The 108,443-nt window shown below is 44.1% G+C and overlaps 2 protein-coding genes across 2 annotated transcripts; one reads left to right on the top strand and one right to left on the bottom strand.

Moving 5' to 3' along the window:
- Nucleotides 1-20,867: 20,867 nt before the first annotated feature.
- Nucleotides 20,868-72,045, top strand: LOC121399247 (receptor-type tyrosine-protein phosphatase F-like). The gene is made up of 23 exons (XM_041579294.1): nucleotides 20,868-21,123; nucleotides 24,105-24,215; nucleotides 24,505-24,640; nucleotides 36,441-36,696; nucleotides 38,662-38,701; nucleotides 45,713-45,824; nucleotides 47,644-47,711; nucleotides 50,069-50,208; nucleotides 50,910-50,997; nucleotides 51,107-51,177; nucleotides 59,430-59,466; nucleotides 59,834-59,931; nucleotides 60,557-60,673; nucleotides 62,920-63,074; nucleotides 63,310-63,445; nucleotides 63,714-63,863; nucleotides 65,534-65,627; nucleotides 66,977-67,056; nucleotides 68,230-68,364; nucleotides 68,785-68,910; nucleotides 70,259-70,407; nucleotides 70,674-70,809; nucleotides 71,680-72,045. The coding sequence occupies exons 1-20, from the start codon at nucleotides 21,072-21,074 to the stop codon at nucleotides 68,800-68,802; spliced, it is 2,094 nt and encodes a 697-aa protein (XP_041435228.1). The 5' UTR covers nucleotides 20,868-21,071; the 3' UTR covers nucleotides 68,803-68,910; nucleotides 70,259-70,407; nucleotides 70,674-70,809; nucleotides 71,680-72,045.
- Nucleotides 72,046-75,842: 3,797 nt separating this feature from the next.
- LOC121399248 lies at nucleotides 75,843-82,171 on the bottom strand. The gene is made up of 5 exons (XM_041579295.1): nucleotides 82,012-82,171; nucleotides 81,391-81,582; nucleotides 80,687-80,890; nucleotides 76,281-76,330; nucleotides 75,843-75,917 (listed from the first exon to the last, which is right to left on the bottom strand). The coding sequence occupies exons 1-5, from the start codon at nucleotides 82,169-82,171 to the stop codon at nucleotides 75,843-75,845; spliced, it is 681 nt and encodes a 226-aa protein (XP_041435229.1).
- Nucleotides 82,172-108,443: the final 26,272 nt, after the last annotated feature.

Consider the following 108,443-nt stretch of genomic DNA (forward strand, 5'->3'; position numbering starts at 1 on the left):
GTGGGAGCAGCCAGTGCCAGGGGCGGAGCCATACAGGCATGTACCTCCTTAGGGGCGGAGGCTATTCAAAGAATTAAAAGAAGAAGGAAGCGGAGCCATGCAGGCATTTACCTCCTTAGGGGCGGAGGCCATTCAAAGAATAAAAAGAAGAAGGAGGCGGGGCCATACAGGCATTTACCTCCTGAGGGGCAGGGAGTGATTTGAAGAAGAACAGGTGGGAGCAGCCAGTGCCAGGGGTGGAGCCATACAGGCATGTACCTTCTTAGGGGCGGAGGCTATTCAAAGAATTAAAAGAAGAAGGAGGAGGAGCCATACAGGCATTTACCTCCTTAGGGGCGGAGGCCATTCAAAGAATAAAAAGAAGAAGGAGGTGGGGCCATACAGGCATTTACCTCCTGAGGGGTGGAGGCTATTCCAAGAATAAAAGGAAGAAGGAGTCGGAGCCATACAGGCATTTACCTCCTGAGGGGCAGGGAGTGATTTGAAGAAGAACAGGTGGGAGCAGCCAGTGCCAGGGGCGGAGCCATACAGGCATGTACCTCCTTAGGGGCGGAGGCTATTCAAAGAATTAAAAGAAGGAGGAGGCAGAGCCATACAGGCATTTACCTCCTTAGGGGCGGAGGCTATTTAAAGAAGAAAAAGAAGAAGGAGGTGGAGCCATACAGGTATTTACTTCCTTAGGGGCGGAGGCTATTTAAAGAAGAAAAAGAAGAAGGAGGCGGAGCCATACAGGCATTTACCTCCTGAGGGGCAGGGAGTGATTTGAAGAAGAACAGGTGGGAGCAGCCAGTGCCAGGGGCGGAGCCATACAGGCATGTACCTCCTTAGGGGCGGAGGCTATTCAAAGAATTAAAAGAAGAAGGAAGTGGAGCCATACAGGCATTTACCTCCTTAGGGGTGGAGGCCATTCAAAGAATAAAAAGAAGAAGGAGGCGGGGCCATACAGGCATTTACCTCCTGAGGGGTGGAGGCTATTCCAAGAATAAAAGGAAGAAGGAGTCGGAGCCATACAGGCATTTACCTCCTGAGGGGCAGGGAGTGATTTGAAGAAGAACAGGTGGGAGCAGCCAGTGCCAGGGGTGGAGCCATACAGGCATGTACCTCCTTAGGGGCGGAGGCTATTCAAAGAATTAAAAGAAGGAGGAGGCAGAGCCATACAGGCATTTACCTCCTTAGGGGCGGAGGCTATTTAAAGAAGAAAAAGAAGAAGGAGGTGGAGCCATACAGGCATTTACCTCCTTAGGGGCGGAGGCTATTTAAAGAAGAAAAAGAAGAAGGAGGCGGAGCCATACAGGCATTTACCTCCTGAGGGGCAGGGAGTGATTTGAAGAAGAACAGGTGGGAGCAGCCAGTGCAGGGCAGGAGGGGCATTAGAAGTCAGTGCTATTTGGGGCACAGGGGCAATTTCAAGAAAGAGATAGAGGAAGAGGTGGAGCCATACAGGCATGTACCTACTGAGGGGTGGGGCTATTCAAAGAATAAAAGGAAGAGGGAGGCTGAGCCATACAGACATTTACCTCCTTGGGGGCGGGGCTATTCAAAGAATGGAAATGAAGGTGGAGCCAAACAGGCATTTACCTCCTTAGGGGTAGGGAAATTCAAAGAATTAAAAGAAGAAGGAGGCGGAGCCATACAGGCATTTACCTCCTTAGGGGTGGAGGCTATTTAAAGAATTAAAAGAAGAAGGAGGCGGAGCCATACTGGCATTTACCTCCGTAGGGGCAGGGAGTGATTTGAAGAAGAACAGGTGGGAGCAGCCAGTGCCAGGGGTGGAGCCATACAGGCATGTACCTTCTTAGGGGCGGAGGCTATTCAAAGAATTAAAAGAAGAAGGAGGAGGAGCCATACAGGCATTTACCTCCTTAGGGGCGGAGGCCATTCAAAGAATAAAAAGAAGAAGGAGGTGGGGCCATACAGGCATTTACCTCCTGAGGGGTGGAGGCTATTCCAAGAATAAAAGGAAGAAGGAGTCGGAGCCATACAGGCATTTACCTCCTGAGGGGCAGGGAGTGATTTGAAGAAGAACAGGTGGGAGCAGCCAGTGCCAGGGGCGGAGCCATACAGGCATGTACCTCCTTAGGGGCGGAGGCTATTCAAAGAATTAAAAGAAGGAGGAGGCAGAGCCATACAGGCATTTACCTCCTTAGGGGCGGAGGCTATTTAAAGAAGAAAAAGAAGAAGGAGGTGGAGCCATACAGGTATTTACTTCCTTAGGGGCGGAGGCTATTTAAAGAAGAAAAAGAAGAAGGAGGCGGAGCCATACAGGCATTTACCTCCTGAGGGGCAGGGAGTGATTTGAAGAAGAACAGGTGGGAGCAGCCAGTGCCAGGGGCGGAGCCATACAGGCATGTACCTCCTTAGGGGCGGAGGCTATTCAAAGAATTAAAAGAAGGAGGAGGCAGAGCCATACAGGCATTTACCTCCTTAGGGGCAGGGGCTATTTAAAGAAGAAAAAGAAGAAGGAGGTGGAGCCATACAGGCATTTACCTCCTTAGGGGCGGAGGCTATTTAAAGAAGAAAAAGAAGAAGGAGGCGGAGCCATACAGGCATTTACCTCCTGAGGGGCAGGGAGTGATTTGAAGAAGAACAGGTGGGAGCAGCCAGTGCAGGGCAGGAGGGGCATTAGAAGTCAGTGCTATTTGGGGCACAGGGGCAATTTCAAGAAAGAGATAGAGGAAGAGGTGGAGCCATACAGGCATGTACCTACTGAGGGGTGGGGCTATTCAAAGAATAAAAGGAAGAGGGAGGCTGAGCCATACAGACATTTACCTCCTTGGGGGCGGGGCTATTCAAAGAATGGAAATGAAGGTGGAGCCAAACAGGCATTTACCTCCTTAGGGGTAGGGAAATTCAAAGAATTAAAAGAAGAAGGAGGCGGAGCCATACAGGCATTTACCTCCTTAGGGGTGGAGGCTATTTAAAGAATTAAAAGAAGAAGGAGGCGGAGCCATACAGGCATTTACCTCCTGAGGGGCAGGGAGTGATTTGAAGAAGAACAGGTGGGAGCAGCCAGTGCCAGGGGTGGAGCCATACAGGCATGTACCTTCTTAGGGGCGGAGGCTATTCAAAGAATTAAAAGAAGAAGGAGGAGGAGCCATACAGGCATTTACCTCCTTAGGGGCGGAGGCCATTCAAAGAATAAAAAGAAGAAGGAGGTGGGGCCATACAGGCATTTACCTCCTGAGGGGTGGAGGCTATTCCAAGAATAAAAGGAAGAAGGAGTCGGAGCCATACAGGCATTTACCTCCTGAGGGGCAGGGAGTGATTTGAAGAAGAACAGGTGGGAGCAGCCAGTGCCAGGGGCGGAGCCATACAGGCATGTACCTCCTTAGGGGCGGAGGCTATTCAAAGAATTAAAAGAAGGAGGAGGCAGAGCCATACAGGCATTTACCTCCTTAGGGGCGGAGGCTATTTAAAGAAGAAAAAGAAGAAGGAGGTGGAGCCATACAGGTATTTACTTCCTTAGGGGCGGAGGCTATTTAAAGAAGAAAAAGAAGAAGGAGGCGGAGCCATACAGGCATTTACCTCCTGAGGGGCAGGGAGTGATTTGAAGAAGAACAGGTGGGAGCAGCCAGTGCCAGGGGCGGAGCCATACAGGCATGTACCTCCTTAGGGGCGGAGGCTATTCAAAGAATTAAAAGAAGAAGGAAGTGGAGCCATACAGGCATTTACCTCCTTAGGGGTGGAGGCCATTCAAAGAATAAAAAGAAGAAGGAGGCGGGGCCATACAGGCATTTACCTCCTGAGGGGTGGAGGCTATTCCAAGAATAAAAGGAAGAAGGAGTCGGAGCCATACAGGCATTTACCTCCTGAGGGGCAGGGAGTGATTTGAAGAAGAACAGGTGGGAGCAGCCAGTGCCAGGGGTGGAGCCATACAGGCATGTACCTCCTTAGGGGCGGAGGCTATTCAAAGAATTAAAAGAAGGAGGAGGCAGAGCCATACAGGCATTTACCTCCTTAGGGGCGGAGGCTATTTAAAGAAGAAAAAGAAGAAGGAGGTGGAGCCATACAGGCATTTACCTCCTTAGGGGCGGAGGCTATTTAAAGAAGAAAAAGAAGAAGGAGGCGGAGCCATACAGGCATTTACCTCCTGAGGGGCAGGGAGTGATTTGAAGAAGAACAGGTGGGAGCAGCCAGTGCAGGGCAGGAGGGGCATTAGAAGTCAGTGCTATTTGGGGCACAGGGGCAATTTCAAGAAAGAGATAGAGGAAGAGGTGGAGCCATACAGGCATGTACCTACTGAGGGGTGGGGCTATTCAAAGAATAAAAGGAAGAGGGAGGCTGAGCCATACAGACATTTACCTCCTTGGGGGCGGGGCTATTCAAAGAATGGAAATGAAGGTGGAGCCAAACAGGCATTTACCTCCTTAGGGGTAGGGAAATTCAAAGAATTAAAAGAAGAAGGAGGCGGAGCCATACAGGCATTTACCTCCTTAGGGGTGGAGGCTATTTAAAGAATTAAAAGAAGAAGGAGGCGGAGCCATACTGGCATTTACCTCCGTAGGGGCAGGGAGTGATTTGAAGAAGAACAGGTGGGAGCAGCCAGTGCCAGGGGTGGAGCCATACAGGCATGTACCTTCTTAGGGGCGGAGGCTATTCAAAGAATTAAAAGAAGAAGGAGGAGGAGCCATACAGGCATTTACCTCCTTAGGGGCGGAGGCCATTCAAAGAATAAAAAGAAGAAGGAGGTGGGGCCATACAGGCATTTACCTCCTGAGGGGTGGAGGCTATTCCAAGAATAAAAGGAAGAAGGAGTCGGAGCCATACAGGCATTTACCTCCTGAGGGGCAGGGAGTGATTTGAAGAAGAACAGGTGGGAGCAGCCAGTGCCAGGGGCGGAGCCATACAGGCATGTACCTCCTTAGGGGCGGAGGCTATTCAAAGAATTAAAAGAAGGAGGAGGCAGAGCCATACAGGCATTTACCTCCTTAGGGGCGGAGGCTATTTAAAGAAGAAAAAGAAGAAGGAGGTGGAGCCATACAGGTATTTACTTCCTTAGGGGCGGAGGCTATTTAAAGAAGAAAAAGAAGAAGGAGGCGGAGCCATACAGGCATTTACCTCCTGAGGGGCAGGGAGTGATTTGAAGAAGAACAGGTGGGAGCAGCCAATGCCAGGGGCGGAGCCATACAGGCATGTACCTCCTTAGGGGCGGAGGCTATTCAAAGAATTAAAAGAAGGAGGAGGCAGAGCCATACAGGCATTTACCTCCTTAGGGGCAGGGGCTATTTAAAGAAGAAAAAGAAGAAGGAGGTGGAGCCATACAGGCATTTACCTCCTTAGGGGCGGAGGCTATTTAAAGAAGAAAAAGAAGAAGGAGGCGGAGCCATACAGGCATTTACCTCCTGAGGGGCAGGGAGTGATTTGAAGAAGAACAGGTGGGAGCAGCCAGTGCAGGGCAGGAGGGGCATTAGAAGTCAGTGCTATTTGGGGCACAGGGGCAATTTCAAGAAAGAGATAGAGGAAGAGGTGGAGCCATACAGGCATGTACCTACTGAGGGGTGGGGCTATTCAAAGAATAAAAGGAAGAGGGAGGCTGAGCCATACAGACATTTACCTCCTTGGGGGCGGGGCTATTCAAAGAATGGAAATGAAGGTGGAGCCAAACAGGCATTTACCTCCTTAGGGGTAGGGAAATTCAAAGAATTAAAAGAAGAAGGAGGCGGAGCCATACAGGCATTTACCTCCTTAGGGGTGGAGGCTATTTAAAGAATTAAAAGAAGAAGGAGGCGGAGCCATACTGGCATTTACCTCCGTAGGGGCGGAGGCTATTCAAAGAATAAAAAGAAGGCGGAGGCGGAGCCATACAGGCATTTACCTCCTTAGGGGCGGGGCTATTCAAGAATAAAAATAATTAGGCGGAGCCATACAGGCATTTACCTCCTGAGGGGCAGGGAGTGATTTGAAGAAGAACAGGTGGGAGCAGCCAGTGCAGGGGCAGGAGGGGCATTAGAAGTCAGTGCTATTTGGGGCACAGGGGCAATTCCAAGAAAGCGATAGAGGCGGAGCCATACAGGCATGTACCTCCTTAGGGGCAGGGCTATTCAAGAATAAAAATAAGGAGGCGGAGCCATACAGGCATTTACCTCCTGTGGGGCAGGGAGTGATTTGAAGAAGAACAGGTGGGAGCAGCCAGTGCCAGGGGTGGAGCCATACAGGCATGTACCTCCTTAGGGGCGGAGGCTATTCAAAGAATTAAAAGAAGGAGGAGGCAGAGCCATACAGGCATTTACCTCCTTAGGGGCGGAGGCTATTTAAAGAAGAAAAAGAAGAAGGAGGTGGAGCCATACAGGCATTTACCTCCTTAGGGGCGGAGGCTATTTAAAGAAGAAAAAGAAGAAGGAGGCGGAGCCATACAGGCATTTACCTCCTGAGGGGCAGGGAGTGATTTGAAGAAGAACAGGTGGGAGCAGCCAGTGCAGGGCAGGAGGGGCATTAGAAGTCAGTGCTATTTGGGGCACAGGGGCAATTTCAAGAAAGAGATAGAGGAAGAGGTGGAGCCATACAGGCATGTACCTACTGAGGGGTGGGGCTATTCAAAGAATAAAAGGAAGAGGGAGGCTGAGCCATACAGACATTTACCTCCTTGGGGGCGGGGCTATTCAAAGAATGGAAATGAAGGTGGAGCCAAACAGGCATTTACCTCCTTAGGGGTAGGGAAATTCAAAGAATTAAAAGAAGAAGGAGGCGGAGCCATACAGGCATGTACCTCCTTAGGGGTGGAGGCTATTTAAAGAATTAAAAGAAGAAGGAGGCGGAGCCATACTGGCATTTACCTCCGTAGGGGTGGAGGCTATTCAAAGAATAAAAAGAAGGCGGAGCCATACAGGCATTTACCTCCTTAGGGGCGGGGCTATTCAAGAATAAAAATAATTAGGCGGAGCCATACAGGCATTTACCTCCTGAGGGGCAGGGAGTGATTTGAAGAAGAAAAGGTGGGAGCAGCCAGTGCCAGGGGCGGAGCCATACAGGCATGTACCTCCTTAGGGGCGGAGGCTATTCAAAGAATTAAAAGAAGGAAGTGGAGCCATACAGGCATTTACCTCCTTAGGGGCGGAGGCTATTTAAAGAAGAAAAAGAAGAAGGAGGTGGAGCCATACAGGCATTTACCTCCTTAGGGGCGGAGGCTATTTAAAGAAGAAAAAGAAGAAGGAGGCGGAGCCATACAGGCATTTACCTCCTGAGGGGCAGGGAGTGATTTGAAGAAGAACAGGTGGGAGCAGCCAGTGCAGGGCAGGAGGGGCATTAGAAGTCAGTGCTATTTGGGGCACAGGGGCAATTCCAAGAAAGCGATAGAGGCGGAGCCATACAGGCATGTACCTCCTTAGGGGCAGGGCTATTCAAGAATAAAAATAAGGAGGCGGAGCCATACAGGCATTTACCTCCTTAGGGAGTGATTTGAAGAAGAACAGGTGGGAGCAGCCAGTGCCAGGGGCGGAGCCATACAGGCATGTACCTCCTTAGGGGTGGGGTTATTCAAAGAATAAAAGGAAGAAGGAGGTGTAGCCATACAGACATGTACCTTCTGAGGTCAGGGGGCAATTTGAAGAACAGGTGGGAGCAGCCAGTGCCAGGGGCAGGAGGGGCCATTTAAAGTCAGTACTATCTGGGGCACAGGGGCAATTCAAACAAGATAATAGAGGAAGAGGCGGTGCCATTCAGGCATGTACCTCTGGGGCAGGGGGCCATTTAATGAGTAAAAAGAAGAAGGAGTCAGAGCCATACAGACATGTACCTCCTGAGGGGTGGGGGGCTTTTCAAAGAAGAGGAGAGTGGAGCAGACAGTGCCAGGAGCAGGAGGGGCACAGGCTTCAACTACCTGGGGCATAGGGGCAATTCAATGAGGAGCATGGAGGAAGAGGCGGAGCCATACAGGCATGTACCTCTGGGGCAGGGAGCCATTTGAAGAATATTAGACAGGACATGCAGTGCCAGGAGCAGGAGGAGCACCCATTAGAAGACAGACATACTATCTGTGGTAAAGGACAAATTCAAAGAACAGAGAAGATGAAGAGAAAGAGGCAGTCAGGCATGTACCTCCTTATGGGCAGGGGGCTATTGAGAGAAGAGCAGAGCAGACTGTGCCAGTGCAGGAGGACCCATTAGAAGACAGACTTCTACTACCTGGGACACAGGGGCAATTCAATGTAGAGGTAGAGGCAGTGACATACAGACATGACTGACTGGGGTAACAAGGAAGGTTCAAAGTGTCAGATGGTTTGTGAAAGAGGCATCACTGGGGCAGAGATGGTACAGTGAAAGGTCTAGTTGTCTGTTGGTTCAAAGCTGTTCTAGAATGAAGAGAGGAGGCTGCTGATGAATTTGCAGGAGATGACAAAGATGAAACCATTGTGGAGGTATTCATCATTGACTCTCACTGGCTGACATGATGGTGAAGCTGGAGACTTAATAGGAAGAGATGGTGGAGATGTTTGTCATTGAGTCTGACTGACAGACATGATGGTGATGCTGGAGACTTAATAGGAAGAGATGGTGGAGATGTTTGTCATTGAGTCGGACTGACAGGCATGATGGTGAAGCTGGAGACTTAATAGGAAGAGATGGTGGAGATGTTTGTCATTAAGTCTGACTGACAGACATGATGGTGAAGCTGGAGACTTAATAGGAAGAGATGGTGGAGATGTTTGTCATTGAGTCGGACTGACAGACATGATGGTGAAGCTGGAGACTTAATCATTGGTGGGGGTAGAAAATCGTAGCAGAAAATGTTTCCGCTTGTGGAGCTGCAGGTGGTAGTGGCAGTTACTGCATTGCTGTTGAGAAGAAACATTTGTTAAGAATTAGCTTTTTGTATAATTATGATGAAATATGACAGAGCTGCTGTTTCCAAGAAACCCCTAGTGATCTCAGCTGTTGGCTGTGCCTTGGCCTTGCTGCTGATAGTTTTAGTTCCACAGGGACATGGGATGCCCAAAGTCCAGACCTGGAGAAGCCATAAAGATGGTCAGGATTTTGTACTGTGAGTCCCAGGGGGAAGGTGGTCACAGCCCCATGGTTCCAATGTTTATGTAGAGCTTGGCTACCTAATAACAAGTGTAGCCCACAGTAGCACCATAGTGATTGTCCCTTGAATATAGGGAGTATTACAGCTGTTCCCTTCTAAATACATGGAGTGAACCCTAAGCAGCAGCTCCACTGTCTGATCCCAAGTGTAACACTGACTCCCTGTTTATTTTGGCTCACAAGTGACTGTATATTGACAAACTGATTGGCTCTGTAGGGACAGTATATAGAGACATGTCATAGAGACGGTACCTTTTTTGAGGATGAGGATGTTTCTATCTCCTGTGATGTTGGGCAGGAGACTCATCCGGGGCCTGGACTTCAGATGTTATGAGCCTCTCTAACACACGGAGCCATTTCGGGCCAGATGGAAAGAACTGGCTCGTCCCTGGGTCGTCCCAGATCTTCTTCGCATGCTTCAGGTGCTTTTTGATGCAGCGATAGAGACGCCCAGTACGAGGAGAAGGAGCGGGCAGGTTGGGTTGAGGTTCTTGCCCGGGTGCTGGTGTCTGGGCACCCACAGCCGCTTCCTTCTCTGGAGAGCACAGTTCTGTATGGATAAACCAATCACAGCACAGAATGAACCCACATGGAACTTCCAATAGTCTCACTAACATGTTTATGTGTTATCCAGTACATGGGAATAATGGGTTTAGTCCCCTAATTATCACTGATATAGAATGAATTTACCCGGGGAATAACCATTTTAGTCGACATTTTGGGTATATCCATAGCAACGAGCACATTTCCCATGGCCCATACCATCTCATTATATTTGTGTGTGTATGACTAATTGGGAGCTGCCATACTACCTAAGCATGCTATGGTACCCACAGTCAATTTCTTTATTATGATCTGATCCCACCAGTTGGGCTAGTGGCTGACTACACATGTTTTATTTAAGGCTTCATATAAAAACTGAGACTAAACCTCATTCCCAGGTGACTATTGGTTACATAAACTGGATGTAGGATCTTATATATTTCTATATTATAATGAATATACCCTGTATATTATGAGTTTTCCCATAAATATTTTCTATATGAATATAAAATATAAGGGGAGATAACAAATGAGCTATTCCAGTATCACATGATTAATATTAATAGTGACTATCCCAGCTTGTCCATTTACAGTAGAATAAATGAATGTAAAACCAGGGAAGTTCTAAGTAAAATAAAGGGCCCCTCACCTTCCTTAGCAGGTTGGTTCTCCATTTCCCGCAGATGCTTTTTAATCTGGGCCCTGATGCTCTTGTTAGAGGGCAGCCCAGTAATAAATGGGTGTTTCAGTAGCTCTGCAGCACTCCACCTGGCTTTGGGGTTCTTTTGGAGGCAACATGTAATAAAGGACTGGAAATGTTCTGACCTGGAAAAGCAGAAAAGTGACTCTTAGCTCAGATTAATAAAGAAGTGATTTCCTCAATGGGATCTTGGAACCTTCATTTCCAACAGCCAAAATACACAGAGACCCATATAGAAAGGCCCCACCCATTGTGTACCCTGAATCACTTTCCCCCAAACTACACACAACTTCCCACCCAATGTATGGCTTCTGCTGCAAATACAAGTTTCGGGTCACTATACAGGGTGCCAATGTGACTACGGGCAACCATCAGTGAGTATGGGCAACCATCAGAGTAAGGAATGGCTAGGGGAGAGGGCCAGTTGCCTCAGAGCTACTGTTTAAGGAACAGTCTTTTCCATTGATAGCATTGGTGATGTATATACAGAAATGTGTCTGATGACTATGGCATTTAACATGTAGATAAAGTATTGGTAGTATGTGGCCTTTAAATCTGGATACCTATAAAAAGGCCATGCTGTGTGGCTGGAGAATAGGTGAGTTACTTGTAGCTGACAGTTAAATGATGCCCAGTGATAGTGAGCTGGGAAATAACTCACCAAGCCTTGGGTTTAAGTGCCGGCGCAGGGCTTTTTCGTATGAGCTCTGATGGACAGTCCACATTGGGGTGAGCTAAAAGGGAAAAGAGACATCAGGACCTGCAAACTGCTCATTATACACAGATTCATATGAGTGTTTTACTGATTGCCGCTTAGTACAGCTTGCCCAATCACTGCCCTGGCAAACACTCCTACGGCAGAGCTGGAAGTAGCGCTTACTTACGTGGTTCTCCCTCGGCCATTTCTATTGCGGTTATGCCCAGTGACCAGATGTCGCTCTGCAAAACAAACCAATAGGAGCAGTGTTAGCGGATGATTGACAGGCAGTGCCCGTGCTCTCCCAATGGCAATAAATGAAGTCGAGAAAAGACTCACTTTGGTGTCATATGCCACTGGGCTCCGCTTGATACTCGTGACCTCGGGCGCCATCCAATGGGGCGTGCCATCACACTCTCTGCACATGCCCGTTATTCCGTCTAGTTGGTGGCACAGACCGAAATCAACTGAAATGACAGATTATCCACATGAGGGACAAATTCAGTTTCCCAATAGGATCAAATAAAACGATGGAGAATTCATTTGTATGAAGCAACGGACTGAACTATGAATCCCTCTCAGTCCATATTGACACTTACTCAGTTTGACTTTGGCTTTGGAGCTCAGCATAATGTTCATACTCTTTATATCCCGGTGTATGACCCTGTTCTCATGTAGATGCTTGAGGCCCTGGGGAGATGGAGAAGGGAACGTTCATAAGAATAGAACCAACCAAAGGAAGACATTTAGCCAATAAGAGAAAAGTCCGATCCTAGCGGGGCTCAGAGTGGGTTAAGCTGGACTTACCTTCAGGGTCTCCTTGCAGATGTAACCAATCCAGTTCTCAGGTAGGGATTGGCCCTCGGTGTTCTCAATGAGGCTCTGCAAGGAGCCACCCCCACAGTACTGCAGGACTATCTGCAATAGAAAGAAAAGCTTTAGGAAATAAAGAAGCAGGTGGCACCCAGAATGGATATAATATCTCCTTGTAGATCTCTATGGTACCTGAGCACTTACTGCTGTACAACAAGTTCTTACCTCAAGCAGCTCACATGACATCTCTGTGGGCGGGGCTCTGTAATATGCGCCATAGAATGAGGCAAAGTTCTTATGTGTGGCGTATTTCTGGAGGAAATGGAGTTCACTCCATACGGACTCTTCGTCCTGAGGGAGAATAAGAGAAAAGAGTTCAGCTCCCATAAGTCCCACACAAGGGAAAGAGAGGGAGAGAGGAACTAGAAAGATACGTTACCAGCGAGATGTTAACCACTTTGACCGCCACTTCGCCTCTTCGATGGTGGTGACCCTGTAATACAGACACAAAGGTTTGTTGGGGCTTCTCAGTGATTCAATATAAGATTACAATGACTGCTCTCAGGGCCGGATTTACATAGAAGGCGCCCCTAGGCCCACTGCGCTTTGTCGCCCCTGTCCCCTCCCCTTTTATCATCTGGACCGGAGCAATGGGGATTGGCGCACGGGAAATGTAACAAAATGATTGTTTTTGAATCAATGTGGGTGTGGTTGGACAGCATGCCGCCCCCCTAAAATCCTGCCACCCTAGGCCCGGGCCTAGGTGGCCTTTCCACAAATCCGGGCCTGACTGCTCCCTCTTAACAAATGCCATTTGGCTCAATAAAGGGAATCTAATTCCACCCTGTACTTACTGACTGTCAACTGAGTCAAAAGTCTGGTATTAGCGGTCTAAACATGCAAATATCACTCAGCTTAAAACAGAAATGAATATAAACTGGAAAATGGCTCAGAGAAACACCCTGAGTAAGTTCCCATGAATTCATTTTTGGGTTGAGATCCCCTTTAAAGTGCCCAGAAACATCTTCTCCTTCAATCTAGTTTGGTTCTTGGGGGCCCAGCAAGTTCCTTCTATTGGAGACCAGTCCCTGAAATGTGTAAATGAGGTGTAGGCCAAGAGTGTTTAGTGTATGAAATAAAAGGCAGTTGTTTTCCTTTAGTGCAAAGAACAAGCAGGATATTATGTTGGGAGGGAATCAGGTGCAGAGCAGGGACAGTGACAGCCCCCCATGTTGCACCATCCTCCCCCCAATCTCTAGCTATTTGGTTGGTCCCTTACCTTAAAAACATCACCGGAGCCTCCCTTGCCCAGGTGCTCTCCTTTGGAGACATGACCCTCAGGAGGCTGAAAAAGAAAACAGGGGGTGGTTAGAACTTCTATCAGTCAATTAGTAATTGCATATTTCCAGGAGGGGAAGGTTAGAGGGGCTTTTGGGGAGGGTGAGAAATAGAGAGGTGCTATGATAGGAAGGAAAGGCAAGGCTTGGAGGTTCTTATAGATAGGTGGGGGTGGGGGGAGCAAAAACATTCCCTGCCATCTAGAAGCCCCTACTGTTGACCTTTTCTGCTCACCTTATAAAGCTGGGACAGGGTCTTGGCTTTCTTCCCCTAAAAGAAAAGAGAAAAATCTTCTAAGGTTAAAAGAACATGAGACAAGAGTGGCCCAGTAACACAATGGGAGCAGCAGGGGATGGGCATAGACTGGAGGGGGATTTCAGCTGTGCAAGGCTTGGCTCCTGTGCTTCATCATAATATATCAATGGTACAACACACTCAGTGTTACACATGAGCCCCCCCTTCATGTGAGGAAACACCTGGATATTGGAGCAAACTGGGTTTTCCTGCTCTGTAGCCATAGGGAGCCTGTGTTCTTACCTGTCGGAAGATGTCCCACAAAGGCATTGCGCCTAAACCTCGGGGCTCTTTAGTCACGTCAGCAGATGGGGTTTTAGACGTCACAAAATATGAAATGATGTTATTAGCAGATCTTATTGCTCTCAGTATAGTCTCGGATAAATAACTATATAATCGCTTGATATCTCTCGGAGGCAAGTTCACTGTATGGGGAGAAAGAAAGAAGAGATTGTGAGCTCTCATGAGCCAGGCCCTCCCTGCCATTCACATCACTATATATTGGGGTGACCTGCATGTTCCCATAAATAACCAGCCATCAGTAGGGCCTTTAAGGTCAAGAACACTCAATAGAAGCTTTAGTTAATAAAAATTGATTGTGCCGGGAAAGAAATCTGCTCAATCCAACCCCTAGTCCATAGTGTAGGGTTACATTGGGAATTAGGAAAATTAGGGGGCCATCCCAAAGATATTGAATTGGAATGGATGATGGTGTTCCCCAATTTCAAATTACTGTAGTAGTCAATGGCTTAACCGCTGAAGATCAAAGCTTGGACGGTAGCCATAGCATTTGAGGCATCAAAGATCATGGAAACAAGACATTTCTCCTGTAAAACCCAACAAAATGTTGTAAGAAATGTAAGTGAACAATTTGATAAGATTTCTATTTGATTTAGATGAGAATTTCTGTTCATTTTGCATAAATATGTGTCCGTGCTCCACTTACCTCTGACAGCAGAAATAAACTGGCCAATGTGTGTTTGTGCCCAACCGACCAAGTCAACTCTGCTGATGATGTCACAATAGCGCCTCATTGTTATCCTGTAATGCTTCGGCCAATCAGAGCTAGCCTGGGATTGATGTCATAATACATAGCTCGTAGCATCACACGCTTGCTTCCTACTGAGCTGTGATTGGCTGCAAGGTTAGAGATATGCAAATGAGGCCAAATAACAGTTGGGAGTCAGTACTGGAAACATGGAAAAGAAACGGTTGAACAAGTCAACAAGATGAAGCCCCACACACACCATGTATCTGTATGTGCATCTGGGATCCTTAGCCTGGGCCCCTTGCTGTTTGCAGCACTATACATCATATGATTTAGGGGATGCTGGGAGTTATAGTATTGGGATAAGGCAGACAGGCAATGGGAACCAGTCAAAGCCATAGAACATGACTAAAATGAGATGGGGAGTCCAATGAGCAAATGATCTTTTATCCATCATTGTATCTATCCCTCCATATGTGCAACCTGCTTCCCTACTCTCCCCTCCCAACCATGCTCAGGGTATTAGGAAAGAGCATGTGACCAGTCAAGGCCAATGGTCCAAAAACAAAATGACCAATGGCAGGGATGAAGGCCAGGCAGCACACAGGCAGTATGTTGAATTGTCAGAGGTGAGGATTAGAGATGACACATATTATAACACACACACTCACACAACTGACACCCTCACTTGGGAGCTAGAGAAGGGCCCTAACCCTAAAGCTCCTTCTACTCATTGGTGTAAGTGTGAGCTATAATGTGTGTGCAGCTCTATAAAAGGCTCCCCCAAACATGCCGCAGAAAATCCCCCCTACACACTTATATAATATTATATGTTATATCAACCTTCACTGTGTCTCCTGCTCTTAATCTACCTCTTTGCACTCTCCCACCCACTCACCAACCACCCACTCCCACCCAATCACCCACTCCCACCCACTCCCACTCAGTCACCAACTCCCACCCACACCCACCCAGTCACCCACTCCCACCCACTCACTCCTACCCACTCCCACCCAGTCACCCACCCACACCCACCCAGTCACCCACTCCCTTGAGTCACCCACTCCCACCCACCCACTTCGTTGATAGTTTGATAAGGGCAAATCAGGGAACAGGAGTCTGGGGCTGGGCCTACAGGAAAGGGGGTTAAATAAAGAGAGAACTAAGAGGGGAGGGAAATTAGTGGGGCCAATATTATAGGAGGCAGCAGGAAGGGGTTAATAGGGTGATGCAGCAGCAGCAGGGAGACCCCCAGTGTCACAACAAGCTCCTCCCACCATCCTTTCCCACAAGCCATTGGCTTCAGGGGGATTCATAAAGAACAGTTCTAGGCAGAAGGCCCGCCCCAATGGAAGTGTGATTGGAGGATAGGGAAGAAGGTGTGGCCTGTGAAAGACAGGAAGTCGTGGTTGGTGGGTGGAGGAGACTGGAGTCACATGATTAAGTGGGTGTGTGTGAGACACAAGGGAGGAGCCTGTGTCTGTAGGAAGGTAAGGGGGGGGGGACATAGAGGGACCCTGACGTGTTTCTATTATTTGCCTACAGCTCCCAGAATCCCTTGCTGCACGCTGTTTGGCCTTTTTAGCATTTTCTCTAGTAAATGGGCTGATCCCTTGCGTTTATTGCAACATTAAGACTTGGGGGCGGGGCAGTGTTAGGAAGGAGGAGTCACTTTATTGGCAATTGGGGGCTGGGAATATGTTTCATCCACAGAGGGAAATTTGTGCTGATGGGGGTAAAATGATCAGCAGGTCATTAGGGATCAACTTGTAAGAGGGAATAGGCCCAAATCTTCTTGCTTTGCTACTGGGAGGGGGAATAACATTTATAGTTCTGCCTTTATTGTACCAAATACAATTCTGTGGATCACACGCGCTGCTGCCATCAGCTGAGTTGACAAACCGGGGTCACTGACCCCATCTAAAAAACAAACACTCTGTAAGGCTACAAATGTCTTTTTATTGCTACTTTTTATTCCTCATCTTTCTATTCAGGCCTCTCCTATTTATATTACAGTCTCTTATTCAAATCAATGCATGGTTGCTATGGGGATTTGGACCCTAGAAACCAGATGACTGAAATTACAAACTGGAGAGCTGCTGAATAAAAAGCTAAATAAGTTTTATATATATATATACATACAAATTGTCACAGAATATCCCTCTCTGCATCATACTAACAGTTAATTTAAAGGGGAACAACCCCTGTAATATTAATATTGATAATATTGCCACCCATGTGCTCAAACTGTTGTACAAAATATTAAAAAGGGAATGTGTGATCTAGTGCAGTTGTGGAGTTGGCCTGTAGATGACACTGCTTTATTTAGTGTTTCACAGGACACACTTGCTTGTTCCTATGTTCACAAATCCTGCACTGGGAATAAAGCTCATTACAATTTGTTACAATGTTCTTTTGCCCCCACACCAGTTTTATGATGTAGAGAAAAGGTTTTGCTGAACTACACTTAGCAACACCCTAGACTGTTCCTTCCATGGTTTGAGCCATTCACTGCTTGAGCACAAGACTTCGGATCCTTCCCTTTAACCCTTCCAACTCTTTTCATATTTACTTTATGAGGCCCCTGTGTAGTGTTTCCAATGTCTACCCCATGAATGAAAGAAACCCCCCACTGCCCCCCACTGGCCATAGACCATGAAGCAGATGTGTGTTTAACCTGTACAGAGAAATCTGATGAAATACTGGGGGCACTGCTATTGTACTAAGCACAGTTAGGCACAAACACTTGTTATAGTTCAGCAGCTATTGGGGAGCACATGAAAATCACTAGTGATCTGAGTCTTTATCCAAACAGACAGGTGCATGATGATGATGACGGTGATCATGATGGTGATGATGATAATGATGATGATGATAATGATGATGATGATGGAGATGATGATGATGATGATGGTGATGATGATGTGGTGGTGGTGTTGATGGTGTTGATGGTGTTGATGGTGTTGATGGTGTTGATGGTGTTGATGGTGTTGATGGTGTTGATGATGATGATGATGATGATGATGATGATGATGGTGATGATGGTGATGATAATGATGATGGTGTTGATGATATTGATGATGGAGATGATGGTGATGTGGTGGTGGTGATGATGAAGATGATGGAGGTGATGTTGATGATAATAGAGATGATGATGATGGTGGTGGTGGTGATGATGGTGGTGGTGATGATAATGATGATGAATACATATAGGGGCCTATATGTAAATATCTTACTCCTGTAGCCTGAAATGTTTGGGGACAGGTTGAAGGCATTACTGGGAAATCCTATGAGTAGTAATGAATGAAACTCTTCATAACATTATCTTGATATCCCATCAGTAATAATCCAATGAAAGGACATAGATCCCCCCACCTTCACCCACATGTGTTTCTGTGACATTGTCCTGGGAATGAAGAAGAGGTGCAACATGTCAATGGACTATTTCATTTAGAAGTGGAAAACAGCTTCTCATCCTTGTGATCAGCCCTAGAAATGATTCCTATACTTTCTTCAGCAGGGACTGTGCAATACATGAAGCTTTTACATTTATTGCAGGGACAAAAACAGAAATACAATTCTAAGAGAAATAGAAAAAGTTGGAGTACTAAGAGCAATAGAGGGGGGTGAATAGGCAATTAATTCAGGGAGTTGGTATCTACAAAGCATTGTACCGTGGATTAACTAAATACCTATCAATTGCAATTTTAGGAAAAACTGTTGCTTAAAATAATGAATTATAAGGATTACACCTTCTCTCAGAGATATAAGAGTATAGACTGTTACTTGGAGTCACAACTATGATGTCAATGAAAACGTCAGGACGACCCCTGATTCCCTGTGACCCCAACACTTGTTACCCTGCACTCAAATGACAGAAGAATTAATACTTTTTACCCAATAAGACAGTGACACTCAGGGTAACTAAAGCAGGATCTAACTGTCAGTGAATATGTGACACCCAACTGCCGCATGAAGAGAGAATGAAGAGAAACAGATGCTGAGAGAGGAATAGTGAACATAAACTTGATTATTTCAGAAACAATGCAGAATATTTAATTGATTATATTTCTTATTTCAGTATGATGAAGCTTATATTCAATTTTCAGTACTTCCCCTTTAACAAAGCTTTTACCCCAAAAATGGTGTCGGATTTAAGAACAATGTTGCAGTTGGTGAAACGTTGAATTTCAGATGAAGAAACATTCATGACACAACCCAAATTGTACCACTTGGGCCCCCAGTCCTATTCTCTCTGTTTAGAAGAAGAAGCCAATGGAAAATGTCAGTGTATGGGAATGGTTGTGCCTTTCATTGGCCCTGGTGGGGTGGGAGATATACAGTAATGGATGGATAGAGGGGTGGGTAAGTGATTGGGAAGGGGCTTCTAGTCACTTCTCCCCCTGACTTTGCTGGTTGTGGAAGTCTCTGCACATGACAGAAATAAGCAGCAAGAAGTGACAAGTTCAGGTCTATCTCCTGTAACAACAGCAGCAGGGGGTGAAAGTGCTCATCTTGCTTCTCTGAGTGTCAGTTCCTGTGTCAATGTCTCGTTTCTGCTCTCAGTCCCATCACTGGGGAGTCAGAACTGACTAAAACAAGAGCAATGGCTGAACCCTCAACCTACTCCCAGTTCTACTGGTCAGTCAGCAAATCCAAAAGAAAGAGTCACCACCCCAACCTCTGGCACCAGGTTGGATCTGCCATATTGTTTCATGGTGGGGTTCTGGGAACAGCTGGTAGTACCTCAGGGGAGGAGTCAGGGAAATTCCAGTGAGTTATAGCAGATCTAATGTACAGGGATGTGAGCCTCAGCACTACTATATAAATGACACTATATACACACAGTACATACACGTAATAGTAACACAATCACTTAGTAACACAGTTTGGAAGTTGTGTTGGAAAAAGACACACGTCCATCAAATTCATCCTTTTTGTCTAAATGAAACCTGCGCAACTGCCAGTTTATCCCTTTTCCCATTTATTACCCCCCTGAGCCTTTCTTGTACAATACAGAATATCCAACAACACAAGGGCCCCACTCAATCAGCTCATCTCTTTATATCAACATATTCAAACTGCTGTTTAACAAGACTGTCAGTGTATGAAATGTGGGGTCTCTGTTCAGCCCCTCTCACCCCAATTCTGATGTTTCTGCTGTTTCACTGCTCCCCAAGTTCTACCCCATTCATTTCCCTGAGCCAATATCTGCCACTGATGCCAGTTACACAGACGGACACTGTATGTGAGTTTGGCTCTAGGGCTTCTGGATACTTGGCCAGAGGGGAGATTCAGGAGATATTTGCATGTCTCCGCCCATAATTCCATATGTGACAGTTAAGCGTCTAATTTGTGGGTGTAAAGCAGAGCTAGGGGTGTAGCCTGGGGTGTGTGATACTTCTATTAAAGCTCCACTGCAGCTTTAGTGACACTTATTGACTTTATTCAGTTGGCAACAAGCTTCTGATTTAGCTCATTTATATGCAAAACAGAGGGAATCCTGGGAATAGCCCATAGGCTGAACCTCATCCACTGGGACTTATTAGAGATATAAAGGATCCCCCATGGGTATGAATTCTAATAGCAGTGATTTGTATGGATTAGTGAGTGGCCCCTACAAGAAACCAGAGGCAAATCAGTGGGGGGTACAGCACACAAGCCCAGCCCCCAGTAACACCAGTTGTTATTGATTATTGACTGATCTACAGATATTGGCCAATGGAGGGATTGGAGGGCAATGTGTTAGTTTTGTATAATGAGTGATGTTCCTCACATTGTGTCCAGCAGATATGGGCCCTTCTTGCCCATGTGGGGCTTTCAGAGTCAGGGTAAATACTAAAGGCAATTTGACATACGACTCCTCCCACAACTCCCAGCAGTCTCACATAGGCCAATGGCAAGTGGGAGCTTTTCCTATATGTTGGGAGTAGTCCATTGTAGCACTGGGGGGGGAGGGGTATTATTATTTGGGCACCTTGGCGCTGAGCATGGCCAGTTGTTTCTGGTGAGTCCCAGGACTTGTGTATTAACCCCTCACAAACCATCAGCTGGAGATTGTTGGGTGGCACATGAATGGGCTCAGAGACCATCTGCAAAGCGACAAGACCAACAAATAATAGTGACAATACCAACAAATAATAGTGACAATACCAACAAATAATAGTGACAATACCAACAAATAATAGCGACAATACCAACAAATAATAGTGACAATACCAACTGATAATAGTGACAATACCAACAAATAATAGCGACAATACCAACTGATAATAGCGACAATACCAACAAATAATAGTGACAATACCAACTGATAATAGTAACAAAACCAACAGATAATAGCGATAAAACCAATAAATAATAGTGAAGATGCTGTATCATTGGGCACCATGTTGGCACCATAGGGCAGTGCCCCCATACAGTCACTGTGTGTAGCGCCCCCATGTGGAAGGATTGTGTCACCCTATGTAAATGGGGGAGCTGTGTTTTCGGGGGACAGTTCTACACATGCTAATGCAGCCCCCCTGCTCCTCATGCAGAAATGAAGCTGATTGGCTGCTCGGTGCAATGAGGAAACGACTACTGAATATTTGTAGCTCAGAGCCACAAGTATAGAAATAGCAGCTCCACTTCCTCTCAGCACTGACACCAGTACTTTTGTCTCTCTGCACCAAAACATGTCTGATCCGTGTGACTTGGAGAAGGAGATCCGGCCTCTCCCCATATCAGGTACATTCAGGTACATTCCTTGGAAGGGCTGGGGGGCCTCACGTGGGACTCTGGTGGGTGGGTGAGAGCTGACAGTTCACTCATTAGGGTGTTTGTTGGGCTGAACAAGGTCTCTTCTGTAGGGTGACTGGTGCCATTGGGTCAGTACCAGTAGCCTCAGGTTGAATTGTCCCCTGGGCTTGTGTAAGAGAAGGGCCCATGTCATACCCAGGAGCAACACGGGAACGGCTACAAGAACTGCAACTATACTGGCCATGACTTTCTCTATCAGACCTGCCAACTGGCCTGGTTTTCAGTCCCAATATTGACAGTTCATCCCCCAGTCCCAGGTTGTTACTGAAATGTCTCGACTTTCTCTTTGATCTCCTGCACTGAACAGCCAGAAATAGATACAAAGGTTCTAAAACTTAATTGGCTTTTGGCAGAGAGCCCAGAATACGTCGCAGCTGCACTTAGATACATTTGTAATAATTTAAGATAAGCAAAAGAAACCATTGTAACAATTTAAGATAAGCAAAAGATACATTTGTAATAATTTAAGATAAGCAAAAGAAAAATTGTAACAATTTAAGATAAGCCGGTCTCTTGGAGAAACTGTGACTTGCAGCTTAAAGAGCAATTCACCTTCATTAGCAAAACTGCAATAACACATAAAAACCACAGAAATGTGTTAAACTTTCATAACCTGACAACTTTTGTAAAATGAACATGGTAATTAGGGGGTGTGGCCACAAAAAATGGGCATGACAAATCTTTTTTCCCCCTTTTTCTATTTCCAAAATTTTGGGAGGTAAACTCTAGTGGCACAAGCTACAACTCTTCTGGTTTCTATTGAGAGAATTGTGGACAAATAGATGACAATTGTGCTGATTTTAAACCAAACAGGTGAGGCCCAATATACAGAAGCTTCTTCTTTGCCTTTAAATCCAGAGCCAAAGAATTGGTACAAGCTGGTGCCACACCCACTCCCAGCAGTGCACTGACACAAACCACACCCTCTGCACCTACAAGTCACTACATGATTGGCCAGTTTGTTCCTCTTCACACCATGTGACACTGACTGATCCTAATGCTCAGGGACAGGTATAGAGTGTTATATAGAATTACTATTAATGGACTCTACCCCTCCCTCCTTCCTCTTAGTCTTTTTCACACCTTGTCACTATGGGACTATTTATACACCTAATGCACCTCATAGTCACATGGTCTTTACTCACTTGCTAAAAAAAAGCATCCGACCCTTCCTTGTACCTAATGTATCAGCCTGTACCACTGATTCACTTCCCAGCTCTCCCTTTAACACCCCTTTCCCTCCTCTAATCTCATTGGCTCCCTCCTGTCTGCTGGGAGGAGCTACTGGTGAATAAAGCATCCGACCCTTCCTTATACCTATCTTATGTATCAGCCTGTACCACTGATTCACTTCTCAGCTGTCCCTGTAACACCCCTTTCCCTCCTCTAATCTCATTGGCTCCCTCCTGTCTGCTGGGAGGAGCTACTGTTGAATAAAGCATCCGACCCTTCCTTGTACCTATCTAATGTATCAGCCTGTACCCCTGATTCACTTCCCAGCTCTCCCTGTAACACCCCTTTCCCTCCTCTAATCTCATTGGCTCCCTCCTGTCTGCTGGGAGGAGCTACTGGTGAATAAAGCATCCAACCCTTCCTCGTACCTATCTAATGTATCAGCCTGTACCACTGATTCACTTCCCAGCTCTCCCTGTAACACCCCTTTCCCTCCTCTAATCTCATTGGCTGCTTCCTGTCTGTCTGTCTATATTTATATTAAGTGTCTCTTCTCCAGTATAACCAATCCCAACTTGCCTTTCCCGATAATTGATCCCTTCCATTCCCTTTATCAGCTTTGTTGCTCTTCACTGTACTTTCTCTATAGCAGGGTGAGTGTTACCCCAATGTTTCTATATATCTGTAACCTTGTTATGAGCTAAGGGGCCCCAGTCTGAAGGTCAGTTAGGGGGAGATTTGGGGTGAGTGCTTATTTGTACCCTGGGTACCCCTGGAACTATAGCAGGGTGACACCCCAATGTTTCTATATATCTGTAACCTTGTTATGAGCTGAGGAGCATTAAGAACTCTGTGCTATTGTGATACTAAACTCTATAGTTAGTATAGATATGGGTATATAGAATTTAATTAAAAGTAGGGAGGGGTGTGTGTATGGGGCTGGGTTTTCATTTGGAGGGGTTGAACTTGATGGACTTTGTCTTTTTTCAACCCAATTTAACTATGTAACTATGTAACTATAATTATGATTTATTTATTTATAAAGTGTCAGCAAGTTACTCTGAACTTTACTTTGATTTATAAGGAACAGGGTCTTCCAATAATGTAACAAACAAGGGATACAGTAAAACAATATCAGAGGGGCTGATCACATGAGAAGGAAGAGGGTTGGAGTCCATGAGACATTAAGATAGGGGAGACGTTCAGCTTGTTGTGCTTCTTTAGAGCACTATTGTTGTGCATGAGAAATGTCTCACTGTGAGTTTTCCATTCAGTAATTCAATCCCAAAACCCTCATAGAGTTCAGCAGTTCCACAGTGTGACCAGGTATATTCAGTAACATGTGCTGCACTTGATGGAATTGAACACATGTTACTGTATACAACTGGCCACACTGTGAACTGCTGAACTCTATGGAGGTTTTGGGGATTAAATTGTTTGTCTTCGGTTGATTCACCTGGGGAAGGATTATTGAATAGGGAAACATCTCTCCTGTATAATAAACACTGTGTAAAGAAGCACGACAAGCTCTCGGGAGGTTTTTATTGTTTTATTTTGAATATTACAGAATCTCTACCAGGTTTGGCAATGACAGTAAAAAGCTGACAGTTAGAAGATGACAGTGAGGAGAGGAGAATTAGTACTGACAATTGATATTGAGAGAATTATTGAGAGAATGTAGTTGTACGGTGCCATGTGTTGATATTAACTCAGCTCCATGTCTCCTTCTCCATCAGAAATCAAACATGATAGGGTGGAGCGTGTGACCACCATGTTGTTAGTCCTCCTGCTTCTCATCTGTGTCCTCCTGCAGCTGCTGAGTATTGGCCTGCGACTCACAATGACCAGTAAGTATCTGTTATGGCCACCATGGGCCTGTGCTAAACCTTACACGGGTCTAACAGGGGACTAGGAATAATGGGGAGAATAAAGACTCACAGACTAAACATTGAGTATCGCTGTATAGCAGTGGCGCAGAATTCAGCTCACAATGTGATGCACCTGTGAAATGTTCTGTCACTGGCTGAGAACTTTGGCTTCTCTAGTGACATCTGGGCCTGTATTATCCCAATCACAAGACTTGTCCTCATGCTGAATATCAGGGACCCAAAATAATATTTTGCTGTTTCTTAGCAGACCCAGAGCTGCTGGGAGAGAACAGACAAATCACAATGTGGCCCTTCTGCACAATAAACAGGACAGGTAAGTGCTACCTTGTTCCCATAGCCCATAGCTGGGACACCCGTGTTTGGGTGCTCTATCTTAATATAGAGTCAGAGTCACTATACAGGGACACCCATGGGGAGAAGTTTGGGTGCTCTATCTTAATATTGAGACAGAGTCACTATACAGGGACACCCATGGGGAGAAGTTTGGGTGCTCTATCTTAATATAGAGACAGAGTGACTATACAGGGACACCCATGGGGAGAAGTTTGGGTGATCTATCTTAATATTGAGACAGATTCACTATACAGGAACACCCATGGGGAGAAGTTTGGGTGCTCTATCTTAATATAGAGACAGAGTGACTATACAGGGACACCCATGGGGAGAAGTTTGGGTGCTCTATCTTAATATTGAGACAGAGTCACTATACAGGGACACCCATGGGGAGAAGTTTGGGTGCTCTATCTTAATATTGAGACAGAGTCACTATACAGGGACACCCATGGGGAGAAGTTTGGGTGCTCTATCTTAATATTGAGACAGAGTCACTATCCAGGGACACCCATGGGGAGAAGTTTGGGTGCTCTATCTTGATATAGAGTCAGAGTAACTATACAGGGACACCCATGGGGAGAAGTTTGGGTGCTCTATCTTGATATAGAGACAGAGTGACTATACAGGGACACCCATGGGGAGAAGTTTGGGTGCTCTATCTTAATATTGAGACAGAGTCACTATCCAGGGACACCCATGGGGAGAAGTTTGGGTGCTCTATCTTGATATAGAGTCAGAGTAACTATACAGGGACACCCATGGGGAGAAGTTTGGGTGCTCCATCTTAATATTGAGGCAGAGTCACTATACAGGGACACCCATGGGGAGAAGTTTGGGTGCTCTATCTTAATATAGAGACAGAGTGACTATACAGGGACACCCATGGGGAGAAGTTTGGGTGATCTATCTTAATATTGAGACAGATTCACTATACAGGAACACCCATGGGGAGAAGTTTGGGTGCTCTATCTTAATATAGAGACAGAGTGACTATACAGGGACACCCATGGGGAGAAGTTTGGGTGATCTATCTTAATATTGAGACAGATTCACTATACAGGGACACCCATGGGGAGAAGTTTGGGTGCTCTATCTTAATATAGAGTCAGAGTCACTATACAGGGACACCCATGGGGAGAAGTTTGGGTGATCTATCTTAATATAGAGACAGAGTGACTATACAGGGACACCCATGGGGAGAAGTTTGGGTGATCTATCTTAATATTGAGACAGATTCACTATACAGGAACACCCATGGGGAGAAGTTTGGGTGCTCTATCTTAATATAGAGACAGAGTCACTATACAGGGACACCCATGGGGAGAAGTTTGGGTGCTCTATCTTGATATAGAGTCAGAGTCACTATACAGGGACACCCATGGGGAGAAGTTTGGGTGCTCTATCTTAATATTGAGACAGAGTCACTATACAGGGACACCCATGGGGAGAAGTTTGGGTGCTCTATCTTAATATAGAGGCAGAGTGACTATACAGGGACACCCATGGGGAGAAGTTTGGGTGCTCTATCTTAATATTGAGACAGAGTCACTATCCAGGGACACCCATGGGGAGAAGTTTGGGTGCTCTATCTTGATATAGAGTCAGAGTAACTATACAGGGACACCCATGGGGAGAAGTTTGGGTGCTCCATCTTAATATTGAGGCAGAGTCACTATACAGGGACACCCATGGGGAGAAGTTTGGGTGATCTATCTTAATATAGAGACAGAGTGACTATACAGGGACACCCATGGGGAGAAGTTTGGGTGATCTATCTTAATATTGAGACAGATTCACTATACAGGAACACCCATGGGGAGAAGTTTGGGTGCTCTATCTTAATATAGAGACAGAGTGACTATACAGGGACACCCATGGGGAGAAGTTTGGGTGATCTATCTTAATATTGAGACAGATTCACTATACAGGAACACCCATGGGGAGAAGTTTGGGTGCTCTATCTTAATATAGAGACAGAGTGACTATACAGGGACACCCATGGGGAGAAGTTTGGGTGATCTATCTTAATATTGAGACAGATTCACTATACAGGAACACCCATGGGGAGAAGTTTGGGTGCTCTATCTTAATATAGAGACAGAGTGACTATACAGGGACACCCATGGGGAGAAGTTTGGGTGATCTATCTTAATATTGAGACAGATTCACTATACAGGGACACCCATGGGGAGAAGTTTGGGTGCTCTATCTTAATATAGAGTCAGAGTCACTATACAGGGACACCCATGGGGAGAAGTTTGGGTGATCTATCTTAATATAGAGACAGAGTGACTATACAGGGACACCCATGGGGAGAAGTTTGGGTGATCTATCTTAATATTGAGACAGATTCACTATACAGGAACACCCATGGGGAGAAGTTTGGGTGCTCTATCTTAATATAGAGACAGAGTCACTATACAGGGACACCCATGGGGAGAAGTTTGGGTGCTCTATCTTGATATAGAGTCAGAGTCACTATACAGGGACACCCATGGGGAGAAGTTTGGGTTCTCTATCTTAATATTGAGACAGAGTCACTATACAGGGACACCCATGGGGAGAAGTTTGGGTGCTCTATCTTAATATAGAGGCAGAGTGACTATACAGGGACACCCATGGGGAGAAGTTTGGGTGCTCTATCTTAATATAGAGTCAGAGTCACTATACAGGGACACCCATGGGGAGAAGTTTGGGTGCTCTATCTTAATATAGAGTCAGAGTAACTATACAGGGACACCCATGGGGAGAAGTTTGGGTGCTCTATCTTAATATAGAGTCAGAGTCACTATACAGGGACACCCATGGGGAGAAGTTTGGGTGCTCTATCTTAATATAGAGTCAGAGTAACTATACAGGGACACCCAGGGCCGCCATTAGAAATCACGGGGCCCCGTACAACAAAATTTTTGGGGCCCCCTGGGCCCCGCCCACACTGACGACCAAGCTCCGCCCCATATCCCGCCCACATCGCAGTTAAAAGACCACACAGACATCAGTGCTAAAAAAGTAACCCCCCCCCCCACACAAGTTGTAAAAAGCTATTGATGGTCAGGGCCCCCTTATAAAAAAAATTGGGGCCCCAAAAAAAAAAAAATTAAAAATTTTTTTTTTTTTAAAAACATTGGTGGCAGGGGCCCCCTGTTAAAAAAAACTTGGGGCCCCAACAAAAAAAAATGTAAAAAAACTAAAAAATAAACAAACATTGGTGGCAGGGGCCCCCTTCTAAGTTAAAAACAAATTGGGGCCCCAAAAAAAAATTTGAAAAAAAATTAATTTTTTTTTGAAAAAAAAAAAAAACATTGGCGGCAGGGGCCCCCTTATAAGTTAAAAACAAATTGGGGCCCCAAAAAAAAATTTGAAAAAAAATTAATTTTTTTTTGAAAAAAAAAAAAAACATTGGCGGCAGGGGCCCCCTTATAAGTTAAAAACAAATTGGGGCCCCAAAAAAAATTTAAAAAAAAAATAATTTTTTTTTGAAAAAAAAAAAAAACTGGTGGCAGGGGCCCCCTTACAAGTTAAAAAAATTTGGGGGCCACCAAAAGAAAATAAATTTTTTTTTTTAAAAAAAAACCCAAAAAAAACAATGGTGGCAAGGGGCCCCTTACGAGTTAAAAAAAAATTGGGGCCCCAAAAACAAAAGTTTTAAAAAAAAGATTGGTGGCAGGGGCCTATAGAATATTAAAATAATACATTGGTGGCCAGGGGATTAAAAAAAAAAAAACACAAACTGGTGTTCAGTAGAATTGAACTCATGGCTTCAGTACTTCAACTTCGCCTCCTTTCGTGACTTCGGGTCTTTTCACCGCTTCAGGACTTCGGCTTCGGCTGTTTTCGTGACTTCGGGTCTTTTCGGCGCTTCGTGACTTCGGGACTTCGGCTTTTTCCGTGACTTCGGGTCTTTTCGTCGCATCGGCTTCGGCTTTTCGGCACTTCCGCATTCGGCACTGAAGAGGCAAGACGTACGGCTCGGGCGCTCGTAAGGGGGGCCCGGATCTTCAAAAAAATGCAGCGCTGCCGGGCCCCCCTTCATGCCCGGGCCCGGTACGCTTGTCCCCCCTGTCCCCCCCTGATGGCGGCCCTGGGGACACCCATGGGGAGAAGTTTGGGTGCTCTATCTTAATATAGAGTCAGAGTCACTATACAGGGACACCCATGGGGAGAAGTTTGGGTGCTCTATCTTGATATAGAGTCAGATTGACTATACAGGGACACCCATGGGGAGAAGTTTGGGTGCTCTATCTTAATATTGAGACAGAGTGACTATACAGGGACACCCATGGGGAGAAGTTTGGGTGCTCTATCTTGATATAGAGTCAGATTGACTATACAGGGACACTCATGGGGAGAAGTTTGGGTGCTCTATCTTAATATTGAGACAGAGTGACTATACAGGGACACCCATGGGGAGAAGTTTGGGTGCTGTGTTGGGCTATTGAGACTCTATAGGGGGAATTCACAAACGTGTCAGGAACGAAAAAATTTCTTTAAAATGTCGTAGAAAGTGTTGTAGACACAGCCGACAAATTCACAGAGCATTTCTCCGCCAATTTTCCGACATGTACGACACTTTTGAATTAGTGTAGTTAAAAGTGGGCGTGGTTTTTCGGCGCATCTTTTCCCGACATTTTTATGAATTACTCGTAAACTCATTTTTTTTTACCGACAATTTTTCAGACACTTTAGACAAATTGTCTTTTGAAAAGTCTTGGTAAATGTCGTTTGTACGATGAAAAGATAAACGAGATTTTAGAAAATTGTCGGACTTACGAGACATTCAGAGACGGTAACATCTGCCTTTGTGAATTTGCCGCTCGTACGACATTTTACGAATTTGTCGACCGCCACTTCTAGGGTGACTTATTTTACCGACACTTTTGTGAATTCCCCCCAAAGTCTCTTCTCACAGAGTTTGTGGCCCTTGGTTTCTCCATGAACTTGACCCACAGGCACATGAATGTGTTTATAGAACAGCCACTAGGGATGTCGCGGACTGTTCGCCCGCGAACTAATTCGCGCGAACATCAACTGTTCGCGTCCGCCGAATGTTCGCAAACGAAGCGCGACGTTCGCCAATTTGGGTTCGCCTTAGCTGGCGCTTATTTTTGACCTCTCACCCCAGACCAGCAGATACATGGCAGCCAATCAGGAAGCTCTCCCTCCTGGACCACCCCCACACCCCCTGGACCACTCCCCTTCCATATATAAACTGAAGCCCTGCAGCGTTTTTTCATTCTGCCTGTGTGTGCTTGGAAGAGCTAGTGTAGGGAGAGAGCTGTTAGTGATTTGAGGGACAGTTGATAGTAAGTTTGCTGGCTAGTAATCTACTTGATACTGCTCTGTATTGGAGGGACAGAACTCTGCAGGGATTTGAGGGACATTTTAGGTTAGTTAGCTTTGCTGGCTAGTAATCTACCTTCTACTGCAGTGCTCTGTATGTAGCTGCAGTGGGCACTGCTTCTGATCTCATCTGCTGACTGCTGTAATAACCCAATAGTCCTTGTAAGGACTGCTTTTATTTTCTTTTTTGTTTTTTTACTTTGCTACTGTAAGAGCCCAGTGCTATTAGTCTAGCTGTGTTGGGGAGTGGGACTGGTGTGCTGCTCCTAGTAGTTCAGCACCAACCAGAGTAATTTTTTTTTTAATATACATATATATATTTTTTTATTTTACTTATCTTACTGTTCTTTAACGTGTCCAGTGCTGTTTGCTGTTCTTCATAGTAGTGCACCAATAGTAGTGCACTTGCAGGCATTGTTTGCCCAGTGTGTTCTTCAAACAACTGCCACCTAGTTGTGTGAGCTTGTTCACATTCTGTCTAAATATCAATAATAATACCGTCTCCAGAAACACCACCTGAGTGACGTTTTCCAAGCAGCAATAATATATTCCGTATCCACTGCTGTAGTGTATACGTTGACCTTGCAGGCATTGTTTGCCCAGTGCAGTGTGTTCTTCAAACAACTGCCACCTAGCTGTGTGAGCTTGTTCACATTCTGTCTAAATATCAATAATAATACCGTCTCCAGAAACACCACCTGAGTTGTTGTTGTTGTTTTAAAAAAAATGCCAGGCAAAGGCAGGCCGCCACGCAGAGGCACTAGGGGCCGTGCTGCTATGCTATCCTGTGGCCCTAGGAAATTGCCCAGTTTTACAAAGGCAATTACCCTGAACTCCCAAAATGCTGAAGAGGTAGTTGACTGGCTTACACAGCACACCCCATCCTCTACCGTTTCAACATCCTCATCCTCCTCTGCTATGGGCACCCCACGTAACACTTCCTCCACCACCGGCGCCCCTTCTTCACTGGAGTCAGAGGAGTTATTTTCACATGAGTTTCTTGAACTGAGTGATGCGCAACCATTATTGGCAGAAGAAGATGAAGGAGATGAGGACGTTACACCAGATTTAATTCTGGCAGAGAACACAACAGAGATGGACATAATGAGTGATGAGGAGGTCCCCGCTGCTGCTTCCTTCTGTGAGCTGTCAGAAGAAATTGATGCATCTGAGGAGAATGATGATGAGGAGATTGATGTTTTGTGGGTGCCCAGTAGAAGAGAGCAAGAGGAGCATAGTTCAGATGGAGAGACGGAGAGTCAGAGAGGCAGGAGGAGAATAAGACTTAGAAGAAGCAGGGAGGACAGCTCGCAGGGAACAGTAGGGCAACAACATGTATCGCCACCTGTGGTCAGCCGGCCAACGCACCCGCCATTGCCGCCAACTTCTACTGTTACCGCCAGATTGCCAGCTTCAAATAGGTCAGCAGGGTGGGATTTTTTTAATGTGTGTGCCTCTGAAAAAGCGTTGTAATTTGCAATGAGTGCAGTCAGAAACTGAGTCTTGGGAAGCCCAACAGCCACATAGGTACAACTTCTATGCGAAGGCACATGAACGGCAAGCACAAAGCACTTTGGGAGCAACACCTCAAAGGCAACAGACAAACTAAAAGCCACCCTCCTTCTGGTCCAGCATCTTACTGCTCTACCTCTGCTGTCCTTGACCCGTCTGAACCACCCTCCACTCCGCCTTCCACCTTGACCACCAGTTCCCATTCCCAGTCATCTGCCCCCAGCCAAGTTTCTGTGAGGGCCATGTTTGAGCGTAAGAAGCTAATGTCTGTGAGTCACCCCCTTGCCCGGCGTCTGACAGCTGGCTTGTCCGCACTCTTAGCCCGCCAGCTTTTACCATACCAGCTGGTGGACTCTGAGGCCTTCCGCAAATTTGTAGCAATTGGGACACCGCAGTGGAAGGTACCCAGCCGCAATTTTTTCTCCAAGAAGGGAATACCACACCTGTACCACCATGTGCAGAGCCAAGTCACCGCATCTCTGTCACTTAGTGTTGGGCCAAAGGTCCATATGACTACTGACGCATGGTCCTCCAAGCATGGTCAGGGCAGGTATGTCACCTACACTGCCCACTGGGTGAACTTGCTTATGGCTGGGAAGCAGGGAATGTGTGGCTCAACAACAACAGTGGAGTTGGTGTCACCGCCACGGATTGCACGCGGTTCTGCCACCACCTCTACTCCTCCTTCGCTCTCTACCTCGTCTTCTTCCTCTTCTTCGTCCTCTGCTGCTGGGTCCTCCTCCTCCACACCTGTGCACCCCCAGCTCCCCCTAGGCTATTCGACGTGCCAGGTACGCCGTTGTCATGCTGTCTTGGGGATGACGTGCCTGGAAAGCAGAAACCATACCGGATCTGTACTCCTGTCATCTCTGCAGTCACAGGCCGATCGGTGGCTGACCCCACACCAACTGAAGATCGGAAAAGTGGTGTGTGACAATGGAAGCAATCTGTTGGCAGCGTTGAGACTGGGCAATTTAACACATGTGCCCTGCATGGCACATGTGTTAAATTTAATAGTCCAACGTTTTGTCTCAAAGTACCCAGGATTCCAGGACGTTCTCAGGCAGTCCAGGAAGGTGTCGGCCCATTTCAGACGTTCCTACACAGCCATGGCACGCCTTGCTGACATTCAGCAGCGGTACAACATGCCAGTCAGGCGTTTGATTTGCGACAGCCAGACTCGCTGGAATTCAACGCTCCTCATGTTGGAACGTCTGCTGCAACAACAAAGAGCCGTCAACGAATACCTGTTTGAACTGGGTGGTAGGACTGGATCTGCAGAGCTGGGGATTTTTTTCCCCCGTTACTGGGTGCTTATGCGCGATGCCTGCAGGCTCATGCGCCCTTTTGAAGAGGTTACAAATATGGTCAGTCGCACCGAAGGCACCATCAGCGACCTAATACCCTTCGCTTTATTCCTGGAGCGTGCCGTGCGACGAGTGACAGATGAGGCTGTAGACCAGCGTGACGAGGAGCAGGAAGCGCACGATTTCTGGTCGGAATCACCAGAACGAGCCCAGGCACCTGCTGCAACGCAGGGAGAGGTGTCAGAAGTGGAGTCAGAGGAGGAAGGTGGCTTTGTGGAGGAGGAGGACCAACAGGAGCAGGCTTCCCAGGGGGCTGGTGGTGACCTTTTGGGGACCCCTGGTCTTGTACGTGGCTGGGGGGAGGAGACCGTGGATGATGCAGTCCTTGATAACGAGGAAGCGGAGATGGATACCTCTGCATCCAACCTTGTGAGAATGGGGTCTTTCATGCTGTCATGCCTGTTGAAGGACCCCCGTATCAAGAGGCTTAAGGAGAAGGACCTGTACTGGGTCGCAACTCTACTAGACCCTCGGTACAAGCATAAAGTGGCAGAAATGTTACCAACATACCACAAGTCCGAAAAGATGCGGCATTTACAAACCAGCCTGCAAAACATGTTGTACAATGCTTTTAAGGGTGATGTCACTTCAGGAACTCATCAACATTCCAGGGGCAGAGGTGCCAGTAATCCTGCCACGAGCACACCTGCAAGGACAAAGCCCTTTGGCCAGTCTGTAACGTCAGACATGCAAATGTTTTTCTGTCCAAGGCAGCGCCACAACCCTTCTGGATCCACCCTCAAAGAACGCCTCGACCGGCAGGTAGCGGACTACCTGGCATTAACTGCAGATATCGACACTCTGAGGAGCGATGAACCCCTGGACTACTGGGTGCGCAGGCTTGATCTGTGGCCAGAGCTGTCACAATTTGCCATGAACCTCTTGTCTTGCCCAGCCTCAAGTGTGCTCTCAGAAAGGACCTTCAGTGCAGCAGGAGGGATTGTAACTGAGAAGAGAACTCGCCTAGGTCACAAAAGTGTCGATTACCTGACCTTTATTAAAATGAATGAGGGGTGGATCTCGGAGGGTTACTGCACGCCGGAAGACTTGTTCTGAGTTTCTGACTCCCCATGCAGCTGTCCTTCTCTGCACGCCTCATGACTCCACATACAGCTGTCCTTTAGCGTCCTCCTCCCTCCGCCACCGTTACAAACTAGGGTGCAAACCCTACTGGTTTCATTTGAATCCAGGTAAATCCTGAGTTTTTCTGGCCTCTGTGCTTCAGTGGCTGCGACAAAATTTTTTTATATTTTCAGCATTTATATGGCATATTTTTTCTGGCCTCTGTGCTTCAGTGGCTGCAACCAAAAAAAATCATATTTTCAGCATTTACATGGCATATTTTTTCTGGCCTCTGTGCTTCAGTGGCTGCGACAAAAAAAACATAATTTTTCAGGAAAGTACACATGCCTAATTTTTCAGGGTTCTGCAACAGTGGCAAAATCGCATCTTTTATGGTCACCGCAGGTGATCAATAAAGTAGACCAAAACTGGGCCCACACTGCAGAATCAGTGTTTTTTGGTTCACTTCACTGTACATTGAATTACCTCTGCCTGACCGTGCACGTGCGCACAAGCACGGTGACTGCTAAACACACCACTACAGAAATATTGCCACCAACAGGACGAACATCCTGGAGGTGACAAGCTCAACTAGTAATTAACAACTATTATTTGCTCACTTGACGGTATCATTCATAAAAATTGTTACAAAGTATCTTATTTGCACCTGTTAGCTGTTCTGAGCTCTCTGCCAAAAGCTAATTAAGTTAGAAACTGGTTTTTTTCTGGCTGTTCAGTGCAGAGAAAAGAGGGACTTTCCAGTACAAAAGAGGGACAGGGGGTTGAGTGGTCAAAAGAGGGACAGTTGGGAGGTATGCAAGTGCCACCTAGCTGTGTGAGCTTTTTCACATTCTGTCTAAATAACAATAATAATTCCGTGTCCGTAAACATCACCTGAGTGATGTTTTTACAGCAGCAATAATATATTCCGTATCCACTACTGTATACGTTGCCCTTGCAGGCATTGTTTGCCCAGTCTTTAACCAAGTGCCACCTAGCTGTGTGAGCTTTTTCACATTCCGTGTCCAGAAACATCACCTGAGTGACGTAGTGTGATTTCTGCCCTTTACAGCACAAAACGCAGCGCTGTGTCAACAATGGATTTTTCCGATACATTTTTGCCCTTGATCCCCCTCTGGCATGCCACTGTCCAGGTCATTGCACCCTTCAAACAACTTTAAAATCATTTTTCTGGCCAGAAATGTCTTTTCTAGCTTTTAAAATTCGCCTTCCCATTGAAGTCTATGGGGTTCGTGAACATTTTTTCCGACGTTCGCTACATCCCTATTGGATAGACCCGAAAAGTCATAAAGTAACACTGCCACAGGTAACACTACATATAATAAGAATCCTTTGGGGTAACACAGGACAACACTGTGTAAAATCCTTTGTTTTGGGGGCTATTGAATTATACCCTATGTATAAACGCCTCTATCCCCCAGGGAAATAACAGAAAAACACTTATTTAATCTGGGTGCAGGTACAAGTGTTGTTAAGGGGTGCAAAGCTGAGGTCATAAGTGCTACTCACCCCATCCAATCAGCTTCTTTAAATATAAATATAGAAAAATGGTTTATATGGGTAATTCCAAAGGTGTTGTGTGTTGCTATTGGCTCCTGTTATTTTTATATTGCCAAAAAGTCACACATCACACTACCCAAATTATTGATCAGTCCCTGCCCCAATGGATCCCTATCAGGCCCAGACTGACAATCTGTGGGTTCTGGTAAATGACAGAGGTGCTGCTGTAAAATGCCATAGACATTCACTGTTTATTGGGCTGGTGGGGCCTGATTGGGCCTCTGTCTACTTGAAATGCCAGGGCCTATTTTGACTCCCAATCCAAACCTGGTTCCTTTTCCATTCCCATCAGTCTCTGTCCCAGTGAGCTTACAATCTAAGGTCCCTATCACATTCCCATCAGTCCCTGCCCCAGTGAGCTTTCAATCTAAGGTCCTTATCACATTCCCATCAGTCCCTGACGCAGTGAGTTTACAATCTAAGGTTCCTATCATATTCCCATCAGTCCCTGCCCCAGTGAGCTTACAATCTAAGGTCCTTATCACATTCCCATCAGTCCCTGCCCCAGTGAGCTCACAATCTAAGGTCCCTTTCATATTCCCATCAGTCCCTGCCACAGTGAGCTTACAATCTAAGGTGCATATCACATTCCCATCAGTTCCTGCCCCAGTGAGCTTACAATCTAAGGTGTATATCACATTCACATCACTCCCTGCCCCAATGAGCTTACAATCTACATTACTTTGTCTGGTAGAGGAAAAGATCTATCTACAAGGATACAAATAGAATTGATTGAAAAGGGAGGTCTGACCTACATCAGTATGTACAATTTAATAAAGAAAGCAAAAGAACACCCCTTATTTATCAATTGTTAGTACTGTGTTTCTATTGAAAAGGTCTTGATAAAATATATTACACAAGGCTGGCAGACTTGGGTTAGTGTTGTGAAGAGCCAATTAACCTTCCTTTATGTGTTTGGGGTGTGGGTGCTTCTGTTTTGCACCTCTGTCCTCTTGTTCCTACTCATTATATCTCATTCCCTCCCCAGTTCCTATGAGATAATCATCAGCAGGGGATGGAACGGGAGCTTGAGTCCTTTCTGCAGCAGTTACAGCAGCACAAGATACAACTGCAGCCATACCCCGAGTCTGTACACGGCACTGCTACTCCCAGCTGAGAATGTTACAGGGAGTAGGAGTCTGACCCTCGGGGATGGGCTGCACTATGGCAGCTTCTACAATGCTCCCCTGAGCCCACATCAGAACTACACGGTGTACCTGAGAGTCACCAGCACATGGAAGCAGGTAGATCTCTACTACACTGAGTTTATTCCAAGAGCTGCATTGGCTGATGTTCTGCTTCATTTTTATTCCCAGCCTTGGTCTCAGTGACTAGGAGCAAGTTCACTGGGTCAGAACCGACACTCGCTGATCACTCAGGCAAAGCTGGGAATGGAAGTGACCATAGAGGGAGCATCAACTGCCCAGCTCTGTACTTCATGAAACAGCTCATTTTGGAACTTTCAGCCCCCCCCAATGAAAAACCAGGGGTCACCAATATATTCACAGCCCTCCCCATAGTCACAGGGTCTATCTCCTCTGGAGACTGGAGACAAGTGACCCCATTACTGCAACACTGACTCGATGGTACATGTAGTCAGAACCAGCAGTACAGAATAGAGAAAGGGACAGATACAATGGCGGTTAAGGTGGCCATACGTGTAAAGCGGGAGATGAGCTGATCAATATTGGCAGAAGATTTGGATATCGCTCGGCTCATCAGTTGGGTTCCTTGTAACATTCTGATTGGGGCCTTGAAGGGACCTGAACATCGGCCATTGTTACTGCTGAATCATCAGATACAGATAGAATTCTATTGTTTTTATATGTTTTTATATGTATTTATTCAGCTCTACACGTGTGTATTGAAATGAATGATCTTTTATGGAAACATTGTAATTGTAACGTGTATGGCACCTTTACACTATAAACCCAGTGAGGATGGAAAAGAGATTTAGAAGGTGATTAGAATTAGATTTGACTGAATTAGACAATATTCTCATTAGGAAATGTTTGTCACCAAATCTACATCTGATCTGAGCTGAGAGGATTGAGGACTGGGGTCTCTCTGATCTCTCTTCATCTTTTTCTTCTTTATAAAGATATAAAACTATGAGTAACCATGGAGTAGTGTCAATAATAATGTCCCAAACGTAAAGATCCCCAATAAACATCAGAGAGAAACATTACACTGTGGGGCACATTTACTATTGGTCGATATCGAGGGTTAATTAACCCTTGATATTCGACCTTCGGAGTTAAATCCTTCAACTTTGAATATCGAAGTCGAAGGATTTAGCGCAATTCATTCAATCAAACGATCGAAGGAAAAACCATTCGATCGAACGATTAAATCCTTCGAATCGAACGATACGAAGGTTTTAATCCATCGATCAAACGATTTTCCTTCGATCAGAAATTGGCAAGAAACCCTATAGGAACCTTCCCCATAGGCTAACATTGGTGCTCGGTAGGTTTTAGGTGGAGAAGTAGGGGGTCGAAGTTTTTTTTAAAGAGCCAGTACTTCGACTATCGAATGGTCGAATAGTCGAACGATTTTTAGTTTGAATCATTCGATTCGTAGTCGAAGTAGCCAATTCGATGGTCGAAGTAGCCAAAAAATACTTTGAAATTCAAAGTATTTTTATTCTAACCCTTCACTCGAGCTAAGTAAATGTGCCCCTGTGTGTCTCTGTTAGGGAATCCACTATTTGGGATTTGGCCAAATCCTTTGTGAAAGATTTGACCGCATACCGAACCGAATCTGAATACTAATTTGCATATGCAAATTAGGGGCGGGGAGGAAAAAGTGTAAACATTTTTTTCACTTCCTTGTGTTGTGATAAAAAGTCACATGATTTCCCTCCCCCATCACTAATTTACATATCCAAATTAGGATTCAGTTCGGCCGCATCTGAATTCTGCTGAAAAAGGACGAATCCTGAGCGAATCCCGAATCAAATCCAGTATTCGGCGCATCCCTAGTCTCTGTGAATCCTCTTGTAACTCGCTCCTCCCTGGAGTAAGGGGCAGCAATTAGAATTACAACTCCACTTCTGTTGGGCTTTAAAGGGCAACTGAACTTCCATTAGATAATTTGTTGATTTAAAATGATTTGGGAAATATCAGTTTTTATCAGCGTGTGTGAAATGGAGAAAAACGGAGATCATAATGTTCTCTATGAATTGATGTTTCCTTGTTCTTTGACAGGTGAATAAATCCTCCTGCACCAGATTTGATCCCTTCCTCAGTAAGTTGCTCCTCTACATTCTCCCAGTCTACTCACAGGCCTAAATATTCATATGGAAAAACAATACAAATCTTAAAAAATAAGACCTATAATGTGCTGAGTTGCAGTTCAGCAACAGTCTTTAATATGCAGCAACAGAGATGAATATCCACAGTGGACAATTTTATAAAATAGATTATGCGGGAGGATATTATTAGGCTAATATTAGAGACTTCTTCGGAAGCAGTGTAAAAGCTTCAGGAGAAAGAAAGAGGCTGATGTTCTTCTATTAGGAAAGATGTGAGAAAGGTTTCTGATTTTATTCCTAAGCAGAAGAACATCAGCCTCTTTCTTTCTCCTGACAACTTCCTTTACTACTTGGTGGTCAGACTGGTGGGAAACTGACCAGCAGGTGGCGCTGTTGTAACAAAATTCATTCATATTAACAGCACATGTATCCCTTAATATCTTGGAATAAAAACAAAATAAATAATGAATGTAAATGACAAAAGTGCTTAGAATACCCCCCTCGTCAGTTTTACATTCACTTATTTTAAAGGTTTACTTACCCTTTAATGCTTACAATTACACACTTTAAGGCTATAAGTTGTTTAATAGCAGTAAGGATATTACAATTTATAGTTAATATTATAAAAGTTATATTAGTGCATGAGACATACACTGTACATTAAAATCATCACAATATAAAATAAAAGAGAAAAACATAGAAAACCTGTACTTATACCTACAGTATACTAAATATAGACTTTCCTGGTTCTGGGGGCAAGGGGAAACCAATGGGATGAACTCTGAACAAAAACTGGTCCTCCAAAACAAATTTAGTTTTTGGGCAGAAGAGCTGACTATCTATGTCCAAAACAAGGTAAGTAGTGGGAGCACTCACCGATCACTGGCTCAGCTTGTGCTGCACATCCGACCGAGGTCCCATCGGTGAAAGTATAATATCCAATTCATGCGTAGATGGAGCACCAAGATGGCCAAAAATCGATTAAAAACTTAGATTTTTATTTCATCATATTAAAACAATCGACAAACAGCATGCCCTTGTAATCCCCTGGGTCATGTGCTCAACGCGTTTCGTGACAGCTCGTCACTTCCTCAGGAGCTAACCCCTGCACACACCCACACCAATTTATAAAGGGAACGTGAACTCCACAGCACACCTGGGTGAAAAAATCAACCAACCCAGGTAGGTGTTGTATGTTTATAACACCCTCCCACAATTGACAACAGGTAATCCATAGCCCAACAATGTCTATACAAAATCAATACCTAAAACATATATACAATTAAAAACATAACTGATAAAGAAACAAAAAAAGGAAAAAAGAAGAATAAAGCTCACTGAACATGTAAAGATACTATGTTATTACTATTATCTGATCACTCAGAAACTGCCACAAAAATTGTAACATTAATGAAACAAAAACTCCCTAAACATCAAATGTAGCAAAATGCGGGAGTACTTATATATAGAAACCACAGGGATAATCTACATTAAATTCATCAATTAGAAAAGGAATAATTAAATTGGAATGATTTAATAGAACATGAGTACATATATAATTTACTATAATTTAATTAATTTAATTTAATTTAATTTAATTTAATAAAAACAAGATAATTCCCATTCCCTATTCATTCCCCCAAGGGTCTCCGAAGTCTTTAACTGATAAATCCAATATGCTTCCTTGCACAATAGTTTCCTATCTAGATCCCCTCCTCTTACTCCCAGTTTAATGTTATCTATAACCTGAAAGGATATCCCGATCTTCCCATCATGTTTCTCCAAAATATGCTTCGCTACTGCTGATCTATAATCCCCTCTATTAACCGCTGATAGGTGTTCTAGGAATCGTGTGCCCACTTTTCTTATAGTTTTGCCTACGTATTGGGCACCACACTTGCAATTTATCAAATAGATCACTCCCGTCGACAAGCAATTAAAATATCTTCCAATAGTATACCTCCTACCCGTGTACGTAGCTGAAAATTCCTTAGACACCTGTATAAACGAACATGCCTTACACCTGGTCCTGCCACAGCCATAGTTACCCTTGTACCTCAGCCAAACGCTGTTGTCCACCGTCTCCTTGGAGCTATATAAGCTCTTCGAAACCCAGGACGCTATGTTTCTGCTTTTCTTATATACAAACGATGGACGGGCATCCAAGACTTTTGCCAGCACCTGATCTTGCATGAGAATCCCCCAGTGTTTCTTGATACTCCTTGTTACTGCTCCTGTTCCCTTACCAAAAGTAGTACAGTATCTCAGGGGTCTATTCTGTAATCCCCTATCTTTCCCTCTATGGTTACTCCCTTGTAGCAATATTTTTCTATCCATCGACACCGCCTTCTCATAGGCTGACCTAATGTCCTCATTATCATATCCTCTCTCAAGGAACCGATCCCAAAGTTGCATAGACTGACTATTAAAGGTTTCCCATGTAGAGCATATCCTTCTAAGGCGTATGAACTGTCCCACCGGTATACCCCTCAAGCAATTGGAGGGGTGGGCACTACTTGAATGTAACAAAGTGTTCCGTGTGATAGGCTTTCTATAGAGATCAGTGACGATCTTACCCTCCTTTACATAAAACATCACGTCAAGGAAAGGAATCTGAGTTTCGTGTGTATCCATAGTAAATGTCAATCCCTGTACCTTCTCATTACAATATCCAACAAACTTATTTAAGGAATCTACATCCCCATCCCATATGCCAATGCAATCATCAATGTAGCGAAAAAACCGGATTAATTGTCCTTTAAAGGGGTTCTCAGGGACGAAAATATGGAGTAGTTCAAACCACCCCATAAAAAGGTTGGCATATGTGGGGGCGAACGACGCCCCCATCGCCGCCCCGCATTTCTGTAAATAGAAACGTCCATCAAAAAGAAAATAGTTTGTCCTAAGAAGAAAATTGATAGAATCTAATAAAAATTCTGACTGTTCTCTTGGAAAAACCCGTTCTCTCTGTAGCCAAAAACTTATAGCCTCAATCCCCAACTGATGGTTGATGGAAGAATAGAGGGCCACAACGTCCATGGAAAACCATCTATATCCCGGACGCCAAACCGTACCTTGTATCTTATCGATACACATCGTGGTATCCCTTAGATAGGTTGGAAGTTGTTCAACCAAAGGTCGTAATAATCCATCAACATAAGTTGACAAATTAGAACCTAGGGAACCAATACCTGCCACAATGGGCCGGCCCTTAACCTCCGTCAAGGACTTGTGTACCTTGGGTAGTACATGAAAGACGGGAATAATAGGGGACTTGCACCCAAGGCCTTCCCATTCTCTTTTAGACAGTACCCCATTATCATACCCTTCAAGTAGAATCGAATCCAATTGGTTCATGAACTTTTTTGTGGGGTCTGATTGTATACGTGAATATGTATCGGTGTCATTAAGCTGACGTAAAATCTCATTCTCATATGTTCCCACATCCAGAACCACAACAGACCCCCCCTTATCTGCCTGCTTGATAACAATGCTTTTATCTTTACTCAATCCCCGTAGTGCTTTAAATTCTCTTATTGTCAAATTCTTACATCTTGTGCCCTTAACGGTACCTACCATCTTTTCAATGTCCGATTGGACCAATTTCTGAAATATAGATATTTGTGGGCTCTTAGAATTAACTGGATAGAAGTCTGACTTTCTCGTCATCCCTGAATGTCTCACTGCCAAATCTGCATCGTCAATGTTTTCATTCAATAAATCATTTAGGACATTTAATGTGCATAAATCACCAAAATCATGAATATCACCCCCCTGTCCCATTCCATAGTCCCCATCCTGTAAAGAAATCATCGATTCAGTTAAAACTGAAGGTGTCAGCGTATCAGCCCCTGACAGAGTCACATCATCATTGTCCTCCCTGGCGGTATCCTCTTGGGCAAAATGTCTTTTCAGGGTAAGGTTCCGTATAAACCTATTCAAGTCCAGTATCAAAGAAAAATCATCGCAATTTAGATCGGGGATAAAGTTAAGCCCCTTAGATAGTACTGACAGTTCATCCGAAGTCAAAGTCTTAGATGACAGATTAATTATATTATCAAAAATAGGCTTACCCCTCTCATCCAATGGAGCCGATGTTATCTGCCCGTCGGTCCCAAACGAGACCCCGTCGGGTAGCCCACTCACCGCTGCTTGGTGCGTGCTCCTTTCCCCGAGTACCATTGTTGGGGGTATGGATCTGTATCTCCGTCCGCCCCTCCGCCTCCTCCTCTGCCCCTTCCAAAGCTGCGGGTCTTCATAGGATCCATCCTCGGAGTCGACTGATACCTTGGATTGTATAACTGCGGCCTCGCCATCCGGTCGTTGTCCATGGCCTCCGGGTCCGACCTTAAAAAAGGAGAAGAAGGAGAAAGGGAAGGTGTACGGATGCCCCGCATCTCGCTTTCGTGTCCCACGAACTGCACCACTCGGTCCCTCTTAAGTATTGAGCGAGGTCCTGAGCCGGAGAGCACAGAATTCTGTCCCCCTCCCCCATGTGGGGAGCGCATGGGCACACTATTGGATCTCCAAACATACACCTGTCCACTATCGTAGTCACGTTTATCTCGTTGAAATTTGTCCCTCTTGTTAGTCTTAACCATATACTCAAATTGTTGCATCTGTCTATTCAGTGTATCCAATAAACTTTTGTCAAAACCTGCGCATTTCTTTGATTGTAACAATACTTGGCTCTCAGTTACTTCTTTCTGCACCTTCACCAGCTGTTGTTTATTAAATGAAATAATGAGATCCATTAATTTGTTAGAACAGTCTGTAAGTGCAGCATTCCAGGCCGTAATGAATTCAGCCGGCACCTCTGAAAAGGTAGGATATTTCTTAATCCTTAAACCGCGGGGTATCCGCTCACATTTAATATAATTCTCAAGTGAGCTAATATCCCACCATAGGCGTATTTCTCGTTTCATTTCCCGTTCCAAGGTACGGAACACATGAATGGGATCAGGTAACATTCCCTCGTCCATTAACCCCTCATTGGTTGTAGTCTCCGAAAATACAATCTCTGCTTGGCGTAGCCTGTGTTGATCCGCCATATTAGCAACAAAGCAATAAATAAGGGCATGCAATATCTGTAGTAAAAATCCGTTGGTTATAAACAAACAATGTGTCGGGTGCTACACCACAATGGGATCCAATATAGACAATGTCCAAAACAAGGTAAGTAGTGGGAGCACTCACCGATCACTGGCTCAGCTTGTGCTGCACATCCGACCGAGGTCCCATCGGTGAAAGTATAATATCCAATTCATGCGTAGATGGAGCACCAAGATGGCCAAAAATCGATTAAAAACTTAGATTTTTATTTCATCATATTAAAACAATCGACAAACAGCATGCCCTTGTAATCCCCTGGGTCATGTGCTCAACGCGTTTCGTGACAGCTCGTCACTTCCTCAGGAGCTAACCCCTGCACACACCCACACCAATTTATAAAGGGAACGTGAACTCCACAGCACACCTGGGTGAAAAAATCAACCAACCCAGGTAGGTGTTGTATGTTTATAACACCCTCCCACAATTGACAACAGGTAATCCATAGCCCAACAATGTCTATACAAAATCAATACCTAAAACATATATACAATTAAAAACATAACTGATAAAGAAACAAAAAAAGGAAAAAAGAAGAATAAAGCTCACTGAACATGTAAAGATACTATGTTATTACTATTATCTGATCACTCAGAAACTGCCACAAAAATTGTAACATTAATGAAACAAAAACTCCCTAAACATCAAATGTAGCAAAATGCGGGAGTACTTATATATAGAAACCACAGGGATAATCTACATTAAATTCATCAATTAGAAAAGGAATAATTAAATTGGAATGATTTAATAGAACATGAGTACATATATAATTTACTATAATTTAATTAATTTAATTTAATTTAATTTAATTTAATAAAAACAAGATAATTCCCATTCCCTATTCATTCCCCCAAGGGTCTCCGAAGTCTTTAACTGATAAATCCAATATGCTTCCTTGCACAATAGTTTCCTATCTAGATCCCCTCCTCTTACTCCCAGTTTAATGTTATCTATAACCTGAAAGGATATCCCGATCTTCCCATCATGTTTCTCCAAAATATGCTTCGCTACTGCTGATCTATAATCCCCTCTATTAACCGCTGATAGGTGTTCTAGGAATCGTGTGCCCACTTTTCTTATAGTTTTGCCTACGTATTGGGCACCACACTTGCAATTTATCAAATAGATCACTCCCGTCGACAAGCAATTAAAATATCTTCCAATAGTATACCTCCTACCCGTGTACGTAGCTGAAAATTCCTTAGACACCTGTATAAACGAACATGCCTTACACCTGGTCCTGCCACAGCCATAGTTACCCTTGTACCTCAGCCAAACGCTGTTGTCCACCGTCTCCTTGGAGCTATATAAGCTCTTCGAAACCCAGGACTATCTATTACAGATAAAGGGCATCAAGTAACTGGATAGGTAGTGGCAGAGCAGTTTGAGTGTTTTTATAACCTCTTGTGAGTATGATCAGGAGTAATAATATAATGACGATATATGGAACATAGAGAGAAATTATATAATATATATTGACCGGTCATCGTTTTTGGTACTAGTTCCCTACAGACCAATATCTGTGTGACCTGCCCCACTGCCCACATATTCCTGACACCCCCAGTATCAAACCCAGTCATGTTTGGACTCCTTTGGAAGCTAATATTGTACTGAACCCATGAGCAGTTTGTAATACAGTCGGTACAACAGGTATGGGGGTCTGGGATGATAAAAGTGTTGAGTTCCGTTATATTATGACATCACCTATAAAGGGTCTTGCAGTGAACTATGTCCCCCCTCCATGGGCTTCATTAGCTGAGCTTAGAGCAGGGCATGAAAGGCTGAGACCCCTTTATACACGGCTGATTCCAGACCTTAGTGAACACATTCCTTCACCAGCACAATTTATTTATTTACATGACCTGTATCATGACGGCCTCTGTCTTTGTCTTTAGTCGCAGGAAACCAGCCCCTCCCACCTACACTGATTGGAGGACTTGCAGGGGGCGGGGCCCTACTGCTGCTCCTGGTGGTCCTGCTGGCCTTCTGCAAGCTGGGATTGGTCAGGTTGGTAGAGTTTTGTTCTAACAGTGAATAATAATAATATCACAGATGATGATTGAAGAGATAATTAGTAACAAACAAGGAGAGAACTGTGTGTTGCCCCCAGGTACCCTATGTGCTCTGAGCAACAAACTCTACCACCTTCCTCAGGACCCCAATAATGTTTCTGCTATCAGACAAGGTCAGAATTAGGGGGATCAGCCAGTTCTGTTGCTGAGTGACCTGCCCCAGGGATAGAGGGAAGTGACAGGTACTGGGGGGAGGTAAGAACAGTTTATTATAGTATTGTGTAACTATTGTTATAGCACCCCCAAAACAGGGTGAACATAGCACTTGAGTAGGGTCTTTACTGTCAGTACTGGGGACCCCTCCTGTATATAAAGGCAAAGCAAGGGAGGGGCAGTCTGTAGGGCCACTGTATTGGGCAGCCTTGGTGCTGCTATGGAGGTACCAAAGTATAAATACCCAGGTAATTCTGTTATTCAGATCCGTAGAACTGGCGATATACTGAGTAAGACTTGGGGTGTTGTACCTGGTGTGAGGATTTTGGATCACCTGTGTGAGATGAAACCACACCATGAATAGACTCACTGACCAATGATTGTGTCCCTGACAGATTTTATCAATAAATACTTTCCCACTAATCAATATTCCTGTGGGGGGGGTCAATAACAATGAATGTAACCTGAGAGTTCCTCTCATTTCTGGTTCTGTAGTTGGGGGCACCCCAATAACCCACTCATGTCAGGCTCAATGTCTTCTCTTGCAAACTCAGTGCCTATAGGGGGCAGCACCTGCTCTAATGTCTAATGTCTGTCCCCAAAAGCAACTCAGTCATTGGATTAGAACCTATATAATATATGTATACTGTATAATACTGTATAATACTATATAATACTATATAATACTATATAATACTATATAATATATGTATACTGTATAATACTGTATAATACTATATAATACTATATAATACTATATAATATATGTATACTGTATAATACTGTATAATACTATATAATACTGTATAATACTATATAATATATGTATACTGTATAATACTGTATAATACTATATAATACTGTATAATACTATATAATATATGTATACTGTATAATACTATATAATACTATATAATACTGTATAATACTATATAATACTGTATAATACTATATAATATATGTATACTGTATAATACTGTATAATACTATATAATACTGTATAATACTATATAATATATGTATACTGTATAATACTATATAATACTATATAATACTGTATAATACTATATAATACTGTATAATACTATATAATATATGTATACTGTATAATACTGTATAATACTATATAATACTGTATAATACTGTATAATACTATATAATATATGTATACTGTATAATACTGTATAATACTATATAATACTATATAATACTGTATAATACTGTACCTCCAATGTGACACCCACCCAGACAATGCAGAAGAAGAGCAGTACATGGACCTTCACTATAAATATCCCCAGATGATGTTCTAGTCCCTACACTGCCCCCTGTGGTAGGTGTACCTGTAAAATGGTATTAACCCTTAGATAAACAGGCGGCTGGCACTTTTATTAGCAGTTAAATTGTACTTATAATTCAGCCATTACTCCCTGTATATGAGTATCCTGTACCTTCTCTAGTTCTGTTGGGGCCCCTTGGGCCATATCTTGTTATTTAAATAAGAACTGTCTGTCAATTTGATACTCTCAGCCCCTTCTCCCAAGAGCTTACACTGGGTCTTCCCTTTATATTTATACTAATTATGTATGTCATTGATAATTCAGATCTGCAATGTGTCAGTCTTCTTTTGGCCTGTCCAATTGGATCCCAATGGGCAACAGAAATGCTCATGGTGAGTGAGTTCAAACAGCACCTACATCTGCTATAAGTATCCATACTGTATCCTACTAATAGCCATACTCTTTACCCATACCCTTATCTAGTTGTGCCCATATCCTCATCTAATTGTACCCATAACCTCGTCTAATTGTACCCATACTCTCATCTAGTTGTACCCATATCCTCATCTAATTGTGCCCATACTCTCATCTAGTTGTACCCATACTCTCATCTAGTTGTGCCCATACTCTCATCTAGTTGTATCCATACTCTCATCTAGTTATACCAATACTCTCATCTAGTTGTGCCCATACTCTCATCTAATTGTACCCATACCCTCATCTAGTTGTACCCATACTCTCATCTAGTTGTACCCATACCCTCATCTAGTTGTACCCATACCCTCATCTAGTTGTACCCATACTCTCATCTAGTTGTGCCCATACTCTCATCTAGTTGTGCCCATACTCTCATCTAGTTGTACCCATACTCTCATCTAGTTGTGCCCATACTCTCATCTAGTTGTATCCATACTCTCATCTAGTTATACCAATACTCTCATCTAGTTGTACCCATACTCTCATCTAGTTGTACCCATACTCTCATCTAGTTGTGCCCATACTCTCATCTAGTTGTATCCATACTCTCATCTAGTTATACCAATACTCTCATCTAGTTGTGCCCATACTCTCATCTAATTGTACCCATACTCTCATCTAGTTGTACCCATACTCTCATCTAGTTGTACCCATACTCTCATCTAGTTGTGCCCATACTCTCATCTAGTTGTACCCATACCCTCATCTAATTGTACCCATACTCTCATCTAGTTGTGCCCATACTCTCATCTAGTTGTACCCATACTCTCATCTAGTTGTATCCATACTCTCATCTAGTTGTATCCATACTCTCATCTAGTTATACCAATACTCTCATCTAGTTGTGCCCATACTCTCATCTAATTGTACCCATACCCTCATCTAGTTGTACCCATACTCTCATCTAGTTGTACCCATACCCTCATCTAGTTGTACCCATACCCTCATCTAGTTGTACCCATACTCTCATCTAGTTGTGCCCATACTCTCATCTAGTTGTGCCCATACTCTCATCTAGTTGTACCCATACTCTCATCTAGTTGTGCCCATACTCTCATCTAGTTGTATCCATACTCTCATCTAGTTATACCAATACTCTCATCTAGTTGTGCCCATACTCTCATCTAGTTGTATCCATACTCTCATCTAGTTGTGCCCATACTCTCATCTAGTTGTATCCATACTCTCATCTAGTTGTGCCCATACTCTCATCTAGTTGTATCCATACTCTCATCTAGTTATACCAATACTCTCATCTAGTTGTACCCATACTCTCATCTAGTTGTGCCCATACCCTCATCTAGTTGTACTCATATCCTCATCTACTTGTACCCATATCCTCATCTAATTGTGCCCATACTCTCATCTAGTTGTACCCATACCCTCATCTAATTGTACCCATACCCTCATCTAGTTGTATCTATACTCTCATCTAGTTGTGCCCATACTCTCATCTAGTTGTACCCATACTCTCATCTAGTTATACCAATACCCTCATCTAGTTGTACCCATACCCTCATCTAATTGTACCCATACCCTCATCTAGTTGTATCCATACTCTCATCTAGTTGTACCCATATCCTCATCTAATTGTACCCATACTCTCATCTAGTTGTACCCATATCCTCATCTAATTGTACCCATACTCTCATCTAGTTGTGCCCATACCCTCATCTAGTTGTGCCCATACCCTCATCTAGTTGTGCCCATATCCTCATCTAGTTGTGCCCATATCCTCATCTAGTTGTGCCCATACCCTCATCTAGTTGTATCCATACTCTCATCCAGTTGTGCCCATACTCTCATCTAGTTGTATCCATACTCTCATCTAGTTGTGCCCATACCCTCATCTAGTTGTGCCCATACCCTCATCTAGTTGTACCCATATCCTCATCTAGTTGTGCCCATATCCTCATCTAGTTGTGCCCATATCCTCATCTAGTTGTGCCCATACTCTCATCTAGTTGTACACATACTATAACCTGCTAATACTCATACTCTCTTAACTAACCCTAACCTGCTAGTACCCATACTCCCATCTGTTTGTACACATAATCTCATCTGCTAGTATGTATACTGTTATGTGTTTGTAGCTATACTGTAACCTGCTAGTACCAGTACTCCCATCTATCTTTGTTGCTGTATAAACCCTTCCAGAGACTAATTAAATAAAGGGTGAGTAAAACTGTCACATCTTACAGCTGTGATCCATTTCTTCTCCTCCATGGAAACTTATTTGTGGAGTTCTTGCCTGTGTCTCTGATCTGTACAGGTAAGAAGAAGAGAGACATTCCAGTCGATGATCTACTTGAGGTTGTAAAAAGGTTTCGGAATGAGGAGCTGTTGGTCAATAAAGAGGGTGATGAGGAGAATTCCAACATGTTACCTGTGGGGCGTCCCAAGGAATACAAGGTGTGTAGGACAAGCTTTTCCTAGGTGTTTCCCTAAAGTTACTCTTCATACTGACCTTATATAAAAAGGGAATTGTGACTTGGTATAAAGGGGTCAAATGAGCAGATCTCTTCCCTAGGGCCCAGAGATCACATCTCAACGCTGATACGGTCCTCCATCCAACGGGAATTCTAATCCTACCCAATCAACATCCGCCCGATTTCTGGCCAGATATTGATCGTGGAAGCCCATCTGGGACCCCATACACTGGGCTGACTTTGTCTATAGGCAGCTTCTCTCAGCCTGTATATGGTCTCCTTAAGTGTTGTCTGGGATTTGTACTCTCAGCTAGGGATGTAGCGAACTGTTCGCCGGCGAACTAGTTCGTGCGAACTTCGACTGTTCGCGTCCGCCGCAAGTTCGCGAACGTCGCGCGACGTTCGCCAATAGGCGTTCGCGTCAAAATCGTTCGACCATTCGACCATTCGATCGCTAAAATCAAACGATTTTCGTTCGATTCGAACGAAAATCGTTCAATCGAACGATTAAAATCATTCGATCGTTCGAATCGAACGATTTTCGGATGTTCGAAGTTCGCGAACAGTTCGCGAACTGTTCGCATTTTTTGCTGGTGTTCGCGAACGGCGTTCGCGAACACATACTCGGCGGTTCGCTACATCCCTACTCTCAGCTTTATTTGTGATATTTGCCTACATTTCCAGGAACTGCCCTCGGGCCCCTTGTACCCCTGTGCCGCTGCCTCATCTGAGCAGAACAAAACTAAGGACCGATACAAAAATGTTATCCCTTGTAAGTACAACTATGTGTAATGTGAAATAGTAGGGTAATTATCATAGATCTGTAACTCTGTGGTACCCAGAATGCTCAGCAGCTCTCACGCTCTGTGTTTGCTCCTCAGATGATAACTGCCGTGTGATTCTGCGCTCAAACCCCTCAGGGTCGGATTATATCAATGCCTCGTACATAGATGTGAGTACAGTGATCCCTTGATACACAACCTCAGTACTGACCCCTCGCTCTACTCATAGTAACAACACTCTGCTCAGTAGGGATGTAGCGAACGTCGGAAAAAAAGTTCGCGAACATATTCGCGAACTTGCGCAAAAACGCGAGCGGTTCGCGAACGGTTCGCGAACCCCATAGACTTCAATGGGAAGGCGAACTTTAACATCTAGAAAAGACATTTCTGGCCAGAAAAATGATTTTAAAGTTGTTTAAAGGGTGCAACGACCTGGACAGTGGCATGCCAGAGGGGGATCAAGGGCAAAAATGTATCTGAAAAATCTGCCTGTGTGTGCTTGGAAGAGCTAGTGTAGGGGGAGAGCTGTTAGTGATTTCAGGGACAGATGATAGTAAGTTTGCTGGCTAGTAATCTGCTTGATACTGCTCTGTATTGGAGGGACAGAAGTCTGCAGGGATTTGAGGGACATTTTAGCTTAGGTAGCTTTGCTGGCTAGTAATCTACTGTTCTCTTTAAACAACTGCCATACGTTGACCTTGTAGGCATTGTTTGCCCAGTTTTTTTGGCCGCAGCCACTGAAGCACAGAGGCCAGAAAAAATATGCCATATAAATGCTGAAAATAGTCATTTTTTTGGTCGCAGCCACTGAAGCACAGTTGCCAGAAAAATTATGCCATATAAATGCTGAAAATATGCATTTTTTTGGTTGCAGCCACTGAAGCACAGAGGCCAGAAAAATTATGCCATATAAATGCTGAAAATATAAATTTTTTTGGTTGCAGCCACTGAAGCACAGAGGCCAGAAAAATTATGCCATATAAATGCTGAAAATATGCATTTTTTTGGTTGCAGCCACTGAAGCACAGAGGCCAGAAAAATTATGCCATATAAATGCAGAAAATATGCATTTTTTTGGACGCAGCCACTGAAGCACAGTTGCCAGAAAAAATATGCCATATAAATGCTGAAAATAGTCATTTTTTGCCATACGTTGACCTTGTAGACATTATTTGCCCAGTTTTTTTGGTTGCAGCCACTGAAGCACAGAGGCCAGAAAAAATTAAACCAGTAGGGTTTGCACCCTAGTTTGTAACGGTGGCGGAGGGAGGAGGACGCTAAAGGACAGCTGTATGTGGAGTCATGAGGCGTGCAGAGAAGGACAGCTGCATGGGGAGTCAGAAACTCAGAACAAGTCTTCCGGCGTGCAGTAACCCTCCGAGATCCACCCCTCATTCATTTTAATAAAGGTCAGGTAATCCACACTTTTGTGACCTAGGCGAGTTCTCTTCTCAGTTACAATCCCTCCTGCTGCACTGAAGGTCCTTTCTGAGAGGACACTTGAGGCGGGGCAAGACAAGAGGTTCATGGCAAATTGTGACAGCTCTGGCCACAGATCAAGCCTGTGCACCCAGTAGTCCAGGGGTTCATCGCTCCTCAGAGTGTCGATATCTGCAGTTAATGCCAGGTAGTCCGCTACCTGCCGGTCGAGGCGTTCTTTGAGGGTGGATCCAGAAGGGTTGTGGCGCTGCCTTGGACAGAAAAACATTTGCATGTCTGACGTTACAGACTGGCCAAAGGGCTTTGTCCTTGCAGGTGCGCTCGTGGCAGGATTACTGGCACCTCTGCCCCTGGAATGTTGATGAGTTCCTGAAGTGACATCACCCTTAAAAGCATTGTACAACATGTTTTGCAGGCTGGTTTGTAAATGCCGCATCTTTTCGGACTTGTGGTATGTTGGTAACATTTCTGCCACTTTATGCTTGTACCGAGGGTCTAGTAGCGTTGCGACCCAGTACAGGTCCTTCTCCTTAAGCCTCTTGATACGGGGGTCCTTCAACAGGCATGACAGCATGAAAGACCCCATTCTCACAAGGTTGGATGCAGAGCTATCCATCTCCGCTTCCTCATTATCAAGGACTGCATCATCCACGGTCTCCTCCCCCCAGCCACGTACAAGACCAGGGGTCCCCAAAAGGTCACCACTAGCCCCCTGGGAAGCCTGCTCCTGTTGGTCCTCCTCCTCCTCCTCCACAAAGCCACCTTCCTCCTCTGACTCCACTTCTGGCACCTCTCCCTGCGTTGCAGCAGGTGCCTGGGTTTGTTCTGGTGATTCCGACCAGAAATCGTGCGCTTCCAGCTCCTCGTCACGCTGGTCTACAGCCTCATCTGTCACTCGTCGCACGGCACGCTCCAGGAATAAAGCGAAGGGTATTAGGTCGCTGATGGTGCCTTCGGTGCGACTGACCATATTTGTCACCTCTTCAAAAGGTCGCATGAGCCTGCAGGCATCGCGCATAAGCACCCAGTAACGGGGGAAAAAAATCCCCAGCTCTGCAGATCCAGTCCTACCACCCAGTTCAAAAAGGTACTCGTTGACGGCCCTTTGTTGTTGCAGCAGACGTTCCAACATAAGGAGCGTTGAATTCCAGCGAGTCTGGCTGTCAGAAATCAAACGCCTGACTGGCATGTTGTAGCGCTGCTGAATGTCAGCAAGGCGTGCCATGGCTGTGTAGGAACGTCTGAAATGGGCCGACACCTTTCTGGACTGGGTGAGAACGTCCTGGAATCCTGGGTACTTGGAGACAAAACGTTGGACTATTAAATTTAACACATGTGCCATGCAGGGCACATGTGTTAAATTGCCTAGTCTCAACGCTGCCAACAGATTGCTTCCATTGTCACACACCACTTTTCCGATCTGCAGTTGGTGTGGGGTCAGCCACCGATCGGCCTGTGACTGCAGAGATGACAGGAGTACAGATCCGGTATGGTTTTTGCTTTCCAGGCACGTCATCCCCAAGACAGCGTGACAACGGCGTACCTGGCACGTCGAATAGCCTAGGGGGAGCTGGGGGTGCACAGGTGTGGAGGAGGAGAAGGAGGACCCAGCAGCAGAGTAAGAAGAAGAAGAAGACGAGGTAGAGAGCGATGGAGGAGTAGAGGTGGTGGCAGAACCGCGTGCAATCCGTGGCGGTGACACCAACTCCACTGTTGTTGTTGAGCTACCCATTCCCTGCTTCCCAGCCATTACCAAGTTCACCCAGTGGGCAGTGTAGGTGACATACCTGCCCTGACCATGCTTGGAGGACCATGCGTCAGTAGTCATATGGACCTTTGGCCCAACACTAAGTGACAGAGATGCGGTAACTTGGCTCTGCACATGTTGGTACAGGTGTGGTATTCCCTTTTTAGAAAAAAAATTGCGGCTGGGTACCTTCCACTGCGGTGTCCCAATTGCTACAAATTTGCGGAAGGCCTCAGAGTCCACCAGCTGGTATGGTAAAAGCTGGCGGGCTAAGAGTGCAGACAAGCCAGCTGTCAGACGCCGGGCAAGGGGGTGACAGTCAGACATTGGCTTCTTACGCTCAAACATGGCCTTCACAGAAACTTGGCTGGTGGCAGATGACTGGGAATGGGAACAGGTGGTCAAGGTGGAAGGCGGAGTGGAGGGTGGTTCAGACGGGTCAAGGAGAGCAGAGGTAGAGCAGTAAGATGCTGGACCAGAAGGAGTGTGGCTTTTAGTTTGCCTGTTGCCTTTGAGGTGTTGCTCCCAAAGTGCTTTGTGCTTGCCGCTCATGTGCCTTCGCATAGAAGTTGTACCTATGTGGCTGTTGGGCTTACCAAGGCTCAGTTTCTGACTGCACTCATTGCAAATTACAATGCTTTTGTCAGAGGCACACACATTAAAAAAATCCCACACTGCTGACTTTTTGGAAGTGTGCGATCTGGCGGTAACAGTAGAAGTTGGCGAGTTGGCGGTATTGGCGGCAATGGCGGGTGCGTTGGCCGGCTGAACACAGGTGCCGATACATGTTGTTGCCCTACTGATCCCTGCGGGCTGTCCTCCCTGCTTCTTCTAAGTCTTATTCTCCTACTGCCTCTCTGACTCTCCGTCTCTCCATCTGAACTACCCTCCTCTTGCTCTCTTCTACTAGGCACCCACAAAACATCAATCTCCTCATCATCATTCTCCTCAGATGCATCAATTTCTTCTGACACATCACAGAAGGAAGCAGCAGCGGGGACCTCCTCCTCATCACTCATTATGTCCATCTCTATCGTGTTCTCTGCCAGAATTAAATCTGGTGTAAGGTCCTCATCTCCTTCATCTTCTTCTGGCAATAATGGTTGCGCATTACTCAGTTCAAGAAACTCATGGGAAAATAACTCCTCTGACCCCAGTGAAGAAGGGGCACCGGTGGTGGAGGAAGTGTTACGTGGGGTGGCCATAGCAGTGGAGGATGAGGAGGATGTTGTGGTAAAGTTAGAAACGGTAGAGGATGGGGTGTGCTGTGTAAGCCAGTCAACTACCTCTTCAGCATTTTGGGAGTTCAGGGTCATTGGCTTTTTAAAACTGGGCAATTTGCTAGGGCCACAGGATTGCATAGCAGCACGGCCCCTAGCACGGCCTCTGCGTGGCGGCCTGCCTTTGCCTGGCATTATTTTTAAAAAAACAACAACAACAACAAAAACTCAGTTGGTTTTTCTGGAAACGATAATACACACAGCTAGATGGCGGGTTGAAGAAAACACTGTGCAAATAATGCCTACAAGTCAACGTATACACTACTACAGCGGTGGATACGGATTACGTAAAATATATGAATGCTGCTTGAAAAAAAGTAACTCAAGTGGTTTTTCTAGAGACGATAATATTATCAATATTTAGACAAAATGTGAACAAGGTCACACAGCTCGATGGCGGGTTGAAGAAAACAGTGTGCAAATAATGCCTACAAGGTCAACGTATACACTACTACAGCGGTGGATACGGATTACGTAAAATATATGAATGCTGCTTGAAAAAAGTAACTCGGTGTTTTTTCTGGAGACGGTAATATTATGATATTTAGACAGAATGTGAACAAGTCACACAGCTGATGGCGGGTTGAAGAAAACAGTGTGCAAATAATGCCTACAAGGTCAACGTATACACTACTACAGCGGTGGATACGGATTACGTAAAATATATTAATGGCTGCTTGAAAAAAGTACTCCGGTGTTTTTTCTGGAGACGGTAATATTATGGATATTTAGACAGAATGTGAACAAGGTCACACAGCTAGATGGCGGGTTGAAGAAAACAGTGTGCAAATAATGCCTACAAGGTCAACGTATACACTACTACAGCGGTGGATACGGATTACGTAAAATATATGAATGCTGCTTGAAAAAAGTACTCCGGTGTTTTTTCTGGAGACGGTAATATTATGGATATTTAGACAGAATGTGAACAAGGTCACACAGCTAGATGGCGGGTTGAAGAAAACAGTGTGCAAATAATGCCTACAAGGTCAACGTATACACTACTACAGCGGTGGATACGGATTACGTAAAATATAATGAATGCTGCTTGAAAAAAGTAACTCAAGTGGTTTTTCTAGAGACGATAATATTATCAATATTTAGACAAAATGTGAACAAGCTCACACAGCTAGATGGCGGGTTGAAGAAAACAGTGTGCAAATAATGCCTACAAGGTCAACGTATACACTACTACAGCGGTGGATACGGATTACGTAAAATATATGAATGCTGCTTGAAAAAAGTCACTCCGGTGTTTTTTCTGGAGACGGTAATATTATGGATATTTAGACAGAATGTGAACAAGGTCACACAGCTAGATGGCGGGTTGAAGAAAACAGTGTGCAAATAATGCCTACAAGGTCAACGTATACACTACTACAGCGGTGGATACGGATTACGTAAAATATATTATGGCTGCTTGAAAAAAGTCACTCCGGTGTTTTTTCTGGAGACGGTAATATTATGGATATTTAGACAGAATGTGAACAAGGTCACACAGCTAGATGGCGGGTTGAAGAAAAACAGTGTGCAAATAATGCCTACAAGGTCAACGTATACACTACTACAGCGGTGGATACGGATTACGTAAAATATATTATGGCTGCTTGAAAAAAGTCACTCCGGTGTTTTTTCTGGAGACGGTAATATTATGGATATTTAGACAGAATGTGAACAAGGTCACACAGCTAGATGGCGGGTTGAAGAAAACAGTGTGCAAATAATGCCTACAAGGTCAACGTATACACTACTACAGCGGTGGATACGGATTACGTAAAATATATTATGGCTGCTTGAAAAAAGTCACTCCGGTGTTTTTTCTGGAGACGGTAATATTATGGATATTTAGACAGAATGTGAACAAGGTCACACAGCTAGATGGCGGGTTGAAGAAACACTGTGCAAATAATGCCTACAAGGTCAACGTATACACTACTACAGCGGTGGATACGGATTACGTAAAATATATTATGGCTGCTTGAAAAAAAGTCACTCCAGTGTTTTTTCTGGAGACGGTAATATTATGGATATTTAGACAGAATGTGAACAAGGTCACACAGCTAGATGGCGGGTTGAAGAAAACAGTGTGCAAATAATGCCTACAAGGTCAACGTATACACTACTACAGCGGTGGATACGGATTACGTAAAATATATGAATGCTGCTTGAAAAAAGTCACTCAGTGTTTTTTCTGGAGACGGTAATATTATGGATATTTAGACAGAATGTGAACAAGGTCACACAGCTAGATGGCGGGTTGAAGAAAACAGTGTGCAAATAATGCCTACAAGGTCAACGTATACACTACTACAGCGGTGGATACGGATTACGTAAAATATATGAATGCTGCTTGAAAAAAGTAACTCAAGTGGTTTTTCTAGAGACGATAATATTATCAATATTTAGACAAAATGTGAACAAGCTCACACAGCTAGATGGCGGGTTGAAGAAAACAGTGTGCAAATAATGCCTACAAGGTCAACGTATACACTACTACAGCGGTGGATACGGATTACGTAAAATATATTATGGCTGCTTGAAAAAAGTCACTCCCGGTGTTTTTTCTGGAGACGGTAATATTATGGATATTTAGACAGAATGTGAACAAGGTCACACAGCTAGATGGCGGGTTGAAGAAAACAGTGTGCAAATAATGCCTACAGGGCAAATAATGCCTAAAAGGTCAACTTATACACTACTACAGCGGTAGTAAAATAAAAAAAGTAAAATAAAAAAAAATGAATATTAAAAAAAAAAATTAAAGTTGGTGCTGCTGAACTACTAGGAGCAGCAGATTAGCACACCAGTCCCACTCCCCAACACTGCTAGACTAATAGCACTGGGCTCTTATAGTAGTAGTAGTAGTAGTAGTAAAACAACAAAAAAATAAATAAAAGCAGTCCTTACAAGGACTACTGTTATTGCAGCAGTCAGCAGATGAGATCAGAAGCAGGACAGCTGCCCACTGCAGCTACATACAGAGCACTGCAGTAGAAGGTAGATTACTAGCCAGCAAAGCTACCTAAGCTTAAATGTCCCTCAAACCCCTGCAGACTTCTGTCCCTCCAATAACAGAGCAGTATCAAAACGATTACTAGCCAGCAAACTTTCAACTGTCCCTGAAATCACTAACAGGCAGCAGCTCTCTCCCTACACTATCTCTTCAGCACACACAGGCAGAGTGAAAAAACGCTGCAGGGCTTCGGTTTTTATAGGGAAGGGGAGTGGTCCAGGGGAGAGCTTCCTGATTGGCTGCCATGTCCTGCTGGTCTGGGGTGAGAGGGCAAAAAAAAGCGCCAACAATGGCGAACCCAAAATGGCGAACGTCGCGCGACGTTCGCGAACTTCCGGCGAGCGCGAACACCCGATGTTCGCGCGAACAAGTTCGCCGGCGAACAGTTTGCGACATCTCTACTGCTCAGCCCAATGTCTTTTTGTACAGTATTTTTTCTATTAAGAATGTTACTTCAGCAACAGAGTCTTGTCCCACACACCTGCCTGTGTCTTATTCCCAATATAAAGTTATGAGTATAGATCACCCTGCCTGCCCAATGTTCCTAACCCAAGGGGGTGGATATAAAGTTGCTCCTCTGTTTACTGCTACAATTGACCCTACTCTTCTGGGAAGATCCCACTAGATGTTTTTGCTGGGAGTTGCTGCTGGGAGTTGCTTCCACTAGTGAGTCGGGACTCAGCTCTGCCGCTGAACTGTTGTTGATCTTGGAGTGTAGGCCACAGACTGTCCAAACTCATTGACAAACACCCCTGGGAACTGAACTTGTTTCTTCTCTCTCCACCTTTAGTGCCAAACTCATTGTCAGACAAGGAATTGGATCTCCAATTGGTGCAACTAAACATCTAATTCCTCTATATAGTCTTTATTATTTGTATTGTTTCCATTGTTGTATATCCACAGCAAATACATTTCCCTCATGCCACATTCTATTCATTTCAGGGATACAAAGAGCCCAAATTCTTCATAGCTACCCAAGGTAAGTCTCTCCCCAACCTGAGCCTTGAACTTAGACTTTTATAATGATTTGGCCAACGCTACAGCCTGAGTCTCTGATACATTATATCTTTATAAAACACACGTTTTAGTTGTGGTCACACATTATGGTCACACATTATGGGAACAGTTATTGTGGGTAAAAAACATGACAATGGGTTATTAATGAGCCCATTAGTTATTGTGTAGGGACACCATGAGTACAATAAACTTCCTCCTGAGCTTAGTGATGAGGTTCATCTGACCAGTAGGAGTTGGGGTGAAGGAGAGGGGTTTATTAATCCTGGCACAGGTTTATCTGCAAATAATGTGGGGTTCAGTAACATGAGGGGTGCATGTGTTGGTCCCAGGTCCCCTCCCAGAGACGTTGGCAGATTTCTGGCACATGGTTTGGCAGGAGAAGAGCTCAGTCATTGTGATGCTGACGGCTTTAGAGGAGCAGAACAAGGTGAGGAGATACTGGACTTTCTGCAAATGTGCTGCTTTGTGGTTGGTACCAGTTTTATGGGATTTTCCTTTGGCCAATTGTGGATGTTTGGCTCAACAATAGACACAAGGGCAAATATGTCTCATCATCAGAAAATCTGTTTCTTCCTATTGGATCACCCAGAGTGTCGGAAGGATGTGGCCCTGAAAGGGATTTAGTGGCCCGTAGCCTGATCCAGGAGTCCAGCGACTTGCTTGGGTCACATCATAATCTCAATAGGAATTTTGGGAACATGTATATTGAATAATCTTCTCACTAGATGGGAAAAGTGGGGAGGAGAATCCATACATTTTTGACTTCTTCAAATGTTTCCTAAAAGGTATTTTTCCATATTGTGACCAGTCAGTGTAAAGTTCCTTCCCATAGGAAATACAAGGAGAGTCATGGTGCTGGCTGGGAATTCAGGCCAATAGATAAAGCCAAGAGTCAGCCCTAGCCAGGGGCCACTGGTGCTCCCCCAGTATGTGTCTATAACTGTTACTTTCTGGGGGGCTTCCTAGATAAAGACAAGAGTCAGCTCCAGCCAGGGGCCACTTGTGCACCCCAATATCACTCTGTGTAACTGTTACTTTTTTGGGGGTTCCAGGTAAAATGTGAGCGTTATTGGCCAGAAGAGATCCAGACATATGGAGACATCAGAGTTTCAGTAGAAAGTACGAGCCAGACAGGAGCTTTCATTAGCCGCAGCTTCACCCTACAGAAGGTACAGTATTCTGGGTTAGTACATATGGACAGACATGGACAGACACTGAGCTTTACCACTGCCTTTAGCAATAATTACCCTAAATGCCAGTAAGATCACTGCAGAAATGCATTATGAGCATTAAAGTAGTTCTTCACCTTTAAATTAACTGTTAGTATGATGTAGAGAGGGATATTCTGAGACAATTTGCAATTGTCCATTTTTATTCAGCAGCTCTCCAGGTTGCAAGTTCGGAAGTCTGGTTGCTAGGGTCCTAATTCCCCTAGCAATATAAATAAGAGACTGGAATATGAATAGGAGAGGCCTGAATAGAAAGATGAGCAATAAAAAGTAACAATAACAATATATTTGTTTTTTTAGATGGGGTCAGTGACCCCCATTTGAAAGCAGGAAAGAGTCAGAAGAAAAAGCAAACAAAAAACCAAATACAATACTATTAAAAAGAAAAAAATGTACATCGATTGAAAAGTTGTTCAGATTTAGCCATTCTATAACAAACGAAAAGTTAACTTAAGGGTAAGGACACATTGGCAGATTCGGGGAGATTAGCCGCCCCCGCGACAAATCACCTCTGCTTCGGGGCGACTAATCTCACCAAATCTGCTCGTGTTTCCTTAACCCTAAAGGTGAACCACCCCTTTAACTAAATCCAGACATGGCAGTAAGATCACTGCAATAATGGACAAAAAACAAATCAACCCCAAATATGTCAGTTAGATGATTGCAGAAAAAGGAGAGAAAGCATTTGCTGGCAGAATATAAGAGCCTTCTTTCTTAGTGCTGCCATACTGCTTGCTGGCTCCTGCCTCCTGCAGAGCTCAAACTCCCTAAATGATTCAAGATGGACGTGAGTTCCACAGTGGAACACACGGCCATCTTTAAACTATTTCATCCTAAGGAGAGAGTTTTTGGACAGTGAGCAGCCAGCAGGGCCCAACAGAACCAAGAGAGATGAGGGAGCATCAACAGTCCAGTATAGGAGCCAGTGAGTGGGGTCACCTGTTTGACGACAGGATTTTACCTCCCAAAATTTGAACATTTTCTGTGGCGGGAAGTACAGCAAAGATTTATTGGCCACATCCACTTTGTGGAAATAACCCTTTATACCAACCCATATATTTATCCCAAAATATTCCCAGATGTGCCAGTATATTTACTACAGAAAATGTGTAACAAGCCCATTAACCTCAGATGTGCCAGTATCATTACTATAGGAAATGTATAACAAGCCCATTAACCTCAGATGTGCCAGTATCATTACTATAGGAAATGTATAACAAGCCCATTAACCTCAGATGTGCCAGTATCATTACTATAGGAAATGTATAACAAGCCCATTAACCCCAGATGTGCCAGTATCATTACTATAGGAAATGTATAACAAGCCCATTAACCTCAGATGTGCCAGTATCATTACTATATGAAATGTATAACAAGCCCATTAACCTCAGATGTGCCACTATCATTACTATATGAAATGTATAACAAGCCAATTAACCTCAGATGTGCCAGTATCATTACTATATGAAATGTATAACAAGCCCATTAACCTCAGACATGCCAGTATCTTTACTACAGAAAATGAGTAACAAGCCCATTAACCTCAGACGTGCTAATATAATTACTACAGAAAATGGGGGAGGGGAAATCATATTAACCCTACATGTGCCAGTATATTTACTACAGAAAATGTATAATCAGCATATTAACCCCAGACATGCCAATATAATTATTAGAAAAAATAAATAATCATTTCATTTGTTGATGCCCATGCTTATCTGTCCCACACAGGGTTGCCAAATGGGCATTTTTAAGGGGCTGTCGGTTCAAAACCTCCTGCTTGGTTTTTAAAGTGTTAAAAACCAGTTAAACATTAGCAAGTGATAGTGAGTAATAGGGATGTGCCACAGCATTACTGAGCTGCCCTCAATGTCCCAGCAGGGGTGCTTCGCCAATGAGGCGAGTTGAGGCTGTCGCCTCAGGCAGCAGCACCCCACTAGGTACCAGGGGCAGCAAAAATGCTGCTCCTGGTACTTTAAGAGCGAATTTCTGGGGGAGGGGGGCAGCAGCTACTGTTGCTGCCTCAGGCGGCAGAGGGGCCAGGATCGCCCCTGTGTCCCAGCCCTGCTCTCTGACATTACCAACATCAGGAGAAGATGCAACTCTGGTCCCACCTCTAATCACTGACTGGCACAGGTAGAATGAGATACACTGTCTCTTTAACCCAAATCTCCCACATTCGGCAGGTGGGAGACTCAGCCCAAAGGACAGTAGAGCATCTGCATTACCTGCAATGGCCGGACCATGGAGTTCCCAGTAAGCCATCTGGGCTTCTGCAGCTGATGGACCAGATGAATAAGTGCAAGCTTCCCGGGTCAGGCCCAGTTATAGTGCATTGCAGGTAAGATCCCTGATGTTCATTGGGGCTATAGACAGGGTTCTACTCTGGATGATGTGAAGCTGCCAAATAGGAAACCCCTTTATAAATACCCTTTAAATGTTACCTAGTGATGTTATTGGACATTATGTGGATTGTAAGCTCTCCGGGGCAAGAATGTGCTCCTTCTGCTGTCTCTACACACTGAGCATTCTGTATGTTCTGTGCATAGTGAAAGTGTTTTGGGTTAAATTTGCAGTGCAGGGATTGGTCGGACGGGGACGCTGCTGGCGCTGGACATATTGCTGAAGAGGGCACGGGCCGAGGGCAAGGTGAATGTGTATGACTGTGCCCTCCAGATGCGCAGGAGACGACCCAATATGATACAGAACCAGGTAAACTGACAGCTTTGTACCTTGTGAGAAGAGAGAAACTATAACAATTAACCCCATGTAACCAAAATAAACCTTTTAGTTGAGCCTGTAGGACTGGCCAGCCAAGTGCATGGGAACAACTCTTGTACTTCTTGCAAGAGTCGCATTCAGCTGTATCATCGTTTATTTTCTTTTTCCCACATTTGAAAATGTAAATTAGGTTTCAGGTTGAGTTGTGTATTTAGGCAAAGGCCAATGAGTTGAGAGTCTCTTTGGTTACACATTGCAGGGTCAGTACATGTTCCTGTATGACGTGTTGCTGGAGACACTTGTGTGCAGTTCCACCAGTCTGCCAGTAGAGGGAGTCCTGACTCACATGCGCCACATGCAGACCCTGGATCCTGGAACCAACACATCCGGCTTCACCAGGGAATTCCAGGTTGGTAGATCCTTCATTTGCTATTTCTCATTGGCCCCTGTGCCCCACCCCCTATACTTACTGTGTCAGATGGGGGCGCTGTGCAGAGATACCTCTGTTTTTCTTTTTCACTTGTTCCAACTGTAGCTAGAAACCTAATACATGCTTGAGAGGTACCTCGAGATACACACACATACCTGGGATGTACCTCAAAATACCCACCCAACATATACTATTGAAGTACCTCTAGATACCCACCCAACATATACTATTGAAGTACCTCTAGATACCCACCCAACATATACTATGGAAGTACCTCTAGATACCCACCCAACATATACTATGGAAGTACCTCTAGATACCCACCCAACATATACTATGGAAGTACCTCTAGATACCCACCCAACATATACTATGGAAGTACCTCTAGATACCCACCCAACATATACTATGGAAGTACCTCTAGATACCCACCCAACATATACTATGGAAGTACCTCTGATACCCACCCAACATATACTATGGAAGTACCTCTAGATACCCACCGAACACATAATATGGAAGTACTTCTAGATACTCACTAGGAATGCACCGAATCCAGGATTCGGTTCAGGATTCGGCCAGAATTCTGCGTTTTTCAGCAGGATTTGGATTCGGCCGAAATCCTTCTGCCAGGCCAAACCGAATCTGAATCCAAATTTGCATAAACAAATTAGGGGTGGGGAGGGAAATTGTCACATATTTGTCACAAAACAAGGAATTATGATTCTGATTCGGTTCGGTATTCAGCCGAATATTTCACGAAGGATTCGGGGGTTCGGGCAAATACAAAATAGTGCATTCGGTGCATCCCTTATACTCACCCAACATATACTATGGAAGTACCTCTAGACACCCACTCAACATATACTATGGAAGTACCTCTAGATACCCACCCAACATATACTATGAAAGAACCTCTTGATACCCACCCAACATATACTATTGAAGTACCTCTAGATACCCACCCAATATAGACTATGGAAGTACCTCTAGATACCCACACATACCTGGGAGATACCTCTAGATACCCACCCAACACATACTATGAAAGAACCTCGTGATACCCACAGACACATACCTGGGAGGTACCTCTAGATACCCACGCAACACTCTCTAGTAAGTAGATTTATAATAAAGCAGGAGTGGTTTCTAGAAGATGGAAACTGACAACTTTTTTATTTAGAGGGACAAGCTCAGATTTTGGGACACAAAATGGGAGGGATTTAACAGAAAGGGGGCAGGTGCATGTGGGCAGTTTTGGGGTGGACTGTAAAGGTTTCTTTTACCTGGGAATGTTGCCAGTGGGGTTGCATTACAAATAGCGGGGGACATAGTCTGGTGTATGGTATATACAGGGGGTATTAGTATCATTGCTGTGTATTACATGTAGGCAGGGGCATGAGATATACAGGGGGGGTATTAGAGTCAGAAATGGGCACTAATTTAATAATATATATATTTATATTTATAACAACATTTCAGGAGCCTCACACATTTTGTGCCGGGTGCATCAGTGGCCTTGTGCCCATTTCCCATCATTGTGACTTTCCATGTGAGGGGCACCTGGACAACATCTGTAATTTGGGGGGGGGGTTGTACCTACTTCCTGGCTCCCCACTGTTTTGTTCATCACATGTTAACCCTTTCAGGCTGTGGAGAAACTAACAGAACTGTATAGAATCTGCTCGTACAGAGAAGCCCATGAGAATCACTGCAAGAATCTTCATCCCGACATCATTCCAGGTCATTCCATTAGTCTTGATCCCTATAATCCTTACAGTGGTACCCCAACTTAGTCTTTCTCTTGTAGGCACTGAAATGCAGCACTTTATGTAGAAACCCTCAGTACAGCTGCCCCACTGCGCCCCTAGTTCTCTAATGTAAATGCCCCAAACAAATCATTACTGATGCAACTGACCAATGAGAATGCTGCTTCCCAGCGGCCATCTTGCTCTTATGCTACATGGGGAGATGTGGCCCCAAGATATGACATTGGAATGAGGCATCAGAAGGGACAACACTCTGCTGTTTACTTGTTCTGGGATAAAGAAGCCACGTTTAACCCTTCCAGTTGCAGGAACAAAGAACAGATTCCCACAGATCAGCTGGAATTCTAATTGGGGGGTTCCTTTCCATATTAATAGCGACACTGACCCTGGAGAGACGGGGAAACGTTTTATAAAAGGGTTGTTCACCTTTGAGTTAACTGTTAGTATGATGTAGAGAGTTATATTCTGAGACAATTTGTAATTGGTTTTCATTTTTTATTATTTGTGCATTTTGAGTTGTTTAGATTTTTATTCAGCAGCTCTCCAGTTCCATCAATTCCATCAATCTGGTTGCTAGGGTGCAAATTCCCCTAGCAACCATGCACTGATTTATTAAGAGACCAGAATATGAATAGGAGAGGCCTGAATAGAAAGATGAGTAATACAATTTAGCAATTACAATATATTTGTAGCCTTACAGAGCATTTGTTTATAGATGGGGTCAGTGACCCCCATTTGAAAGCTGGACAGAGTCAGAATAAGAAGCCAAATAATTAAAAAACTATTAAAAATAAATAATGAAGACAAATTAAAAAGTTGATTAGAATTGGCCATTCTATAACATACTAAAAGTTAACTTGAAGGTGAACCACCCCTTTAATCAATATTTACAACATGAATGGTGCTGAACTACAGCTCCCAACATTCCTTAACCTTGGTAAAATGTTAAATATATTGTGGTTTTGGCAGTGCAAGAATAATGGGTAAAGTATGGGGGAACAGCAGTGTTTATCTTCCCTTTAATGGGTAGGTTAATGGGTAGGTCAATAGGTAGGTTAATGGGTAGTTCAAAATTTATAAACAGCCCTATAAAATTGGGGTGTGACTGTATTTCACCTAAATAAAAAATCCCATTATACTGTGCTGCCTAAGGGAAACCATATGGCAGCTCCAACCCAAATCTATGTCTATAGATACTGAAGGAAGGAATGTTCCATGTACAGGATAATCTCCTCCCTCTCCCTGTACCATTCTGGGTGTGGCCTGTTTGTATCAGTTCCTGATTGGCTGTCACGTATATAACAATAACTTCTGCACCCTCAGGTGATCACTGTCGTCCAATCCTAATGTCTGTGATGGACCAACATGGCGCCCCTGGTTACATCAATGCTGTGTTTATAAATGTAAGTATATTGTACAGTTATTATATTCTATATAATGTCCCACCCCAGAGGGACCCTAAATACCCACGTATTCATTTGTCCCCCTGCCAATAGCCTCTGGGACAGACAAGAAGTGCCCCTGGGGTGGGATAAACCAGACACAGCCTCCAATAAACCAAATAACTTGTTATCTAGTGAAAGAGAAAGTTAAACCAGACACAATAGGAGTTATTTTCTTCAGGGAAATATTCCCAGTGGCCTCCAGTTCTACTTCCTGGACCCCATTATAGTAGTAATCTTACTGGTATGTCTGTGGCTAATGTGCTCACAATCCATGTACTGCAGTCATCTTACTGGTATGTCTGGGCTTATAGTGGCCCACAGGGGCCCAGGTAGCCTAGTCCAACACTGGCCACTGACCTCCAGGCTCCCACATCATGTCCTGTTATGACCAACTCATGCCCCATTGGCCAAGACTCCGCTCCATTACTCACTGATCACACCCCTTGCTCAGCCTTATAGCTACTCGCCCCATTTAACAGTAATAACGAGTATTCCCAGAAATAAGTTTAGGGTCACTAACGACCATCTGGAAGAATGGAAATATTCTGTATTGTGGGTAGATAATAGGGCGACTCTGCTATAATATATATTTATGTCCCTATAACCTTCTATACTGGGGCCTTCACTTCTCATGGGCCTGTCCATTGGTTCTGGTTACCAGTCATGTGACACTGTGCTGTATTTATAAGTTATATATTATATTGTTTGTCTGGTACATAATACTGATCACACGGATGTATAAAGTGCTGTTAAGGAGTCACATAAAATGCATAAAAGTACAATTTACTGTAAATGACAGTACAATATACTATAACAGTAGCATATATAAAAGTACACAATAAATACAATAAATATACACAGTACACAGAACTCATATAAGGACACAGAGCTTAAGTGCTATGGGGTAAGGGACACAGTAGCAAGGAGGTCCCTACCCCATAGAGCTTACAGTCTTTAAGTCACATGTTTAAGAACCCCTGGTGCCCATATATGTGTTTTAGGGGGCACCCCAGATCCTAATGTACAACCATCTCTGGATGGACCCTGGGGGCATCTGTACCAATGTTCTGTCTTTCCCTTGAAACCCCGTGTTCCTTGCGTGTTCCTTTCATGTTCCCCATTTTCCCCCAGTCCAACAGCCAAGAGGATCAGTTCATTGTCACTCAGCTCCCCAAATTGGAGACACTGCCGGATCTCTGGTCCCTGGTGTGGGATTATAGATGCACCTCCATCATTGTGATGCACCCGGCGCAGGACATACGGCGGGTTAGTGGCACCTTCAGTTTATACAGAAGAGTTTATATACAGTTTATACAGAGTTTATATTATACAGTTTATACAGAGTTTCTATACAGTTTATACAGAGTTTATATACAGTTTATACAGAGTTTCTATACAGTTTATACAGAGTTTCTATTATACAGTTAATACAGAGTTTCTATTATACAGTTAATACAGAGTTTCTATTATACAACACATAGTTACACAGTAGTTTAGGTTGAAGAAAGACACAAGTGAGATGTGTGTAACTGTAGTGGATCCAGAGGAAGGAGACAGAAAACAACAGATGCCTCATTACACTGGGATACAGGTGTGTCTGTGAGCGCCAGATGCATCAGTTCAACTCTTCTGTCCCCAGTTATTATTGGTCACACACATGTATCTCTGACATCTCTTTCCCCACAGCTTTGTCCGCACTTCTAGCCGGTGTCTGGGGAATCAACTTACAGCAACTTCCAGGTCAAGAAGATTTCCAGCCTAAGAGACAGCGGCTTCTCTGGGGCGACACTTCACTTGCAGCATAAGAAAGAGGTGAGCGGTGCAAACAAAGAATGGGGATGGGGGTATATGGGGTAACGGGTATATATACAGTATACAGCAGTACTTATATACACAGCACCAGGGTGAGGAAGTCAAATTGCCATCAATGTCTCTGTGCCGAGTACAAAACAAAAACTGTGGGACCGTGTTAGCCAATAGCACAAATAACAAATAAATACAAAAATGATACCTATGTAGCGCTGTAATACATTGAGTGGAAGTGGAACCGTCTCTGTAATCAGCTTACTTTCAAATATATTTGTGCCACGGTTGAGACGGATTTTCTCAGGTGCAAGCCCTCGCAACAGTGTGGAGGCAGGGTGTAGTGCAACTGTAACAATGTGCTAATGCACAAGAAATGGGCGCCAGTGGTTCTTTTATGCTTAACCACAGAACTCAGTTTATTTACAACACAATCCACAATGGAGTTCATAGGACATATAGTACATATAGTACAAAGGATAGCACATATACTCACAGCACTAAAGAACAGCTAGATCCCTGCAGGCAAGGGGAAAGTTACAGCAGTAGTTAAGCAGCAATTGAGAAGCTACTCCCAGCTTTCAGCCTGTGCCCTAAGTGGAACCCAGGAGAAATTCTATCATCCCTAAGTCTATGCACTTCGTTCCTACTTCTGGGTTATCAGTATGCGGGATCTGAATCCCTTGTCGGAGTATAGCTATCCACTTTACTAGGCCTAAGCTCCTAGGTTCCACTGCCCATTCCCTACCTGCCTGCTGGGTAAGGGCTAAAGCAATGGACCCAGAGCACATGGTTTCCTAGACCTTTATACTGTAGCACAGTGCCATCTACAGTACACTGTGAGAACTACAGGGGCTTACATAAGCAGAGCAAGGGCACAAGTCCCCATCAGGACCCATTTAGGTGTCTAAAACCTTAAGGATGTGCCTGCCAATATTATGTGAGGGTGTCTAAATTGTCACATCCCTGCACCTATATGGGCTAACAATAAAAATACATTACAAGCCACTCAGCAGAGACATTACAGGGAGTTGCTGTAGGTTTTGCGCACTTTAGTTTATTTCAGCAGGAAAATGTAAAGTTAGTGTGTCTCACAATGTAAGTGCGGCGGTGCCATGTAGTGTAGGGTAGTTTGTTCAACTGAACTGCAGAACTGCAGCTCCCATACTGTAAGTACAGTCTTTGTGTAAGAGCGTTGCATGCTGGGAATAAGTTTATTATGCTGGGAATAAGTTTATTATGCTGGGGACCCGGTACCATATCATGGTGGGGTTTCCTATTCTAGTGAACAGTAGGCAACATTGAGGGAGAGGGATACCCTGTGCCACCTAAAACTGTCACTCCTGCTCTCTGTCAGCCCATCCTTGAGGTGCAGCTGTGGCATCTGGACTCTTGGCCTAAAGACAAACCTGTTCCACAGAACCCGGGGGCCATCATTAGCCTCATTGGCAAAGTGGAGCGGCTGCAGCAGCAGGACAAAGAGAGTCATGTACTTGTGATCTGTAGGTAAGTACCCCAGCAGGGGGCAAGAGAGGTTTATTCTAGTGATCTGCAAGTACCACAGGGAATAGAGAGCTGAATCACATTTTTGGATGGCAACCATAAGCCAGAGCCACTGATGCCCCCTCCTACTGCAGCCAATAGAAAATGACCTGCAATACTCACTATATATTCTAAATGCCCCATATATTCTGGTCATTATGTGAAAGTATTTAGTAACTAATGAGGATTGTCATGGAGGCGAATAACATCCCATCTCTATATATTCCCAGTGATGGGGCAACCCGGTCGGGCATTTTCTGTGCTGGAAGTTTAATATGTGACCAGATCCGCAGCGATGGATTCCTGGATGTTTCCCAATCAGTGAGATCCCTCAAGAAACGGAGAAGACAACTTATTCCTAATGTAGTAAGTACATACTGTATATATGTGTCCCCTGTATAACCCACCCTGCAGCCTTGTGCCTTTATATGGTCACAGAACAACCCCTATATCCTTATCATTTACAGTAGGGGGTACATTATCCCTTATAATACATGAGTGATACTCAGAGTTCCCTGTATAACTCAGCCTGCAGCCTTGTGCCTTTATATGGTCACAGAACAACCCCTCAGTGACTTCTAATATCCTTATCATTTACAGTAGGGGGTACATTATCCCTTATAATACATGAGTGATACTCAGAGTTCCCTGTATAACTCAGCCTGCAGCCTTGTGTCTTTATATGGTCACAACCCCTCAGTGACTTCTAATATCCTTATCATTTACAGTAGGGGGTACATTATCCCTTATAATACATGAGTGATACTCAGAGTTCCCTGTATAACTCAGCCTGCAGCCTTGTGCCTTTATATGGTCACAGAACAACCCCTCAGTGACTTCTAATATCCTTATCATTTACAGTAGGGGGTACATTATCCCTTATAATACATGAGTGATACTCAGAGTTCCCTGTATAACTCAGCCTGCAGCCTTGTGCCTTTATATGGTCACAGAACAACCCCTCAGTGACTTCTAATATCCTTATCATTTACAGTAGGGGGTACATTATCCCTTATAATACATGAGTGATACTCATAGTTCCCTGTATAACTCAGCCTGCAGCCTTGTGCCTTTATATGGTCACAGAACAACCCCTCAGTGACTTCTAATATCCTTATCATTTACAGTAGGGGGTACATGATCCCTTATAATACATGAGTGATAGTATAATTTATAAATAGAACAGTGTATATAAGTGCAGGTCAGTACACACAGTGAATGTATAATGTTCTGCAGGATCAGTACTCGTTCTGTTACTCACTGGCTAAGACTTATTTGGACTCCTTTGAGACCTATGGGAATTTCCAGTAGAATTCCGGAGCTGTTGGACATGGGAGAGAACCAGGAACTGCCGGTCAGTCTGACCTGAGCCGCACTGCTGACATTTAGTTCTGTATATCTAAAATGTTCTATATATTTCTAACCAATAACAAATAATATTGTAGAAAATAAAGACATTAAATTATAATAAAGTTATTTTATGGATTTAATTATAAGATGTTGTTAAAGCCTTTAACTAATCAGTGTAATTGTCTCATTAATTCTGTTACATGAACCTTTGATTAAATGAACAGAACCAGATCCAATGGCTGCAGTTCTTCCATATGAATTCTATGAATCCCCCTTATATATTTATATATAGTGATCATATCCCCTTATATATTTATATATAGTGATCATATCCCCTTATATATTTATCTATAGTGATCATATCCCCTTATATATTTTTATATAGTGATCATATCCCCTTATATATTTATATATAGTGATCATATCCCCCTTATATATTTATATATAGTGATCATATCCCCCTTATATTATTTATATATAGTGATCATATCCCCTTATATATTTATATATAGTGATCATATCCCCTTATATATTTATATATAGTGATCATATCCCCTTATATATTTATATATAGTGATCATATCCCCTTATATATTTATATATAGTGATCATATCCCCTTATATATTTATATATAGTGATCATATCCCCCTTATATATTTATATATAGTGATCATATCCCCTTATATATTTATATATAGTGATCATATCCTCCTATATTTATATATAGTGATCATATCCTCCTATATTTACATATAGTGATCATATCCCCTTATATATTTATATATAGTGATCATATCCCCTTATATATTTATATATAGTGATCATATCCCCTTATATATTTATATATAGTGATCATATCCCCTTATATATTTATATATAGTGATCATATCCCCCTTATATATTATATATAGTGATCATATCCCCTTATATATTTATATATAGTGATCATATCCCCCTTATATATTTATATATAGTGATCATATCCTCCTATATTTATATATAGTGATCATATCCCCCTTATATATTTATATATAGTGATCATATCCCCCTTATATATTTATATATAGTGATCATATCCCCCTTATATATTTATATATAGTGATCATATCCCCTTATATATTTATATATAGTGATCATATCCCCTTATATATTTATATATAGTGATCATATCCCCCTTATATATTTATATATAGTGATCATATCCCCTTATATATTTATATATAGTGATCATATCCTCCTATATTTACATATAGTGATCATATCCCCTTATATATTTATATATAGTGATCATATCCCCTTATATATTTATATATAGTGATCATATCCCCTTATATATTTATATATAGTGATCATATCCCCTTATATATTTATATATAGTGATCATATCCCCTTTATATATTTATATATAGTGATCATATCCCCTTATATATTTATATATAGTGATCATATCCCCCTTATATATTTATATATAGTGATCATATCCTCCTATATTTATATATAGTGATCATATCCCCCTTATATATTTATATATAGTGATCATATCCCCCTTATATATTTCTATATAGTGATCATATCCCCCTTATATATTTATATATAGTGATCATATCCCCTTATATATTTATATATAGTGATCATATCCCCTTATATATTTATATATAGTGATCATATCCCCCTTATATATTTATATATAGTGATCATATCCCCCTTATATATTTATATATAGTGATCATATCCCCTTATATATTTATATATAGTGATCATATCCCCTTATATATTTATATATAGTGATCATATCCCCTTATATATTTATATATAGTGATCATATCCCCCTTATATATTTATATATAGTGATCATATCCCCCTTATATATTTATATATAGTGATCATATCCCCCTTATATATTTATATATAGTGATCATATTCCCTTATATATTTATACATAGTTATCATATCCCCTTATATATTTATATATAGTGATCATATCCCCTTATATATTTATACATAGTTATCATATCCCCTTATATATTTATATATAGTGATCATATCCCCCTTATATATTTATATATAGTGATCATATCCCCTTATACATTAATATATAGTGATCATATTCCCTTATATATTTATATATAGTGATCATATCCCCTTATATATTTATATATAGTGATCATATCCCCTTATATATTTATATATAGTGATCATATCCCCCTTATATATTTATATATAGTGATCATATCCCCTTATATATTTATATATAGTGATCATATCCCCCTTATATATTTATATATAGTGATCATATCCCCTTATATATTTATATATAGTGATCATATCCCCTTATATATTTATACATAGTTATCATATCCCCTTATATATTTATATATAGTGATCATATCCCCTTATATATTTATACATAGTTATCATATCCCCTTATATATTTATATATAGTGATCATATCCCCCTTATATATTTATATATAGTGATCATATCCCCTTATACATTAATATATAGTGATCATATTCCCTTATATATTTATATATAGTGATCATATCCCCTTATATATTTATATATAGTGATCATATCCCCTTATATATTTATATATAGTGATCATATCCCCCTTATATATTTATATATAGTGATCATATCCCCTTATATATTTATATATAGTGATCATATCCCCCTTATATATTTATATATAGTGATCATATCCCCTTATATATTTATATATAGTGATCATATCCCCCTTATATATTTATATATAGTGATCATATCCCCTTATATATTTATACATAGTTATCATATCCCCTTATATATTTATATATAGTGATCATATCCCCTTATATATTTATACATAGTTATCATATCCCCTTATATATTTATATATAGTGATCATATCCCCCTTATATATTTATATATAGTGATCATATCCCCTTATACATTAATATATAGTGATCATATTCCCTTATATATTTATATATAGTGATCATATCCCCTTATATATTTATATATAGTGATCATATCCCCTTATATTTATATATAGTGATCATATCCCCCTTATATATTTATATATAGTGATCATATCCCCTTATATATTTATATATAGTGATCATATCCCCCTTATATATTTATATATAGTGATCATATCCCCTTATATATTTATATATAGTGATCCTATCCCCCTCTGTTTCATTACAAGTGATAGAGGAAAGTCAGATAAAGGAACAATAAGTGGAAGGTTTAGTTTTATTGTCGGCTCAGCTCAGTACAAATACACAGTGAGAAGGAATCATGAAGCAATAACAAGACACGTTACATGTCTGTGTGGATAATAAAAATATTGCTGATTATCTTTATCAAACTGATTCGGTTCAACCATTACAGATGAATTTATATGTGGAACAAACCAAACACTTGAGATTTGCACTTAGACTCGGCTCAGGGAAAGACCAAGAAACGTGTTTTCAACGGGGTCCTACTGTTTAACCCTAATTGCTCTTTCCAACGGAGATTTCACAGGGATACAGAGTCTTTTACAGACATTAGTGGCAGCAGTAAATTGGGACATTAAGTTAGAGAATATGTTATATTGAGTTAGACTGCACTTGCAATACCCCCTGTAGAGAAGCAAGATTAAAGGGGAAGCAAACCTTTAAAATAAGTGAATATAAAGCAGTTTTGTCTTTTACATTCATTATTTATTTTGTTTTTATTCCAAGATATTAAGGGATACATGTACTGTTAATATGAATGAATTTTGTTACAACAGCACCACCTGCTGGTCATTTTCCCACCATTCATTTGTGTAAGAGATTATCATGGAGTGGAAACACGGCAGAGAAACATAAGGGAGCCATTAAAATGCAGCAAAGTCTCCTTCCATTCTGCAAATGCTGTTAAATACTGTACCTGTGTATCTTCATTTATTGGTCTTACTGAGCTAATCGTATGGGGATGGTGCTTATTAAAGGGGTTACTGGCCCTTTAACTGGTTCTCTGTGTGTGGCTGAGACATTTACAGCTGATCCTAATGCTCCTGGACTTGAGATTTGCTCCATTACACTGGGTCTCCAACCTCATAGATACACTCCTCTGGGGCATCAGCCTCTGCCTCTGACTTCTCTTCCCATCCCTGAAATACAACAGAAATACATTTGCCCTGACATTATACACTCTCATTATAGGGGGCAGTGCTGGGAGGGGCTTATATAGGAGAGTGGAGAGGTGATTGGCTGGCACAGCTAAGCAGGGGTGGAGAGAAGGCAACTCAGGGGAGGAGCTGATGAGACCATGTGACTCAGGTGAGGTAGAGCCCCTCCCCTCGGCCTCCTATCTCTATATATAACCCCCCCCTTTTGATATTTCCAATCTCACATTTGAATCGAGGTGAAACTACAAAACATCAACTCTAGAGCAGTATATTTTTTTCACTAATATTTTTTAATCAATTTATTAGAACTTGCGCTTTATTTTTGTTGCTGAATGATTTAATCACCTTAATCTCATAAAGGAAACTGTGAATCGGGTAATGAATTCGATTTTTGCCTAAATGTGACAAAAAGAACTAGCAGTTTAGATTGAGGCACCAACTGTCTTTATTTGCTGATGAATTTAGGTAAAAATTTGTAAGAATTGGGAATTGTTCTCTCCTTTTTCTTGATGGTGTAAATGTTAAGAGGCCCTTATTTTTTGTTGAACTATAAAGTTAAGGGCAGTTTCTGACTGTACAGTTCAACTACACCTCATGTGGGGGTAGAGAGCAGTAAAGAAAGACTGAAGCTTATTGGAGCACAAGTCACATGAATGAGGGCACTTGGGAAAGTAAGAAAATACAAGTTTCAATTAAATATAAAAAAATCTGTTTGTTTTTTTGAAACTGATTTCAGTGCTGGAATCTGTGGGAGAAGCTTCATTAACAGATGCATTTGTGATAAACATGTGAGGAGGGGCAGTAAGTGCCATATAAGAATAATAAATGGGAAAGGACTTACCTGTCGATACACATTAGAGACTGCGCCTTCTCTCTCACCCTTTCCCCACACACCTGTATATAGTGAATATTGTACATCAGAAACACTGTATATACTGTATATACCCCAGTCATGTCTCTTATATACACCTGTTTATAGTGAATATTATCAGAAACACTGTATATACTGTATATACCCCAGTCACGTCTCTTATATACACCTGTTTATAGTGAATATTGTACATCAGAAACACTGTATATACTGTATATACCCCAGTCATGTCTCTTATATACACCTGTTTATAGTGAATATTATCAGAAACACTGTATATACTGTATATACCCCAGTCACGTCTCTTATATACACCTGTTTATAGTGAATATTGTACATCAGAAACACTGTATATACTGTATATACCCCAGTCATGTCTCTTATATACACCTGTTTATAGTGAATATTATCAGAAACACTGTATATACTGTATATACCCCAGTCACGTCTCTTATATACACCTGTTTATAGTGAATATTATCAGAAACACTGTATATACTGTATATACCCCAGTCACATCTCTTATATACACCTGTTTATAGTGAATATTGGAGATCAGAAGGTCCCAGGCATCTTATATACAGGGAGGAATCATTACCCACAACTGCCGCTTCTGTTTAAATAATCAGACTTATCACTGGGTCGATCCCCTCAGGTAAAAACCTTTCCCATCTCAGCCAGGAAGGAACCCCTGTACCCCACATGCAAGGAATGCCCCAGGGCCCGGCTACTAAATGCCCCATGGGGGGAAACAGATGCCAATAGTAAATGTGCTGGTGGCACTCAGTAGAGTTGCTGATAAGGCCACATTGCAGGGCAGTGCCAGGGAGTCCCTATGGATCCTGGGAGTTGTAGTGATCTATTGGGAGGGTTTAGTGCAGCCATGAATGTTTCAGTACATGAGATATACAGACTGCAGGTAGGTACCTTGCTCCTCAGTGGAACTGCATCTCCCCATGTCACACAGGAGTTTCCCACCCATGGGAATGAATATCAGGAACTTCAGGAATATTCCGGGCAGGAGGCCGATGGTCAAAGAAGCCAAACTGAAGCTGCCAAAGAAAGGGATCTTCATCATTTCCTGCACATTGTAACTGAGTGTCAGCTCATGGGCCCAAAACCCCTCATACTGATAAGGTACCACTGCCCTTGTGTATCAGTAGCCCATACAGATCCAGATTGTCTTCTTCTCACAGGTCTATAGGTCTCTGCTCAGCATTAGCCCAACTTCTAGGCCTCAGCTTGGAACTTGTTCTATTTATTGTCTGATTATATTAAGAGAATTGGTTTATTTTACCCTAAGACTAGAGGGAGAAGAGGGGTTCCCTCAAAATAACAGGTCCCCCCCACACCAACAAGCGCAGAGTTATCTTCCTCCCATTTACTGGGTCTGAGAGCAGAAGTGGAGCTGAACTGTATAAATAGGGGCCAGAGAGTAACATTAGTAGGTGCTGTGCCCCTCAGTAAGGCTGAATAGGTAAGTGCCTAGTAATCATTAGTACTTACCTCCATAAAGAACATCCAATTGAGTTAATGGACGTGAGGTTAAATTCGGCTGTGGAGAGAGATGTAGTTGGGTTACTGTGTTGCAATGGGGGGAGATGTAGTTGGGCTACTGTGTTGCTATGGGGGGAGATGCAGTTGTATTACTATGTTGCTATGGGGAGAGATGCAGTTGGATTACTGTGTTGCTATGGGGGGAGATGCAGTTGGGTTACTGTGTTGCTATGGGGAGAGATGCAGTTGGTTACTGTGTTGCTATGGGGGGAGATGCAGTTGGGCTACTGTGTTGCTATGGGGGGAGATGCAGTTGTATTACTATGTTGCTATGGGGAGAGATGCAGTTGGATTACTGTGTTGCTATGGGGGGAGATGCAGTTGGGTTACTGTGTTGCTATGGGGAGAGATGCAGTTGGGTTACTGTGTTGCTATGGGGGGAGATGCAGTTGGGTTACTGTGTTGCTATGGGGAGAGATGCAGTTGGATTACTGTGTTGCTATGGGGAGAGATGCAGTTGGTTACTGTGTTGCTATGGGGGGAGATGCAGTTGGGTTACTGTGTTGCTATGGGGAGAGATGCAGTTGGGTTACTGTGTTGCTATGGGGAGAGATGCAGTTGGGCTACTGTGTTGCTATGGGGGGAGATGCAGTTGTATTACTATGTTGCCATGGGGAGAGATGCAGTTGGATTACTGTGTTGCTATGGGGGGAGATGCAGTTGGGTTACTGTGTTGCTATGGGGAGAGATGCAGTTTGGTTACTGTGTTGCTATGGGGGGGAGCTACTAACAAAACAAACACAATACCACCCACAACTAAAGGCAAAGTAATGCCCCGCAATATGTAAAGACTTTTTTGGGGACACTCCTCATTTTCCTCTTTCATATTTGCCCTTTACAATAGAATAAGGGAGACAATGGGGCTTCATAGAGACAAGTAGCCCCCAAGTCTCCTCTTATTGCCCCGTATTCAGCTGCACAAACAGAAGCCCCCGGGGGGAGACGTAGGACTGAGTGACGTCTGTGGCTCTTCCCTGACACCAAAGTTCATTTTATTTCTCCCCTTTACAATTGTGTAAAATCCTTTAGCAGAGACAATTCTCAGTGTTGCCCACGGCAGGGAATTCCCTGGAGTTTTGTGGCCGCAGCAAGTCCTGGGCAACAAGTGGCCCCCGTGTGGCCTAAAACAAATGATTTGTGTCACCAGCAGAAAATGCAGAAGAAAGGGGGGGGGGGGTCAGTGTTTGATTCATAAGTTTTATCAGCAGAGATTCACTGACACCAACACAAGAGAAATGTCGGGGGGTTTGTTGCACTCGTTTCCCCAATGAGCCGTGACACTAAATGGGAGGTTTCCCCACTCGCTATCACACAGTCGGTACCAGCAGTGATATTGGCCCAAAGCAGAGCAGCATAGAAACTGTCCCAAAAGCGGGAGATGCCATACAGCTATAAGCCCACTGGCCCCTCAGTCTATGGTTCTTGCTCAGCTGAAGCTCTAACTGCCCGGGGGGGGGGCTGATTCTGGGCAGTTCTGGGGAGTGTGTGAAACCCAAAGGGCTAAAAGGAGAGGCTGTGGGTTTGTGGGTGACGGGGGGCTGAGGTCACTTCTCTCTCATGAGACACAACACTGACTCCCGTATCAGCTGAAATTCACTCACCACTTACAGGAAATGCAAAAACCTAAAAATATATTTCATTTAAAAAACCTACAGCCTCAAAAAGAGTCTGAGTATTAAGTGAGTATTTTATATATTGTACTTAGTGCCCCAGTAATGACCCAGGACTCCCCATCATGGATCTTGTTAGGCGTCATTTGTGGGTCAGCGGCACTGCACATGCTCAGTAGGCTCTGGGGTCTTGTGAAATCATCCAGCACAGAGTAACGTTCTCTGTCATAAAAGCTGATTATTATATTCTGATGCAGACTGCGCTGGATCCTATGCTGCCATGTAATGTGAATGTGAAGTTACTAATCAGCCTTGTATTGTGACATTTACAGTGGGAGTCATTTACAAACACTGGGCACATTTGCACCTGGGCAGTAACCCATGACAACCAATCAGATGATTGCTTTCAGTGCTCAACCTGCAGCTGGCTGAAAACAAGCTAATTACTGACTGGTTGCTATAGGTTACTGCACAGGTGCAAATTTGGCCAGTATTTATGAATCAGCCCCGTCTGATACTGTATATGGTGAGTTCAGGTAAGTGACAGCAGCCCAGAGTATGTGCAGTGAATCAGCAGAAATGTACCTATTGGGGCACAGATGTTCCCTGCTAATAACCTACTTCAGTAGGGAATCCCACCCCTTCCCATTGCGCAGTTCACCCCTTCCCATGCTGATAATAAACCGCCGTTCCTCCAGCAGTTTGAGCCTTACTTTGGGAAGGGCCGAGGGGCTCACAGGACACCTGGGTGACATTCCAGCTGCTCGTGTTCTTGTCCCTTATACACTGAATGATGGAGTCGTTGGGTTTATATCCCGCAGGACACGACAGCTCCACCAACTCATCTGGCCCATAATATTCTTCATCTGGATTAAACGTCAGATCCGGATCCCACTGATCAACTTTTTTGCATTTCTCTGTAAGTAAAAAAAACAGTAGATGGAGGCAACTCATAGGCAACAAGTTGGGGTCTTTCCCTTGTAGTTTTGTGATGGAGACAGTGACAGAAGGGGTATAAGGTGGGAGGAAGTTTAGGGGGGCTGTGGCTGGAGATCAGTGACCTCTTCTTGGGTTTTGGTGCTTCTGTTAATCATCTGCCTTATCCATCCATTGGTAATTAAATCACATACAAACGTTCCCTCGCGCAGGGTTTTCAGGCTGAACTCTTTGGTTGCCTTAAGGTCATCTCTTCTCCAGGTACCGAGACCTTCCTCCACCTCAGCTTTGTATTATTATTTTAGTAAGACAACATGCGCTCAACCTGATGGACCCCTTGAATCCCCTACAACCCTCATAGCTCATTCTTATGAAGGAATAGGAATTTGAAAGAGTAAGAATGAGAAGAAAGAAGAATAAGGAAGATGCCAATGGCCAATCATATCACATGACAAGTAGATGTCACCCAGATGTTCCTCACCTACACAAGTTGTCTCCTCAGACCGTGAGAAAAGCTGGAATTCATGGGATACCTGTCTGCACTCCAGCCTGAATGTCTTCTCCACAAACTGCTTCCGGCACGAGACAGTCACCAGATCCTTCTCTTTAACAAATATAAAGTTTTCTGGAAAGTCCACCATTTCCACCCAAGGAGCAGTCTCCCTACAGACACCTGGAAGACAATCCCACCCGGACAGTAATGTGTAAACATTTACTTCTATGTCTGCTGGAAAGTTGCTGATTATTGTTATTAAAGGTGAGTTTTATGCAATCCCTTCTTTATTAAATATAATACAGAGACTCTAGGTGCATGGCCATATGGGTATAAAATCTCACCAGTGTATATGTGGGGTCTGGGTGCACTTGCCCCAGATCTACAGCTCCAGGTGGAGGTATCAAACCAAATGACAAGCACTCACAGATCCCAAAGAGAAGTACAGAAAATGCAGATTTTAATTAGGAAAATAATAGATGTTCAGAAAACCTTACGCATTTCATGCACTTGGACACTTAATCATAGGCCTATAAATCAAAATGACTCTCTTCCCTCAACACAGTTTGTTATAACATACCATATCCTTGCCGGTAAGAGTGCCAGTACCTGGTAGAACAGTGACAGTGATAGGGTGCATGGCATCATTGCCAGTAAACTCGATGCCACACTGATATATATCAGAATCCTGGGGCTTCATCCCGGCCATTGTAATGGAGAAGCTGGTCATATTGTCTTCTATAGAGAATCTCCCATCAATCACCTTCATTGTCCCATCTGAAGAGATGAGTATGTGGCAAGATTTCCTCCCTGCCCCTTTACACAGGTACTTCTTATAGCTGCTGTAGCCCCTGTAGTAGCCACACGTCACTGTTAAGGCTTCACCATAAAGCACATCCACTTGGCTTGGGCCACTTCGACTCCAAACTCCTGCGTTAAAGAGAATTAAATCCAAATTACAGCTGGATAACCCATAAAACACAAGCCCATTATAGACACTAAAGAAGAAGAAGAGCAGAAAAGACCAAAAAAAGTAAAAGCTTTAGAAAGTCTCTGGGTTCCACCCTGGGGCCACAACATTTAGCTACAGAGGAATGAAGCTTCAGCCACACTATATGTTCCCCAACATGATGAGGAACCTCTGCCATATCAGCAGCGATGGAGACTTACATCAACAACCATTGTTTAGGGTTTTAGGAAACTACAGATGTGGGTGGTCTTGGGGAGCCAATCAGGGTGAATGCCTATAGGGCTACTGGCCAAATGAGTGAAATGCCAAGATAAATCCATCCGGCTCAAACTATAGACTGGCACCTCCAGCCAAAAATTGGTCTTGGAAAAGTGTCTCCTGAGCAGTACATTGGCCCTACACATTGGCCCTACACATTGGCCCTACACATTGGCCCTACACATTGGCCCTACACATTGGCCCTACACATTGGCCCTATGATCTTCCCCAAATATGGCTCTGAGTATAAGGGGAAGAGTCACATGTTAAAGGGGTGGTTGACCTTAAAATTTAGATTTTTTTTTTTTATTCAGATTCATTTTGTGTTGAACTTTTGTGTTCAGCATCTCCGCAAGGTAGAGTGTGAGCTGATTGCTCAGCCATATTCAGGGTGGGAGGCAGAAGAGGACGAGGACTGGACAGAAGGAAGAGAATTATAGGGGGAGAATGAAGAGAGAAATGTAGCCCCAGAGTGGATGTAAATCAGAGATATGAGATATATTGATTGTTACAATGAGTTAAAAGTGAATTTCTCTCTAAAGGCCCAATGTTATCTACAATTTCCTGCTGAATTATTCTCCAAAGGCAATGAGGATATTCCTGTTTTTAAGGTATTTTGGCAATTAAATTGCATTTACTGGGTCACATTTAATGCTTAGAAGTAATAAAACCCCACTCTGAGCCCTGGAGATGTGACCCCTCAGGGAAGGGACAATACACAAGGCACTGGCCCCCCAAATTAGCACAGAAAAAGCAGAGATTCTGAACTGTTATTTTTCATCTCTCTACACAAATCAGAAACCAATGAATGAAGGTTTCCTTCTTAATAGTCCCAATACAAATAATATAAGTATTGATAGATGAGGAAATTCATAAGAGACTTGAAAAGACTTGAACTTGAACAGGGAAACAATGGTCTCGGACTGGATTATATTCATCCCTAAACGAGCTTAGCTTTGTGATTGCCAAACCTCTTTACTTCAGAATTCATTGAGATCTGGTATTGTGCCGAGAGACTGGCGAATTGCTAATGTGGTGCCTCTATTCAAAAAAGGATCCCGTTCTCAGCCTCAAAACTATAGGCCAGTTAGTCTGACGTCAGTGGTAGGAAAGCTTCTCGAAGGGTTAATAAAGGATAAGATACTGGACTTCATAGCAAATAACAATACTATGAGTGTGTGCCAGTATGGTTTTATGTGTAATAGATCTTGCCAGACTAACTTAATTTCTTTTTATGAGAAGGTGAGCTGGGACCTGGATTCTGGGATGGCAGTGGATGTGATTTACTTAGACTTTGCTAAAGCATTTGATACAGTGCCACACAGAAGGTTACTGGTTAAATGAAGGAATGTTGTCCTGGAACATAGTATTTGTACCTGGATAGAGAACTGGCTAAAAGATAGACTACAAAGAGTGGTGGTAAATGGAACATTTTCTAATTGGACCAGTGTTGTTAGTGGAGTACCGCAGGGCTCTGTACTAGGTCCCTTGCTTTTCAACTTGTTTATTAATGACCTGGAGGTGGCCATTGAAAGTACTGGTTCTATTTGTGCAGATGAGACTAAATTGTGCAGAACTATAGGTTCCATGCAGGATGCTGCCACTTTGCACAGTGATTTGTCTAAACTGGGAAACTGGGCAGCAAACTGGAAAATGAGGTTCAATGTTGATAAATGCAAGTTCTACACTAAATGGCAGTGTGTTGGGAGTTTCCTTAAATGAGAAGGATCTTGGGGTCTTTGTAGATAACACGTTGTCTAATTCTGGGCAGTGTCATTCTGTGGCTACTAAAGCAAATAAAGTTCTTGTATAAAAAAGGGCATTAACTCAAGGGATGAAACATAATTGTGTCTCTTTATAGGTCCCTGGTGAGGCCTCATCTGGAGTATGGGGGCAGTTTTGGACTCCAGTCCTTAAGAGGGATATAAATGAGCTGGAGAGAGTGCAGAGACTAAGTGCAACTAAACTGGTTAGAGGGAGGGACTGCTACAAACACAAATGATCGTGAGGAAATACAGAGGAGACAGCAGCCCCCCCTCATACTAACAGCAAGTGATACTTACAGACCCCCTAGTTCATCACTTACCCACCACACAGAGAGGAGCCCAGAGAAGAAGCTGCTTCATGACAATGATTCTGGGTTGTGGGTTCAGAGGCAGCAGAGAGGGAGCCCAGAGACTGGTGTCAATGGGGAGACGTGAGCTGAACACTGGGAAACTAATGAGCAACTTGCTCTAAATAGAAATATAGAAAATAGAAAGTGATAATAAAAGGGATTTGGGCTCTGGGCCTTTCTGTGGTGCAAATGTTCTGCTGTCTCTGACCACGAGGAAAGAGGGGAAATAACATCACAAGCCAAACCCCAACTTCATGTTAAAGCTCAAAACTCCAATCGAGACGTTGCAATTCTGGGGGGATTAGGATCCAGCCTTTTGAGGGTTTTTCTGTTTTTTAGATTTAAAGGTGGAACAGGGGCCACACAGGGGGATTAATTACTGGGCTTGTTATGGACACTGACCCCATTAACCAGGGAGTGTTACCAGCAATTTTCTCTTGTTCACTTTTTTGTCTCTGCAAATTTTTTTTGCAGTGGGTTTTTTTTTGCCCGAGTTTTGCGACAGAAATTTGCAGATGCCGAAGTGCAGAATTTGGCAGAGAATCCGGTGAATAAATTGGCTGCTCACAAGTCGCTGTTAGTGAAAAGAACTGCAGCAAATGTTGCTCCTATTACAAGGCCCCTGGGGGATTCACTAAAATGCACATTTTGTTTTTGTCACTTGATAAATGTCCTGTCGCTTCTCTCGTTACTTCCACCATATTGTTCTCCATATTCACAATTCATTTGTAAAATCCAAAAAGTGTTCCCTGTGTGATCATTATGTGTCATCCACAACTGCCAACAAATGTGACTGCTCAGCTGTTCCTATTGTTATTATCCCTTCATAAACTGTCAGCATATTACACAATGGGAGCAATTCATGGCAGTCTAGAATTCTATATCAGACCTACATTACAGCAAATTGATTGGCATTAGTTAATAACTGGTCCCAGAGGCTTGCACTCTATACAGAGGGGATTATGAGTGTGAGACAACAGGACTGAGGAAGTAGAATAATATTGTGGATTGGCAGAGACATTGGCACAACTGCTCTTTTATTAATAGTGATGAGAGGAATTTTCTCCAAGTTTCTCCATGAAAATGTCGCCCATAGACTGTAATGGGTAAAAAATCTCTTACACAATTTGTCGCCCGTCAAACTAAATATTGTCGCCCATTGACTTCAATGTGTTTCAGTGAATTTCCAGAGAAGCAGAACGGGTCTAATTCACCCATCAGAGCCAAGGTAGGAGCAACACCCATACACTATATAAGTACAGCTATGGGATCTCTTATCTGGAAACCCATTATCCAGGAAGTTCCCAACTACACAATGGCCGCCTCCCATAGGCTCTAGCCTATTGGGTTTATTTTATGTTTATATGATTTTCTAGTCGACTTAAGGTATGAAGATCCAAATTATGGAAAGATCTGTTATCCAGAAAACCCCAGGTCCCAAATATTCTGGATAACAGGTCCCATACCTGTAGAATCGTTCAAAGATATTGTTTTAAAAAGTAGGTGGAGCCACCAACAACCAATCAGATTGTCCCATTGATTTTAATGGGGACATTTAAACTGCTGTCATTCTCACACGTTTAACGCCAGTGTCCCCAAATTTGTCACAGTTGGTCACTGAGGGACTAAGGGTAAAGGTTGGGGAAAGTGGGTGGAGCCACAAACAGCCAATCAGGTTACACCTGGTAAATGTCATTGGTTTATATTAAACTGCTCCTTTCTCACGGCATTAATTGCAGGGTCCCCACACTGTGCAGAGTTAGTTACTGGGGGGCTGCAGTTCATTGTTATACAAAGTGGGTGGAGCTACCAACAGCCAATCAGGTTTCACCCTTTGAATATCAATGGTTTAAATGTAAAACTCTGCCATTGTCACACTATTTACACCATAGTTCCCATACTCAGTGCTGTACCATCTGTCAGTGTAGAAAAGTGCCCACAGGGAGGATAAGCCTTATAATATAGAGACATTAAGTGCCATGTAGTAAGAGGCACAGTAAGAAGGAGGTCCCTGCCCCAAGAGCTTACAATTGGGTGGATAACATACAGAGAGATATTGGAGGACAAAAGTACACTGGGTCTGGCCATTGGCCGGGGACTGGACTACATTATATAACATTCTGATCTTTATGAAGAGATTGAGAGAGTGTTCCCTGCGAGGGAATTCGGGGCTGGAATCCCAGAGGAGAGAGAAACGACATCACGTAATAACAGAAACACATAAAAACTCATGAATTCATTTGCAATATAACATTTTATTTGTACATTACACAGTTACACAGTTACAATATTAATGACAATCCTCTCCCATTCCCTTCCATGGGAAACAAAGCAACACCGGGGGTGGTACAGGGGCAATTCATAGAAGAACAGGCAGAGCCAGACAGACATGGACCTAATGAGGGGCGGGGCTATTCAAAGAATGGAAAAGAAGGTGGAGCCATACAGGCATGTACCTCCTTAGGGGTGGGGCTATTCAAAGAATGAAAGGAAGAAGGAGGCGGAGCCTTACAGGCATTTACCTCCTTAGGGGTGGGGCTATTCAAAGAATGAAAGGAAGAAGAGGCGGGGCCATACAGGCATTTACCTCCTTAGGGGTGGAGGCTATTTAAAGAATAAAAGGAAGAAGGAGGTGGAGCCATACAGGCATGTACCTCTGGGGTGGGGGCCATTGGAAGAACAGGTGGGAGCAGAAGTCAGTGCTATTTGGGGCACAGGGGCAATTCCAAGAAAGAGATAGAGGAAGAGGCGGAGCCGTACAGGCATGTACCTCCTGAGGGGTGGGGCTATTCAAAGAATGAAAAGAAGGCGGGGCCATACAGGCATGTACCTCCTTAGGGGCGGGGCTATTCAAAGAATAAAAGGAAGGAGGAGGAGCCATACAGACATTTACCTCTTTGGAGGCAGGGAGTGATTTGAAGAAGAACAGGTGGAGCAGCCAGTGCAGGGCAGGAGGGGCATTAGAAGTCAGTGCTATTTGGGGCACAGGGGCAATTCCAAGAAAGAGATAGAGGAAGAGGCGGAGCCATACAGGCATGTACCTCCATAAGGGTGGGGCTATTCAAAGAATGAAAAGAAGGCGGGCCATACAGGCATGTACCTCCTTAGGGAGTGATTTGAAGAAGAACAGGTGGGAGCAGCCAGTGCCAGAGGCGGAGCCATACAGGCATGTACCTCCTTAGGGGCGGAGGCTATTCAAAGAATTAAAAGAAGAAAGAGGCGGAGCCATACTGGCATTTACCTCCTTAGGGGCGGAGGCTATTTAAAGAAGAAAAAGAAGAAGGAGGCGGAGCCATACTGGCATTTACCTCCTGAGGGGCAGGGAGTGATTTGAAGAAGAACAGGTGGGAGCAGCCAGTGCCAGGGGCGGAGCCATACAGGCATGTACCTTCTTAGGGGCGGAGGCTATTAAAAGAAGAAAAAGAAGAAGGAGGCGGAGCCATACAGGCATTTACCTCCTGAGGGGCAGGGAGTGATTTGAAGAAGAACAGGTGGGAGCAGCCAGTGCCAGGGGCGGAACCATACAGGCATGTACCTCCTTAGGGGCGGAGGCTATTCAAAGAATTAAAAGAAGAAGGAAGAGGAGCCATACAGGCATTTACCTCCTTAGGGGCGGAGGCCATTCAAAGAATAAAAAGAAGAAGGAGGCGGGGCCATACAGGCATTTACCTCCTGAGGGGCAGGGAGTGATTTGAAGAAGAACAGGTGGGAGCAGCCAGTGCCAGGGGTGGAGCCATACAGGCATGTACCTTCTTAGGGGCGGAGGCTATTCAAAGAATTAAAAGAAGAAGGAGGAGGAGCCATACAGGCATTTACCTCCTTAGGGGCGGAGGCCATTCAAAGAATAAAAAGAAGAAGGAGGTGGGGCCATACAGGCATTTACCTCCTGAGGGGTGGAGGCTATTCCAAGAATAAAAGGAAGAAGGAGTCGGAGCCATACAGGCATTTACCTCCTGAGGGGCAGGGAGTGATTTGAAGAAGAACAGGTGGGAGCAGCCAGTGCCAGGGGCGGAGCCATACAGGCATGTACCTCCTTAGGGGCGGAGGCTATTCAAAGAATTAAAAGAAGGAGGAGGCGGAGCCATACAGGCATTTACCTCCTTAGGGGCGGAGGCTATTTAAAGAAGAAAAAGAAGAAGGAGGTGGAGCCATACAGGCATTTACCTCCTTAGGGGCGGAGGCTATTTAAAGAAGAAAAAGAAGAAGGAGGCGGAGCCATACAGGCATTTACCTCCTGAGGGGCAGGGAGTGATTTGAAGAAGAACAGGTGGGAGCAGCCAGTGCCAGGGGCGGAGCCATACAGGCATGTACCTCCTTAGGGGCGGAGGCTATTCAAAGAATTAAAAGAAGAAGGAAGCGGAGCCATGCAGGCATTTACCTCCTTAGGGGCGGAGGCCATTCAAAGAATAAAAAGAAGAAGGAGGCGGGGCCATACAGGCATTTACCTCCTGAGGGGCAGGGAGTGATTTGAAGAAGAACAGGTGGGAGCAGCCAGTGCCAGGGGCGGAGCCATACAGGCATGTACCTCCTTAGGGGTGGAGGCCATTCAAAGAATAAAAAGAAGAAGGAGGTGGAGCCATACAGGCATTTACCTCCTTAGGGGCGGAGGCTATTTAAAGAAGAAAAAGAAGAAGGAGGCGGAGCCATACAGGCATTTACCTCCTGAGGGGCAGGGAGTGATTTGAAGAAGAACAGGTGGGAGCAGCCAGTGCAGGGCAGGAGGGGCATTAGAAGTCAGTGCTATTTGGGGCACAGGGGCAATTTCAAGAAAGAGATAGAGGAAGAGGTGGAGCCATACAGGCATGTACCTACTGAGGGGTGGGGCTATTCAAAGAATAAAAGGAAGAGGGAGGCTGAGCCATACTGGCATTTACCTCCTGAGGGGCAGGGAGTGATTTGAAGAAGAACAGGTGGGAGCAGCCAGTGCCAGGGGCGGAGCCATACAGGCATGTACCTTCTTAGGGGCGGAGGCTATTAAAAGAAGAAAAAGAAGAAGGAGGCGGAGCCATACAGGCATTTACCTCCTGAGGGGCAGGGAGTGATTTGAAGAAGAACAGGTGGGAGCAGCCAGTGCCAGGGGCGGAACCATACAGGCATGTACCTCCTTAGGGGCGGAGGCTATTCAAAGAATTAAAAGAAGAAGGAAGAGGAGCCATACAGGCATTTACCTCCTTAGGGGCGGAGGCCATTCAAAGAATAAAAAGAAGAAGGAGGCGGGGCCATACAGGCATTTACCTCCTGAGGGGCAGGGAGTGATTTGAAGAAGAACAGGTGGGAGCAGCCAGTGCCAGGGGTGGAGCCATACAGGCATGTACCTTCTTAGGGGCGGAGGCTATTCAAAGAATTAAAAGAAGAAGGAGGAGGAGCCATACAGGCATTTACCTCCTTAGGGGCGGAGGCCATTCAAAGAATAAAAAGAAGAAGGAGGTGGGGCCATACAGGCATTTACCTCCTGAGGGGTGGAGGCTATTCCAAGAATAAAAGGAAGAAGGAGTCGGAGCCATACAGGCATTTACCTCCTGAGGGGCAGGGAGTGATTTGAAGAAGAACAGGTGGGAGCAGCCAGTGCCAGGGGCGGAGCCATACAGGCATGTACCTCCTTAGGGGCGGAGGCTATTCAAAGAATTAAAAGAAGGAGGAGGCGGAGCCATACAGGCATTTACCTCCTTAGGGGCGGAGGCTATTTAAAGAAGAAAAAGAAGAAGGAGGTGGAGCCATACAGGCATTTACCTCCTTAGGGGCGGAGGCTATTTAAAGAAGAAAAAGAAGAAGGAGGCGGAGCCATACAGGCATTTACCTCCTGAGGGGCAGGGAGTGATTTGAAGAAGAACAGGTGGGAGCAGCCAGTGCCAGGGGCGGAGCCATACAGGCATGTACCTCCTTAGGGGCGGAGGCTATTCAAAGAATTAAAAGAAGAAGGAAGCGGAGCCATGCAGGCATTTACCTCCTTAGGGGCGGAGGCCATTCAAAGAATAAAAAGAAGAAGGAGGCGGGGCCATACAGGCATTTACCTCCTGAGGGGCAGGGAGTGATTTGAAGAAGAACAGGTGGGAGCAGCCAGTGCCAGGGGCGGAGCCATACAGGCATGTACCTCCTTAGGGGTGGAGGCCATTCAAAGAATAAAAAGAAGAAGGAGGTGGAGCCATACAGGCATTTACCTCCTTAGGGGCGGAGGCTATTTAAAGAAGAAAAAGAAGAAGGAGGCGGAGCCATACAGGCATTTACCTCCTGAGGGGCAGGGAGTGATTTGAAGAAGAACAGGTGGGAGCAGCCAGTGCAGGGCAGGAGGGGCATTAGAAGTCAGTGCTATTTGGGGCACAGGGGCAATTTCAAGAAAGAGATAGAGGAAGAGGTGGAGCCATACAGGCATGTACCTACTGAGGGGTGGGGCTATTCAAAGAATAAAAGGAAGAGGGAGGCTGAGCCATACAGACATTTACCTCCTTGGGGGCGGGGCTATTCAAAGAATGGAAATGAAGGTGGAGCCAAACAGGCATTTACCTCCTTAGGGGTAGGGAAATTCAAAGAATTAAAAGAAGAAGGAGGCGGAGCCATACAGGCATTTACCTCCTTAGGGGTGGAGGCTATTTAAAGAATTAAAAGAAGAAGGAGGCGGAGCCATACTGGCATTTACCTCCGTAGGGGCGGAGGCTATTCAAAGAATAAAAAGAAGGCGGAGGCGGAGCCATACAGGCATTTACCTCCTTAGGGGCGGGGCTATTCAAGAATAAAAATAATTAGGCGGAGCCATACAGGCATTTACCTCCTGAGGGGCAGGGAGTGATTGAAGAAGAACAGGTGGGAGCAGCCAGTGCAGGGGCAGGAGGGGCATTAGAAGTCAGTGCTATTTGGGGCACAGGGGCAATTCCAAGAAAGCGATAGAGGCGGAGCCATACAGGCATGTACCTCCTTAGGGGCAGGGCTATTCAAGAATAAAAATAAGGAGGCGGAGCCATACAGGCATTTACCTCCTGTGGGGCAGGGAGTGATTTGAAGAAGAACAGGTGGGAGCAGCCAGTGCCAGGGGTGGAGCCATACAGGCATGTACCTCCTTAGGGGCGGAGTCTATTCAAAGAATTAAAAGAAGGAGGAGGCAGAGCCATACAGGCATTTACCTCCTTAGGGGCGGAGGCTATTTAAAGAAGAAAAAGAAGAATGAGGTGGAGCCATACAGGCATTTACCTCCTTAGGGGCGGAGGCTATTTAAAGAAGAAAAAGAAGAAGGAGGCGGAGCCATACAGGCATTTACCTCCTGAGGGGCAGGGAGTGATTTGAAGAAGAACAGGTGGGAGCAGCCAGTGCAGGGCAGGAGGGGCATTAGAAGTCAGTGCTATTTGGGGCACAGGGGCAATTTCAAGAAAGAGATAGAGGAAGAGGTGGAGCCATACAGGCATGTACCTACTGAGGGGTGGGGCTATTCAAAGAATAAAAGGAAGAGGGAGGCTGAGCCATACAGACATTTACCTCCTTGGGGGCGGGGCTATTCAAAGAATGGAAATGAAGGTGGAGCCAAACAGGCATTTACCTCCTTAGGGGTAGGGAAATTCAAAGAATTAAAAGAAGAAGGAGGCGGAGCCATACAGGCATTTACCTCCTTAGGGGTGGAGGCTATTTAAAGAATTAAAAGAAGAAGGAGGCGGAGCCATACTGGCATTTACCTCCGTAGGGGCGGAGGCTATTCAAAGAATAAAAAGAAGGCGGAGGCGGAGCCATACAGGCATTTACCTCCTTAGGGGCGGGGCTATTCAAGAATAAAAATAATTAGGCGGAGCCATACAGGCATTTACCTCCTGAGGGGCAGGGAGTGATTTGAAGAAGAACAGGTGGGAGCAGCCAGTGCAGGGGCAGGAGGGGCATTAGAAGTCAGTGCTATTTGGGGCACAGGGGCAATTCCAAGAAAGCGATAGAGGCGGAGCCATACAGGCATGTACCTCCTTAGGGGCAGGGCTATTCAAGAATAAAAATAAGGAGGCGGAGCCATACAGGCATTTACCTCCTGTGGGGCAGGGAGTGATTTGAAGAAGAACAGGTGGGAGCAGCCAGTGCCAGGGGTGGAGCCATACAGGCATGTACCTCCTTAGGGGCGGAGGCTATTCAAAGAATTAAAAGAAGGAGGAGGCAGAGCCATACAGGCATTTACCTCCTTAGGGGCGGAGGCTATTTAAAGAAGAAAAAGAAGAAGGAGGTGGAGCCATACAGGCATTTACCTCCTTAGGGGCGGAGGCTATTTAAAGAAGAAAAAGAAGAAGGAGGCGGAGCCATACAGGCATTTACCTCCTGAGGGGCAGGGAGTGATTTGAAGAAGAACAGGTGGGAGCAGCCAGTGCAGGGGCAGGAGGGGCATTAGAAGTCAGTGCTATTTGGGGCACAGGGGCAATTTCAAGAAAGAGATAGAGGAAGAGGTGGAGCCATACAGGCATGTACCTACTGAGGGGTGGGGCTATTCAAAGAATAAAAGGAAGAGGGAGGCTGAGCCATACAGACATTTACCTCCTTGGGGGCGGGGCTATTCAAAGAATGGAAATGAAGGTGGAGCCAAACAGGCATTTACCTCCTTAGGGGTAGGGAAATTCAAAGAATTAAAAGAAGAAGGAGGCGGAGCCATACAGGCATGTACCTCCTTAGGGGTGGAGGCTATTTAAAGAATTAAAAGAAGAAGGAGGCGGAGCCATACTGGCATTTACCTCCGTAGGGGTGGAGGCTATTCAAAGAATAAAAAGAAGGCGGAGCCATACAGGCATTTACCTCCTTAGGGGCGGGGCTATTCAAGAATAAAAATAATTAGGCGGAGCCATACAGGCATTTACCTCCTGAGGGGCAGGGAGTGATTTGAAGAAGAAAAGGTGGGAGCAGCCAGTGCAGGGGCAGGAGGGGCATTAGAAGTCAGTGCTATTTGGGGCACAGGGGCAATTCCAAGAAAGCGATAGAGGCGGAGCCATACAGGCATGTACCTCCTTAGAGGCAGGGCTATTCAAGAATAAAAATAAGGAGGCGGAGCCATACAGGCATTTACCTCCTGTGGGGCAGGGAGTGATTTGAAGAAGAACAGGTGGGAGCAGCCAGTGCCAGGGGTGGAGCCATACAGGCATGTACCTTCTTAGGGGCGGAGGCTATTCAAAGAATTAAAAGAAGAAGGAAGTGGAGCCATACAGGCATTTACCTCCTTAGGGGTGGAGGCCATTCAAAGAATAAAAAGAAGAAGGAGGTGGAGCCATACAGGCATTTACCTCCTTAGGGGCGGAGGCTATTTAAAGAAGAAAAAGAAGAAGGAGGCGGAGCCATACAGGCATTTACCTCCTGAGGGGCAGGGAGTGATTTGAAGAAGAACAGGTGGAGCAGCCAGTGCAGGGGCAGGAGGGGCATTAGAAGTCAGTGCTATTTGGGGCACAGGGGCAATTTCAAGAAAGAGATACAGGAAGAGGTGGAGCCATACAGGCATGTACCTACTGAGGGGTGGGGCTATTCAAAGAATAAAAGGAAGAGGGAGGCTGAGCCATACAGACATTTACCTCCTTGGGGGCGGGGCTATTCAAAGAATGGAAATGAAGGTGGAGCCAAACAGGCATTTACCTCCTTAGGGGTAGGGAAATTCAAAGAATTAAAAGAAGAAGGAGGCGGAGCCATACAGGCATTTACCTCCTTAGGGGTGGAGGCTATTTAAAGAATTAAAAGAAGAAGGAGGCGGAGCCATACTGGCATTTACCTCCGTAGGGGCGGAGGCTATTCAAAGAATAAAAAGAAGGCGGAGGCGGAGCCATACAGGCATTTACCTCCTTAGGGGCGGGGCTATTCAAGAATAAAAATAATTAGGCGGAGCCATACAGGCATTTACCTCCTGAGGGGCAGGGAGTGATTTGAAGAAGAACAGGTGGGAGCAGCCAGTGCCAGGGGCGGAGCCATACAGGCATGTACCTCCTTAGGGGTGGGGTTATTCAAAGAATAAAAGGAAGAAGGAGGTGTAGCCATTAAGGCATGTACCTTCTGAGGTCAGGGGGCAATTTGAAGAACAGGTGGGAGCAGCCAGTGCCAGGGGCAGGAGGGGCCATTTAAAGTCAGTACTATCTGGGGCACAGGGGCAATTCAAACAAGATAATAGAGGAAGAGGCGGTGCCATACAGGCATGTACCTCTGGGGCAGGGGGCCATTTAATGAGTAAAAAGAAGAAGGAGTCAGAGCCATACAGACATGTACCTCCTGAGGGGTGGGGGGCTTTTCAAAGAAGAGGAGAGTGGAGCAGACAGTGCCAGGAGCAGGAGGGGCACAGGCTTCAACTACCTGGGGCATAGGGGCAATTCAATGAGGAGCATGGAGGAAGAGGCGGTGCCATACAGGCATGTACCTCTGGGGCAGGGAGCCATTTGAAGAATATTAGACAGGACCATGCAGTGCCAGGAGCAGGAGGAGCACCCATTAGAAGACAGACATACTATCTGTGGCAAAGGACAAATTCAAAGAACAGAGAAGAGGAAGAGGCAGAGGCAGACAGGCATGTACCTCCTTATGGGCAGGGGGCTATTGAGAGAAGAGCAGACTGTGCCAGTGCAGGAGGACCCATTAGAAGACAGACTTCTACTACCTGGGACACAGGGGCAATTCAATGTAGAGGTAGAGGCAGTGACATACAGACATGACTGACTGGGGTAACAAGGAAGGTTCAAAGTGTCAGATGGTTTGTGAAAGAGGCATCACTGGGGCAGAGATGGTACAGTGAAAGGTCTAGTTGTCTGTTGGTTCAAAGCTGTTCTAGAATGAAGAGAGGAGGCTGCTGATGAATTTGCAGGAGATGACAAAGATGAAACCATTGTGGAGGTATTCATCATTGACTCTCACTGGCTGACATGATGGTGAAGCTGGAGACTTAATAGGAAGAGATGGTGGAGATGTTTGTCATTGAGTCTGACTGACAGACATGATGGTGAAGCTGGAGACTTAATAGGAAGAGATGGTGGAGATGTTTGTCATTGAGTCTGACTGACAGGCATGATGGTGAAGCTGGAGACTTAATAGGAAGACATGGTGGAGATGTTTGTCATTGAGTCTGACTGACAGGCATGATGGTGAAGCTGGAGACTTAATAGGAAGAGATGGTGGAGATGTTTGTCATTGAGTCGGACTGACAGGCATGATGGTGAAGCTGGAGACTTAATCATTGGTGGGGGTAGAAAATCGTAGCAGAAAATGTTTCCGCTTGTGGAGCTGCAGGTGGTAGTGGCAGTTACTGCATTGCTGTTGAGAAGAAACATTTGTTTAGAATTAGCTTTTTGTATAATTATGATGAAATATGACAGAGCTGCTGTTTCCAAGAAACCCCTAGTGATCTCAGCTGTTGGCTGTGCCTTGGCCTTGCTGCTGATAGTTTTAGTTCCACAGGGACATGGGATGCCCAAAGTCCAGACCTGGAGAAGCCATAAAGATGGTCAGGATTTTGTACTGTGAGTCCCAGATGGAAGGTGGTCACAGCCCCATGGTTCCAATGTTTATGCAGTGCTTGGCTACCTAATAACAAGTGTAGCCCACAGTAGCACCATAGTGATTGTCCCTTGAATATAGGGAGTATTACAGCTGTTCCCTTCTAAATACATGGAGTGAACCCTAAGCAGCAGCTCCACTGTCTGATCCCAAGTGTAACACTGACTCCCTGTTTATTTTGGCTCACAAGTGACTGTATATTGACAAACTGATTGGCTCTGTAGGGACAGTATATAGAGACATGTCATAGAGACGGTACCTTTTTTGAGGATGAGGTGTTTCTATCTCCTGTGATGTTGGGCAGGAGACTCATCCGGGGCCTGGACTTCAGATGTTATGAGCCTCTCTAACACACGGAGCCATTTCGGGCCAGATGGAAAGAACTGGCTCGTCCCTGGGTCGTCCCAGATCTTCTTCGCATGCTTCAGGTGCTTTTTGATGCAGCGATAGAGACGCCCAGTACGAGGAGAAGGAGTGGGCAGGTTGGGTTGAGGTTCTTGCCCGGGTGCTGGTGTCTGGGCACCCACAGCCGCTTCCTTCTCTGGAGAGCACAGTTCTGTATGGATAAACCAATCACAGCACAGAATGAACCCACATGGAACTTCCAATAGTCTCACTAACATGTTTATGTGTTATCCAGTACATGGGAATAATGGGTTTAGTCCCCTAATTATCACTGATATAGAATGAATTTACCCGGGGAATAACCATTTTAGTCGACATTTTGGGTATATCCATAGCAACGAGCACATTTCCCATGGCCCATACCATCTCATTATATTTGTGTGTGTATGACTAATTGGGAGCTGCCATACTACCTAAGCATGCTATGGTACCCACAGTCAATTTCTTTATTATGATCTGATCCGACCAGTTGGGCTAGTGGCTGACTACACATGTTTTATTTAAGGCTTCATATAAAAACTGAGACTAAACCTCATTCCCAGGTGACTATTGGTTACATAAACTGGATGTAGGATCTTATATATTTCTATATTATAATGAATATACCCTGTATATTATGAGTTTTCCCATAAATATTTTCTATATGAATATAAAATATAAGGGGAGATAACAAATGAGCTATTCCAGTATCACATGATTAATATTAATAGTGACTATCCCAGCTTGTCCATTTACAGTAGAATAAATGAATGTAAAACCAGGGAAGTTCTAAGTAAAATAAAGGGCCCCTCACCTTCCTTAGCAGGTTGGTTCTCCATTTCCCGCAGATGCTTTTTAATCTGGGCCCTGATGCTCTTGTTAGAGGGCAGCCCAGTAATAAATGGGTGTTTCAGTAGCTCTGCAGCACTCCACCTGGCTTTGGGGTTCTTTTGGAGGCAACATGTAATAAAGGACTGGAAATGTTCTGACCTGGAAAAGCAGAAAAGTGACTCTTAGCTCAGATTAATAAAGAAGTGGTTTCCTCAATGGGATCTTGGAACCTTCATTTCCAACAGCCAAAATACACAGAGACCCATATAGAAAGGCCCCACCCATTGTGTACCCTGAATCACTTTCCCCCAAACTACACACAACTTCCCACCCAATGTATGGCTTCTGCTGCAAATACAAGTTTCGGGTCACTATACAGGGTGCCAATGTGACTACGGGCAACCATCAGTGAGTATGGGCAACCATCAGAGTAAGGAATGGCTAGGGGAGAGGGCCAGTTGCCTTTAGAGCTACTGTTTAAGGAACAGTCTTTTCCATTGATAGCATTGGTGATGTATATACAGAAATGTGTCTGGATGACTATGGCATTTAACATGTAGATAAAGTATTGGTAGTATGTGGCCTTTAAATCTGGATACGTATAAAAAGGCCATGCTGTGTGGCTGGAGAATAGGTGAGTTACTTGTAGCTGACAGTTAAATGATGCCCAGTGATAGTGAGCTGGGAAATAACTCACCAAGCCTTGGGTTTAAGTGCCGGCGCAGGGCTTTTTCGTATGAGCTCTGATGGACAGTCCACATTGGGGTGAGCTAAAAGGGAAAAGAGACATCAGGACCTGCAAACTGCTCATTATACACAGATTCATATGAGTGTTTTACTGATTGCCGCTTAGTACAGCTTGCCCAATCACTGCCCTGGCAAACACTCCTACGGCAGAGCTGGAAGTAGCGCTTACTTACGTGGTTCTCCCTCGGCCATTTCTATTGCGGTTATGCCCAGTGACCAGATGTCGCTCTGCAAAACAAACCAATAGGAGCAGTGTTAGCGGATGATTGACAGGCAGTGCCCGTGCTCTCCCAATGGCAATAAATGAAGTCGAGAAAAGACTCACTTTGGTGTCATATGCCACTGGGCTCCGCTTGATACTCGTGACCTCGGGCGCCATCCAATGGGGCGTGCCATCACACTCTCTGCACATGCCCGTTATTCCGTCTAGTTGGTGGCACAGACCGAAATCAACTGAAATGACAGATTATCCACATGAGGGACAAATTCAGTTTCCCAATAGGATCAAATAAAACGATGGAGAATTCATTTGTATGAAGCAACGGACTGAACTATGAATCCCTCTCAGTCCATATTGACACTTACTCAGTTTGACTTTGGCTTTGGAGCTCAGCATAATGTTCATACTCTTTATATCCCGGTGTATGACCCTGTTCTCATGTAGATGCTTGAGGCCCTGGGGAGATGGAGAAGGGAACGTTCATAAGAATAGAACCAACCAAAGGAAGACATTTAGCCAATAAGAGAAAAGTCCGATCCTAGCGGGGCTCAGAGTGGGTTAAGCTGGACTTACCTTCAGGGTCTCCTTGCAGATGTAACCAATCCAGTTCTCAGGTAGGGATTGGCCCTCGGTGTTCTCAATGAGGCTCTGCAAGGAGCCACCCCCACAGTACTGCAGGACTATCTGCAATAGAAAGAAAAGCTTTAGGAAATAAAGAAGCAGGTGGCACCCAGAATGGATATAATATCTCCTTGTAGATCTCTATGGTACCTGAGCACTTACTGCTGTACAACAAGTTCTTACCTCAAGCAGCTCACATGACATCTCTGTGGGCGGGGCTCTGTAATATGCGCCATAGAATGAGGCAAAGTTCTTATGTGTGGCGTATTTCTGGAGGAAATGGAGTTCACTCCATACGGACTCTTCGTCCTGAGGGAGAATAAGAGAAAAGAGTTCAGCTCCCATAAGTCCCACACAAGGGAAAGAGAGGGAGAGAGGAACTAGAAAGATACGTTACCAGCGAGATGTTAACCACTTTGACCGCCACTTCGCCTCTTCGATGGTGGTGACCCTGTAATACAGACACAAAGGTTTGTTGGGGCTTCTCAGTGATTCAATATAAGATTACAATGACTGCTCCCAGGGCCGGATTTACATAGTAGGCGCCCCTAGGCCCACTGCGCTTTGTCGCCCCTGTCCCCTCCCCTTTTATCATCTGGACCGGAGCAATGGGGATTGGCGCACGGGAAATGTAACAAAATGATTGTTTTTGAATCAATGTGGGTGTGGTTGGACAGCATGCCGCCCCCCTAAAATCCTGCCACCTTGGCCCGGGCCTAGGTGGCCTTTCCACAAATCCGGGCCTGACTGCTCCCTCTTAACAAAGGCCATTTGGCTCAATAAAGGGAATCTAATTCCACCCTGTACTTACTGACTGTCAACTGAGTCAAAAGTCTGGTATTAGCGGTCTAAACATGCAAATATCACTCAGCTTAAAACAGAAATGAATATAAACTGGAAAAGGGCTCAGAGAAACCCCCTGAGTAAGTTCCCATGAATTCATTTTTGGGTTGAGATCCCCTTTAAAGTGCCCAGAAACATCTTCCCCTTCAATCTAGTTTGGTTCTTGGGGGCCCAGCAAGTTCCTTCTATTGGAGACCAGTCCCTGAAATGTGTAAATGAGGTGTAGGCCAAGAGTGTTTAGTGTATGAAATAAAAGGCAGTTGTTTTCCTTTAGTGCAAAGAACAAGCAGGATATTATGTTGGGAGGGAATCAGGTGCAGAGCAGGGACAGTGACAGCCCCCCATGTTGCACCATCCTCCCCCCAATCTCTAGCTATTTGGTTGGTCCCTTACCTTAAAAACATCACCGGAGCCTCCCTTGCCCAGGTGCTCTCCTTTGGAGACATGACCCTCAGGAGGCTGAAAAAGAAAACAGGGGGTGGTTAGAACTTCTATCAGTCAATTAGTAATTGCATATTTCCAGGGGGGGAAGGTTACAGGGGCTTTTGGGGAGGGTGAGAAATAGAGAGGTGCTATGATAGGAAGGAAAGGCAAGGCTTGGAGGTTCTTATAGATAGGTGGGGGTGGGGGGAGCAAAAACATTCCCTCCCATCTAGAAGCCCCTACTGTTGACCTTTTCTGCTCACCTTATAAAGCTGGGACAGGGTCTTGGCTTTCTTCCCCTGAAAGAAAAGAGAAAAATCTTCTAAGGTTAAAAGAACATGAGACAAGAGTGGCCCAGTAACACAATGGGAGCAGCAGGGGATGGGCATAGACTGGAGGGGGATTTGAGCTGTGCAAGGCTTGGCTCCTGTGCTTCATCATAATATATCAATGGTACAACACACTCAGTGTTACACATGAGCCCCCCCTTCATGTGAGGAGACACCTGGATATTGGAGCAAACTGGGTTTTCCTGCTCTGTAGCCATAGGGAGCCTGTGTTCTTACCTGTCGGAAGATGTCCCACAAAGGCATTGCGCCTAAACCTCGGGGCTCTTTAGTCACGTCAGCAGATGGTGTTTTAGACGTCACAAAATATGAAATGATGTTATTAGCAGATCTTATTGCTCTCAGTATAATCTCGGATAAATAACTATATAATCGCTTGATATCTCTCGGAGGCAAGTTCACTGTATGGGGAGAAAGAAAGAAGAGATTGTGAGCTCTCATGAGCCAGGCCCTCCCTGCCATTCACATCACTATATATTGGGGTGACCTGCATGTTCCCATAAATAACCAGCCATCAGTAGGGCCTTTAAGGTCAAGAACACTCAATAGAAGCTTTAGTTAATAAAAACTGATTGTGCCAGGAAAGAAATCTGCTCAATCCAACCCCTAGTCCAAAGTGTAGTGTTACATTGGGAATTAGGGAAATTAGGGGACCATCCCAAAGAAATTGACTTGGAATGGATGATGGTGTTCCCCAATTTCAAATTACTGTAGTAGTCAATGGCTTAACCGCTGAAGATCAAAGCTTGGACGGTAGCCGTAGCATTTGAGGCATCAAAGATCATGGAAACAAGACATTTCTCCTGTAAAACCCAACAAAATGTTGTAAGAAATGTAAGTGAACAATTTGATAAGATTTCTATTTGATTTAGATGAGAATTTCTGTTCATTTTGTATAAATATGTGTCCGTGCTCCACTTACCTCTGACAGCAGAAATAAACTGGCCAATGTGTGTTTGTGCCCAACCGACCAAGTCAACTCTGCTGATGATGTCACAATAGCGCCTCATTGTTATCCTGTAATGCTTCGGCCAATCAGAGCTAGCCTGGGATTGATGTCATAATACATAGCTCGTAGCATCACACGGCTTGCTTCCTACTGAGCTGTGATTGGCTGCAAGGTTAGAGATATGCAAATGAGGCCAAATAACAGTTGGGAGTCAGTACTGGAAACATGGAAAAGAAACGGTTGAACAAGTCAACAAGATGAAGCCCCACACACACCATGTATCTGTATGTGCATCTGGGATCCTTAGCCTGGGCCCCTTGCTGTTTGCAGCACTATACATCATATGATTTAGGGGATGCTGGGAGTTATAGTATTGGGATAAGGCAGACAGGCAATGGGAACCAGTCAAAGCCATAGAACATGACTAAAATGAGATGGGGAGTCCAATGAGCAAATGATCTTTTATCCATCATTGTATCTATCCCTCCATATGTGCAACCTCCCCTGCTTCCCTACTCTCCCCTCCCAACCATGCTCAGGGTATTAGGAAAGAGCATGTGACCAGTCAAGGCCAATGGTCCAAAAACAAAATGACCAATGGCAGGGATGAAGGCCAGGCAGCACCCAGGCAGTATGTTGAATTGTCAGAGGTGAGGATTAGAGATGACACATATTATAACACACACACTCACACAACTGACACCCTCACTTGGGAGCTAGAGAAGGGCCCTAACCCTAAAGCTCCTTCTACTCATTGGTGTAAGTGTGAGCTATAATGTGTGTGCAGCTCTATAAAAGGCTCCCCCAAACATGCCGCAGAAAATCCCCCCTACACACTTATATAATATTATATGTTATATCAACCTTCACTGTGTCTCCTGCTCTTAATCTACTCTTTGCACTCTCCCACCCACTCACCAACCACCCACTCCCACCCAGTCACCCACTCCCACCCACTCCCACTCAGTCACCAACTCCCACCCACACCCACCCAGTCACCCACTCCCACCCACACCCATGAGTCACCCACTCCCTCGAGTCACCCACTCCCACCCACCCACTTCGTTGATAGGTTGATAAGGGCAAATCAGGGAACAGGAGTCTGGGGCTGGGCCTACAGGAAAGGGGGTTAAATAAAGAGAGAACTAAGAGGGAAGGGAAATTAGTGGGGCCAATATTATAGGAGGCAGCAGGAAGGGGTTAATAGGGTGATGCAGCAGCAGCAGGGAGACCCCCAGTGTCACAACAAGCTCCTCCCACCATCCTTTCCCACAAGCCATTGGCTTCAGGGGGATTCATAAAGAACAGTTCTAGGCAGAAGGCCCGCCCCAATGGAAGTGTGATTGGAGGATAGGGAAGAAGGTGTGGCCTGTGAAAGACAGGAAGTCGTGGTTGGTGGGTGGAGGAGACTGGAGTCACATGATTAAGTGGGTGTGTGTGAGACACAAGGGAGGAGCCTGTGTCTGTAGGAAGGTAAGGGGGGGGACATAGAGGGACCCTGACGTGTTTCTATTATTTGCCTACAGCTCCCAGAATCCCTTGCTGCACGCTGTTTGGCCTCTTTAGCATTTTCTCTAGTAAATGGGCTGATCCCTTGCGTTTATTGCAACATTAAGACTTGGGGGCGGGGCAGTGTTAGGAAGGAGGAGTCACTTTATTGGCAATTGGGGGCTGGGAATATGTTTCATCCACAGAGGGGAAATTTGTGCTGATGGGGGTAAAATGATCAGCAGGTCATTAGGGATCAACTTGTAAGAGGGAATAGGCCCAAATCTTCTTGCTTTGCTACTGGGAGGGGGAATAACATTTATAGTTCTGCCTTTATTGTACCAAATACAATTCTGTGGATCACACGCGCTGCTGCCATCAGCTGAGTTGACAAACCGGGGTCACTGACCCCATCTAAAAAACAAACACTCTGTAAGGCTACAAATGTCTTTTTATTGCTACTTTTTATTCCTCATCTTTCTATTCAGGCCTCTCCTATTTATATTACAGTCTCTTATTCAAATCAATGCATGGTTGCTATGGGGATTTGGACCCTAGAAACCAGATGACTGAAATTACAAACTGGAGAGCTGCTGAATAAAAAGCTAAATAAGTTTTATATATATATATATACATACAAATTGTCACAGAATATCCCTCTCTGCATCATACTAACAGTTAATTTAAAGGGGAACAACCCCTGTAATATTAATATTGCTAATATTGCCACCCATGTGCTCAAACTGTTGTACAAAATATTAAAAAGGGAATGTGTAATGTAGTGCAGTTGTGGAGTTGGCCTGTAGATGACACTGCTTTATTTAGTGTTTCACAGGACACACTTGCTTGTTCCTATGATCACAAATCCTGCACTGGGAATAAAGCTCATTACAATTTGTTACAATGTTCTATTGCCCCCACACCAGTTTGATGTTGTAGAGTAAAGGTTTTGCTGAACTACACTTACCAACACCCTAGACTGTTCCTTCCATGGTTTGAGCCATTCACTGCTTGAGCACAAGACTTCGGATCCTTCCCTTTAACCCTTCCAACTCTTTTCATATTTACTTTATGAGGCCCCTGTGTAGTGTTCCCAATGTCTACCCCATGAATGAAAGAAACCCCCCACTGCCCCCCACTGGCCATAGACCATGAAGCAGATGTGTGTTTAACCTGTACAGAGAAATCTGATGAAATACTGGGGGCACTGCTATTGTACTAAGCACAGTTAGGCACAAACACTTGTTATAGTTCAGCAGCTATTGGGGAGCACATGAAAATCACTAGTGATCTGAGTCTTTATCCAAACAGACAGGTGCATGATGATGATGACGGTTGATCATGATGGTGATGATGATAATGATGATGATGATAATGATGATGATGATGGAGATGATGATGATGATGATGGTGATGATGATGTGGGTGGTGGTGTTGATGGTGTTGATGGTGTTGATGGTGTTGATGGTGTTGATGGTGTTGATGGTGATGATGATGATGATGATGATGATGATGATGATGATGGTGATGATGGTGATGATAATGATGATGGTGTTGATGATATTGATGATGGAGATGATGGCGATGTGGTGGTGGTGGTGATGATGAAGATGATGGAGGTGATGTTGATGATAATAGAGATGATGATGATGGTGGTGGTGGTGATGATGGTGGTGATGATGATAATGATGATGAATACATATAGGGGCCTATATGTAAATATCTTCCTCCTGTAGCCTGAAATGTTTGGGGACAGGTTGAAGGCATTACTGGGAAATCCTATGAGTAGTAATGAATGAAACTCTTCATAACATTATCTTGATATCCCATCAGTAATAATCCAATGAAAGGACATAGATCCCCCCACCTTCACCCACATGTGTTTCTGTGACATTGTCCTGGGAATGAAGAAGAGGTGCAACATGTCAATGGACTATTTCATTTAGAAGTGGAAAACAGCTTCTCATCCTTGTGATCAGCCCTATTAATGATTCCTATACTTTCTTCAGCAGGGACTGTGCAATACATGAAGCTTTTACATTTATTGCAGGGACAAAAACAGAAATACAATTCTAAGATAAATAGAAAAAGTTGGAGTATTAAGAGCAATAGAGGGGGGTGAATAGGCAATTAATTCAGGGAGTTGGTATCTACAAAGTATTGTACCGTGGATTAACTAAATACCTATCAATTGCAATTTTAGGAAAAACTGTTGCTTAAAATAATGAATTATAAGGATTACACCTTCTCTCAGAGATATAAGAGTATAGACTGTTACTTGGAGTCACAACTATGATGTCAATGAAAACGTCAGGACGACCCCTGATTCCCTGTGACCCCAACACTTGTTACCCTGCACTCAAATGACAGAAGAATTAATACTTTTTACCCAATAAGACAGTGACACTCAGGGTAACTAAAGCAGGATCTAACTGTCAGTGAATATCTGACACCCAACTGCCGCATGAAGAGAGAATGAAGAGAAACAGATGCTGAGAGAGAGGAATAGTGAACATAAACTTGATTATTTCAGAAACAATGCAGAATATTTAATTGATTATATTTCTTATTTCAGTATGATGAAGCTTATATCAATTTTCAGTACTTCCCCTTTAACAAAGCTTTTACCCCAAAAATGGTGTCGGATTTAAGAACAATGTTGCAGTTGGTGAAACGTTGAATTTCAGATGAAGAAACATTCATGACACAACCCAAATTGTACCACTTGGGCCCCCAGTCCTATTCTCTCTGTTTAGAAGAAGAGAAGCCAATGGAAAATGTCAGTGTATGGGAATGGTTGTGCCTTTCATTGGCCCTGGTGGGGTGGGAGATATACAGTAATGGATGGATAGAGGGGTGGGTAAGTGATTGGGAAGGGGCTTCTAGTCACTTCTCCCCCTGACTTTGCTGGTTGTGGAAGTCTCTGCACATGACAGAAATAAGCAGCAAGAAGTGACAAGTTCAGGTCTATCTCCTGTAACAACAGCAGCAGGGGGTGAAAGTGCTCATCTTGCTTCTCTGAGTGTCAGTTCCTGTGTCAATGTCTCGTTTCTGCTCTCAGTCCCATCACTGGGGAGTCAGAACTGACTAAAACAAGAGCAATGGCTGAACCCTCAACCTACTCCCAGTTCTACTGGTCAGTCAGCAAATCCAAGAAGAAAGAGTCCACCACCCCAACCTCTGGCACCAGGTTGGATCTGCCATATTGTTTCATGGTGGGTTCTGGGAACAGCTGGTAGTACCTCAGGGGAGGAGTCAGGGAAATTCCAGTGGAGTTATAGCAGATCTAATGTACAGGGATGTGAGCCCTCAGCACTACTATATAAATGACACTATTATACACACAGTACATACACGTTAACTAGTAACACAATCACTTAGTAACACAGTTTGGAAGTTGTGTTGGAAAAGACCACACTCCATCGAGTTCATCCTTTTACCTAAATGAAACCTGCGCAACTGCCAGTTTTATCCCCTTTTCCCCATTTATTACCCCCTGAGCCTTTCTTGTACAATACAGAATATCCAACAACACAAGGGCCCACTCAATCAGCTCATCTCTTTATATCAACATATTTCAAACTGCTGTTTAACAAGACTGTCAGTGTATGAAATTGTGGGGTCCTCTGTTCAGCCCCTCTCACCCAATTGCGATGTTTCTGCTGTTTCACTGCCTCCCCAAGTTCTACCCCATTCATTTCCCTGAGCCAATATCTGCCACTGATGCCAGTTACACAGACGGACACTGTATGTGAGTTGGGCTCTAGGCTTCTGGATACTTGGCCAGAGGGGAGATTCAGGAGATATTTGCATGTCTCCGCCCATAATTCCATATGTGACAGTTAAGCGTCTAATTTGTGGGTGTAAAGCAGAGCTAGGGGTGTAGCCTGGGGTGTGTGATACTTCTATTAAAGCTCCACTGCAGCTTTAGTGACACTTATTGACTTTATTCAGTTGGCAACAAGCTTCTGATTTAGCTCATTTATATGCAAAACAGAGGGAATCCTGGGAATAGCCCATAGGCTGAACCTCATCCACTGGGACTTATTAGAGATATAAAGGATCCCCCATGGGTATGAATTCTAATAGCAGTGATTTGTATGGATTAGTGAGTGGCCCCTACAAGAAACCAGAGGCAAATCATGGGGGTACAGCACACAAGCCCAGCCCCAGTAACACCAGTTGTTATTGATTATTGACTGATCTACAGATATTGGCCAATGGAGGGATTGGAGGGCAATGTGTTAGTTTTGTATAATGAGTGATGTTCCTCACATTGTGTCCAGCAGAGATAGGGCCCTTCTTGCCCATGTGGGGCTTTCAGAGTCAGGGTAAATACTAAAGGCAATTTGACATACGACTCCTCCCACAACTCCCAGCAGTCTCACATAGGCCAATGGCAAGTGGGAGCTTTTCCTATATGTTGGGAGCAGTCCATTGTAGCACTGGGGGAGGGGTATTATTATTTGGGCACCTTGGCGCTGAGCATGGCCAGTTGTTTCTGGTGAGTCCCAGGACTTGTGTATTAACCCCTCACAAACCATCAGTTGGAGATTGTTGGGTGGCACATGAATGGGCTCAGAGAGATATGAAAGCTGCAGTAATAAGAGTATTGCTACTGGGACATCAGTAATAGACTCATAGAATGGAATGCAAAGCCAATGGCTGTGAGATGCAAGCAAACAGGGGCTCCCCCCACTTTAATACATGGGGCCCATGAGAGCGACAATCACACCCCACGTGACGCTCATCCACTCACTGTACATACTGATAGGGACACACTGATGAACACTGGGGACACCAGAAATAGAAGTCGCTGTAAAGGGAAAATAACCCACTCATTTCACATTTTCAATCAATACATTGTAAGACACAAATGTAACACCCAATTAAGTCCAATGTTCACATTTTAAAAAGTCCCGGCAGTTGTTAATCCAATAAGGTTCTGGTTGTGATTGTCTTCTATTAAAAAGGCCATTCAGTGAAACTCCAGGTTGACAAAAAATGAAAATGTAGTCAGACGTGATGCTCTTATGTGTCTATTGGCATATTCACTGAACTCTTCATTGTTTCTCTTGGGTCCCTCCCAGACAAAAAAAAGACCATCTGCAAAAAGCGACCAAAACCAAACAAATAATAGTGACAATACCAACAAATAAATAGTGACACAACCAACAAATAATAGTGGACAATACCAACAAATAATAGTGACGAACAACCAACAAATAATAGTACAATACCAACAAATTAATAGCAACATAATACCAACAAATATAGTACCAATACCAACAAATAATTGTGGACAATACCAACAAATAATAGTGACAATATCAAACAAAAATAATATTGGACAATACCAACAAATAATAGTGACA

Source organism: Xenopus laevis, chromosome 1S, assembly GCF_017654675.1.
Source record: "Xenopus laevis strain J_2021 chromosome 1S, Xenopus_laevis_v10.1, whole genome shotgun sequence".
Lineage (NCBI taxonomy): Eukaryota > Metazoa > Chordata > Amphibia > Anura > Pipidae > Xenopus > Xenopus laevis.

Excerpts from the sequence above, each read along its gene's own strand:
- LOC121399247 (XM_041579294.1), top strand. The coding sequence starts at position 21,072 with ATGTCTGATCCGTGTGACTTGGAGAAGGAGATCCGGCCTCTCCCCATA. Across the intron at positions 21,124-24,104 it reads CCGGCCTCTCCCCATATCAG|AAATCAAACATGATAGGGTG; the intron begins GTACATTCAGGT and ends CTTCTCCATCAG. Across the intron at positions 63,864-65,533 it reads GCTTCACCAGGGAATTCCAG|GCTGTGGAGAAACTAACAGA; the intron begins GTTGGTAGATCC and ends TAACCCTTTCAG.
- LOC121399248 (XM_041579295.1), bottom strand. The coding sequence starts at position 82,171 with ATGAAGGTGATTGATGGGAGATTCTCTATAGAAGACAATATGACCAGC. Across the intron at positions 81,583-82,011 it reads CACTGTCACTGTTCTACCAG|GTGTCTGTAGGGAGACTGCT; the intron begins GTACTGGCACTC and ends ATTGTCTTCCAG. Across the intron at positions 76,331-80,686 it reads GCCCCTCGGCCCTTCCCAAA|GCAAAAATCGAATTCATTAC; the intron begins GTAAGGCTCAAA and ends TGTCACATTTAG.